Here is a 144,179-nt window from a genome sequence, read left to right on the forward strand (position 1 = left end):
ACTTAAGCAAGACAAGATAGGATCGCCCAAATTGTCTCCTCGCCTAGGCAAGAAGGAATCTCGCTCAAGCGAGAAATCGCAGGATTAATGGGTAACTCTTTAGATCCAATCTCGCTCAGGCGAGAATGCTAGTTGCCCAGGCAAGATGTATCTCGCTCAAGTGAGAATAGTCGAAATTTGGGAGGTTCCACTATCTGATTTTCTCGCCCAAGCAATGCAAGAGCTCGGGCGTGGACCTGGAGGGGTATTTAAGGAACCTCAGTGCCAAAAACTTCATTTTTCTCACTAGACAACTTCCCGCTCATTTTTCTCTGTTCTCTCACCATCTTACCTTAGAGAAAACCTTCTCAAGGCTGAAGTTCTTCCTGATCCAAGTGAGAATCGCTGCTTAGTGTGGATCTAGTGAGAAAATCTATATCATGAGTGTTGTTTCTTCCTTGAGGACACACGTGGAGTTTAATTTGAGGAAAAATTCATTCCAGGTAAAGAGAGCTTATTTGAGTTGATTTATTCATCTAGTAAATGTTTAGTTAACTAGGAGTTTTGTTGCTGGATGTGTGAGATATGAAGTTAATTATATTCGAGGTAATTGCTGAATTATAGTTGTACAATATGTTGAGTTGTAGGCAAATATGCTGAGTGGTACGCAGATGTGCTGAATAGTAGACAAATATGCTAAGTTGTAAGTTCCTTCTGAAATACTAATGTCGTAATGCCAGTTGGAACTGAGTTGTAGTTGTTATTATTGATGTTGATGATGTTGTTATTGTTGTCATCGTTGTAGTGGTTGGCACTAAATGAGTTAATAAAAGGGTTACATTGCTGATTAAGTGATAAGGAATTGCTGATTAATGTGTTGTAGGAATAATTATATTCTCCTTTTTCTTCTATATTCATGTTCGTTCATTTGTAAGCTCACCTATGCTATTTTGTTTGTATTAGTATGTGTGCATGTGGTAATGATCGTACTGTGATATATGAGCAAATGTGACAGGTTCAGTAGCTAATTCTCATGCTAGAAGGTCTGCCTGAGGAAAGCATGGAGTCAGGAGTTTTTGTAAAGATTGTAATTTTATATTGTTAGTCTAGGTCGGGATGGTGAGTCTAAATTATTTAGTTACAATCTTCAGTATGTAATTATTATTATTCAAAAACTTGTATTTTGAGCTCCTCGTAGGGAAATCTTTGTACATGTATAAACTTATTTATATAAATTCTTAGGTTATAAAAAAAAATGCCTTTGGAGCATTGTCATTCTGTTGATTGAGATACTGAAATGCAAATTTAAAAAAACAATTATACCCCAAATAATTGAATCAGGAATAATAATATAGAATGTCATTGACTTTTTACAAAAAAAAAAAAATATAGAATGTGACATTTTAGTGGTATCAGGGCAAGGTCTAGGTAAACCTACAGGGTGAGGTTACTAGGATTCGTTTGTGTATTCTGAACAAGGAGTCTTAGCTATGAATCATAAGCCAAAGTTTTCTAATCGGCTGAATATGTGGGAGAACGAGTTTGATCACCTCTGTTCTCTAACATATAAACAAGAGAAATTTTGACATATAAGGCTTAGGTAAGCTATAGGGAAGTCATGTGATCTGGTAATATGTTGCTGAATGAACTATTATGGAATATTGAATCAATTGTGTTTGTTGGTTGTATGGTTGGTGATGTTAGTGTTGTGTTGAATAAGTTGAAATGCTATAGTATGTTTTGCTTAATGCCCTGCTATATGCTGATATGGTATATGATTTGTCTTGTTATGTGCTGAGTTATGTTGGTTTGTACATATGTTGTGATTGGTTTTAAGATAGAGCTAATTGTTAGTGTTCTAAGATAGTTCTATTTATGTTAAGATAGCAAGACCACCGAGAAGACCTGCACCAAATCCCCCTCCACCTGACGTGAACCAAATGGCTCATGCTATGGAGGCTATGGTGGCAACCGTAAGACAAAGCTTAGATGTTATTCAACAGCAATAAGCTACAAATCAAGCAGCCGCTGTAGCTCAAGCAGCAACCCAGCCTATTGAGTATCAGGGGCTATTTGAGTTTAAAAAAAGTAACCCTCCTCGGTTTACTGAGGTTGACAGACTAGATGCAGTTGAGCTTTGGATCCGAGAGATTGAAAAGATTTTCCTCACCATGGGTTGTGCTGAGGAGAAGAAAGTTGTATATGCGGCGTATGTGTTGGTAAGGGATACAAAAATGTGGTGGCAAGGGACTCGTGCTATGCTGGAGGCTTGAGGGGAGGCCATTACATGGGAAGTATTCAAGAATAGTTTTCTGGGAAAGTTCTTCCCACCCCATGTCCATTCTGAAAAATAGAGAGTTCCTAAGTTTGGTGCAGGAAAACTCATCTGTGTATGAGTATGCAATTCAATTTGAAAGGCTTTATCGATTCTATTCTCACCCGACCTCTAAGGAATGGAGATGCCAAAGATTCTCTGACAGATTGAGAACGGATATTAAGAGGATTTTGATTCCACTTAGAATTATCGAATTTGTTGACTTGGTGGATCATGCCACCATTATAGAAAGTCTTAATCAAAATGATGTTGGTGGAGTGGGAAAGGCTCAATTTAATAAACAGAGCAGTGGTTTCGGGGGAAATAAGGGTGTCAGGAGAGGCCCTTACAATAGACCGTCTCGTCAACAACAGCCTCAGCCTTCTCACTTTGGAGCAGCAACGTCGTCAGCTCCTCGGCCATTAGGCATCGCCACCTCCACCCTTCAGCTGAGAGGGGTGAGTGCACCAACTTTTAGATCTCCAGCACCCTCGATAATGAAATGCTTTAGGTGCGAAGGACCACATTTTCTGAGCCAATGTCCTCAGATTGAAAGTAAAGTCTGCTATGCATGCCAACAACTGAGACATATTGTTAAGGATTATCCTATTACTCAAAGTAGAGCAGTGTCATCCTCGGCCAGTGCCCTACATGCAGTGCACCCTAGAATGGCCAAGACTCCATAGATGATGAGACCCCAAGCTGAGGCACTAGTTTTTACCACCTTTGGGATGGAGGCAGCTTAAGCCGAGAACCTTGTTCAAGGAATAGGAGAAGTGGCAGGTACTTTTCTTTCTGTACTTTTTGATTCCGAAGTCACGCACTCCTTCATTGCAGATGCATGTGTGAAGAAACTAGGATTACCTGTGAGTGATTTGAGGTATGACTTGGTGGTGTCGCACCCACTCAGAGTTCAGTGATGACTTCGACAGCTTGTGTCGGGTGTCTTATAATGATTAAGGGAAGGTGTAATAAAGTAAATCTCATAAGTGTTCCCATGACGGGTTTGGATATAAGCTTAGGCATGGATTGGTTGACTGCCAATCATGTCTTAATTGATTGTGCGCAAATATGTTTAATTTTTTTTTAACAACAAAAATTAGCAGAAATGATTTGCACACACCAAGTAGAAACGTCTATCGGTGAAAGAGCTTCCTACTTTATTCTTCTAACTGTTACGGATGTAGAGTGGGAACAAGAACTTCAATTAATACCAGTTTTGCGGGACTTCTCCGAAATTTTTCTAGATGATGTTCCTGGAATACCTCTAGCCAGAGAAATAGAGTTTGGTATAGACTTAGTCCCCAAAGCTGAACCAGTATCAGTAGAACCTTATTGTATGGAGCCAAAGGAATTGATGGAGTTGAAAAATTAGATTAAAGACCTGATGCAGAAAAAGATGATTAGGCCAAGTGTGTCGCCTTGAGAAGCACTAGTTCTTTTAGTAAAAAAGAAAGATGGGAGTTCTAAACTCTGTGTTGATTACAGTCGATTGAATAAGTTGACCATTAAGAATAAATATTCATTGCCGCGGATTGATGATCTGATGGATCAACTGAAAGGTGCTAAGGTATTCTCCAAGATTGATCTAAAATCTGGATATCATCAAATCCGAGTTAAGGATGAGGACATTCTAAAGACAGCTTTCCGTACTCGGTATAGGCATTATGAGTATGTGGTAATGCCTTTTGGAGTTACCAAGGCTCCGACTATATTTATGGACTATATGAATAAGATTTTTAGACCTTTTCTAGATTGATTTGTGGTAGTATTTATTGATGACATCCTTATCTATTCTAGTTCAAAGGAAGAGCATACTGAACATTTGAGAATTGTCTTGGAAATTTTGAGAGAGAAGCAATTGTATGCCAAATAGTCCAAATGTGAATTCTGGCTTGAGGAAGTAAAATTCATTGGTCATGTGATCTTAGCTGAAGGGATTGTAGTTGGACCTTCAAAAGTGAAGTCAATGTTGAAATGGGAAAGACCGAAAACAGCCACACAAATTCATAGCTTTGTGGGTTTAGTAGGTTATTATCGGAGGTTCATAGAGGGGTTTGCAAAGATTGTCTCACCTTTAACTCGACTCACTCATTGGGATCAACCTTTCATTTGGACGAAAGACTGTGAACGAAGCTTTAATGAGCTGATGCAGAGGTTGACATCCTCTCTGGTATTTATTCTTCTTGATATTGGTCGACCATTTCGAGGTGTACTGTGATGCATCGCATCAAGGTCTAGGAAGTGTATTGATGCAAGACAAAAGAGTGGTGGCATATGCATCACGCCAGTTAAGAACCCATGAGCAGAATTATCCCATGTATGACCTTGAATTAGCTGCAATGGTTTTTGCCTTAAAGATCTGGAGGCACTACTTATATGGGGTGCAGTTTAATATGTATAGCGATTATAAAAGCCTTAAGTATTTGTTTGATCAATAAGAACTGAATATGAAGCAAAGGCATTGGATGAAATTTCTTAAAGATTATGAGTTTCAACTTCAATACTATCTAGGCAAAGCTAATATAGTAGCAAATGCTTTGAGCAGGAGTGTAGTTCAAGCTCTCTCCCTAAGAGTTAGCAAGTCTCTTTTAGTAGAGCAATTTTGAGACTTAAATTTACATATGGACTTATTGCCTGAGAAGATCAGTTGTGGTAATATTGTGGTGACTAATAGATTCCTACAAGAGATTAAAGATAAGCAATTATAGGATCCTAAATTATGCCGGATTGTATTTCTTTTGGGCACAAATCGTGTAGTTAGTTTCAATCGAGGTATTGATGGAATTCTTTGATACCAAAACTGAATTTGTATTCTTAGAGGCATTGAGCTAAAGAGGAGAATTTTAGAGGAAGAACATAAAGGCAGTCTAAATCTCCATCCTGGAGTGACAAAGATGTACCAGGACTTGAAGAAAATGTTTTGGTGGCCAGGAATAAGGGGTGAAATAGCCAGATTTGTCAAGGCTTGTTTGACTTGTCAAAAGGCAAAAACAAAACGCCGTTGTCCACCTAGAGAATTGCAAACCATAGAGATCCCTGAGTGGAAATGGGACTGTGTGACCATGGACTTTGTGTCCCATTTGCCAAAAACAGTGAAAAATCATGATGTTGTATGGGTCATAGTTAATCGATTAACTAAGTGTGCTCATTTCTTACCAGTTAACATGACCTATAATATGGAAAGACTTTCTAAGTTGTATATCAGAGAGATTGTTAAGCTGAACGGAATACCTTCTAGCATCATCTCGGATAGGTACTCAGTTGAGATTTAATTCAGGATACCACTCGCAGACTGATGGCCAATTGGAACTGACTATTTAAACTTTAGAGGAATTGCTATGAGCTTGTGTTCTCGATCAGAGAGGAGATTGGGAGGATATACTTTCTCTGATAGAATTTACCTATAATAACAGCTACCATTCAAGTATTGGCATGGCGCCTTTTGAAGCTTTGTATGGCAAGAGATGCCAAACTCCGGTTTGTTGGTTTCAGGACGGACTACATTTAATGGTTGAACTTTGATGCTTTAGAAAACCATAGAGCAAGTTGAACTTGTACAGAAAAGATTGAGGGCAACTCAGAGTCGTCAGAAATCGTATGCTGATCAACGTCAGAGACCTTTGGAGTTTAAGGTGGGTGATCACGTATTTTTGAAAGTATCATGAACCACTGGCGTGGGACGAGCTCTAAAGGCAAAGAAATTAACACCAAAGTTTATTGTATCGTACCAAATATTGTATTGCAGAAGACTAGTAGCCTATGAGTTAGCATTACCACCTCAACTAACAGGATTGCATAATGTCTTTCATGTGTCTCATTTGAGGAAGTACATTTCGGATCAACTCACATGATAGAACCAGATACGGTGCAAATACAAGATGACTTGTCAATTACACTTCAAGCTGCTCATATTGAAGATACTAGAATTAAAGAACTTAGAGGTAAGTCAATTCGACTTGTGAAGGTCATTTGGGACCTAGTTACTAGGGATGCGACGTGGGAGTTAGAGGATCGAATGAGGAAGTTATACCTTCATCTTTTCCATTATGAGTAAAAAAATTTTAGGATAAAAATTTATTTTCAGGGGAAAATTGTCAGATTAGCGTAAATTAAGTGTTTATTATTCCTTTTGAATTGTATTGCGTATACCTAAAGTGTATGAACTTTCATATTCTGGAATATATACATATAGGTTGTATGTTTGTTGGATTAGGAGCAGTGAATTACTGTGTTGTGTGATTATGTTGTGGAATATAAAGTGCAGTGTGAGTCAAAAATGATTATTAAGTGTGTTGTATGAAGAATAATCTAGGAAGTATAGTTAAGAATTGATATTATCCTAATTGGGAGAGAGATTGAGAGTTATGGGTGTAGGGTGTCTCGCTCAAGCTAGAAGTTGTCGTGTAGAATTAGGTATTCTGGAGTGTTCTTGCTTAAGCAAGATAAGTCTCACTTAATCGAGACAAAATAGGATTACCCCAACTGTCTCCTCGCCTAGGTGAGAAGGAATCTCGTTCAGGCGAAAGCTACTCTCTCAAGCGAGAAGTAGCAGGATTAATGGGTAACTCTCTGGAACCAATCTCGCTCAGGCGAGAATGCTGCTCGCCCAGGCAAGATGTATCTCGCTCAGGTGAGGTATTCCTTACTTAAGCAAGGATTAGCTCGCTCAAGCGAGAGCACGAGGACCTGGAGGGGTATTTAAGGAACTTCAGTGCCAGAAACTTCATTTTTCTCACCAGACAACGTCCCGCTCTCATTTATCTTTGTTCTTTCACCATCTTACCTTAGAAAAAACCTTCTCAAGGCTGAAGTTCTTCCTGATCCAAGTGGGAACTGTTGCTTAGGGTGGATCTAGTGAAGAAATCTATACTGTGAGTGTTGTTTCTTCCTTGAGGACACACGTGGAATTTAATTTAAGGAAAAACTCATTCCAAGTAAGGAGAACTTATTTGAGTTGATTTATTCATCTAGTAAATACTGAGTTAACTAGGAGTTTTATTGTTGGATGTGTAAGATATGAAGTTAATTATATTTGAGGTAATTGCTGAAATATAGCCGTACAATATGTTGAGTGGTAGGCAGATATGCTGAGTAGTAGGCAGATGTGCCGAGTAGTAGATGAATATGCTGAGTTGTAGGTTCCTTCTGAAATACTAATGTCATAATACCAGTTGGAACTAAGTTGTAATTGTTATTATTGATGTTGATGATGTTTTTATTGTTGTCGTCGTTGTAGTGGTTGGCACTAAAGGAGTTAATAAAAGGGTTGCATTGCTGATTAAGTGATGAGGAATTGTTGAATAATGTGCTGTAGGAATAATTATATTCTCCTTTTTCTTCTATATTCATGTTTGTTCATTCGTAAGCTCACCCATGCTATTTTGTCTGTATTGGTATTGTGTGTGTGGCAATGATCATACTATGGTACGTGAGCAGATGTGACAGGTTCAGTAGCTAATTCTCATGCTAGAAGGTCTGCCTAAGGAAAGCATGGAGTCAAGGTTTTGTGAAGATTGTCATTTTATATTGTTAGTCTAGGTTAAGATGGTGGGTCTAGACTATTTAGTTACAGTCTTAAGTAATGTAATTATTATTATTCAAAGACTTGTATTTTGAGCTCCTCATAGGGAAATCTTTGTACATGTATAAACATATTTATGTAAACTCTTGCATTATAAAAAAAATGCTTTCAGAGCATTGTCATTCTGTTGATTGAGATACTGAAATGCAAATTTTAAAAAAAAATTATACCCTAATCTATGTGTACATTAATCTATGAATAAATAATGAATTAGGAATAGTAATGTAGAATGTGATCGACTCTTTACAACAAAAAAAAATATAGGATGTAACATAAACTATCTCTTTGCTCTTGAACCCGAAATTGTTCCACAAATCAGTTCTTCCTTCCTTTATATGAACTTCTTTAAGATGTATCCAAAAGAAAAAATAAGGAAAAATCACTTCTTTCCTGAATTTTTACCTCAACATTGATGATTTTTTTTGTTTTTTTTACTGTATTTGTAAATCTTTTATGTCTAACCTACCACCAAAAAATGCAACCTTGAATACCATCAATATTCATCAACCTAGACAAAGTATACATGATACAATTACTTTCACTACTTCATGTTAAAACAGAGGCTTCGAAGTGCATATAATCAACGTAGTTTGAGTTTAAGCAGTTTTCAATATTACGCCAAGGCTTGAGCCATAATGGAAAAATTAGAGAGCTACTGTTCATAAAAGGCCACGAAAGATCTTATATTTGGCTTCGTGGTATTTTTTAATCTTTGCATCATTAGATGGATGAATAACTAGCCAAAATTCAAGCACTTCATTAGGCAACCAGGATAAACTAGGAGCAGAAGAATAAGCACTTCAATTCTAATTCTACTTCTCTTTTAATAATGAGAGCTTAAGTTGGTGATCTAGTTTTAATTTACAGTCACACTTGTGTCATTGTTAGTTTTAACTCTACGATGATGATGCCTATAAAGTACTACTAATGGCAAGGGAAATGTGTGAAAGAATTTTCAAAATAATTTTATTATTTGAAAGAATAATCAAGGATTAATTTGGTATTAATTAAATAAGACGCTTCAAAACATTGAGATGAAAACCTTTAAATTATTAGCACAAACATCATTACCTAGAAAAATAAGAAATTTGGTTGCACTAATTGTTGTCTCCTTGTGGTGCTTCTTGATTTTTTTATTGCTGATCTGGTTGTAAAAGACATTTGAATTTTGTTTTCAACTTTGCCTGATAACCAAACTCGTAGAAGACATTAGAATTTTTTTTTTCAAAAACTTATTTGTTAATTTGAATGTATAATCCATTGATAAGAATAGGAATGTTGCCTTCTCATTTGTTATTTTTGTGTTTAGATATGGTGTTATCTTTTTATGTATTTGGAATAGATTCTGTTACACATAAGGAGGTCTTAGAAAATGTTGAAATTGATACTACTCAGCCCTTATATGGTTCTTAAGTGTGAGTTGTATGATGTAATTTATGTAGCATGAGTAATGTCATTGGCACATACAATATGTTGGTCATTGTGGTGGTATAGTGTCTATGCAAGATTGTATAGAATTGAGTTTATATGTTGTTTCATTGAAGTTCTCTGTAGATCCAGATGTTCTATAGTGAGATGGTGTTTGGTTAATCACTTATATAGGTGTGGAGATAGGAAGATTTTAATGGTATCAAAGAAGGCAATTAATCGTGGAAGAGAGTTTTAGAGGTGTCCCCATTGGATGGTAAGTTGTGAAAACTTCAAATTTGTTTGATTTCGTTTACTTGTATTGAGTTAAATTTTTTATTGTGATTATGGTGTATGTTTTTCACATATACATGTTGTGTAGACTACTTTAAAGTAAACATGAAGAGTAAGTCCAATGAATAATTGACTTCAAAGTTGTAAAGTAGCATATGGGGCTAGCAATTGAAATAAACAAAATATTACCTTGTTATGTGTCCCATGACTTTAATGTATGCATTATAACTAATAATGTAATCTAGTAATGAAATAAAGTTGGTTAGGTTTCATTTTCTTTAATTTATGTATTTCATTTTAATTTATAGTAGCATCGCTCTTCATGTGCCCCTTGGTCCCATGCATTATATTATGCTCCTATATCTCAATCATAGTTTCTAAGATGAACCTACCATAAAGCAGCTTTATATTTTTAGGAAAATTTTCAGTATTCTTTATATTCTTATCATGTACATTGAAATTGAAAAGATATGCTTCATATTATCTGAACCTTTTTATGTTATCTTTTTAAACATATGTATTTTAATAAAATTAAGCAAAGTTGTCATTACATATGTAATGTAGAACAAAGACGAGACATGCAATTATTTTAATTGGGATGATGACAAAGAAACATATGATGTTCCAAATACGAGAGAGGTGACTTCACAGCCCTTTGTTCCGGCCAAAGTCTTGCTTATAGAAGCAAATAGCAAGATTGAGAAGCTTAAAAAAAAGTTGCGTCTTCAAAGGATGAAGACAAATTTTCTTGTCTTGACCCTTATAGTTTCTTGGATTGTGCCTAGTTTTATCTGTTATGTGATATGTTATGTTGACTATCAATTGATGTACACCCCTTTAATATGATATAACCATTAGAATTGGGCAGTTATATTTGTTGTGATATAAATCTAGCTCGTAATTCCCTAACTTGATTGATGGAATAGAAGCTTAAACGTAGGCAACTTTTGTTTTGATTTTTGTCATGTGATAGGAAAAGAATATAGTTGCCATTTAATCATAGAAAAAAACAATAAAGTAAAGTAAATTAGATCAAAGAGAATTTGTGCTTTTGAAACATATTTTAAGGAAATACTGATATAATCCAATAAATTTAGTCAACTTGAATATATCCAAATCAAAATTAGGAAGGCAATTAACACTATTCAAAATTTATGATGAAGACAAAAAAGTATTCATAAGTAACTAGAGATGAGAATATTTTGACATAATTTTTTTCCCCCAATTCTACCATCATTATTATAACTCAAAAACTCATTTTTAATGGTAAACAAAGATACTCAATAGACCATAATCAACATTAATTTCTTAGCTTGTTGCCACACAACGCATTGACAACTTCCTGCAAAGTTACCAACGTGAATACATGAACTTTACCAGTATGCATTTTACTCCATTAAACAAAAATCAGTTTATCAAAAGTGGAAGAAAAAGCATTTTATTTTATGAAAAATATTAGAAAACAAAAAAACATTTTTTCAAAAAAACTTCTCTGCATAAATTTCTCAAATATAGTGCAATAGCTCCAACAATTGGAAAATCAACATAAACCCTCCAATGGATTAAAATTTTCCCATTGGATTCCAAATATCCACATGAGAAAATATAAGAGCAGAAAGATACGTGTCCACATAGAGAAAGAGAGAGAAAGAGGTGTATCACCATAGAAGGATCTTCAGTTTCCCTTAGCACTTAGCTTATCTTCTTATTCATGTTAATTCTAAAAATATCACATTAATTGATAGTATACTTGCCATTGTTTATTTTTACATGGTAAATAGTAACACATACATGATTTTTCTATTTTTTGGTTGTTGAGAGGGATAAAGGGGTTTGGATAAAAACAAGAATATAAAGTATAAACAATCGTGGAATATCATGTTGTGTTTTTGAGTAACGTGATGTTGTGTTTTTGAGCTGCAGATAAACTTTGTGGACTTTTACAATTAATGGAATGGTAAGATAGACATCATTCTTTACATCGAAACTTAGAAATTTTAGGCCTTTAAAACACTAGTATTTTAGAATTCCACATAATGCTTTTCAAAATTCCACGCAAATTCACTGCAATTTAGCATTTCAACAATGTATTAGTATTTTTCCTTTAACTGCTTGTGTTTGTTTTTACAATGATTTGCAGTAATCCCAGATTCGGGCAGCTTCACGTTCATTTTATTGACGAGCTTTTGGAAAGCCCCTGACTTGAATTGCTCTGCATCAACCTGTAGTCCCTCCACCACCATTTCTTCCATAAAGCACACCAAGTGCTCTGTCTCATTGTTTGTCCATTGACGTGGCACAGTTTTTGCCATTTACCCTTACTAAAACAGTCAGTAAAATCATGAACATCAAGTTGTGGAATCCATGCCTCATTATCTAATAATATGCAATACATAACTTAACTTTTTCAAAGTGGTCTATCCGTTCCTAGTAAACAGTTAACAGTTAATTCATTGCACATAAACATCATGATGAAATTGCACAACATAACTTCACTAGTTAATAGGCTTTTCCAATTCATAAGTTTTATCCAAAACTCTAAGACAAGACTTCAAACACAAAAAAATGACTTATTACCCAAAATCTATGACAAGACTTTAAACGCATTCCTTATGCCCCCTCCCAAAAAAAAAAAAAGAACGTAGACAAAATGCCATAGTTTAGTTCAAGAAAAATACACTAATATGCTATTAACATGCAATGGGGGTGTCATACAACTCAATATAAGCAAAGCAAAAGTCAAATAGATTGAAGTAAAACAAAAAGTTGGTAATCTAAAAGTAAAACAGGTTATTAACAAAGCATTTAGCTATTGAATCATACAAATCATGCAAAGAGGAGGCTAAGGCACAATTTAGACTCAAACTGGATAATTATTAAAATAAGCACCACTAATCTAAAAGTAAAATAGGTTATAATTATGATATGTTAGTTATAAATAGGTAATACGTATGATTAACACATTAATTGCTTTAATGATGCTTACAACATTTTCTTCTTTTGTTTTCTTTTTCTTGATTATTTACCAAAAAAAATGCTCAACATTTATTCAAACATGTTTCACAAATAGTGTCAAGGGTTCAGATACTGGAATTATGAATATAGAAAACTGATTTTAGAAGGTTGCTCCTATAATGGACTTGTGCAACACCCAAATGTAGATTAGTTGATTAGTGAGATAGATATCGGGTAGAAGACTGAAAAAAAAAACATATCTTATTAAAAAAAAGGGATATTTTTCTTAGCAATCTAAACCAAAATTTACAACAGGTATTATATATAGATATATAAAAACTAGACCAAATACTTGGTTTTATCTCAAACCACAGATATGTCTATATTGACTCACATGTTAAGCTTATAAGTCCATGGTTCAATCTTAAATCATGTAGGTTATTTCATTCCTTAAACAGCTTCAAATTTTCTTCTATAAACTGCTCCATGATGTCAGGAACAATGAAGCATAAAATGATGAACAATAGGGGTAAAATAAAAAAAAATAAAAAACTAAAAAAATCACCATTGTCATATACGTCACATAATTAAACAAAAGACCTTCATAATAGGCATAGAAAATCATAGATACTTTAACATAAAAGAAATTCAAGTTCCAAAACAACATAACAAAGTCCTGCTCTATATATCACTAGTTACAAACCATTATCTCATACTGAAAAGCCATAACCTAGAAAAATCCATGGTATAAATTAGAACATGATAATTTTTTACATTGACAAATAGACATTGAATAATACTTGCTATTGAGTTCCCTTGCTCTATTGTTGGTGTGTGTTGCCACAAATTCTGGATCCAATAATTTCACCCACCCTACCTTCGAATGAATAGAGGAAGTGAGCGAGAAGAAAAACAGAGGGAGTGAGCAAGAGGGAGAACAAAGAGATGGAGATGTTTACTTGCCTTCAGTGATGAACACAAGGCCACTTGCCTTCGCTGAAGATCGATGGAGAAGACGATGTGGGTGAAGCAAAACTAATGCAGGAGAACAGAGGGAGTTTGGGTTAATAAGACTGGAGGAGTGAACAAGAGAGAGAACAGAAGGAGTGAGCGAGAGGGAGATCACAAGGAGAATAGAGAGATAGAGATTTTTACTTGCCTTTGTTGAGGAGCGCAGGGCCACTTGCCTTCGCTGAGAAGATCGATGGAGAAGAAGGTGTTGGTGAAGCAAAAGTTATGACAGAGAATAGAAAGAGTTAGGATTAAGGGTAGTGTATATAAATTTATAAAATTATCAGAAGTATTTTGGTCTTCAAACGTATAGCCTTCGTGTCCCTAGAGTTGGGACACTAGTGTCTCTCCTTCTAGGAGGTACACTGGTGTCCTTCAAATTTGTGCCCTGCGTGTCCTTCCGTGTCTCTATCTCTCCAGAAAGAAACTAGCCAAACATGATACACGTGCCTCCGTGTCTCTGTCCCATTGTCTCTGTCTCTGAACCATACACTACCTTAAGAAGAGAGAAAATAAAGAAATAGAATGGAGTTTGGAGAACTAAGCTCTGAGAAACTTACTTGAAATCGAAAGGAATAAGTGTTCAAGCTTAGATCTGAAAGAGATTCAAAATTTGGACAAGTTTTCTTTAGGATTGTAAGGTGAGAGAACAAACAAAAACGAGAGGGAAAGTATTTGGTTTTAAAAATGAAGTTTCTAGGACATAAGTTCTTTAAATACCCTTCAAACTCGCAACTTTCTCGCTACAACGACCATCTCTCGCTACAGTGAAAAAAATCAGACAATATTTTTCCTTTTTTTGTCTATCATTCTAACTATAGCGAGAGATCCTCACTATAGCAAGAAAGCACTAAAGGACCTAGTCCAGAATACTCTTTCTTGCTACAACGAGACCTTTATCGCTAGAGTGAGAAATCCTGCACCAAAATTTCAAAATTTCCAAAATTAAGGCAATTAAAATGAGGGTGTTACAATGTGCATGTTTTTTATGCTTATATTATTAATTGATCTATGTCTCATCACTTATAACATTTACTTAAGGCAACAAGTGTATAAATTATTCTTTTGCTTTCACTATGGTTCTCTGTAATTGTTAACTGCACAAATGCATTTTTCTTTGTATTGTTCTTTTACTTTGGGCTATTCATATATATGTTCCCAAATTGATTAGATTTTTTATTGATAAATGTGTATTTTGCAATTGTTTTCATATTTTGGTATATCAGAGGCTTTGTTTTACATTTTTATTTTGTTTGCATTGTTTTATAAGTAGCAATTGTTTATTAGGTGTGCTAAAATTTAAAATATTGTCAACTTTATTAAAAAATGTCAAAATTTTCATAAGCATAAGAGAGCGGTTAACCAAAGACCACTCTCTAAGGTAGACTTTAGAGAACAATTTTTAAAAAATTGTTCTCAGAAATATACTTAAGAGAGCAGTTCACAAATAACTACTCTCAAAAGTGAACGTTTTAGAGTGATTGAAATAGAACTGCTCTCATAAGTGTTAGATTAGAGAGTGGTCAACTTTTTAGAGTGGTTGAAGTAGAACTGCTCTCATAAGTATTAGATTAGAAAGTGATTAAGTAAGAACCACTCTCCGTGCTAAACCTTTGGAGAGTGGTTCTACGTGGAACTACTTTTTTATAGTAGCTTTAGAGAGCGATTTCACGTGAAATTGTTCTTCAAAGTGATATGTTTAAAGAGCAATTAAGCAGGTAACTGCTTTCTAAAAGCTACTTTTAAGAGCAGTTAAGTACGGAATCATTATCTAAAATCAACATCTAAGAGCGGCTATTTAACCGCTTTATTAAATGCAAGATATTGGATAGTGCGATATTTTAGAGTACTAATAACTGCTCTTTAAGTTTAGGCAAAACCACTCTCATTTTTTGGCATAGTAAATTTTTGTTAGCTCTTTATTTTGAAATGACTAAATTATAAGAGTTAAGAGTGGATACTTTCTAATGGTGGTCTTTACTTATCAAAGTAAATGTTCTTCTATAGTCAATTATTAAGAGTGAGAAAAAAAGAATGACTGAAAATATTAATTATAAATAAAGATGATAATCTACATTTGTTTAATCAAATGTAATATTCAAATTTTTTTAAAAAATATATAAAAAATGTTTAAATATAAATTTTCATAACAAATTATTTACTATACAAATATAAATTTTCTGTCGACATCAACTAGTATTCACGAATTATTTTGTCAAATTGCATTTTGAAACTATTTATAATATTAAAAAATATAGTTCCTTTTAACTATCATCTACATTATCTTTATTTAAAAAAAAAAAAAAAACTTCGCATAGCATATGACTCAGATTAAAATTGGGAAATCCTACTCATTTGACTTATGATTTAAATAGTAAGAAATTCATAGATGTATATTATTTATGCAAATTATTTTTTTATAATAAAATATAAAGGTTGTCATGGCTAATCATAATAATTTTGTTTTATTTAATTATCGCTAACTTTTTTTTTTACTTTCATTTCAATTGTATTGCAAAATGAAAAAATTACATCTAAAAATAATGGAAATATTTAACAAATATTGATGTAAATTACATCTAAAGGCATGTTTATTTATTTTATATATTTATTAAAAATATAGTTCAAAAGTTCATGCTACAAGAACATTTATATTTGTATCCAGTATTACATAGGGATCTAATAAAAACAATTGTAAACATTGATTGTAAACAAAAAGATCAATTATTGATTTACATTAATTCATGTTTAATATTAAAATTTAATTTAACTTTCAACTCTACTTAATTTTAGTCATGTCAAATAAACTTTTTAAAAATAATATGTTAGCTTTAAACTTAAATAACTTGAATTTGTCTTGCATTTTGTTATAGGCAGTATATTTGAAATTATAGATTTTCCTTAAAAAATTCATCATGTGATGCACGGGCTGCAAACATTTTTTAAGCCTAGATTTAAGAAGAGGAGTTTTATAATAAAGACAAAACAAGTTACATTTGTAACATAAGTCTAAAAGATTAATAAAGAATTTGTTAACTCACTTGTAGATAGCTACGGCAACATTAATAATTAATAGACATATTCTAACATTGCCACAAAGGGATTGATTTAATTGCATAAATTAAATTATTGATAATTGTTATATTATCTAAAAAAGATTTCTGATTAATAATAAAGATATATGTGAAAAAAATTGTAAATAGAAATGAAAAAAAAGAGTTACAAAAAGCAACCCTTGTTGGGCTGTCTATAGTTGGGTCCAGTTTTTTTGTCAGTTGAGACAAAAAATTTCAAAGAAAGAAAGAGAGAGAAGGTTAAAGAGAAACACGTTGAACATGCCAGTCCCACTTTCCAACCAAGTGAAACCAACAAACTGTACGGAAGGGAGAGTGTGTGGCGGGACAGGTTATGGCTCCTACCATCTCTTCCTCAATCGTGTCTCATGCTCACCGTTTTCCGTCCTCAAATCCTAACCCTAATTCCTTTCTTCTCCGTAGTCGCACCCAATTTATCGCCTTCGCTTCCAATTCTTCTCCTCCCGAAGGTGCCAACGGCAATGTCCAACACGACGCCACCGAGAAGAAATCGTTTGCCGTGGCCACTGGCGAGCTCTTCTTGGGCCTAGCAGCGCGCCTTATTAAGAGCCGCAGCAAGCTCACCGATTCGGCTTCGGTGGCCATGTTTGAGAATTCAAATTCAGGGAAATTGTATGAGGATCGAATTGGTGCTGTTGTGGAGGATGAGATCGATCCCGACGTCGTTTGGGAGCAAAGGGTCAAAGACGTTGAAGCGGAGCGTAGTAGACGAATCGTCACCAACCCTGGCTTTAGCTTCTCTGCTGCTGGTCTTCTCTTCCCTTACCATCTCGGTGTTGCTCAGTTTCTCATTCAAAATGGTTACATTAAGGTCCATAATTTGTATCTATGTAAATTTTTTTAATTGGATTTATGTTGATATTGAAATGTTATTGTTCTTGTGATATAAGATAAGCATCATCTAGAATATTTGTTCCTGGGTGTGTGATATAGGTGTTGTTTCGTTGTTGGCATACTATGCTTGTGCTTCAAGTTATTTAGTTGGAAAGAGATTCTTGAGTTTATAATGAGGGTTTTGAGATGCATTTGCAGGAAACCACACCGTTAGCTGGTTCCTCTGCTGGAGCTATAGTTTGTGCTGTGATTGCTTCAGGAGCTAGTATGGAAGAAGCCTTGAATGCCACTAAAATGTTGGCTGAAGATTGTCGGAATCGCGGGACTGCATTTCGGCTGGGGGTATGCCTCTATTCTCAGAGTACTTTATATAGTTGGTCTCTGTCTTAGATACAGATGCTTGTTTACTCTTTCTCTCTTTTTGTAACATTATATAGATTATTGATGATTTTGCAAAGAACATTACATGGAGTAGTCTTGTGGGCTAGAATGCTGAAAATTACAATCCCCCAAAACTACTTGAATTATTTTTTATCACGCCTCTAACAAGAACCATGGAGGCAAATCAGTGACCTATGAAATAAGGCCAATGTGAATTTGGAGACCAAGGAAATCCTGATAGTTAGTAGGATTTGGCTGGTACTAGATTATGGAATACATGATAACCTCAATTAGGTCTATGCCATGTTCTTTGGACAATTGGAACTTTGGAATGAAAAACTTGAAAATTTATAAAGTATTAGTTAGAAGATGGCAAAAGAAAAGGATAATTCTGCATGTTTACAGGATATATTTGTTTTCGGGATTATAACTGTTGATGTTTTTTTGTTAATTAGCAAGCAGTTTTTGAAATCAAAATGAGAGCCTGTGAGAAGTGCAGTGTTGTGTGAAAATGTAACTAAATCATTATCCTTGATGGAAAGCGGAGATTTTCTTTTGTTGTAATATTATGCTTACGGGAACTTTTCAGATTTCAGATCTCACCTCTTCTGGTTCAATGTATTCTCTGAACAGGCTGTTCTACGTGATATTCTTGACAAGTTTTTGCCAGATGATGTTCATATAAGATCCAATGGGAGAGTTCGAGGTAATGCTGGATGTTCAGCACCCTTGCTATTTTTTATTATTGAACTGTCTTGTGCAAAGAACCAAACTGGAAATTCTTCTGTTATTTTATAGGACTAAAGTAACAAACACTAATATAGAAAAACAATAGTGTCTATACAGCTATCTACTAAAGTTTATATTTATTATTTGAATTATTAAATACATTTATAACATCATAGTTTATTACTGAAAAAAGAATAAAATAAGGATTCTTTTTTTGAACTTTTGCGCATAAAAGCAAATATGACAAATGGCCTAAAAGTTCTTTTTATTATTAGTAGAGTTTTTCTTAAAGTCTTGCTGTGCCTTAAAATGTATGTTCTGTTGCAGTTGCTGTGACACAGCTTCTTTGGAGACCCAGGGGTTTGTTGGTGGATCAATTTGATTCCAAGGAAGATCTCATCAATGCAGTTTTTACTTCTTCTTTTATCCCAGGGTGATTTGTTAGTATACTATATTTCTTTGGTTGCATGTAATGTTTTTTACTCATTATAAATGTTTAAGCAAATTTGGAACTTATTTATACTCGCTCCAGATATCTTGCACCAAGGCCAGCAACAATGTTTCGAAATCGACTGTGCATTGATGGGGGTTTAACATTATTTATGCCACCGACATCTGCAACACAAACGGTATTTTCATTAATTCATTTACTGGGTCCATTGGTTTAATTGATTGAGTATTTGCTGAAACCTCTGTTTAAGTGCATTTTGAAGCCTTATAAAACAAATTCTTTTTGTACTTTCTATTAATTTACTTCTATGTGATACTATTATTTAAGAGGGAATTCTTTCCTCAGAAGAAAAATTTCCCGGAACATCTATACAGGCCAAGTTCAAAAATTAATCATTCTGGCTAGCAAGGAAATGAAGATTGCATGCACTATTCGCTTCGCTTATTGTGTGATGTGGTGTTGTTTTGTATGGAGGGTTTTGCTTTATACGAAGATTGGGATGGTTATTGAGTAATTTTCCATACAATATTTAGATAACTACCAATGATTGATTAAAAAATAAACTTTAGGGTCGGAAATGTTATTTTAGGCTATTCATTTTTTAAGCTACTAAAATTAATCTCTGGCAATTTCCTCTGTTATCTGAGCTTAAAAAACTGAAACCCCGAGGTTTATATTCAAAGGAAAACTTGAGCTGATAAGATAAATTGATTGCAAAGAAAATATTTCTGATTTCCTCAAATCATCTGTGAAGATATAATATATTCTTTTTGGGGGGTGGGGGACAAAAGTATCAACAAGGAAAGAAAACTAGAGTCTTGTGGCTATACTAACTATATGTGTCTGAAATGATTGAAAATATTATGCATTCTGATTGTTATGTTTCAATTCATATGTGACTAGACAAATCTATGATTTATCAAGTTTATATATTGCAACGTTTCAACTTCAATAAGCATTTACCACTTTACAGGTTCGTGTTTGTGCTTTCCCAGCTAGTCGATTGGGATTGCTAGGGATTGGAATTAGTCCAGACTGTAATCCTGAAAACATGTCCAGTCCGCGGCAGGTAACCCTACATTCCCTGAATTAGCTTAATAATTTTCTTAAGGGTAAGTTGATGAACGTTCTGCATGGAAACATTTCAGCTTTTCAACTGGGCACTTGAGCCAGCAGAAGATGCAATTCTTGACCGACTTTTTGAACTTGGATATCTAGATGCTGCTGTTTGGGCAAAGGAAAACCCAGTTGAAGTAATAGTTCAAGATGCCAGTCCTGCGTTTGGAAATAGCAATGCAAAATAACTCATCATATAGATTGAAGAAGCATGAGGAAACTACAAATCATTGAACTGTTACCTTGAACTGGAGCCCTAAATTGGCAAAAGTTCTTGGGGAGAGGTTCATGACTACCTAGGGTATAAATCTGGTTCATTCATATTTATTGTATATTGCAATAGAATTACAAAGGATAGAAAAAAGAAAAAAGTTTTTAAAAGTAGAGGCAATATATTTAAAATTTACAAGTTAGAAGGTTCTTGTTTAAAATTCGTTATTCTTTATAATTTGTGAATTTTAAATAGACTTTACAGCTACTTATCCTATGCATGACAAAGTTGTGTCACTTTAGTTTCTTGAAAGTGATGTCTTATGATATTTAGAAACCAAGGTTTTTTTTTATTATCAAAAAGAAACTAAGGGTTTGACTTATTTGTTAAAATTAAAGTTAAAACTCTAGAATACTATATATTAAGGCACAGAAGCACACGTTGGATTGAAACTTCACGATATCAAAACTTCATAAGAATATGGTTAGAACCATTTTTCTTTTGGATTTTACAGGCCACGAGGCGAGAGTTGCTCCTTTTGAAGAGAAAAGAAATTTATTTTTCTTATTCAAAATAATGGTCAAGCTTCAATTATATTTTTTTTCCCACTTTGTATAGATAAAAATACTCAGTAATCGGACTTGATAATAGTTTAAAATATGGAATCTATCCTTAAAAAATCTAAATTAACTAATAAACATACTTCTAAATATTTTACCAAACTGAATGTATAACCAAGCACTAAAGTAATTTTAAATCTTAACAGACCGAACATCCATAATTAATTAATATAAAAAGATTAAAAATGAAAGAATGAGACTAAATTTTTATTGTTCAATCAAGAAAGAATCAAAATTTACAAACACTTTCGGAACTCAACTCTTAGAGATTGAATTACTAATCCAAGAATACAAGTCATCCTTCTCTCTTATTTTTTCCATTATTCACTCTCTTTTATACTTTCTAATTTACAAAGATTTAAACTAATTTTTTAACCACTTGACAATCTGACCTTTTACCGTTGGTACCATATTTTGGACTTAATTGAACCTTTATCTAGCAACTATCTTCTATACTTTCTACTCTAAAAATACTTCTTCTTGAGATAGCGCCTTGTCCCCAAGGCTAAGTGTGGGAAATTGACTTCTAAGCATGAATTCCTCTTTCCAGGTTGCTTCAACGGCGGATAATCATTTTCACTATACAAGGAGTTGTCTATGCATCTGGCCTCTTGCAGTGATAATACAACTAGCTAAAATGATCTTCAGTTTAGCTACTTCCTTGATTGCCAAGTCAACAGGCATATTGGTTTTTGTAGAATATTATCTAATTGTGTTATTTAATTGGAAAACATAAGATAAACTTTTGATGTGGGAGGTGAGATGTCCCTATTTACAATAGATATTTCTTAATTATCATTCCAATCTCATGGTGAGTAAGGGATAAATTAAAACATTTTTATATATATTACAAAACCATGACATGAAGTCATCATATCCAAAATGCATAAGAAATTATTACAAACCTCTTAACTATTTTTCAAATTTATTTAAATATTAGACGTTACAGGGAAAAGAAAGCAATTAGGGGAAACATAAAACACATAGCAGGTAATAAGTTAGACTACTCATCTTTACTTGATTCCTTCCTCAATCCATCTGGAGGAGAGTCATCATCAAGTCCTAGCAGCTGCAAAGCAAAATGGAAAAGATAAATCCACTCTTTCTTCTCCTTGTATAACCATTGGTTTAACATGGGAGTTATTAATAATAGTTATAGTTAAAATAATAAAACCTTGAAATATGATAGTTTGGTTGGAGTCATTAGAATTCTATTCTTCCACTCTCAAACTAAAGGTCAAGGTATGCACAGAGGTTTTGGTATATTTCCACTCACTCTGCGTTCATATACATTGGACATATCAGAGAATAAGAAATAGACGAGTACAAACATTCATAAACAATCATGTAAAGTAATACTTATGCTTAAATGAAACAATTTTGGTATGTTCTAGTGTCTGTCAAGATAGGCTAGCAAAGTTTCTACTACTTACAACATAAGGTAGCCATGATTGGTCCCCTGTAAGTTTTAAGCACTTTTCTATCTCTTATGGTTAGACCAAAACTATTTGTTTCTCACCTGTATCATGACATATTCAACCTCTTTTACATTAACAGATCACAATCACAACAAAATCACAACCATCATTTGTCCAACGAGTACATCATCACATCACTATATCAAGAGAACAAACAATCACATGGACATGACCAAAATCAAAAAAATTTTAGATTTCATACACCAACTTGTCAAATTCATAACTAAATCAATACAAGTCCAAAAATTATGAAATTACCAAGATTTTCTTTCTTTGAGTGTCTAATATAATATAAAATTAGAAGAAAAATTCAAACACTTCCAAAAAATTAATTAAATATTAGTTTGTCTCTATTGTTCTCAGATCATCTTACTTAACATCTAGCATATTGAAAAATTTATAATAAATTCATTTCTAATCCAAAATACATGAAATCAATGAGGTTATTCTCCTTAGTGTGTCTATTTTCAAAATAAAAACACTTTCAAAGTCTAGATACTTACATATATCAATTCGTGCTCTACATTCTAATTACATGTTATAGATTACCACAATTCAGAAACAACATAATGGAAAAATTATACATCATTCAATTCAATACCAAAATTCATGAAATCAGTGAAATTATTTCCTTTCAAATATCTAGTTTCACAAAAAAATACAATTGAAAATTAATCACCCAAAGATTTCAAAACAAGTCATAAATCTTTTTTATTACTCACGGCAATTTACTTCTCAGTATCAACACAATGGAAAAATCATAACTATTTTATTTTAAGGCTAAAATTCATTCAACTAGTGAGGGTATCTTCCTTATAACACCTATTTTTATGAAAAAAAATATAAATAACATAATGCTACTCTTGCCTTTTAAAAGAAAAATAATTTTCTCAGTAATATACAAAGGAACATCATCTTCATACAGCAGTCTATTAGAAAAATCATAAGTATTTTATTTTATCTCCAATGTGAGAAAAATTAATGAAAATATTTTTCTTATAATGTCCACTTTCATGCAAAAATATAAATAAAATAACTTCATATATGAATTTAAAAAAAATGATTTAAGGCACGTTGTTCTTGGAAAATCATTCACTTGTAATAGAATATTAAAAAAAACATAGTTTATTTCAAATTCAAATAAAGTAAAATGAGTATTCATATTTTCATTGAGGTGTCTATTTTTATAAAAGAAATGTGAATCAAATTAAGACATGTTGTTCTCGAAAGACTATTTTCATGCAAAAAAATATTAGAAAAATTATAAATAATTCAATTTAAATTTAAATTGAGCAAAACTAATGAAATTTTTTTCATAAATCGGCTATCTACATGAATAAAATGTTAATAAAAAATTTTGCAAAGAATTTCCTGTATTTTACAAAATTTATAATTTAGTTCTTATATTTGATATTATTTGTAAAAAGGTCCTTATTCAAAATTTGGTAAGTTTCAAATTGTCCAGCATATCTTTCATGAGTTCAAGGTCTTTAGTTCATATCTCCACATGATACAAATCATTATCTTAGTCTTGCCACACATATGGTCAAGTGTCTTACACTTTTAAGAAACTTTTGGGTCAAAATCCATGGTACTTTACCATTTTTAGGTTCAATCTTCCAAATTTATATTTAGATCTTTATCCTTATCATGTTTTTCATGTAGTCCAAGGGTCCAAATGTGTTGAAGGTTCCAAAGATCTTCCTCATGTTCATTTTTCATTTTTAGTCCATTTCTTTTTAAAAGTTTCTTATTAAAACTTCAAAATAGCTTAAAAATACATTTTAAAATCCAAAATAATTTCAATCAAAGAAAGAATCATATATCCAACTTAGTCAAAATGAAAACAAGTCACTCAATATAGATCTACATAAATATACAAAGATTTCATACAACAATCATATAGCAAGTAAGGTTATCAACAATACATCACTCTTTGAGATCTATATTGATGTTTAGTTACTTTGTCTGAACCAAGATTTTAATCATGGATCCACCAATTTCATGGATGTAAACATACCAAAAAGGGTTAAGACTCTCCTTTAACTCAAAAATCATGTGAACATAGTATCCCATTTGATTATGAATAGTATCCCCTCCCCCTTACTTGAAATTTTTGGTTTGTTGTTGAGTTGACCTTTATGGAATCCTCTTTCTCTCTTTTTACTTTCTTCCTCCCCTTGAAAGTGAACTCCTTCCTCCCTTATCCTTCTCCTTCTTCATGTGATTAAGGGTCCAAGTAGAAAGGTTGTTAACTTTCGCTACAACAACAATAATTTTTAGCGATAATTGTCATAATTTTTAGTGGCAATAAAAATAGCCATTAAAAAATTTTATCAGCAAATAATTACTTTCTGTTACATCCAATGTCAGTAAAAGTTTACTAGCCATTATAAAGAATACTGGTAAAGACTTAATTTATTGCCACCAAAAACTTCAATTTATAATGGCAAATGTTAGTGACAATTAAAATGGCCACTAAAATTGATTTCAAAATTTATTTTTTATTCATTTACTAGCCTTTATTATTGTCAACAAAATTTCAAAATAATTTTTATTAATAATTAATAATCTCTTAAATATGAATAACTTTAAGGTGTTCTTCATTTCGATTCTCTCTAAACCCATCTAAGTTTATCTTCAAACACTTCACTTGAATCCCACAAAGTTAGATCACCTAATACCCTACCATAAAAGTCTTGAATCTTGGGCACTCTCCTATCCCCTATGGTCAGACCAACACTATTTGCTCCTCGTCTGTACCGCGGCGTATTCAACCTCTTTCACAATTATAAACACAAATAATATCATAGCCATTAATTATCCAACAGGTTCATTATAACATCTCTATTTCAAGACAATAATCAATTACATGGACATGGCTAACAATCAAAATTTTCTAGATTTCATGAACTAACTTGTAAAATTCATAATTAATTCGATGCAAGTCCAAACATATGAAATTACCAAGATTTTCTTCCTTCAAATGTCTACTGTAATATAAAAGTACAGTCAAAATACAAAAGATTCAAAAGAATTAATCAAGTCTCAGTTTACCTTTACTGTTCTCAGATCATTTCACTAAACAACTGGCATATTGTAAAATTCATAATAAATTCAATTCTCATTCAAAACACATGAGACTAGTGAGATTATTTTCATTAACATATCTATTTTCATGTAAAAATACTTCCAAAATCAAACCATTCCCATACATCAATTCGTGCTTTAATTTCTCAATTCATGTCACAGAATAGCACAATTTAACAACAACATATTGGAAAAATCATAAGTTATTCAATTCATCATCAAAACTCATGAAATCAGTGACATTCTTTCACTTTGGTTATCTAGTTTCATATAAAAATATAATTAAAAGTTTATGGCTTTTATATTCCAGAACAAGTCCTAAACATTCTCTGTCACTCTTAGTAACATACTTCTCAGAATCAGTCAAATAGAAAAGTCATAACTATTTTATTTTAAGTCCAAAATTCATCAAATCAGTGAGGCTATTTTTCTTATAGTCTCTATTTTCATACAAAAATAATAATAAAATAATTCCACTCATACATTTAAAAAAAAAAAATAGGTTTCTCAGTAGTATGCACAAAACGTTACTCTCATACAACAACATATTGAGAAAATCATAAGTATTTAATTTTAACTTCAATTTTTGTAAACTCAAAGCGAATATTTTACTTATGAAGTATAATTTTGAAAACAAATATAAATAAAATAACATTGTGCATGGAACTTAAGATGAAGAGAATTTATAGTGAGCTGTTCTTAGGAAATCATTCATACACATCATAATATTCAAAAATTCATATCTATTTTGTTTCAAATCCAAATCAAATGAAACCAATGATAAAAGTTCCATTAATAAGTCTATTTATATACAAAAATAGAGATAAAATAACTCCACAAAGAGAAGTTAAAACGAAATTGAATCAAGGCACACTACTCCCGGAATACTATTTTCATGTAGCAGAAACTTAGAAAAATCATAAATAATTCAATTTAAATCCTAAAAAAGTAAAAATAGTGGGAAAAGTTTCAAAATCTAATTATACACATGAATAAAATACTAACAAAAATTTTTGCAAAGGTTTTCTCATATGTTACATTATTTGCAGTTTAGTCCTTTTACTTTATGTTAATTGCAAAAAAGTCCCTTTCTCAATTTTTTTGGTAATTCTTAGATAGTCCAGAACGTTTCTAATGAGCTTATGGGTCTTTAATCATGTCTCCATAGGTTCTAAAATATTCTCTTGGTTCTACCACACATGTGGTCAAGTGTCTTGCACTTTTAAGGCATATTTTGGTCCAAAATCTTAGTCCATCATCATGTCAAGGTTCAATCTTTCAAATTTATTCTTAGATCTTTGTTTTCATCATATGTCTCATATAGTCCAGAGGTTCCAAATATGTTCAAGGTTCCATAGGTCCTCCTCATAGTAAATTTTCAATTTTAGTCTATTTCTTATTAAAGTTTCATATGAAAATCTTCAATAATGTCCTAAAAATACTTTTTAACTCCAATATATTCCAAAACAAAGAGAAAATCATATATATTACTTAATTATCCTCAAATAAAATCACACAACATAGATCAAAGAAAATTTTTTCAGAATACACCCTTAGAAACAAATTTTACAGAAAACCCATATTTATACATGACAGAAAATATGCAATTCGAAGAAAATTCCCAAAGTCTATCTAATCAATTCCAAAGCATAAATCCATATGAATATATCATGGATTCATGAAAATAACACATAGCAAATAAAGTCATTAACAAAATTCCATTAAAATATTGTTTTACAGTTAATTTCAGTTTTTCTACAAAACTTTTTGTTTTTGCTATTTTAGTGATTTTCTTGTGTATTCTTTTTCCAATCAATTTTTCTTTCATATGTATACTAAAGCTATGAAATTTTCATCATATAAAAAGGTTTAAAGGCTCCCCTTTGACTCAAAAATTTATTTAGCAAAGTATTCCCTTAATTTATGAAATAGTACTCCCCCTACTTGATTTTTGATTGATCTTGGTTTGATATTTGGGAAGTCCTCTCTCTCTCTTTCTCTCACTCTTTTTCTCCTCTTGAAAGTGATCTTCCACCTCCTTTGGTCTCCTCTTCCACGTGATCAAGGCTTTGATCAATAAAGTTGATTGCTTTGTAGATTTTGTGGGGTTTATTGTCTACTTTAGGACTTTTATGGTAAGTTGATGGATGATTCAACTTGGTGGGGTTCAAGAGATAGGTCTGGGACTGATTGTAGAAGCATTTGAAGGTTGCTAAAGATTGTTAAGTTTGGAAAATCTGTCTCGCTTGCATGGTTGCTCCATTCTTTTGTGAAAGTGGCCTTCTTCTATGCTTGAAGTTTATAAAAAAAATTGGCTTCTTTCTCTCTCTCCCTTGGTCCCTCATGGTTACTCCCTCTTGTAGCAAGTGTGGAGATTTAATTTGGGGTCCAATTAAAGCTTCTCTCATAAGCCTACACATGGCCATCTTTCCTAATGCAAAAATTGCCCTCCATCATGATTCTTGTCCTTAGATTCCTTATCCAATTGTACTCAAATCCTCTTGTTTGCTTTCTAATTCTTTTAGTTACTTTAGAGTGTATCTTCTAGTCCCATTTGGCTAGGGTAGTCACAGTTCCTAAGTTCAAAATTGGATGGAAATTGAATCTTGCCACTTATTCAAAATCTTAATCATGAAACCTTGACTTGCTTGACTTACCTTTCTTTCTTATTGGCTACTTCCTTCCAGCTTCTTCCATGCTTCATTTACTAGTCAATTGACTTCTCTTTCAAGCCAAGAAAACTTGCAAATTGAGTTGGGTTGGGTAGGTTACAAATTTTGCAAGTTTTTGACAAAATGGGCCATTTTCCATATCATATGTGGGCTGTTTTTGATGAATTTGGTTTGAATTTTGTATTGTATTTTTGGCTTGATTATTGAACATCCATAACCCTATTTGGTCCAATAACTTACCATAAAAATTCCAGAATTTATGTCATTCATTTGCTTGCCCAAAAGGGGGCCTCCATTCTAGGTGTTTTTAGGGATAGTTTGGTCATTTTGGTCAAATTTTGCAATTTTTTTTTATTTTTCATTTTTGGATTTTCTAACCCTCTTATAAATCATATAAAACTATTCTATATAGTCTAAAAAAATTTACATATTTTTTTTATATTACTGGATTCTTTACCAATCAGACTCATTTTGGTAAATTTTGTTAAAGAAAATAATAGTTCTAGAGTATCTATATTCTACATTTGTTTTATTTAATGAGGTTTATATAATTCAACAATTATTTATAGAATGAAAGAAATTTAGGATGTTACAACATTGATGTATTGGGTCAAATTTATCTTTACACTTAAAACAAAGTCTCAATCTTCTTCTTTGAAATAACTATTCATTTGTGAGATGTCTCAAACTCTTAGATTTAGGCTCTTACTACTAAAAATATGGGAAATATAGACAAATTTTACAAATGGTAACAATTTGTCGGTACAGTAGATGATATATCTTAAAATTAGGAATTTTTTTCATTTTTGAAGTCAATTTGCCTATAAATTTGTCCATAATTGTTATAGTAAACAATTTTTGTTTCACACGTAACATGCATAGACAAAAATTATAGACAAAAAATTTAGAAAAAATTGAAAAAACTAAATTACCGATGGGTTTACCCAAAAAAATAAAATATGAAAAAAATTACAAAAAGATTAAATCATTTATAATTTAAAACCAAGAAGCAAAATTTTGGACGTGAATTATAGATGCTAAAATTCATCTATAATATTGGAACATAAGTCTATTGTTTCATAAACCTCATTATAGTTATATTTCTTGTTTGTAAGTTGATTAATGAAATGTGTTTCTTTAATACAGCTATAGATGGTAAAATTTGTCTGTAATTTAATTAATAAAACATTGCATTTTTTTTAATGCATTATAGTTTAAAGCATTTATAGATGAAAAAAAATATGTATGTAACACGTAGAACACAAACAATAGTATGTCTCCTCTTTTATCTTCCTATTGTTGTCGTGTCTTTTTGTGACGCCCTAACGTCACAATCTTAAGTACAGTAAACGTATATCTAAGAATATAGAACCTAGGTGTAATATCATGCACATATAGATATATATATATATATATATATATATATATATATATATATAGTAGTCGATGTACATAACAAAATGTTCGTTTAGTTTTTCACGTAGCTAATTTAAGTATAATTTAAAGACCAAATAATTTGTTAAACGACATTTGAAATTTACTAGTTCAAAATACACGGTTATAAACATAGTTTATTAGGAGGCTAAGGGAAAATAAAAGGGGTCTCAACACATATAACGCCCTAGGGAGAATATAACTATACAACATCCAAAATATCCAAAAGATAACTACTAATTCCCTGTCAATTCTCCCAAACATCCCCATCATGCAAAAAGAAAAGACACATGTATATATATAATGCCACATCAGTTCAGATGAATATATTCCTCTGAAGGGTTAGAGTCTGGTGAAGTGGATAATGTAGCATATAGGTCAGATGACAGATTGGACAGATCTTCATCTATATCTTCCAGCCAACCAAGAGTAGGTGGAGATATACGAGAAAGTGGAGAGGACAAAGGTGGTGAGGGACTACGGTATGAAGGTCTGGCTTCATCAATGGGTGACAGTCGGCGAGGCGAGGTAGGAGGACGGGGCCTGGTAGATGACTCAATCATCTGAATATCAACACACTCAGGTTCAATGGGAGGAGGGGAAGAGGGCTGAGGTACATGAGAGTTGAGGGTACTGTTTGGGATAGGTGGAGGGATAGGAACATCAGTGTCCATGGGAACAGGGGTGGTTCTAGGTGTGATAAGAGGACATGGTATATAATAGCATACAAGGGTAAGGGAAAAACAATCTCAACGGGCATGTCTATAATACAACGAGTTTCCTAACCCACCTCAGTAACTGATCCAAGAGTCATCCTAACGAACCCTTGGTAGATAGTTTGCTTAGTGGCATCATCGTAGATCCATAAGTCGTCTGACGTCGAAAGTACTAACACCTTGATCATGTCGGATCTCATCTGCATATTGCACACACAACACACCAAACAAACAACACAACAAATAGAAGGGAAACAAAGAGAAAATGATGAGTCCATATGATTCAATCAAACATACAAGAGTTATACACGTAAACTTTATTCATTAGATATATATATGTATATGTATATATATATATAGATATGTATATGTATATATATATATATATATATATGTATATGTATATATATATATATATATTAAGATGGAAACCACAAGATTATTTGCAAAATGAATGAAATGATGTATGATGCAAGTTGACCACAGAATCCTCTTTTGTCTAATGAGCTTTATGCAATGCATAGGGATCCCATACTTCTCATTCCAATTTCCACTACTCTCCAACCTCAAGGCAATAGGAAGAATCAATTCCCTACTATTATATTCAGCACATTTTAAGTTAAAATCATTCATGCCTTCACGCCTTGAGTGTGTCATTCAGGAATGAGCCTACGACGATCTTGGTAACGGGTGTTCATATCAAGTTTGGCAAAAGTTTGCTAGCAACGTAACCCAGTCACAATGAGCTATTTTGCGCCATTGAGTCATCCCCTTTACTACCCTCAAGGTTCATCATTGAGCCTAAAACAAGCGTCCCACAGTTGTGCCAACTGTAGCCTTGATTCTGCCTCCTCCTTTACGAGCACAATGCATGATTATAGGACATGTGTGCTCCTTTAAACTTCATAGTTTATTTCAAAATTAATTTCAGTTAATACAATAAACATATACCATATACCATGCTTCAGTCTCCAAAAAATATATTTGCAGTTAGTCTCATCCTATTACTCTCACAATATAGTTTCATTGATTTAAGGAATTCAAATCCTATGTTTCTAAGTGTTCAGGGAACTTATCAACCACCTCTTCCTCATATGGATCTTATTCGTTTTTATTTATTCATGTTTACCAATTTAAATGTTGTCTACGTTAGTATTTATTACCGATTGGGTATATATATATATATATATATATATATATATATATATTATTTTATTTTATTTTCCTAAGATTCTTAAAGTTCCTAGTATTTACTTTATGTATTTCTACATAAGTTTATTAACTGTCTGCATATCTAATACTTCTGGCTAGTAAAGTTTACTTGTCTTTATTTTTTACTACTTAATTAAATTATTAAGTTAGTATCACATCTTCCTAGGATTATTTTGAGGTATTTATTAGAAAGGGTCGTCAAGAGATGCAAGTCGTGAGGTTATATATATATATATATATATATATATATATTTTATTCTACGACTTACGCTCCTCGGCTTTCTATATAGTGACATTTTCTAATAAACACACTGCTACTACTATTTTCCTTAAGTTATTAACAAAAGATAATTTACAAATTACTTTAGGACTAAGAGTTAATGCTGTCCAATACTCTAACATCCATTAATTTCCTGAATTTCGTACACACCTCATTCGAATATTCAACACTGATTGGGTCATACACACAAAGAGGAAAACTGAATTACCCTGTATATACATGCAGCACATAACACATCCAATTTAACATCTATCGCATGCAATCTAAAACATACAGCTATTCAATACCACCCTTTTCTTTCTCATTATTCATTTAACATATACATCTTCTAAACTGTGACCTTCCCTCATGGCATCATTCACATGCAAGGAAAGAAAAGACAAAAATATCTAGCTCTTGTTTAATTCATTCATTATTTTCAGCAAGAGGATAAACATAAAATCAAAAGTTCAGAAATAATACAACAATATTGACCCCCTTTTTTAACGTTATAGTGAAAGTTTTGTGAAAGGGATAGAAACAAGAACTTGGACGTTATGATTTTAGGTGCTGCACTTGATTTGATCCTTCTAGTAATGTAACCAAATGCAGAGTGGAGGAGAAGAGTAAAGGAAAAGCATGGGAACAAAGTCTAAATTTGGGTGCTTCTAAGGTAGGGAAACTAAGAGCTAGTTACATTGGTTATTCCTTGTATATGCAGAAAATATTTAATCGATTCTTTTATTTGGTTTTGTTTGATTTCGATGTATACATTTTACGGAGTTTTGAAGTGCATTTACGATTGATTTGACAAAACAAAAGGGCAGTTCGATGGCCTTTCCAAAGTCACTAAAATGGTATGTTTGACATGGAAGCTTCTCTACCATGAGGTGTAAGAAAATGGCACAGCAATTGGTCTTTTCAAGCAGAATAAAGACGTTGTGCAAAAGCAATTTAAAGGGGAGGAAGGCACGTCATAAGAGCAAGTAAGAAGGTCTATTAATTGTCAAATCCGGGTATTAAAATGTTGAAATCCAAATTGAAAGATGTGCACTACATGTATTTCTTTACATAGTTAAAACCTGTTTGAACCGAGAGGCATGTGGGAGTGGATTACACGTGTAATTTCAAATGGAATGCCACATTAATTTCCAGCATGTAGAGTGGGTGAGAAGTGAGCCTTCTCTGCCATATGTGTAGCAATATGTGCGTGAAATGGAATTAAAGAACAACATAGCACATTGGAGACTAAATTCCAAAATTAAGTGAATGAGAAAATGGATGTGGGGACTTGAAGACAATAATATCACCTTCCTTTTTATGCAGTTCGTGAGTAATTGTCGAGAATGCAACTCCTCGTAGAAGAGAGAATAAAATCTAGTTGCATGTTAATTAACGTAAGGTGAGTTCAACAAAATTTTTAAATATTCAAGTTTTCAACTATATTTAAACACAAATGAATATCAATTAAAAATTCTAAATTTTAACACATAGGAAATGAGATGATATTTGGGATGTTACACTTTCTCTCTCTCATTTCTCTCTCTAGCGTCTTCAGTTTTTGCCTATCGACAATGGTTAGAGCCTTCATTTTGAAAATACTTTACGTCATTGTATTTTTAGTATTATACTTTAACTTTTAATTGATCTAGTTTTTTAATTTTATTGATATCTTATAATGTATATAGGATAGAAACTTATGATTTCTAAGATAAAATTGTAGGATTAGAGATTGTATAACTAGGAGGATGGGCATAGAGGTCCTTTCTTGAATTGCTTGTATTGTTTGTTATGGAATTATTTGTATTTGTAGAGATTGTAAAATATGCATGTCGTGGAGTTATAAGGGGATGTACTCTAAAATAATTTTAGGACTATGAAATATAGAATAAGAAAAGGAATAAACATTGATCATAATTATATTTTCTAACCAATAATAAATTCACTTGTGATTTATATGATTCACATGCCTAATATTGAAATACTAGACCTCTGACTCAGAGATTTAATCACTAGTTGTCACCATTAATAACATAAGATCAAAATATAAGTCATCTTAAACCATATGAATTTTATCATTTTCACTACATTTCTTACTTTCCTTTGTCATGCCAACACTTAACAACATAATGCCTTTATTTATAGAATTTTAAGTATTGAATCTCTCTTTTATCATCCCCTCATCATGTTTAGTAGACTAATCCTGGTTGGAATACCATCTACCTTTACTGAGCATTCTCTTATATTTATCTTTCTTGCTTTTTGTTAAATCAATACTACTATTTTCTTAATTACTTAAACTTGTAATATTTGGTTTGTAGGATTTTCAACACTTCTTTCATTCAATCATATCTCATATGCCTCCAAAAAGCCTTGAAGCTTTTTAATCTTCCTTGTTTATATTATTAAACTCCTTTATAGTAATTATAATATATTGAAATTGAAGTGATAGGTGTATAGAACATGTTCTATAATTGTTTGATCATTGAACTTTTTCACCATACCTTTTCATAATATTAGTGAATCTCAACACCCTAGTAAAAAAAATTATAAGCATTCTTCATTAGTAGTAACTTGCACTACTTTTGCAATGACTAAAGCTACACCTTCTTGATCTTTTTACCACTAGTATAACACTTCAATGTTTTTCAAGCTTCATTCACTTTGGTTGTTGAAAAAATCTTCTCAAAATTACCGACATTCACACGTTAATAAAACAAGAATATGGTCTTACAATCTTTCTTCTTTTAAGTTTATGTATGCTACTTCCTAGACATCAATATGTATTTCACTTTGCTCTTAATATTTATTCTTTAATGTTATTTGGATTCATATTTTAGTGTCTAGTTTCATAAGTGTATAAGACTAGTGCATGTATTTTTATTTTCTTTTTAAGATTATATTTTGCTCAGTCTCTTTTAATCCTTTCTCTAATGAAGTGAAAAAAATATTTTTTTATCAGATATGATAGGTAGAGATAAAGGTAAGAAAGACGTTATTCAGTGTCCCAGTCGTGGTGGTAGTGACAATGCTTCTTCACACACTGCTCCCACTTTTACCTCCACACTAGCTGCAATACAAACCTCCCAAACTGAGTGAGCATGAGTATTGCATCATGGTGCCCAACCTTGGGTATATGTCTTTTCCTCCTCTAGTACAACGAGTTTCACAACCTGCACCACTGAGTACAACTGACACACCATCCCCCTTTACATAACTCACAAGCAAGGGATCTACTGCTTTTGTATCTTTCTTTGGGCACCAATCATAAACCTAGACAGCCTTTAGATCACTTCCAAGTTTGATATGAGATGGATCCACTTGGTAAGATATTTACAAAATATGTTGCAAAAATTTATTTCACGTGAATGTAAACATAGTTGTCTTATTTTATGTTGTCATTATCCACTGTATAATATATTTTGATAATGTATTCAATTGGTATCCATCACAAAAAGGTATCCACCAGGTCAAGGATACTATTAAAAATATGTAGATTCGCCTTATTCCAATTTTGTTAAGGTGCCTAAGGATATAAAGATGAAGTAGTACAAAGATTGAAAGGTAATAAAATTCAATTGATTTATTTTAAGAATGATTAGATCTCTAATTTATTTTACCTTTATTAATTAATATATATTTATGTAGAGTCACTTCTCCATTCTTCTCTAGGACGAGAAGATGATTTTCAAGGTCTAAAAGAGTTATACTATAAAGTGATTAAGACAGATGTTCATTAAAGCCCGTCAAGACCTATCATCTGCAGATTGGATAACACTTCACTTCCTTCATACCTTGCAGGAATACTGGCGTACAACTATGTTTCAAAATCTCTCATAAAAAGCAATACAAACAGGTCATCTAGTAAAGGTGGCCCATTGTATGGTGGTGACTCCATGACTTTGGGTGACACTAAGGCCAACTTGGTTAGTGATTTTTAATTTTATTTTAAATTTTGTGTTATTTAATTTATCAATTAAATTTAAGAGGTTTATTAATTAGAATTGCAAAAGAAATCGCTATAGTCCACCTATACATGAAGAGGTATTTAAAGACACACACTTGCAAGGGAAACAAAACATTGTGGGTTAATTCACAATCCCAAGCAACATGTATAAGTATAGTTACTCACATTATACAAATAAAGATTTTAAAAATGTTTTGCGAGCCTAATATATAATTATCCACTACAATAAAAATAATCTTTAGTGACAATTATTTAGTAATTATAAATTTTGCCGGTAAATTATTTTTAAATATAAATTAAGTATTACTCGGTACAAATCAATTTATAGTAGCTATTATTAGAAATGGTCGTTAATTAAAATCTAAATTCCATTCTCATTTTTGATAAATCATTCCCTTTTTATCTTACCTAACACTCTCATTCTCCGCTTAATGTAATGCATTGCGTAATATATTTTTTTCAAAACCAGGGGAGATGGATAACCAATCTCATACAGTCGAGTTATGATTGAGCAATAGCATGGATACATTAGAGCTCGCTCTTATTTGATTCAATAATTAGAACACTTGGCCTTTAGATTTTATCTTAGAACAACCTTCACTCATTACGGTATGGGCTCATTCCATTATGAAATAGATGGTAAGTTGAAAGGTTTTACAATTACCGTATTCTTATAAAACTACTACCTTACTAATATTGTCCACAATAAACACACGCTCAAAACTCCATTCTCTTTCTCGATACTCCATTATCCTTCCTACTTGCTCAAGACTCTCATTTTTCTCTCATTTTGCAAAGTATATTGCATGCCATGGCAAGGTGGGTTTTAGATCTCGTTCGATCTCTTGATTTCCAGATCTATGAACATCGTATGTAAGGTGAGTTTCAGATCATGCTCAATCTCTTATTTTCAGATCTATAAACATCATAACTTCTCTTTATAAGGTAAATTTTCAGTTCTCACTCATCATTCTTATGCTTTTTTTGTGCCACAAGAAAGACGCACAGAAGAGGTATGCCCAGCGCGCGGAGGATCCGTTGAGAGTGTCTGTTGTCTCGGTAAGGAACTTTACAATCTTTTCCCTATTGTATTGAATAAAAAAAAATAGGTCAGTGCTACCTGAGGGAAGTAGAACTCCTATTGAAAGGCTTTCCCTCCCTCAAAAGATGTTCTCTTTTTCTATTGCTAGCTAGGGAATCCAGAGAAGCGGAGTTAGCTCGTAGGCTGCTGATTCTGACTTGATAGCTTAGCTTTTGACTGGTGTTTTTTGTGATTTTTTTGATGGTATTCTTATATTTTCATGATGATATTATGATTGTTTTTATGTGATTCTCTGGGGGGTGAATGGAGGGTCATGGCTGTAATTTTGCATATCACTTACTAGCTGTAATTCCGTTGTAGATGTCTGTTGTTGATATCACTAACTAGTTGTAATTTTGCATGTCACTTCGGTTAATATGTTTCATTGTTATTCACTGCATACATATCTGATTAAAAATTACAAATGAATCTCAGCTTAATTTAACAAAAATTAAAAATATGATGAAAATAATATATTGAACAGTCTATTTAAAGATTTTCATTTTTAAAATGTGTAGTTGACATGTCATAGGTAGTTTTTTTTTCATGTTTATATATATCTTTTTAAGTGGTGTGTTAAATCTGATTAGAGGTTTCTTACACTTTACTGTAATGCTGTCATGATATAATATTAACTCTTTCTTTTTTATTGTAATGACAGAAACGTAATCAAGCAAATCGAGACAATAGAGCAAAACAAAAGATGCCTCACACTGAAGGATCCAAAAGCATTGGAACTTTGATGGATGAAAAGGTATTATTAAAAATTTACAAGATATTATATACATACATTTTTGGTAAGAATTTGATTAATTTAACTTGATGTATATTAGGCCGAAGATGGAATAAAGCCTATAAGAGCAGAAATTTTCATCTTAACTAAAAAAAAACATAAAGATGGTAGGTCATTAGATGAAGAGTCTGCAAAATTAATAGTAAGATTTTTTTATGAAATTTTGTCTTTAATAAATTATATTTATATTATTTTGTAAATGAGCTTGAGTATTTTATGAATTGCAATATTTGTTATACTTAAGAAATTATGCAAGAAAAGTTGAATAATAGTGAGACCTCGTTGAATGAACAAAGTGCTGGAAGTGTTGCTTGGGAAAAATATGTGTATTCCCCAAGTGCTGAGAAATGAAAGAAGTGACTATGTTCGAGGTTTGGGACTTAGTCCAATTCTTCTTTGCAATGAGGTAGTAAATCTTCCTTAAAAAATATTGTTATGGATAATACATCTAATGAAGCTATCCAAAGGTTAGAGCAAGAGATAAAAGAACTAAAGGAAAAACATGATACTGAAATAAGTTTGATAAAACAAAATCAAAACAAGTTACTATTAGAATTGTCTTTTATGGGACAAGTTATGGGTAAATTTTTTATTACTGAGTTACCTAGAACTCAAACTTGTAGCGGAAGCTCATTTAGACATATAATATTCTCAAATTAAGCTTTTAAACTTTATTTTTTTAAAAGGTGTTACTATAGGAGAAGTTTCTTTTCTCATCACATAATATTTTCTAGATTCCTATGCTTATAGTGGCCCTAAATAAGTAGGACAAACATACATTCACATGGTGCTAATGAAAAGTGTACACTTTCTCATGATATTATATTTTTATTTTTGTGTTAATATATTATTCTTGTTATTTTTATGTTTTTCATATATTTACCCACTATAATTATAGAATTATTATTTTTAATTTGCAATCTTTTGTAGCATTTGTGTTATGTGTAGCAACTTTTGAAAAGTTAAGTGGTGAAAGAGGTGGAGATTCAGAAGCTTCATGTCATGGTTTAGCTCAATAAGTATTTTTACATGTCGTATTATATATTACATGTTACTATTTCATGATGCTAAAATGAGTATATTATTGGAAAGTTAAGTGGTGATGTTGTAATAGTAGAGACTATGTTTCCTATATGAAAGACTAAAATGAGAATCTATTTGACATGAATTTGACTAAGTTCTCATGCTTTCAAGTTTTGCACAAAGTTGTCTCTTGATAGTTTGACTATAACATTATTAAAAGGACATTATCTTCCTTTAATGAAATTTTGGTGATTCATGAACAATTTATTTCATAGTATGAACCAAAAGTTGAATTATAATGAAACGATTTATGTTAAAATAAAGATGATGCATTTCTATTTTGTTTACTTCCATTATTGTAATGACATTTTAATTTATAATTTTTTCAATTTTTTCTTTTTGAATTTTAAATTGTTATCTCATAACTTTCCTTACATTTACAAATTATTAGGATAATTTAGTAATAGGAAGTAATAATTATAAAGTAAGTAATAGAAAAAAAATCAAAGAAAAAATGACAGAGAATTTTTATTAATTATAGACAGTAAAATTCGTCTATAAAATATAAAATTTGTTATAAATTTATTTATCACAGATAGGGATAGAAATAGGGTAGGCTAGGCTTTGCATAAAAAGGCCTAGCCTGTTTAGCAATTTTGAAGTCTGAGCCTAGTCATAAGCTTTTTATTAAGCCTAGTCTAGTCTTTTTAAAAATCTGATTTGGCCTATTAGCCTTTTTAACGGCCTATTTTGTATTGAAACATTCAATAGGTCATCAAGCTTATTTGTAAATAGGCTATTAAACCATCTAAATAAGTATCTTTTTTTTAAGTCATAATGCTTATATCTATATAAATTATTAAAAAAATTATTCAACATCTTGAATATGTATAATAAAATTACATATTCTTATTTATTACTTTCAAACTACATATTCATATTCGAAACAGCGCAATGTAAATCTTGAATATGTATATGAAAATTACATATTCCTCCAGCAAGTAGGACTCTCTCTCTCTTCGAGAGTATGTAATAGAGACATTCTTCAACTCAATGAAAATGATTAAGGTTTTTAATTTAAGATTTTATTATTTTAAAATTTAATTAATTAATAACATTGAAATCCATTTTTATTGACCAATTAGAATTTCCTCCCAAGATCTATAATTATCTTAAAAGATCCAATATTCATACATTATTTTAACTTTTTTCTCTCAAAGGGTATGTAGCAGAGACTTTATTCAACTCTAACGAAAAGGATTAGAGTTTTTAATTTAAGATTTTATTATTTTAAAATTTAATTTATTTAATATATTAATTATTATATAAAATTATTTAATACATTATTATAAATTTTAAATAGACTATTCTAATAGACCTAATAGACTTTTTCTTAAGCTTAAGACTGACCTATTTAATTAATTAGGCTTTTTAAAAAACCTAAATTAAGCCTATTAATTGAATAGGCTAGGCTTTAAAAAGGTAAGCCTTAGGCCCCTGTTGGACAGCCTTACATATTTTCATCCCTAATTGCAGACAATCAAATTTGTGTCTAACTATACAAACTATTAAATCCATGTGTAACTTTCCACTTGGTAATATTTTTTGAAAATCAGAAAATTTAGGCTAACATTTTAATAATTTATAGATAAATTTATTCGTATGTAACTTTTTAAACAGTAAAAATTGTTAATAAATTACAAATAAAAATAAAAATTCATCTGTAAATTCATTTGTAACACTAAATCTGTTTGTAATCTTTTAAAAATATGTCTGTATTATGTGAAATTCTTGTAGTGTATACTCCTCTACTTTTGCCATCACTCCTAATCACACAATATTGAGCCATAGAGGTCATGCTAGATGAGGAACTTGGCATTTGCACCTTTAATCCCATATTAATGAAGGTCACTCCTATTCGTGACAAACCTTGATATGTGATGGTGAAAAATCCTTTCTTAACCCATTCTTGACATTACTAGAATTTGCATAGTCTCTTCTTAAAAAAATCCCTATTTCGTGATTGCAAGTGCTCCACTCTAAAATTATGCCTCAACTCCTCTTACAATCCTCAGAGCTTGTCTTCGCTTCATCAAATTACAAGTTTGAATTCTTAGTCTAACTTAAGATTTCAAGCCCCTTATTAAATATCCTAAATATTTACTTTCAAATGATTTGAGGACTTGAAATGTCAAAACCTTGAAGACCTCAATTTACTCTTCTATCAAACTCTCCTTTCTCAACAAAGACTCTTTAAATAGATTGTCAAGATAACCTACTGATAGACGATTACTGAGTCGTTATCAAAACAACTAAGTTTTCTAAAGATTTGTAGTATAGAGCCAAACCTAGGTCGATTCACGGAGACACATTTTTAGTCAAATTCAATTTTAGGTTTTGTTTTAAAGAATGCAAGTAAGATTTTTTGAAGTTTTAAAAATTACAAATTAATTAAATTAAATTACCAACATAATTAAAGTGAGTAAAAATGAATTAAGAAACATCAATCCACAGAATACCAATTGCGTATAATTCTAACTATCATAGTATCTAAAGATTTAAATCCGCATTTGAACAATCATCCAATTTAATTATTAATTCAATCGAATATCCTAATTGAATAGAGTTACGAATTAAATCAAATAATCATTTAATATAATCCGCATTAATTATCAAATCAGAGCATCAATCGAGTCCTAATTTGAATTCTAACAACAGAAAAGTCAATTACGATTGCAATATACAATTCTGATATTAGAGAGAAAAAAGAACAAACTCGGAGTTATTTAGCGCAGAACTCAAGTCAAAATTATAGCATTTGGATTCCACGGATTGAACGAGAGGTTTAGCCTTCCATCGAAACGCTTAACCCACGCAAGAATGAGAAAAGAACAAGATAGTTTGAGAGAAAGTAAAAACAAAGATTCTTATTTTGGCAAAATCTTAAAATCTCATAGTGTCTAATCTCATGCACAAACGCGCACACCCTAATTCAGAATCTCATTAGTTTATTTATAGGTTTTGATTAGGGTAAACTAATTGGCAAAAATTTGGGCCTCAATAATATCTAAAGGCCCAAATGCAATTATAAAATAACAAGGGTCTAAATATAATCCCGCAAAAATATTCAGCAAATCTGCCTCAACTTCTAAAAAAAAATAAAAATCAAAACAACTTCAAATCCAACGATCCATATATAAATTTTGAAGCTCTTGATGTGTAGAATCCAATGAAACTAGAATCGGCCAAAAACAATATTTATGAAAAAAGTTATGACCAAAAGAGTAGTTAGATGTCAGAATAACAAAAAAATACGAAATTAAAATATTTATTTATAACAAGCCAAATTTATTCTAATAAGTAAAAAATGGTAAAAACTATAAAAATAAAGCATATTAAAAGTATTTATAAATGAAAATAAAACTAGAAATTTAGACATAAAATATGTTTTATCACCTACTCCAAACATAATAATCAAAGCTTGCTTGAGATTGTCCTGTGTAGGTTCTTCCTCGTTTCTCCAATAATTGAATCATTGGATAATGGTTCCTTCCATGTATAATTTGTCTAACTTTACCTTTTAGGCTTTTGTCATCTCATGCACCTTAAAATATATCTCAAACTTGTAAATCCATCTTGCAATATCAACACCATTGAAAGCTGGAAGTTTCACCTTTTTAGTTGGAATGAAATTTCTCAAAACTATCCCACCCCATTTAATCGTTCTGTGAAGATCTACTACTCTTGTTTTCTTCTCCTCTAATTTTGCTAAATTTCTATATTCTTCTAAGTAACATTTGTTGTGTCACTTGCATTTCCCTCATTTATTTGCTAAACATTGTTTGTCGTTGCACTTATTCACAGTAAGAAGTCTACATAACACCAATTGCTAATTTCCACTTGTTGGACTATACATTAGAGGACATCAACCCTCTCACTCATTCTTGTTGACATGAGAATGTATCCAACAAGTAAGACCAATTGTTAAGAACAAGAAAAGATAAGAATGAATGAATGAGAATAAACTTTTGTTACTCAGTCAAGAAAGAGTCAAAATTTACAAGCATTTCCAAAGCTCACGACTCCCTTCATAATCTCCGATCCAAGAATATAACTCATTTTCTCCCGCTTTTATGTTATTCACTCATCTTTTATATTTTCTAAGAAAGACGTGGACTAACTTTTTAACTACTTCTCAGTCTAACTTTTTATGGTTGGTCTCTTCTTTCTGAACTACACACACCATATTTTGGACTTAGCCTCTATCTTGGACTTTCTTCTATACTTTCTAGTCTAACAAATTATTACATATCTACTTTAAGTTTTATTGACTATAGTCCATATTAATTACAAGTCATAATTAAGTCTTGTTGTACGTACTCTATAATAGTTCAAAACATTCCATTTAATTATCTTCGGAAGGTTGAATCAAGTATGAAGCGAACCTTTAGTTAACTATGATCAGATTTGTGTAAATTTCAGCAAGGCAAACGTCTACAACATTGGCAAAACTTGTTTTTTATGGCCAGACAGGAACAACATTAGTTTCCAGTTTCCACGCATCATCACACTCTAATAATTATAAATGATGCTGCGTATTAGCGCAAATATATATATATTCTTCTATTGCACTAAAGCAGAAAAAGAATTTTGTACTATTTTTATTGAAACACAAAAGTTTGAATTGCTAAACAGTTAGTTGACAAAGTGATTATAAACTGAGTGGGAGACATGGAAAACCCATTTTGCATCCTCCTTTTGCAGCAAGCCAAAAAAGCATAGCGAAAGCGCATGCCAACTATATGCAGTCAATGGTAAGGAAAGCCACATTATCTGCAAAAGATAAATAACAGTAATACACTGCAAACACAAGTTTCCACAGTTTCACCTAAAAGCTATACCCAAGCTTTTATCGCAAAGGAGAAGCCAATGATATACTCATACACAAATATAAACAGATATTACATTTAAATTTCTTCAGACAAAAAGGTTGAATTGAAAGTTTTTTCTCTTTATTACAACATAAGCGCCCACCATATTCCAAAGATAGTACAACTCCATGCACGCTGATGCACCCTCTTTCTACAAAAAGTCACTCTTAAATTCAAAATCCAATTATTGGAAACTTTGTTGTTTCTTCCTCACATTTCCTTATAATTACAACCAATCTCTTCAGTTAACTTAAACAAGAATTTGCTTCTCCTTGTGCTTTCTCTTTTCTCTATGGGGTTTCTCAGAGGTCTTATTCCATAGACATTTTGGCATTCTGTCCACCTCCATTAGTGTGTTAGTAAACGAAAGTGTGGAGGTGGCCAGTGTGCCAAACGGCCTCTGTTTATCTGTCTCTGAGAAACCTCCTTGAGGGCTTCATCCTCTAACGTATATTGTTATATTATGTGGTCATAAATTACAATCTTCATCTTTTCTATTTCCTAATTCTTATGTTCTTCCAGATCTTGCACTTGAGTTATCAAAGTCATCGGAAGCCATTTTTATTTTTGGTTCAGTAGGATATTTCTTAGAATTTTTAATATCTAATGCATCTTCTTTTTGTACTTTTGCAGGTTCCAATTAATCAGAAACACAATGCTTATCACAAGATATATATGATTTGAAGGGTACTTAGTTTTCTATTCCAGTTGAGCGAAGTCAATGTGTCTTAAAATTATACATGCAGTTTACACATTGATGATGCCCTATTTCTCTTTTGATTTTTATTTTATTTTTACTGTTTTTGGTTGGTGCAAGTCAACCACCAAACTTAACATGAAAAGAGGAATTAATGTGTGTTGTTATTTTACTTTTTCCTTTTTGGTTACAGACATAAACTTTTGTTTTTTTGTCTTGGCTTGTTATGATGGCCAAGCTGTACCTTTCAGTGTTTTCAAACTTAAAAGCAATAAAGATGATTGCATGTACCTCCACTTGTTTTACTTCAATTGGCTTTGAGCGCTGTGGTTGCCCCTTGGATTCCCAACTCCCAGAGGCAAGCATCACAACTTTACAACTACAGAAATTTTTAGGTCAACACGGACAAAAATTAACTAAATAAATTGTTAATTTCTGTTTTATTAGCAATAATAAATTTATTTTATTTTATTTTTGTTGAGATATTATTAATCTTATATAATATTTTACTAATTTTATTTTAGAAGTTTGTTAATATTAAAATGCCAGAATATATTTATATTGATAATATTTTATAAATATTGTTATGCAATAGTATATTAATATTTATGACAATTATTAGGCCATTAGCTTAAGCTTATTTTAATACTTATGATATTAAATAATAAACTATGTATTTAAATTGGCAGTAATAAAATAAATGAATTAATCAATGTTTTAAAAGTTAACTAAAGAAATAAATGAATACTAACTAAAAGAAAAACATATATGATAATATGATAAAATTATATTTAGGAATATAATATTTATATTTAATTATATTTTTATATTAATTAATAATTAATAATATTTTAAGTTTTTTTAGTTTATAATTTTTGGAAGGATCAAGAAAAAAATTATGAGTCGTATGCTTGGGCCGGCATTAATTTCTTTTAGAGCAAAGAAAGTACAGTAATAAAATATATTTTTAATGTATCCAAAACTATATAATATTAATTTATGTATTATAATTTTAATAAAAATTATGATGATAGCTAAAATGAGTTAGTTTATCGTATAACTTATAAATAAATTAACAAGATAATCTGATACAACAGGTTTTAAAAGTTATAATTTTTATATTTTAATTCTTAATAAATTTGTAAGTTAAGAATATTAAAATATTAAATATTTTAAATAAATCTTTTAAAAATTGTTTAGAAAGGGAAGTTTTAGGGAAAAAAAAGAAGAAGGGAAAGACAAATTTTTTATTTTAAATAAATATATTTAAATTTAAAAATATAATAAATGATATAAATTGATATATTGACATAAATGATATATTCTCTCTCTTTTTTCTCTAAAACTCTCCTTCCAAGTATATCTTTAAAGTATTTGTTTAAAGGTAAATATCTCTTAAAAACACAATTGTAATAGGTTCGAAGGTATTATTTTTTCATTAACGTAAAACTCAATTATATTCTCTAAAATTTACTCTTTTTTATCTTTGTTTCTAATAGCTAATTTGTAACACCTTAATTTTAAATTTCTGAATGAATGTTTTTGCAAAGTTCAAAGTAGTAAAAATCTTCCATTCAGATAATTGTTCAAGCACAATTTCATAAAATGTTTCAAATTAGAAATTAGAGTACAATCTGCATCATTACTTGCTACAAGACTTAAATATACATCAGATTTTAAAAATAAATTTTTGAGTCCTATAGCAGTTTCATCCTTCCTTCCTTCAGGGGTCCCGGTGCTGACTATTTTGGTTACCTGAAAAATAAACATAAAGGTGAGTCATTTACACTAGTATAAACACACAGACAAGCATTAGACTTACCGGACTCATTATACGTAAATTCTAATCATATTAGGAGCATACGTCAACAACCATCATGCATCCAAATTCTCAATCACCATAGGTGTACTCTGTAACATCTTATGTTTAATTTCAATAAATCATAATTTTGTAAATTCAAAATAAAATAAATTTCATTTCAAATAAGGTTCTCAACCCTTGGTTTCATTAAATATTTTAAAATAAGGAAAAGGGTTACAATTTCTATCAAGTCACTACTACAGGACCCATTCAAATACATTAGTTTCAAATTAAAATCCTAGTCCTATAGCAGTTTCATCCGCCCCTTTCACTGAGTCTGGTGCTGATCATCTTGATTACCTGAAAAATGAATGTAAGGGTGAGTACTCTACACTACCAAAATATACATACAATTAAGCATAGAGTCTTACATTTAGCACATTTCCAATATATTGAACAAATACAAGCACAGACAACATTATCATATCCATAAGCACAATTCATGAACCTATGCATACTTATGCCAGCCACACTCACATTGACACTGTGATCACAGATTTACACCATTAATGGTCGCCGGTTATCCCTGTCTCACGGATACCACGTGGGAAGTCACGGGTCACTCAGCAAAGGTAATGGTCAGATGTCTAGTCAGGAAGAGAGTGTGTGGCCCGTGGTGCACCCGTTCCACAGTCGGTGTCACCACCACTCCCTCTTCCCCAAGGTATTTCTACCGTCCTCATCTCCCACATTCCGAGTGTATCACTGAACTATTCACAGTACATTACAACGGCGTTACACGCCCTAATCACACACATTTCAGTATACAGCACATAGCCCACATTTAACAGTACACAGCACTAGGCCCATATTTGTTCAACTTTACAGCACTAGGCCCACATTTCATTTTCACAGCACACACAGCACATAGCCCATAATTCATTTAAGACACATGGCCCCTAGCCTATTTCCATTCATATTACACAACCCTTGGGCCCACATTTTCATAATGTTCATTCAGATATACACACATGTATAAACGGCACAAGTGCCCACATCTATCTCAGCAATCTCCTACCCTCTACTCGGCCACATCACAATATCACACAAAATATCAGCAAATCACACATAAAAGAGTAGGCTAGAGTCCCTCTTTACCTTGAATTGAAGACCCACGCCCGAACTCAACCACGGAAATGCTCCCCACACGGCTTTCGGCCTAAACACATGGAAGAATTCCATGATAACCCCGAAAATTACCAAGAATAGAGAAAAGGAAGGAAAAATGAAAATCCTAATTGTTTAAAACTCACCTCCAAGCGTTCCCCCACACAAATTTGAGCTCAAATCTCGCTCCCGAACGGCTTTGGAGGCAATTAATCGGTGGAATAGGGCTTGGGAGTGAAAGAATCAAAGGGATTTCGAAGGGAGAGGGAGAAATTACTCTCCCCAAACCCTAACCCCTTTTAAATCATTTTTCTAGTCGTGACACTCTCGCTACAGCAAGATATTCTCGCTGCAGCGACACGCCCTCTCGCTACAACAAAAAAATTAGAGAAAATTGCACTCTGGTTTCTGCAGAATCTCGCTACAGCGAGACCCTCTCACTACAGTGAGACTGCACCTAGAAATGCACCCCAAATTGTCGCTAAAGCGAGAAGTCTCTCGCTATAGCGAGAAAGCGACAGTTCTGGTCTTTCTTCCTAGGGCCTTCTCGCTACAGCGAGAATCCTCTCGCTGCAGCGAGAACAACCTAGTATCTCGCCCTGTACTTAGGCACTTAGTCCATTTCAGCCCAACCAGTCATACATACACATATTCATGTAATTAATACACATAAAACATCATTTTCAAATAAATCAACACACATATGAATATATATATATATATATATATATAATAATAATTAATATTACTAAAATTCAAGGCGTTACACGCTCACTGTACCAATTATAAATCCACACATTTACACAAACACACGTGCGCTCACTGCACGTAGCCACGCTTATTGTGGCATTGTGATCACAGATTCCTGATACCCTCGACCTCAAGGACTTACTCAGTTATACTATGGATGGTCGCTCGAATAGCTCCCACTCCACGGATACAATATGTGCGGTATTGAGCCCCCCAGACAAAGGTGTTAGTCAGAGGCCGAGTCAAGAGGAGAGTGTATGGCCTGTGGTGCACCCACGCTCACTGTTGGTATCACCACCACCCTCTTTTTCCCAAGGTATTACTACCGCCCCCATCTTCCACACCCTAGTGTATGTCTGAACCATTAATAGTTTTCACATTCAAACACGTCACAATCACATCCAAACATACCATCACACTCATTTTCAACCATTCAAGTTATTCAATCATTCACCCATAGTATGCCAACACAAATGTACAATCACATTTTACTCAACATTAATCATATTCTCATTTCTATCACATGCAACATGGGTTTCTCACACAATGCCTACCACATTCAACTTATCACATAATTCACACAATGTGCCGGAGGTTAGACACCTCCGGACTCAACCCAACTCGTACAATCCATCAAGATACACAACCTCACCTCCTATTTCTATCACATTACCATATTCATTCAAATAAACTTATTCCGAACAAAGGTAGTTAAAGTAAAGTCCTCCCCTTATGATGAGAATCAAGGAAGGCCTATTGAAGACAAAGACTTGAAGGCATTATAAGAGCTTCAAGGACCAATGACAAGGGCAAGGGCAAAAAAAATAAATGGAGACTTCGAAAAGATTGTTGCTATCTTATTTGAAAATGAGCTCAATTTAGAGTTAGAAAAGCCTAAGATAATCAATTACATATGCTTAGAGGATTTGAACTCTAACGAGTTTTATTAGGATTTAATTATTATGTTTAGTTTATTTATTTTGATATTAGTCATTACTTATTTTGAGTTATTATTTAGAATAAAATCTTATTATTTTATTTAGTTTATTTGAATTTAGGCTTGTTGGTACAAGAAGTCCATTAGGGTTTGCGTTAGTATTAGTTTACAAGCATTAGGCATATATAAGTTCTTGTAAACACACTTTTAATTAGTTTTAAATACAATTTGAGATTGAATACTCTTGTGAAAGCGTGTGACTCTAGGTTCTTAAGTGATCCAATTTTATTCGATCTTATCAAGAGGCCAAGACTCTTGTGGCGATCGTTCCTTGGCTTATCAATCTTGCGATTGTGGCACCATTTTCCATCTCTATTCTATTTTTACTTTTTATTAATTCTCTTCTTATTTCAATTCTTATTTGTGCCCTAATAATTTCGTTTTTATTGTGTGAAATCTAATTCAAGATCGTTTAATTCGGCGACACGGTTTGTAGTTGTCATCAATTGGTATTAGAGCTTTGGTTAGAATTGGATTGAAAAGTACTATTCATCGCACGTTGCTTATTGAAAAAAAAATTATACTACAAAAAAAAATTGCAACATACAAAAGTGTGTTTTTGATATATTTCTTCCAATCTTTCACTTGTTTTGCTTGATTCCATACAAAAAAAAAAAAATAGTAGTTGTTTAACGTTAGATAATCTTCTTTAAATTATCCAATTTTGTCTTATTTGCAATCTATTTTTGAATGTGCTTATTTCTTATTTAGTCTTTTTTTTTCTATTGTCTTGTTGGCTTCCTTAGTTTTGTCTTAGAGTTTTCTTTTGTTGACTTCATTTGATTCTCATTGATTGATCGTCTCTTGGTTTTAGTTAATTGTGTAGATTGGAGGTTGACTTCCTTAAGAACTCTTTAGAACACTTGAGGGGAAAAAGGCAAGAGAGAAATCGTTACACAAAAGCCAATTTAGAGTGAAACACGAGTGAAAACACTTAGCGAGTGGAGAGAACCTTTTCTTTTTGCATTAACTTTTATTGTTTTGTAGAATGTCTCAAGAAGGAGGATCAAGTAGAGAGAGCACTCCTGCCTTGCAAATTGAAAGACTTGCTCAAAGATTTGAAAGCATGTTTGAGAGGCAAAATGAAGCAATAAGGAATGTTCAAGAGGCATTGGCAAATAATGCAAGAAGGCGGTCACGTGATCGTTCCCCACATACCCATGGAGACTCTAGTAGTTCCTCAAGAGAAAGAAGAAGAAATAAGAGAGATGATGAAGAAAGAAGGTATGATAGATGGAGAGATAATAGAGAGAGGAGGAATCAAAGAAGGAGAAGAGAAGATGTAAGAATAAGAGAAAATGAGAGAATTGGTGGAGTTAAAATAAAGATTCCTAGTTTTTATGGAAGGAATGATGTTGAAGCATATTTAGAGTGGGAATTGAAGATAGAGCAAGTATTCTCATGTCATGATTATAGTGAAGAAAAGAAAGTAAAGGTGGCCTTCCTAGAATTTCATGACTACGCTTTGGTGTGGTGGGATCAAATTCAAAGGGGCCGAAGGAAATATGATAAGGAGCCTATAGATACATGGATTGAAATGAAGAACTTAATGTGTAGGAGATTTGTTCCTACATACTACAATAGAGCGCTTCATACAAAGCTTCAAGGTTTAAGGCAAGGTGGCAAAAGTGTTGATGACTATTATAAAGAAATGGAAGTTGTCATGATACGAGCTAATGTATTTGAAGAAAGAGAAGCAACAATGGCCCATTTCTTAAATGGGTTGAACCATGACATCCGTGACATAGTGGAACTTCATCCCTATGTGAAACTTGAAGATTTGGGTCACCAAGCTATTAAAGTATAAGCACAACTAAAGAGAAAGGGTACTTTAAAGAAGAGTATCTCCTCCCATAACTCAAAAGGATGGAAGGAAGGAGTGAAGAAGGAGGGAACATTAACTAAAGACATGACTGTCCAAAGTGGTAAACCTTCACCTAAAACTTCTTTTAATCCTACTAATGCTTCTGTTTCTTCTACTTCTCGACATAGGGAAATTAAATGGTTCAAGTGCCTTGGAAATGGTCATATTGCATCACAATGGCCGAACAAGAAAACCATAATTTTGAGAGAGAATAGTAAGATCTCAAGTGCTAGTTCATCTCAATCATCACACGCTTCAAGTGAAGAGGATAGTGAGTTTGAAGCTTTATGCCACGAGGGAGATTTACTTATGGTAAGGCGTCTTTTGGGTAGTTTAGCTAAGGAGGATGATACCACACAGAGAAAATATTTTTCATTCAAGATGTTTGATACTTGGAAAGGTTTGTTCTCTTATTGTTGATGGTGGTAGTTGTACCAATGTGGCTAGTATTCGACTTATTGAGAAATTGAACCTTACTACTACTCCTCACCCTAAGCCTTATAAGCTACAATGGTTGAGTGATGAAGGGGAGTTGGTTGTTAATAGGCAAGTTTTAATTACTTTTTCTATTGGCAAGTATAAAGAAGAAGTCTTGTGTGATGTAGTGCCTATGGAAGCAAGTCATATACTCTTAGGAAGACCTTGGCAGTTTGACAAGAAAGCTATTCATGATGGTCATTCTAACAAGTTCACATTTATACATAAAGGGTGCACAATCACTCTAGTGCCCATGACTCCTAGTCAAGTGTGTGAGGATCAAATAGTCATAAGGTTGAGAAGAGAGCAAGAGAGAAAATGTAACATCCTCATTTTTCCTAAACAGTTAATTTGTTAATATAGTTATAATTTAGATTATAATTCTTCAATTTTTGAAAAAAAAATTAAAAAAAATAAAAAAAATAAAAATGCTCGTTTATACCGGTTAAAATTGTTCTATGAGGATAAAAATAGCATTTTTAATCTAGAAGAATTATTTTAAATAATAAAAATTTATATTTTAATTAGAAATAATATTTGGAGTGTAAAAATAATTATTTTGGTAATTATTGCTTATTTTTAAATTTTTGGTAAATACTGTTTTATGTGTTCACAGGAACTGTGTGATTTTTTTTTTCCTTTTCTTTTTCTTTTTAAGTGATAACCAAAGAGATATTGATGTCAAAAATTATGTTATAATTATTTTAATTGTTTGACATAAATTATTTTTATTTTTGAGTTTTATTCATAATTATTTTATTTAATTACATTAAAATAGTAAAATAATTGATTATTATATTATTATTTCTTTATATATTTGACTAAATTGACCATTTCTTACGTAAATCTTCTTCTTCTCCAAGTCTATAACCCCTTCTTCTCCCTTATGCCATTTTCATTTTCTTCCACTCATTTAAGCTTGTTTTAAGGTATGTTTTTAATATATATCTTTAATTAAGCTTAATTAGTTGTTAATTATCATTTCATCCGATTAAAATTTTAAATTTTTTCTATTTTTGGCTGTCATGAACAGTAAAAATGGGTCTTACTTTACTTCAAAATTATTGGTTTTTAAACTTACTTTCTTTTGTACTATATGTAGACTATGCATGGCTTATATTGTTTACATAATTAGTTTTTCAAAAATGTGATTAAAAAGCACTAAACCCTCACAAGGGTTGGCTGCCATGTAGTTTTAGAGAAGGTGAAGTGAGTGTTTTTCAATTCCATTTTATTCTTTTATATTAGTTAGATCATAGAAACTAATTTTGTGTTAATCGGACTTTTATAGCAAAAGTTAGAAAATTTCAATTTTTACATATACACATAAGAGTATAAAATTAGCATCTCCTTAGTATTAATTATGTTTAGGCATGATTAATTGATTAGGTTGATCGTTTCGAAGATTGGATTGTTCGAGTTTTCTAAAGAATCAGAAAAAATTCATCCATATCTTCATCAAAGAATATCCGTAAGGTAAGGGGTGGGATAATTTTATTTCAATAGGTGGCATTAAGAACCATAAGGGAATGATTCTCTATTGTTCTAATCAAATAAAATGAATTTGGGTTGTTTTAGAGCTATTCCATAATTTTTAGAAGATTTTGTTATAGCACTTGACATGTGTGAAAGGTTGCCTTAGACCAGGAAATTGATTGAACAAGGACTCTCCCTTATATGTAAGGTCTTTTGTGTATTTAAATTAATGTAATGGAATGATTTATGGTTGAAGTGCTGTATTGAAATATTTCTTTATAATTGGTTGAATTCTCATTATGTGCATGTGTAGATATTCTTGTTAGTAGGAATGTCATATAATAGTAAAGATTGGAAGTAATATAGTTTCATGTGGTGTGAGCATATAGATTGATATAATCTAAATGTCCATTAAGACTTGTTGGAAAGAAGAAAATATGTTTTTAAGGTATATATATATAATTATGTATTTTATATATAGTACAAGTATCTTTTGACTTCTTTTGAAAATAGATTTAATAAAAATAAATAAATAAATTATATTACTGAGAAAGTAGTATTGGATATTTGGAAGGCTTGAATCATTTTTAAAATGATTAAGTTTTAAATTTTTAAGCATAAAAACATATTTAAAGAAAGAGGGGAAGATACGATTTCCATGGATTTTGAGATGATGGAGGTGGAATTCAATGAATTAGAAGTATTCTGGATTTTTTTCTGGTTGTTTTACAGGAAGAAGAAAATTTTGGAATATCTGATTTACAGAGGAGACTCTGTCGAATTTTATTGAGAAAAGAAAAAGTTAAGGATTGTACTTAACAGAAAAGAAAAATTAAAGTTTTTCTCTAATTACATTAATTAGGAGTGAAGACATGCATCATGAACATGTGATAGTGTGATGAGTGGACAGGGAAGTATAAGAAATCTAGGGGCGGCTCCAGGGTAGTCTTGGGGATAGTGACGTGTGATTGAATCTGACAGTGGCCAAGGCTCGCCATCTTGTGCTGTAGACTCTCACTGCAAAACTTTACTATCCTGACTGGTCCCGAGAGATTCTTGTATTAGTAGAGCTGTTACTGTATTATGAGATGAACAAAGTTGGCAGATAAGTAACAGTGAAACTCCTGATCCTTCCCTGAGTAAAAGAAACATATTGATGGTTTTGGGCCCACATGCATGTGTCAAAATGTACTAAGTTATAATAATGGACTTGCATCACTTCTCATTCATGGCATATGCATTTGCTTGGTAGATTATGGGTGTTGACAATTAATTGTGTGATTGAAACCCTTATATGTCTTTTGCTGCTGGAGATTGAATTAAATTGTCTCACCCTTTTATTGCTATGTGTGTTGTGTGTGAATATGTTTATTAGGTGAGAACATTGATGGCTCGACCACCGTACCAATTCAGCGTCTCGATCAGATATGATCCTGAGGGAACATGGGTGCACGACTGGGAGCAACAACGATTCACCCACACTGGCTCTATTACCTTTTTGTTAGATAGAAATGGCTCAGGCCCACGAGCTTACCCTATCCCCATCCGAGTACCCATGAGACTTACTTTTCCATTTCCTCCAGATGTACAATTTGTGAGACCCCCTACCCCACCTCCTGTTCTTGTATTATCACCCCCGGTATTACCCCCAGGTTTTCTTAGACCTTTACGTCCTTCTATACCATATTTACCACCTGTTGAACGAACTAGTTTAGTTGACACACTTTTAGCAAGACCTATCTCTATCTCATCCACTTCCTCTTCGTCTTCCTCTAGTTCTTCAGACTCTCCTGATTCTTCTCACTGTGCAAACACCTCTTCTGCTATCGGAAGGAAGAGGACTGCTTCTCAAGCAGGACTCCCTCCTAATTTTACCTCCTCTGAGTAGGAATCTAGTGGAAAAGGAGAGTAGGATAGAGTCGAGTAAGGAATAATCTATACATATACGTAGGTGTAAGTACTTTTGACTGAAAAGAAAAATGGGTATATAGGAAGCCTAACCTTACCGTTGTTGAATTTTGGGAGGAAATGGGCACTTTGGTGATCATGGATCCAGAGGAAAGCTCGTGAGGTCTTCGTTTTGGGTTGTCGTCTCTGATATCGTGACCCCACTTTAGTTTGTATGTAATTCAGTTATGTATATATTTAGATAACTGGATGATTGTATAAATTAACAGATGATGTGTATATATGAAATGAATACTTCTAGTAATGGTAGTGTATTTAATTTCACTATATCTGAATAGATATAGACCCATGCATGTGATGTTCTTACTGCTTGGTTTTTTTATGATTATATTTATATTTATTGCTTAGTAAGTAGTAAGGGTGTCACATTAAGTGGTATCAGAGCAGTTCTTTCCATAGGCCTGGGAAAAGGTTTATTATGTTTGTCTGTGTGCTCTTGTGTTACTATTTTCGAAAGAAATTGGTGATACAAAAATTAGTGCGTAAAGTAATTCTTAGTTTGCCTAGTCTTACTTTACGTATAGATTGGATTGATTTTTTGGTGTGTATGCAGTAAGTTATGGCCGGAAGACCGAATATTAATGCTGCCATTGGGGCTATGCGAGACATGGCTGATGCGACTGCTCAAGTCTTGCAGGAGTTGCGTAACAACGCTACTATAAGAAATGATGCTGCACAAGGATTGGCAGATTTCCAGAAGAATAACCCTTCTTCTTTCAAAGGTGGCTTTGATCCTGATGGTGCTGAATTGTGGATCCAGAAACTGGAGAAGATTTTCTTGGCAATGAACTGCAATGACAACTAACGGGTTACATATGCAGTTTTCATGTTGGACGGAGAAGCTGAAAACTGGTGGCAAGGGACTAGACAACTTATGGTGGCCACGGGTATTGAGATTACTTGGGAAGCCTTTCGAGGAAAGTTTTTGGAGAAATTCTTCCCAGAGACAGTGAGAAGGACTAAGGAAGCTGAATTTTTGTATTTACGGCAAGGCAATATGTCTGTTGGTGAGTATGCCGCGAGATTTGAATCTCTGTCTAAGTATGATACTTATTATCAAAACCAACCAGACGAACACTGGAAGTGCCAAAAATTTGAAGAAGGATTACGTTATGAGATTCGCAAAGGTGTAATTACTCAGAGAATCAGAAATTTTCCAGAATTGATTAATGCTTGTACTGACTTGGAGGACTTAGATGTCCAAAGGAATGCTCGTGTGAAGAATTTTGGGCCCCAAAGGTTTAACAGGGGAGGACAAGGACAACAACAGAGGAAACCTTATCAACCATCGCTAAGAAGCCAAGGATTTGCATCTGGAAGCGGGAGATTCCAAGCCTCAGCTGGAGGATTTAGCAGACCAAGTAACAATCAAATCAACTGTTTTGTTTGTGGAGGGCCACATTTAGCCAGAAACTGTACAAGGAAGAATGTGTATTGCTTTAGATGTGGAAAACAGGGTCATTACATTCGTGAATGCCCTGAAATGAAGAAAGAAGTGAGCAATCAGAATAGTCGTAATGATGGCAACAAAAATAATAACAACAATAAGGTTGGAAGGCCCAAGGTTCAAGGAAAAGTTTTCACTATGAGTGGGGAGGAGGCATCCTACTCCGATGCTATGATACAGGGTACGTGTTTCATAAATGAAAATGTTTTTGGTGTATTGTATGATTCAGGAGCTTCTCACTCCTTTATTTCTGAAGTTTGTGTGAAACAAATTAACTTGCCTGTTACTGTTTTACCCTATGAGTTGATTGTTTCTACTCCTGGTAGTGCTCCTATCATTACTACCAAAGCTTGCTTGAATTGTCCTATAACCATAGAAAATAGAAATTTTTCTGTGAATTTGTTTTGCTTACCCCTTATTGATTTGGAGGTCATTTTCGGACTAGATTGGTTATCTGCCAATCATGTTCTTTTAGATTGTCACCATAGAACTATATCTTTTGATAATCCTGTTAAACCATCTTCCGTGAATCTGAAATTCTTAACGGCTAACCAAGTCAATACTTCTTTGAGGGAAGGAGCTCAGGTGTATATGGTGTTACCATCATTAGAAGGGAAAATAGAATCTAAGATCGATAATCTTCTAGTTGTCTGCGATTTTCCTGAAATTTTTCTTGAAGATATTCCTGGGTTACCACCAGAAAGAGAAGTAGAGTTTGCAATAGATTTAATTCCAGGTGCTGGACCAATTTCTATTGCTCCTTATAGAATGTCACCTTTGGAACTATCTGAACTGAAGAAGCAATTAGAAGAATTGTTAGAGAAACAATGGGTTCGTCCTAGTGTATCACCATGGGGTGCTCCAGTATTACTAGTCAAGAAGAAAGATGGGACAATGAGACTGTGTGTGGACTACCGCCAGCTGAATAAAGTAACTATTAAGAATAAATATCCATTGCCGAGAATAAATGATCTGATGGATCAATTGAGAGGAGCAACTGTATTTTCTAAGATTGACCTGAAGTCTGGTTATCACCAGATTCGAGTTAAAGGAGATGATATTTCTAAGACAGCTTTTAGGACGCGTTATGGACATTATGAATATCTAGTTATGCCTTTTGGGGTAACTAATGCTCCTACTGTATTCATGGATTACATGAATCAAATTTTTCACCCATATTTAGACAAGTTTGTGGTTGTTTTTATTGATGATATTTTGATATATTCCAAAACTAGAGAAGAACATGCAGAACATCTTCGCATTGTATTGAAAATTTTGAGGGAAAAGCAATTATTTGCTAAGCTCACCAAGTGTGAATTCTGGTTAGATGAAGTAATTTACCTGGGGCATGTAATCAACAAAAATGGTATTTCAGTGGACCCTACAAAGGTGGAGACTGTTTTACAGTGGCAAAGACCAAAGACTATTACTGAAATCAGAAGCTTTTTAGGTTTGGCTGGCTACTATCGAAGGTTTATTGAAGGTTTTTCTAAGTTAGCATTACCTTTGACGACATTGACCCGAAAGAACCAACCTTTTGTATGGACGAGTCAATGTGAAAGTCGATTCCAAGAATTGAAGAAAAGATTGACTTCTGCTCCTGTGTTGATACTTCCTAATCCTTATGAAAGTTTTGAAGTTTATTGTGATGCGTCTAAACAAGGACTAGGATGTGTACTAATGCAAAATAGAAAGGTGGTGGCTTACGCTTCACGCCAGTTAAAGCCTCATAAACAAAATTATCCCGCTCATAATTTAGAATTGGCAGCAGTGGTATTTGCATTAAAGATTTGGAGACACTATTTATATGGTGCAAGATTCGAAGTTTTTAGTGACCATAAAAGTCTGAAATATTTGTTTGATCAAAAAGAGTTAAACATGAGACAACGTAGGTGGATGGAGTTTTTGAAAGACTATGATTTTGGACTTCAATACCATCCGGGAAAAGCAAATGTGGTGGCAGATGCTTTGAGTAGAAAATCTCTACATATATCAACTATGATGATACGAGAATTGGAGTTAGTGGAGAAGATCAGAGACATCAGTTTGGTCATGGAGGTTACTCCTAAGGGTTTTCGGTTTGGAGGGTTAAAGATCACTAGTGATTTTCTAGAACAAATTCGGGTAGCTCAACAAGATGATGTAATTATACAAGAGAAGAAAATGTTGATGATCCAAGGAAAGGAAAAGGATTTTCACGAAGGCTCTGATGGAATTTTAAGATTTCATGAAAGAATCTGTATACCCCAAGATGTAGATCTTCAGAAGATGATATTAGAGGAAGCTCACAAAAGTAAATTAAGTATTCATCCTGGTATTACCAAAATGTATCAAGACTTGAAGAAATTATTTTGGTGGCCGAAGATGAAGAAGTTAATAATAGAATATGTATCATCTTGTTTGGTTTGTTAGAAAGTTAAGGTTGAACATCAAAGACCCTCAGGAATGTTACAGTCCTTAGATATTCCAGAGTGGAAATGGGATAGTATTGCGATGGATTTTGTGAGCGGATTGCCAAGGACTTCTACTAATCATGATGCAATATGGGTAGTTGTTGACAGGTTGACCAAGACTGCCCATTTCTTGCCTATTAATATTCGCTATTCATTAGCAAAGTTGACTCAGTTGTACATCCAGGAAATAGTGAGATTGCATGGTGTTCCATCAAGTATAATATCAGATAGAGACCCTCGGTTTACATCCCGATTTTGGGAAAGTTTGCAACAGGCATTGGGAACCAAGCTCAGATTTAGTTCAGCATATCACCCTCAAACTGATGGACAGTCAGAGCGAACTATACAATCACTGGAAGATCTCCTTAGAGCTTGTGTAATGGAATATAGAGGTAGTTGGGATCAATTTTTACATTTAATTGAATTCACTTACAATAATAGCTTCCACTCAAGCATTGGAATGGCACCATTTGAAGCCTTGTATGGAAAAAGGTGCAGAACTCCATTATGTTGGTATGAGACTGGAGAAAATCTAATTTTGGGACCGGAAGTGGTGCAGCAAACCACTGAGAAGGTTAAAATGATTCAAGAGAAGATGAGGACGGCACAAAGCAGGCAGAAAAGCTTTTATGACCGAAGAAGAAAGCCGTTAGAATTTCAGACAGGTGATCATGTATTTTTGAAGGTTATACCCACAACTGGAGTTGGAAGGGCAATGAAGTCCCGGAAACTTACACCCAAATTCATTGGACCTTACCAGATTTTGAAAAAGATTGGCCTTGTAGCCTATCAAATTGCCTTACCTCCATTTCTTTCTAATCTTCATAATGTGTTTCATGTATCTCAACTTCGAAAATATGTTCCTAACCCATCTCATATTATCGAGCCTGACATAATACAACTCAAAGACAATCTTACTTATGAAACATCACCTGTACGTATTGTGGATCAACAAGTTAGACAATTACGAGGAAAAGACATTGTGCTCGTAAAAGTAGTATGGAGTAGAACTGGTGATGAAGATGCTACGTGGGAGCTAGAGAGAAAAATGAGGGACTATTACCCCTACCTTTTTCCATAAGGTATGTAAATTTCGGGGACGAAATTTCTTTGAGGGGGAAAGAGATGTAACATCCTCGTTTTTCCTAAACAGTTAATTTGTTAATATAGTTATAATTTAGATTATAATTCTTCAATTTTTGAAAAAAAAATTAAAAAAAAATAAAAAAAATAAAAATGCCCGTTTATACCGGTTAAAATTGTTCTATGAGGATAAAAATAGCATTTTTAATCTAGAAGAATTATTTTAAATAATAAAAATTTATATTTTAATTAGAAATAATATTTGGAGTGTAAAAATAATTATTTTGGTAATTATTGCTTATTTTTGAATTTTTGGTAAATACTGTTTTATGTGTTCACAGGAACTGTGTGATTTTTTTTTTCCTTTTCTTTTTCTTTTTAAGTGATAACCAAAGAGATATTGATGTCAAAAATTATGTTATAATTATTTTAATTGTTTGACATAAATTATTTTTATTTTTGAGTTTTATTCATAATTATTTTATTTAATTACATTAAAATAGTAAAATAATTGATTATTATATTATTATTTCTTTATATATTTGACTAAATTGACCATTTCTTACGTAAATCTTCTTCTTCTCCAAGTCCATAACCCCTTCTTCTCCCTTATGCCATTTTCATTTTCTTCCACTCATTTAAGCTTGTTTTAAGGTATGTTTTTAATATATATCTTTAATTAAGCTTAATTAGTTGTTAATTATCATTTCATCCGATTAAAATTTTAAATTTTTTCTATTTTTGGCTGTCATGAACAGTAAAAATGGGTCTTACTTTACTTCAAAATTATTGGTTTTTAAACTTACTTTCTTTTGTACTATATGTAGACTATGCATGGCTTATATTGTTTACATAATTAGTTTTTCAAAAATGTGATTAAAAAGCACTAAACCCTCACAAGGGTTGGCTGCCATGTAGTTTTAGAGAAGGTGAAGTGAGTGTTTTTCAATTCCATTTTATTCTTTTATATTAGTTAGATCATAGAAACTAATTTTGTGTTAATCGGACTTTTATAGCAAAAGTTAGAAAATTTCAATTTTTACATATACACATAAGAGTATAAAATTAGCATCTCCTTAGTATTAATTATGTTTAGGCATGATTAATTGATTAGGTTGATCGTTTCGAAGATTGGATTGTTCGAGTTTTCTAAAGAATCAGAAAAAATTCATCCATATCTTCATCAAAGAATATCCGTAAGGTAAGGGGTGGGATAATTTTATTTCAATAGGTGGCATTAAGAACCATAAGGGAATGATTCTCTATTGTTCTAATCAAATAAAATGAATTTGGGTTGTTTTAGAGCTATTCCATAATTTTTAGAAGATTTTGTTATAGCACTTGACATGTGTGAAAGGTTGCCTTAGACCAGGAAATTGATTGAACAAGGACTCTCCCTTATATGTAAGGTCTTTTGTGTATTTAAATTAATGTAATGGAATGATTTATGGTTGAAGTGCTGTATTGAAATATTTCTTTATAATTGGTTGAATTCTCATTATGTGCATGTGTAGATATTCTTGTTAGTAGGAATGTCATATAATAGTAAAGATTGGAAGTAATATAGTTTCATGTGGTGTGAGCATATAGATTGATATAATTTAAATGTCCATTAAGACTTGTTGGAAAGAAGAAAATATGTTTTTAAGGTATATATATATAATTATGTATTTTATATATAGTACAAGTATCTTTTGACTTCTTTTGAAAATAGATTTAATAAAAATAAATAAATAAATTATATTACTGAGAAAGTAGTATTGGATATTTGGAAGGCTTGAATCATTTTTAAAATGATTAAGTTTTAAATTTTTAAGCATAAAAACATATTTAAAGAAAGAGGGGAAGATACGATTTCCATGGATTTTGAGATGATGGAGGTGGAATTCAATGAATTAGAAGTATTCTGGATTTTTTTCTGGTTGTTTTACAGGAAGAAGAAAATTTTGGAATATCTGATTTACAGAGGAGACTCTGTCGAATTTTATTGAGAAAAGAAAAAGTTAAGGATTGTACTTAACAGAAAAGAAAAATTAAAGTTTTTCTCTAATTACATTAATTAGGAGTGAAGACATGCATCATGAACATGTGATAGTGTGATGAGTGGACAGGGAAGTATAAGAAATCTAGGGGCGGCTCCAGGGTAGTCTTGGGGATAGTGACGTGTGATTGAATCTGACAGTGGCCAAGGCTCGCCATCTTGTGCTGTAGACTCTCACTGCAAAACTTTACTATCCTGACTGGTCCCGAGAGATTCTTGTATTAGTAGAGCTGTTACTGTATTATGAGATGAACAAAGTTGGCAGATAAGTAACAGTGAAACTCCTGATCCTTCCCTGAGTAAAAGAAACATATTGATGGTTTTGGGCCCACATGCATGTGTCAAAATGTACTAAGTTATAATAATGGACTTGCATCACTTCTCATTCATGGCATATGCATTTGCTTGGTAGATTATGGGTGTTGACAATTAATTGTGTGATTGAAACCCTTATATGTCTTTTGCTGCTGGAGATTGAATTAAATTGTCTCACCCTTTTATTGCTATGTGTGTTGTGTGTGAATATGTTTATTAGGTGAGAACATTGATGGCTCGACCACCGTACCAATTCAGCGTCTCGATCAGATATGATCCTGAGGGAACATGGGTGCACGACTGGGAGCAACAACGATTCACCCACACTGGCTCTATTACCTTTTTGTTAGATAGAAATGGCTCAGGCCCACGAGCTTACCCTATCCCCATCCGAGTACCCATGAGACTTACTTTTCCATTTCCTCCAGATGTACAATTTGTGAGACCCCCTACCCCACCTCCTGTTCTTGTATTATCACCCCCGGTATTACCCCCAGGTTTTCTTAGACCTTTACGTCCTTCTATACCATATTTACCACCTGTTGAACGAACTAGTTTAGTTGACACACTTTTAGCAAGACCTATCTCTATCTCATCCACTTCCTCTTCGTCTTCCTCTAGTTCTTCAGACTCTCCTGATTCTTCTCACTGTGCAAACACCTCTTCTGCTATCGGAAGGAAGAGGACTGCTTCTCAAGCAGGACTCCCTCCTAATTTTACCTCCTCTGAGTAGGAATCTAGTGGAAAAGGAGAGTAGGATAGAGTCGAGTAAGGAATAATCTATACATATACGTAGGTGTAAGTACTTTTGACTGAAAAGAAAAATGGGTATATAGGAAGCCTAACCTTACCGTTGTTGAATTTTGGGAGGAAATGGGCACTTTGGTGATCATGGATCCAGAGGAAAGCTCGTGAGGTCTTCATTTTGGGTTGTCGTCTTTGATATCGTGACCCCACTTTAGTTTGTATGTAATTCAGTTATGTATATATTTAGATAACTGGATGATTGTATAAATTAACAGATGATGTGTATATATGAAATGAATACTTCTAGTAATGGTAGTGTATTTAATTTCACTATATCTGAATAGATATAGACCCATGCATGTGATGTTCTTACTGCTTGGTTTTTTTATGATTATATTTATATTTATTGCTTAGTAAGTAGTAAGGGTGTCACAGAAAAGATGAAAAGAAAAAGAGTGAGCTTGAGAGGAAACTTAAATAGTCACTCTAGTGCCCATGACTCCTATGTATCTACTTTTATGTAAAGAAAGTCCTCATAGTGATTATATTAATTCTTTTGCTAATAATACTTTGCCTACTGGTGTTTCTTCTGTTTTGCAGGAATTTGAAGATGTCTTCCCTAAAGAAGTGCCTCACGGCCTACCTCCAATTAGGGGATAGAACATCAAATTGACTTGATTCCAGGGGCAACCTTGCCAAATCGACCTGCATACAGGAGCAATCCTTAAGAAACTCAAGAGATTCAAAAACAAGTAGAAGGATTGTCAGAGAAAGGATGGGTGAAGGAAAGCCTGAGCCCTTGTGCTGTACTAATCATTTTGGTACCCAAGAAAGATGGAAGCTAGAGGATGTGTACTGATTGTTGTGCCATCAATAATATTACTGTAAAGTATAGACACCCCATACCGCGTTTGGATGATTTACTTGATGAATTGTTTGGTGTTTGTTATTTTTCTAAGATTGATCTTAAGAGTGGATATCACCAAATAAGAATAAGGGAAGGGGATGAATGGAAAACAGCTTTTAAGACTAAATATGGCTTGTATGAATGGTTGGTTATGCCATTTGGGTTGACTAATGCACCTAGCACCTTTATGCGCTTAATGAATCATGTGCTTAGGAACTTCTTAGAAAAATTTGTTGTTGTTTACTTTGATGATATCTTAATTTACAACAAATCTTTTGATGAGCATATGTTGCATTTGAGGTGTGTGTTGGAGGTTTTAAGACATGAACAATTGTATACAAACATTGAAAAATGCACATTTTGTAAAGATCATGTAATTTTTCTTGGCTTTGTTGTTAATTCTAAAGGTGTGCATGTGGATGAGGAAAAGGTTAAAGCCATTAAAGATTGGCCAACCCCTAGGACTATGAGTGAAGTGAGGAGCTTTCATGGGTTAGCAAGCCTTTATAGGTGCTTTGTGAGAGATTTTAGTACCATTGCCGCACCCTTAAATGAAGTTGTTAAGAAAAATGTGGGTTTTAAATGAGAAAGGAGCAACAGGAAGCCTTTAATACTTTGAAGAATAAGCTTATGCATGCACCGATATTTGCACTCCCTAATTTTGTTAAATCTTTTGAATTGGAGTGTGATGCATGTAATGTTGGGGTAAGGGCTGTTTTGACGCAAGAGAGACATCTCATTGCTTACTTTACTGAAAAGCTTAATGGAGCATGCTTGAAGTATCCTACTTATGATAAAGAACTCTATGCTTTGATTAGAGCACTCCAAACATGGCAACATTATTTTTTATCTAAAGAATTTGTGATCCATAGTGACCATGAATCATTGAAATATCTTAAGGGTCAAGGGAAATTAAATAAAAGGCATGCTAAGTGGGTAGAGTTCCTAGAACAATTCCCTTATGTTATTAAGCATAAGCAAGGTAAAATGAATGTAGTGGCTGATGCATTATCTAGGCGTTATGTATTCCTTTCTATGCTTGATATAAAATTGCTTGGATTTGAACATGTAAAAGAACTATATGTGCATGATGCTGACTTTGCTGAATTATATGTATCTTGTGAAAAGGGAGCTCGTGATGGGTTTTACAAGCGTGATGGGTATTTGTTTAAGGGAAATAAATTGTGTGTGCCTAAATGCTCAATTCGTGACTTGCTTGTGAGAGAAGCCCGTGAGGGTGGTTTGATGGGACACTTTGGTGTACCTAAAACTTTAATGATATTGCAAGAACACTTCTTTTGGCCTAAAATGAAACATTATGTTTATAAATTTTGTGAAAGGTGTGTTGTGTGAAAGAGGGCTAAATCTAAGGTAAATCCTCATGGCCTTTATACTCCATTACCTGTTCCAGATTACCCTTGGATTGATGTTTCTATGGACTTCATTGTAGGTTTGCCAAGGACAAAGAATGACAAGGACTCCATATTTGTGGTTGTGGACCGATTTTCAAAGATGGCTCATTTTATTCCATGTAGGAAAGTAGATGATGCTACACATATTGCTGACCTATACTTCAAAGAGGTTGTAAGGTTGCATGGTTTGCCAAGGAGCATTGTTTCAGATAGAGATTCGAAGTTTCTAAGTCACTTCTGGAGGACCTTGTGGCAAAAACTTGGAACCAAACTTCTATTCTCTACCACATGTCACCCACAAACAGATGGACAAACAGAGGTGGTAAATCGTACCTTAACTACTTTTCTCAGGACTATGGTAAAAAAAAATCTCAAATCATGGGATGAATGCTTGTCTCATATTGAATTTGCATATAATAGGACATTTCATTCAACTACCCTGCATTCACCCTTTGAGGTTGTTTATGGATTTAATCCTCTCACCCCGCTTGATTTGTTGCCATTTCCTAATGTTGTGTCTTTAGTACATAAGGATGGCAATGCCAAGGCTGAATTTGTTAAAAAGTTGCATGAAAAGGTGAAGGCTCAAATTGAAAAGAAAGTGGAACAACAAGCAAAATATGCCAACAAGGGAAGGAAGAGAGTGGTATTTGAACCCGGAGATTGGGTTTGGGTACATATGCGTAAGGAGAGGTTTCCTATACAAAGAAAGTCAAAGCTTCAGCTAAGAGGGGATGGACCATTCTAAGTCTTAGAGAGGATTGGGGATAATGCATACAAAGTGGACTTACCAAGTGAATATGGTGTTAGTGCTACTTTTAATGTATCTAATTTATCTCTCTTTGATGTAGATAATAAAGAGTAAAATTTGAGGGCAAATTCTCTTGAAGAAGGAGGGATTGATGAGAATCAAAGAAGGCCCATTGAAGACAAAGACTTGAAGGTATTAGAAGAGCTTCAAGGACCAATGACAAGGGCAAGGGCAAAAAGAATAAATAGGGACTTAGAAAAGATTGTTGCTGTCTTATTTGAAAAGGAGCTCAATTTAGAGTTAGAAAAGCCCAAGATAATCAATTACATATGCTTAGAGGATTTGAACTCTAACGAGTTTTATTAGGATTTAATTATTATGTTTAGTTTATTTATTTTAATATTAGTCATTACTTATTTTGAGTTATTATTTAGAATAAAATCTTGTTATTTTATTTAGTTTATTTGAATTTAGACTTCTTGGTACAAGAAGCCCATTAGGGTTTGCGTTAGTATTAGTTTACAAGTATTAGGCATATATAAGTTCTTGTAAACACACTTTTAATTAGTTTTGAATACAATTTGAGATTGAATACTCTTGTGAGAGCGTGTGACTCTAGGTTCTTAAGTGAGCCAATTTTCTTTGATCTTATCAAGAGGCCAAGACTCTTGTGGTGATCGTTCCTTGACTTATCAATCTTGCGATTGTGGCGCCATTTTCCATCTCTATTCTATTTTCACTTTTTATTAATTTTCTTCTTATTTCAATTCCTATTTGTGCCCTAATAATTTTATTTTTATTGTGTGAAATCCAATTCAAGATCGTTTAATTCGGCGACACGGTTTATGGTTGTCATCACCTTACCTCAAAACGAAGGCCTGACATGAAACGTTGATGGAATCGCTTCCCCCACACGGATTTCATCCCTAAAGCACACAAAAATCCCGAGGAAACTTAGGGGGAACTTCAGAAAATGAAGGAGAGGGACGAAAACCAAAACTCTAACTATAGAACTTACCTCCAAAGACTCCAAACGTATTTCCAACCTTTAATCAAGCTTCCAAACATCCTTGGAGGACTTTTAATCGGTAGGAATAGGTTTGGGTAGAGAGAATCGTGAAGGAGAGAGAGGGAAATCGTGAAAATAACCCTCTCTTCTAATCCTAACCCTTCAAATACCCCTCTGGTCGCGATACTCTTGCTACAGCAAGACGTCTCTTGCTATAGCGAGACGTCTTTTGCTACAGCGAGACGTCTCTCGCTACAACAAGAAGATGCAATCGCATGCCTTCCTCCTAGGGACCTCTCGCTGCAGCGAGAATGCCCTGCACCAGGACTTAACCTATTTCTTTCAGTCCAAATTCCAATCACACACACCTATACATACATTCACATATATCTGTATTCACACACACATTCCTATCAACTAAGGCATGCTCATATCACCATTAAGTCAATCAATACACCAACACGTGGCAAAACAAGCATCCATCTATATTTACATACCATTAAATCATATTACAAAATTTGGGGCGTTACATAATTTGATAGATTTAGTGTCTGTGGTTAAAATTTAAAGTTAAAAGTCCAAAAGAGATGTCTAAAGCAAAATATCAAATGGAACTAGATAATCTTTCCTTAGAATAATGTCGTAAATATTTTATTTAATTTCTCTGTATTCTCTACCCTTACCCTTGTTGCATGTTATTTCCAAATTTAACAACCTAAAGAAAACATACTCTCTTTGCATTATTATATTTTGAATTGTGATTTTTACAAGTAGAACTAATTAAATTTGAAAATATCGTATACTCATCTCATTCTCTCAGTAACAAACAACTTGGCTAAATCAAAACAAGAATAATGACTAAAAAAAAGATGTGGTTAAATGCTAAAAAAATAATAAAATCATTATTTGTAAATTTTACTTAAGTCAAACAATATTAGTTCTAGTTAATTTTATACAACAATGATCATACAAAATTTTGTCAATTTTCACTTAAGTCATTATTTTTCACTTAAAATAAATTGCAGGATTCTTATGTATAAACAATTTGCTTAAGCCAAGTAAATTTTACTTAAGCTAATAATATTTCTGCTTAAATAATGAGGTTAAATGGCTTAAGAAAATTCTGTAGACATTGTGCTAAATATATTCGACCAATTTGCATGGAAGGCATGAGAAAAATCTAAAATGACATTGAACAATCTATCAATACAAAAATTTATTTTCATGATGAATTGAGACGATGAGAGTAGATGTAAAAGTTTTAACTCCAAAAATCATAAACTGCATACATAAAAATTTGTGGAGAAATCTAAAGATTTAAAATTGCATTCAACATTTTATTAATCCAAAATTTATTTTTGATTATAAATTAAAACTACACCAGTGCATTTAAAAGTTGTAATTCTCAAAATCACTACGTAGATACGAGATATATACAAGATTTGTACATAAATATAAAAAAAAGCTATTAATACAATCCTATAAAGTAAAAAAAAAATATTAGTTATCAATACAATCATATAAAAATTTAAAATAACAAGTTTTAAAAATCAAAAGAGAATTTTTACAAAATTTTTATGAAGAATTAAGTCATAAATATATGAAAACTTATATTATTAAATAAAAGTAAAAGATCTAAATCATTATTTTTTTAAAAATATGTCCTAATAGTTTAAATATGTTAACTTACTTATATACCACTTAATTGCTTACTCAGTATAACTTGATCTAAAAAAATATGTCATTTATTAATTTTTTATACTGTGTATTTTTAAACAAATATTAAATAAAAATAAAATTGTTAGAATTTTTTTAATTTAAGAATAAAAGTTACATTAATCAAAGAATGCAAAAAGTCTTATCTAACTTAAATTAAATGGTTTTTAATAAAGGATATATGTAATTGAGAAGGCCTAAGGAGGTGAATTATTGGGAACAAAATTTATGTGATTCCTTGCCAAACATTGCACAATATCAAGAAGAGTTTGAAAGTACAAAATCAAATTCCATGAAGAATGTAGCAAATGCACGAATGAGAAAGAATTCAAATTATAAAGTGAATATCAATAATGACTTGTTTTTTAATAATAATGTAGATGTTGTGCGATTAGGAAATGTTGCATTTGAAAAGGAAGCTGACCGCGAGGTGAGCTTTTGTTAGTCGAAACTTGTGAGAAGGGGAATTGGTGGGACATAGGAGTTGATGAAGGATTATGACAACTAGGTGTTATTGGCAAATTTGATGGTGGGTCTTCTTATGGGTCAGATGAGACTAATTACATATTAAGTCAAGGACTACATTCTTCTCAATCTAATGTTGTTATTGATGTGTTAGTACAATAAAAAATTAATGTGAAGAGTGCACTTTGCAAGACCAGAAGGAAGAAGTACGATTTCAACTCTAAGTTATGAGCTCGATCTAAATATATGAAAAACAATTCTATTAAGGGATTAAAGTTTAGGGCAAATGCTTGAGATACGTCTCTTGAAAGTTGTTCATAGCAGAATATTTAAAAAAATCAATTATAAATTAGATTAATAATCCTTAAGTAATTCTCTTTAGAATTGTAACGGATTAGAGTACTTTTACTTCAAATTTATTCTTAATAAAATGTCGATGTTTAGCAAAAACTATATATATATTTTTGTTAAAAATTATTCTTACACTACATACGTATGATTTAATTATATAATTATTTTTAAATTTTATAAACTTAAAAACTATTATCATTAGAAAATATTAAATATATTATACAAAACTAAATTGAAAGATAATTTTTAAAAATTAAAAATAAGTGCTCAAAAGAAAATCTCATGTGTAATAACGAGGGAAGAATTAACTTAAAAAAACACACAGAATTCAAAACGAGTTTCATTTTTTTGTTAGGCAAAACTGTCTTGCGATTGTAGCAAATAACGTTGAATTTGGAGAAACTATTTGTCTTGTTAACACGTGTTAGTGTTAGAAAAATTTATCCGGTGCATATATATGCGAAATTTGTTTAATTTAAAATAATAAAAAATAAGTTTTGTATTTGGAAATAGTCAAATTAATGTGATAAAAAATAATAGGATGGTCTATTACATGGTTAAAACGAATCCAAATTAATAAATATTTTTTTCTACGTTTATTTGATAATTTTTTTTAAAATTTACCCCAAATTAGTCAAAAAGTGGATAATGGGACTGGAGGGAAAAACAATTAAGCAAAACCGGTACGTAGACGTAATGGTTTAATGAGTTCAACCTAACTGATATGATAACACGATATAACGTAACTGAATTAAAAACCGCACTATTTCTATTAATTTAATTAATAAATTTATTGACCTTTAATTAGTTTAACAATAAAATAGTTTTATACTCATTAAATTTCATTACTCCACAGACAGAAGCAGTTTCTATCCATTTAATCAAAATATTAAATAGCCCTTAACTTTAGAATATATATATTTATAATAAAAATATAAACTGATATATTAATATATTTAATTATTAATTATATATTTATTATTATAAATAATATACGATTCTCTGAATAGAAAATTAAAAATATTTTCTTCTTTTCTTTTGCTTTTATTTCTTTTCAAACATATTCTTATATACTTAATTAATGACCTCAGCTAATTTGAGAGGGAAAAAATAATAAATACTTACAAAGGTGCATTAATTATCGTCTTAAAGAATAAAATTAAATCTGAGAGCATGAAAGAAAAAATAAATAAATTGTGAAGAAAATAACTACCAAAAGAATCCATAAAAAAAGGTTTTATCAAGAATTACAGTAAAACATTTAATAACTTTTTTTATTTAAGCAAAGGTATTTTTTTTATTGGAAGCAATAACTCTTTATTAATTGATTTGCGTATTTATAATATTCTTTATTAATTATTTATAAATGAAAGTATTCTTTAAGAATATTACTTTTTTTACACTTTGTCATGTGTACTTTTTAAAATAAATATTACGAATGATGTGTCAATTATATTTTATTGTTATAAAAATTTTAACGTTTGCCTACTTTTTTTTTAATTGCGTTCAAAATTTTAAAAATAAAATTTGTTGTATAACTTTTTTTATCATATTATATAAAAATTTTAGATTTTTTATGAATTTCTATGTTTACATTTTAAAAAATTTATTTTATATAAATTTTCGAATTTTTTTACAAATATTATTAGTTATATAAAATTTATAGTAATTAATATACTATTTATGATTATAAAAATCAGTTAAAATATTTTTTAATTATTATTTCAAGTAATTGTATGATAATATATATATATATATATATATATATATATATATATTGCATGTGTATTACAAAGAATGCTGACTAGTTAACTTTTATTTACGGACTTTAATATAAGCAAAAATGCATCCAAATCTTCTTATGAATATCAAACAAAGATTAACACAAAAAGTTAAAATTATGATTATTTTATTCATTCAATTTAATATATTTATTGACCTTCAGTTAGTCTAAGAATAAAATATATATGTGCTCAATATGTTACGAAGACAAAAGCAGTTAATTGCGATATTAAATAACCCTTAATTTCAGAATAAAATAAAGCATTATATTTATTTTCCTACCAAGAGCCACAAACGGAGATTTTCTATTATTCAGTCGAGGTACTCAATTAATGACCCTGAATTAATTTGAGGGGAAAAAAATAATGCTTATTAATTAAGCTGGATTTTTTATTATTTTTTTTAAGTTTGAAACTAAAATTGAGAGCATAAAAGAAAAACTAAAAGCAAATATAGAAGATAACCAGCGACGGAATCCATTAAAGAGGTTTTATTAAAAAAATGGTAGAAAATTGGGTTTTAAGGATACTTTTTACTTTTTTATTATTTTTCTTCATATTTGTGCTTTATTAGTTTTTATTACTGATGAAACGTTAGCATTAGTTGTCGTTTTATACGTGTTTCTTGTAAACTTTTCCGCTCATTGTAAATAGCAACGAGAGACTTGAAGTTATTACCGCACAACACAAAAAGGGATGCTAAAATTAGGGTGACCATTTAACTTCATCAGTTACACTTAAGGAATTAATACTTGGGCACATTTATAAACATTCCAAAAGTAACGTTTTCTTAATCTGTTTAGAAATCTTAAACAATAAAGCATATGAAACGAAAGGACTGTATTATTTCTCGTTTATCAGATGGCTGAAACAGTGAAACTGAAGACACCCGTAATAAACATACATTAGGCACACCGATCTCTTCCCACCCATTTCCTTATTCACTCAAATCGCATGACAACATATTCATCGAATATGCAAAAGAAAGGTGTAAAAATGCTAATAAACACAATTAACGAAGCTTATTGTTTCATGCAGCATTGACTGCAATTTTCATCCCACCTTGGCAGTGACCAGGAAAAGTGCAGATGAAAAAGCTTTTTCCCGGGCAAAGCTTGATGGTATCATTTCCTGATTGATACGTTTTTGATCCTTCTGAAGCAGTGCATGAATTGTAACCAGCTTCATCCACTTTCACCACGTTGTGCGCAGCAGGACTATAAGAGAACACTGCACATAACAATATAATAACAAATAAAAACAATTAACTTTGCATAAAAGAAGTATAAATTAAATAATTTGGTAGAAATTAAGATAATTAAAGAGAACTAACCAAGTGTATCGCCAGGCTTGAAAGTCTTTCCGTCAGGCCAATTTACGGTGTTAAAGGTCCAACCAGCTGCATCCCCAACCTGAAAGGTGGTTGCATGAGCCATGACAGAGCAAAGCACCAATGCGCAGAATAGTAGCATTGTTGCACTACTGCCTCTTCCCTGAACCATCTTTTGTTTGCTTTGAGCTAATTAACTCCAATTCAGAATGTGGTGTAAGGAGAGAGCTAAGGAAGGGGCTTTATAGCACTCTTGGTGGTCCTTGTTTGAATACTGATGGGGCCCACCACTCTTTGTCTCTCTCTCAAGCGGACCCAGATTTTCTTTCTGAGTTTTCTAATTTAAACATGATGTATTATATTAAATGTTTTAAATTACTCTTTTATCTTTTTTCATCTGTTATATTTTCAAAACAAAATTTTTCCTTTCAACTGTTATTTTAAAATGTTAATAAAACAGTTATTATTGTTTTATTATATGAGGAGGAGAATTGGAAGGGTTAATTAGACATGAGAAGAAAAGTTACAAAGTATTTTTAAATTTTTAAAACTTTTTTAACTTAATTTTTTTAATTTTCTTAGTTTATGTGGTTTAGTGACTCATGTAATGAAATTTATTATTTATATTTTTAATGAAATATTTAATATGGTATAAAATTAGAATAAAATAAAATAAAATATTTTTAAAAAAATATAAATTTTTAGAAATAATTTTTTTTAAAAATATTAATTTTACACATTTATTGTAAAATAAAACTAGTCGTTAAAAAATTCAAAAAATTAATGAAACTAAATCGTTTTTTTTTTAACTTATTTACGTAATAATTCATATAATATATTTTATTTTTATATTAAAAATTTTAAAGTAGTAAAATAAACTAAGTAATTAAAGAAGGGAGTATAGAATTAAAAATTAAATATAATATTTATGAATAAAATAATTAAATTTTTATAAAGAATAAAAGCAAAATATGAAAAATAATAAATATTTTCTTTTTGAATATAGATGGGGCTTCATAGCACTCTTGGTGGTCCTTGTTTGAATACTGATGGGACCCACCACTCTTTGTCTCTATGTCAAGTAGACTCAGATTTTCTTTTTGAATTTTCTAATTTAAACATTAAATGTATTATATTAAATGTTTTAAATTACTCTTATAGTATATTATTCTTTTATCATTTTAAAAAAAATTATTCCTTTCAATTATTATTTTCAGATTTGAATAAAATAGGTATTATTATTTTATTATATTATCAAGCTTTGTTTAAATTTTATATTAAAAAATGGAAACGAATGGAAAGCGAGAAGTAAGTGATAATTGACCCATTTAAAAATTAATCAAACATTAAAAAAAAAAGAATTAAAAAGTTTTTTAAATTTTAAAACTCTTTTAACCTTTTTTTTTTAAGTTCTCTTACGATTTAATGACTTATGTAATGAGGTACATAATTTATATTTATATTTTTTAAATTAAATATTTAATACAATATAAAGTTAGAATAGAAAGAAAATAAAAAATAAAAACAAATAAAATTTTCAAAAATTAATTTTTAGAGTGATAATTTAAAAAAATTATAAAAAGTAAAAATAGAAATTTAAAAAAAATTAATTTTTAGAAAAAATATTTTTTAAAAATAAAAAATAAAACAGATATATAAAAATTTTAAAAAAATAATAATATAATTTATATATTAAACTCTATTACTCTTTCTTTTTAATATTAAACATTTAAATAAAAGCGTATTTTATCATTCTTTCTCTTTTCTCTCCTCTAAGCTCTTGAAATTATTTATTTCTTTCTCATTCTAAACTCTTAAACAAAGTTTTACTCTTTCTAATATTTTAAATTATTTTATATATTTATTGTAAGATAAATAATTAATTATTAAAAAATAAGAAATCAGAAAAAAGTTATAATTTTTTAACTCATCTGCACATTAATTCATATAATATGTTTTACTTTTAATATAAAATGTTTTAAAAAAATAAAATAAATTAAGTAATTGAAGAAAGGGAATGTAGAATTTAAAAATTAGATAATAGTTTTTATGTATAAAATAATTATAAGTTTTATAAAGAATAAGGGCATAATACGGAAAACAAAAAATACTTTCTTTTTGAATTTCTGAATAAAGAAAAAACCAAAAATTTAATAAAATGAGCTGACAAATAAAAGAAATGAAGTATAAAATATATAATTTTTTATTTTTAAAATTTTAATAAGTTTTTAAATTAAAAATTTGTATTTACTTTTACATTTTTACTACTATCTTTCCCAGTAAATTACTAAATTATGTGATCAGAAATAAATTATTATTAAATATCGTTAAATTTAAATTAAGATTATAAATGACTAAAATACTTCTATGTAAGATGATAATTATTATTTTTATTAAATTGACATATTAATTCCTTTATAACGTGATCTTCAATAATAAAAATAAAAAATAAGCTATTACGAATAAAAAACTTAGTTTGGGAAGTCAAAGATTCAGAAAGATTAATTTTTTTTCAAAAATTATGTGTACATATTACGTATGAATTACACATTTGTTGTCATAATAATTTTATTTTACTCATTTTTTTATAATTTTATTTTAAATTTTAAAAATTAAAATTGTTATTTAACTTTCTCTTATTATTTCATTTCAATTTTTTAATATTTAATTTCTCTTATTACCTCTTATTATTTCTTGGTTGAATAATACTGATGGGCGACCAGTCTCGATCTCTCTAAAGTGGAGAGATTTTATGGGTTTTCTAATTTAAGCATTAGATGTATTATATTAAAATTTTTAAATTATTTCTATCGTTTTTTCATCCTTTGTCATTTCCAAAACAAAACTATTTTTTATTTTTATTTTAAAATTTTAATAAAATATTTTTTCTTATTTTATTATATCCTTAATATATAAAATTTTAAATTATTTTACATATTTATTGTAAAATAAATATATTAATTATTGTAAAATTTATAAATTGACGAGACTAAATCTTATTTCTTTAATTTATCTGTACAATAATTCATATAATATATTTTATTTTTTATATTTAAATTTTAAAATTAATAAACGGAATTAAATAATTAAAGAAAAGGAGGGTAGACTTAAAAAATTAGATAATATTTTTTTATGTAAAATAGTGCATTAATAATTTTTTCTAAATTGTATGAAACAAAATTATGCGACAGATAAAATAGAAATGAAGGAAAACTACATATATTTTAGATTAATGTGTAGATATATGATCAAGAGATTTAATTTAATCTCAATTTTTAAAATTTACAATAATAAATTATTCATCTTAATTATGGTAAATGTATAAAATGATTAAAAGTTTTATATAGAATAAGGGCATAATACACAAAATAATAAATAATTTTAAAATTTATAAATAAAAAAAAAAATAAAACATATAAAACGGTGACAAATAAAAGGAATGAAGTAAAAAAATTTGTAATAAATATTTTTTAAAATAGTAAATATTTTTTTTATTTTTAACATCTTAATATGTGTTTTTTAACACATTAAAAAAATATTTTTTCGTTTATATTTTATTACTGTCTTTTGTTGTTTCTTCTTCTTTTATCATTTTCAAAAACAAAATTATTCCTTTTAACTGTTATTTTAAAATTTTAATAAAACAATAATTATTGTTTTATTATTACAATAGATTTTATATCAAGGAAAGGAATTAAAAGGAAAAGGAGTTAATGATTACTAATTTTTATTTATAAGTTAATTAAATAAGAGGAGAAGTGCTATAGAATTTTTCTAAATTTAAAAAAAAAAAAAACTTTATTTTTTGAGTTCTCTTAGTTTAAGTGGTTCAATGATTTATATAAGGGAGTTTATCATTTTTATTTTTATTTATTACATTAAATATTTAGCATGGTAGAAAGTTAGAATAGTAAGAAAATAAAAAAAATATTTTTTTTAAAATATTAGTTTTTAGAGTGAAATTTTTTAAAAATTAAAAAAATTAAAATATTAAATTTTAGAGAGAAATGTTTTTTAGAAAAATAATTTTTACACATTTATTGTAAGATAAAAAATTAATCATTAAAAGTTTCCAAAATTAATGAGATCAAATCATAATTTTTTTAACTAATCTGCATAATAATTTATATAATTTATTTTATTTTTATATTAAAATTTTCAAAATAGTAAAACAAATTAAGTAATTAAAGAAAGGGAGTGTAGAATTAAAAATTAGACATAATATTTATGAAGAAAATAATTAAAGGTTTTATAAAGAATAAAGGCAATATATGAAAAATAATAAATATTTTCTTTTTGAATTTCTGAAGCAATAAAAAAAACCAAAAATTTTATAAGACGCTGACAAATAAAAGAAATGAAGTATAAAAAATATGTATTGATTTTTTTTATAATTTTGTGATGGTAAATAGTTTTCATTTTTAAAATTTTAATAATTTTTTAACACATTAAAAATTATATTTTCTTTTACATTTTTACTACTACCTTTCACAATAAATTATAAATTATATGATAAAAAATAAATTATTATTAAATACCATTAAATTTAAATTAAGATTATAAATGAATAAAATACTTCTATGTAAGATGATAATTATTATTTCTATTAAATTAACATAATAATTTCTTTTTAATTCAATAAATAAAATAAAAAATAAGGAATTGATAATTAACATTTATATTATAAATAAAATTTATTATTTGAGAAGTGAAACAATCAAAAAAATTATTTTTTTTAAAAGATCATTACATATAATTTTAAAATTATGTGTATTATATATTTTGTTGTTATAATAATTTTACTTTTTACTCGTATTTTTTGTAATTTTGTTCAAAAATTTAACAATTAATGTTATTATTTAATTTTTTCTTGTTATTATATATATTTTTTTAAACTTTTGTAATATTTATTTTTAAACTTTACATTTATAAAAATTATTTTATTTTTTTCATTTTATTTAAATTTTAAATTTTACATATAAAAGTTTATCTCTCTTAAATTTATGATTATCAATATTTATTGAATATTGATATTTAATTAATATTTTTATAAAATATGATAAAATTATTATTTTATAAAAGTATTTTTAAAATTATGAATTTTATTTAATTTTTATTATTTTCATATATATTATGCATATTTATAGAATGAAATAATTTTTTTAAATTATTATTAAAATAATATTATATATATATATATATATATATATATATATATTATTTCTTGTTTTAATACTGATAGAGCCTACCACTCTTTTTCAATGTTTTAAATTATTCCTAACGTTTTTTCATCTGTTATCGTTTCCAAGAAAGAAAATTCCTTTCAATTGTTATTTAAAATTTTAATAGAACATTTATTATATTTTATTATATCCTTACACTATAAAATTTTAAAATATTTTACACATTTATTGTAAAATAAATAATTAATTGTTATAAAATTAAATTATAAAATTTTTAACTTATCAGCACAATAACTCATAATATATTTTATTTTTACATTTAAATTTTAAAAGTAATAAAAAAATTAAGTAATTAAAGAAAGGGAGGGTAGAATTAAAAAACTAGATAATATTTTTTATGTAAACTAGTGCATTAATAAATTTTCCTAAATTGTATAAAACAAAATTATGTGACATAAAACAGAATGAAGGAAAACTAAATATATTTTATAGATTAATGTGTAGATATATTATGAAGAGAATTTGTTTAATCTTATCAATTTTTAAACTTTACAATAACAAATTATTCATCTTAATTATGGTAAATGTACAAAATGATTAAAAGTTTTATAGAGAATAAGGGCATAACATAAAAAAGAATAAATATTTTTAGAATTTCTAAAGTAATAAAAAAAACAAAAAATTTATAAATGGTGACAAATTCAAGGAATAAAGTATAAAAAATATGTATTAAATATTTTTTTATAATTTTAAATTAGTAATTTATTTTTATTTTTAACATCCTAATAAGTGTTTTTTAACACATTAAAAAAATTATTTTATATTTTACTACTGTCTTTCACAGTAAATTACTTAATTTTGTGGTCCATTATTAAATTTTATTAAATATAGTTAAATTTAGGTTAAGATTATAAATAACTAAATTACTTCTATACAAGATGATAACCATTTGTTTTATTAGATTAACATAGTAATGTATTTATTAGGTATTTTTAATAATAAAAATAAATAATTATTTATCTATATATTATAAATAAGAGTATATTATTTACAGAGTGAAATATTTAGTTGAACTATTTTTCTTTCAAAATAGTCATGTCTATCTTTTATAATTAAATATGCATTATATATTCTAGTGTTGTCATGATTTTACTTTTTATTTGCACGTTTTTTTAATTTTATTTTTAATTTTAAAAATTAAAGTTGTTATTTATTTTTTTTCTTATTATCTTATGTAATTCTTTAGATTTTTTGAATAGCTTATTTTTTTCAATTTTTTTAAAATTTATAATTTACTTTAAAGAGGTTTCTTAAATATATAATTATTAATATATATTGAATATTGATATCTAATTAATTTTTGATACTATACGACAAAAGTATTATTTAAAAAATGATATTTTAAATTTATTTTATTTTATTAATTTTTATTATTTTGATATATATTATTTGTAATTATAAAATTAAGTCAAAATAAATTTTAAAGAAATTTATTGTTTAAAATATTTTATTGTATATATATAATTATTTAAAAAAATTAAAATAACATTTATACATTGTATAAACTACTAGTTATAAAAATAAACTCACTATAAAAAGTTAACTAATATATACTTATCACATGTATATTAAAGACAAAATATAATAATTGTACTTGGCATGCATATTAACGCTTTTTAATTAAAATAGTGAAATATTATTAAACATATGTATATAATTATTTAAAGTGAAACGTTTTTAATTAAGAGATATTTTTTTCTTAATTAAGCTACGTAGATTTTTTATATTTTTTTATTTTTTAATTTAAATTTTATTTGAATTTTTAATTTTTTTAATTTTAAAAATTCATGCAATATGCTTTTATCTATAATTTAATTTAATAATATCTATGTAATATACAAAAATATTTATTAATTATTGAATTTTTTAATCTAAACGACATTGGAAGAGGGAAGGTGTTTATGTATGCATATGTGATTTTTAAAAAATTATTTTATTTAATTATTTTTTATAGTAATATTAATTTCATCAATTTAATTATTAAATAAATAATTATTGAATGTCGTTTATAGTGCCTTTACTTGATTCAAACTATAAAGTCAAAAGCAAGTTAATATTGTCTTAATATTATTTTAATATATTTTTAGATTATTTTAATTAATTTTATTAAGAAATATTATTAAATTTATAAATTATAACATTATGTTATTTTTATTTAAATTATTAAATAAGTATAAATTTTAAGGAAATTTATTATAAATTAAACTAATTTGTGTTATTTTTTTAGGATAAAACTTAGCATGGAAAATGTCATAAAGAAGCTAATAAATTACAATAACTGGAAAAAAAAATATAAATCATTCAAATGCTCAGATTGGTCGTTCAATGTCCATTTATAGAAGAACAAAGTTTTGTCAATTAACTGGACATTTTAACGTTGTGTTTCAATACCCATAGTTCGAGCATCATGAAAAAATGTTGCATATTTCAAGAATGGTGGTTATATGTAGAATGTTAAACAAAGGCTTCAAAAGTGTTTCAAGACCTATTTCAACATTCTAATACTCAATACAAGTTGTTTGAAATCTATAAATAAATGTTATGGGGCCTAATTTCATATATATAATAATTTTCTAGTTTTTCAATTTAAAAGTTTATTTTAAATTTAAATTTTTTCTTCTTTAGATGTTTGAGAGACTTTCTTGTCTCTTCCCAAACTTTTTAATAAGTTTTCTTTTATTATTATTATTTTTATATATTTATATTTCTAAATTATTGTAAGATAGATTCTAGGTTAAGCTTTATGTGATGCTTTTATAATTTAATTTAATTTAAATTTTGTACTAATTTAAAAATAATTACTCTTTTTTAATGCATTAACTAACTAATTTCACTTGTATGAATGTATTTTTAATTACAGTAGACATATTAGTTTAATGTTCAGACAATACAAAAAATACACAAATTTAACAATAAATTTTTAAAAGGTTAATAACAGATTTTATTATTAGAGACACATTAGTCTTGCTATAATGTTTTCATCTATAATTTACAAATAAATTTTTTTGTCTGTAACGTTATAGACACAAAAAAATCCATCTATATGTTTACAAATAGAAAATTTCCTTATACTCTCACACACATAAATTTATTTGTAACATTTAATTTAATTTTTTTCTTTTATTTACTTGTATAATTATTCTTCATTATTACATAAAATTATAAAATTAAAATTTAAAATTTTAAAAATTATTTCAAAGATATTAAATTAAAATGTTATTACAATTTAAAAAGTAAACATCCAAAGTAATAACATGAAAAATAAAAATAACAATGTCTATCACGAGTATTAGGTGTGATCTCATTAGCAGTATTATCATTAGTAGAGGAGGAGAAAGATGAATGTTGCATTGACCTAAATACTGATGGTGCTGAAGCTGATGTAAGAAGAAGAAGATATGTAGAGCTGCTTGCTCTCATAAGCTTGAAGTGTACATGCAACTGCTACATCTGCATATGCTATTGTTGCACCTCCCTCCGCATCCTTAATGTCACCTTTTTCTCTATCTTCTCCATTTTCTTGGCTCACTTCTTTTTCCGTGCACTCTTCTATTGGTCTTTCATGTCTCTTCATTTGGCTGATGGTGCTTTTCATTTAGAGATGAAGCAAACCTAATACAAACACACAATGTTGTATAAATATATTTTATTTTACATTATACAAATTTTTAATATAAATTATGGTAAAATCTCTCTAATGTATGAACATTTCCTTACATATATTAATATCTAATACAAAAATGAGCATTTCTTTCGTACATTATATATATATTGAAAAATAAATCATAAACATATTACAATATTCATATTCTATCTCTGCAAACACAAACAATCACATAGCAAACAATACAAACAATTTGAGAGATGACCCTACGCCTATCCCCTTAGTCATGCAATCTCTAATTCTACAACTCTATTTTAGAAATCATAAGTCTCCATTCTGCATCAAAAACTAAAAAAACTAAACTGATTAAAAGTTAGAGTATCATATTAGAAACACAATGTTGTAATTTGTTTTCAAAATAAATGCTCCAACAACTGTAACACCCTCATTTTGTTATTATTATTATTGTATTTTATATTATTTCTTTGTGCATGTTGGGTGAAATTAGGAGAGTTTAAGTAGTGTAAACTGCAGGATATTTCACTTCATTGTAGCAAGATATCTCTCATTGTAGTAAGAAAGATCATCTAGAATCAGACTCTCTAGAGCTCTCTTGCTGTAACGAGAAATGGATAAGGATGTCTTAATCACCTTCTCACTGTAGCCAGGATTATTGTTGTAACGAGAAAAATTCTTGTTGTTGTTAGAATGACAAACAGCAAGAAGAAAATGTTGTCTGATTTTTTCATTGTAGCGAGAAATAGACACATTGTAACGAGAGACAGCTCACTGTAATGATAATGTCATACGTTGAGGGGTATTTAAGGGTTTTTAACCTATAAAACTTGGATTACAATCCAAGTTACAAACCCTTCTCTATACTTTCTAATCTTTCACTCTCTTCTCTTAGAAAATCTCCTCTAAACCTTAATTCTTCTTTGAATCTGGGATTAAATGTTTGTTTCAATAAACTCCAAGTAAGTTTCTTAGAGCTTAATTCTCTAATCTTTGTTTGTTTTCTATCTTCTTTAAAGTGCTCTCTCTTGCAATATTTAGAAGGAACTCAATTCTTTGAACAAGATCCTTCACAAATCTTTTTCCAAAACTTCATGTGAAGATATTGAGAGCTATATTCCATCATTATAACATAGTGTATATTTGGTGCTCATGAGAGTACTATTGTATATTCTTGTATGAAAGTATGTGTTTGAGTGGTATTTGAGTGTTGTGAATATTGATGATGCATATTTGGTTGATTTGAGATGATTGCACTATATTTTTGTGGTACATATGATGAGGACTTAGTCCAGTAATGTTTTGAATGAGCATGATCATTTAGTTGAATGATATTTAATTGTGATGAAGAGTTAATAATGTATGTTTGGTTGATTTTGGGTGTTTGTATTGTATTCTTGTAATCTATGTGTTTTGGACTTAGTTCGAAGGTGTTATACTATGGACATGACTTACTTATCCAAATAGTGAGATGAAATAAGAGGAAATATATTATGGATAAAGGTGGTGAAATAAACTAGTGTGAAGAGTTATAAAGATACTAGGAATATATAGTTAAAAAACAATTTGAGAAATATGGAGAAAACATAAGGTGGTGAACGAGATTTATGTATGTGTACAAACTCTATTTTAGAGCAAATGCGTCACGCGACCTCACACTCGTTTTCTGACTAAACTCCTGCTTATACCTTTACTAAGGGGTCCATTACTGTATACGTTGTATCCATATGCATATGCTAACCAGCGACTATTTTACCTATCTGTGTAAGACCTCATGAAGTGTTAGAGGCATAAATGTTTGTGATGAGAGAGAGAATTGTAGTGGTTTTCGTAATTAAATGTGTGTGCATTATGAAAATTGTTGATGTATGTATTTTAGTATGTGCTATGACATGGTTTTTCCTTGGTTTGTGAATAAAAGTTTATGTTATGATATTCAATAATGTAATTACATTATGTTTAATGATAAGATAGACGCTTATCCTTATTAAACATTTCAGGGAATAAGGATGACTGAATCACGATGGGTGATTAGATTAGTAGATTAATATGTAAATTGTGAGATTAACTATGTATTTAATTAATACCAATGGTTCTGTTATTTTAAATTTGTTGTAGAGTGTAATAATGTATCAAGTAATGTTTATACTTTGAAAATAGATTTGGACTATAGTATACCTTTAAACTTTCTTGTAAATAACAGGATCCGCCACACTCTTTGTATCTATATTTAGAGAAGGGCGGTCAAGACTCCAGCAACAGCAAACTATTTATATACCTTCCTGGATCACAATCTCCTTAGAAGATTGACCCGATTAACTGTTGAGCAGGTTAAAAATGTTGAGGTTGAGGCTGATTTCAAAGATCTTGAAGAGGATGAGGATCTAACTCCAAAGGAGCTGACTGAGATAGAGGGTTGGCACAGTGATGATGACTAGGGTTGAACCTTCAGTGTTTTGGGTGTAGATAGTAACTGCTTTTAAGACTTAGTTTATTTTGATATTGTAATTATATATTCTAAGTCTTAATGTATTTTAATAATAGTTTGTAAATATTAAACTCTTGTATATAAATGGACTTATTTATAAGGAATTTTTTATTACATTTTTATATTATATAATGAAATTTATTTTATTTCTTTGTCTCGTTATAAATCATTATATGTTTTCAAATAAGAAATTAAGGGTGTCACAACAACGGGTGATGGGCAAAGAATTAAAGATCATAGAGAGAGAAAGGGAGACGAGAAAGAGGCAGAGAACCATAAAAAAATAGAGAAGTGAGGAAAAATTCATTTGTAACATGCTCTATGAAATACATTGTTTCATCAAAGCAGTTACAAACAAAAAAATTCATTTGTAATGAGTTATATGAAAGGGCAAGTTTATGTTTTTTCTGTATGTAATTCTCGCCTAATATTTTCTGCCTTAGTTTCAAATTATAAACAGAAAAAATTCATCTATAATTTCTGTTTGTGATGTTACATGCCAAATGATGAGGCATTTATAAGCAAAATTTTTATGTATGTATTACAAATAGATTTACAAATGAATTTACCTAAACATTAAAAAATATAATTTTTTATTATAAATCTTATAAATAGTTTTACCACTGTAATGTATAGTTTTCTAAGTTTTGTTAGATATTTAATGAGGTATTTCTTGATTAATTGGCTCAATCTTCATGAAAGAATAACTTTTTTATATTCATTAAAACTATTAGTGTACTAACCATAAGTTATTTACACCTATTGTGTAGATGATTCAAAACACATTTCACATCACTTCTAATAAGAATACTTATAGCTTAAACAAAAACTAATAGTTTTTTTTACATAGCTTAAGTCTTTAAAAAATTCATATTGTTAAGACTTATATAATTATTATCTTAAAAATTAATAAAATATTAAAATTATAGTACAATAATATTACAATGATTGAGAATAGAAATAATAAAATCTATAATTTTAAAAATAAAAATAATAATAACGCAAAAGATCAAAACTTAAAATATATAAACAAAGTACGTGCAAATATTATTATATTGTTATAATAAAAAGTTGATTTTACTTTTTTTGAAATAAATTAAACATAAATAAACAATAATAATCTAATAAGTATTTATTATTAGACTAATACCTCATTTTGGTCCCTGAAAAATTTTGAATCCAGCATTTTAGTCCCTTGAGAAATTAAAAATATTATGTTAGTCCCCAACTTTCATCTTCGTCCTTCATTTTGGTCCCTGAATGCAAACTCTATTAACAAACAGTGATAGAAAACTGATATATCACGTTAAGTGATATATCAAAAGCCCAATTGGATGAAACAAAGTCGTCTTGAGGGGTTTTGAAAGTAAACTGGCAAAATGCTTGTAATTAGATCTAGGTTCGTTCTTGATAACAATGAAGTTAGGGTTTTGTTCCCTAATTTGAGGATTCTCTATTTTGATTGTTCAATTTAGTTAGCAAACCCTCCCTCGACATTGAGTTTCTTTGATTTGTAATAAAGCTTTATTTTGGCGTGAAAAAATTGTAACTTTCTTGTTTTTTCCCTCTTTGTAACAAATTTGTTTGAAATTTGTAATAAAGGAAGCTTAGGTAAAAATGTTGAAATTTGTAACTTAGATGGAGAAAAGTTTCTTTCGGTTTCTACACCAAGTGGCTACCAGGTCTATGATATTTTCTTTTCAACATTTTTACTAGCCATCATAATAGCAAATGTAAACGAGTATAGACTTGGCAAGCAAAGCATTAGGTCAAAAGATGTGAGCATTTTCTCACCTTTTAGCCTTCCTTATATTCTGGCCCTCTAGAAGATCCAAGCCTAGAAATAACCAATAGTTGATCTCTTAGACCTTTCACTTATTTATAGCCTTACATTTCATCTACATAACCTTTTTCTTGAGATTGTTTTTCCATTTCATAAAAACTTTCCCAATCTATCCTATCTCCTGAATTTTGAAGCTTCTCATATTGGACTCCCTATTCTATTCCATCTTATATGCTTCTTTGCAGGGATGTGCTTCTCCTTAAAGCTTTCCTAGAGGTAGACTTCTTACCTTTCAATCTCTAAATATTCTAGCACTAAACATTATTTTGGTGAAATTTTGCAATAAATCTTAGTGTTATCTCTGAGACAAAAGGAGAAATATGTAACAATGTTTGGGCAATTAGGAGCACTTGTTCAATTTCTTCCAATGACATCGTTTTTACCAAATACAAGCATTTTACCACATTCACTTTTAGAATCCCTCAAAATGACATCATTTCAGCCAACTGAGCTTCTGACATGGCACTTAACATACATTTTAGCTTTCTGTTACTGTTTGTTAATGAAGTTTGCATTCAAGGACTAAAATAAACAATGGAGATGAAAGCTGGAGGACTAACATGACATTTTTAATTTCTCAGAGACTAAAATGCCGAACTCAAAATATCTTGAGGACCAAAATGAGGGTTTAGTCTTTTTATTAAAACTTTTTAAAATCTCAAAGTATTGATATTATTATTATTATTTTATTAAAAAAAGTATAGTATTAATAGTAATTACATCATGTTCTTGTTAGGGATACACTAGTCTTCTATAGTCTTTCCTCTGACATGACGTTCTTATGGAATATTCTAGATTCTTCTCTGCTATGATGTGGTGGGGTACCTACAAAGGCACTCTGATGATAAAGTCAATATTCAGTGTAGAGTAATAAATATTTAATATTCAAAAGTCAACCCCTTACCTGTGCTTCTTAGTTCCCTTTTATAGATAATATATTGGGCTAATGAGCTTCATGACTTAGTCTTATCTTAACCTTTTGATTATTTAGGTAATTAGTCTTTTTTTTCTTGATTATTAAATATTAATCTTTTAATTATTTTAATTAGGTCGAAAGGTGCGAATACCCTTCATCTAGTGTTAGGCCAAAGGAGAGTTGGATTTCCTTTTTCTGTTGTAATGATCGAGTAGTGTCTTATCCAGTACATTTGCCCCTCAAGTCCGAGGAGGTATGACGTAAGGGCTTTGGACTAATCCTTCAAAAACTTGTTTATTTTGATGTGTAGTTCTTGTCTATTACTGTCAGGCTGAAGGGGTATTCAAATTCCTGTTTGTATGAGGATGATCGAATATCCAGTACACTCTTGCCCCCCCCCAAGCCCAAAGAAGTAAGAGCTTTGTGTTGTTAGTTTAGGGTTTCAACAAAGTAAGGTTTCATCGTGATTCGTGCTTTGAAACGAAAGGTTGCTTTTTGATGGCCGTTGAGCTAAGGGAGATCTGACAGTTGGGAAGAAGGGCGACCCTTCATCTACCCGAAGCCTCATTTTCTATAAAAAAAAGGTTGTGGTCCAGGCACCATACTCACTTTTCGCTTTGCAACGAGAGGTATACTCTATCTACAACTCAAGCATTCGTCGTTTGTTGAATCTGAGGAACATCTTGTTAAGTTTATAAATTTTTGTTTTTCAACTTGTTGGATATAGAGCACTCAATTGAGTGGGAAGATTCCTTGTCGGAAGATTTGGGACCGAGTAATGCTTTGGTAGGAGAAACTATTAACGGGGGGGGCTCATTGAAGTAGTGACCAAAAAGGTGGAAGAAATATCATCGAGGTTCGATGCCAAAGAGGCCACTGAGCTGATTAACATGGTAAGGGATTCGGGTAATTAGGCAGAAAAACCTATTACCGAAGGTGTGGACTCTGACTCGACCGAGTCACTCCCTAACGCAAGTCCTACACAAGAAAGGCCAAAGTTCCTGCCTTGTACCGTTCCTGGGTATGAATGGGTGGATAGAGAGATGGTTGCTTACTTCTCACACTTCAGATAGAAGAGTCATCTTCAAAACTTTGTATATTTGTATAGTATAGCTTTATGTGATGACTTAGATCCCTATCCAATAAACGTTAAGGTTTGCCAAGGAGATGGGTCGACGAATCCTGAACTTGTATTTTTAGGTTAGGATGCTGGAATGGTTGACACTTTTTTTGTATACGAGTGTATGTTTAAGGAATTTGGGGTGGTGTTACCATTTGATGAATTTCAAATAGTGGTGCTTCATGTGCTTCATGTGGCATCTACCCAGTTGCACCTAAATGGGTGGGCGGCAATGCAAGCCTTCCGGATATTATGTAAATATCATTATATCATTATATAGAGCCTATTTGAAATCGTTCCACCAAGAGCTTCCTGCCCGAGCTCTTATTCATCTTTTGAAGTCTTCTAGGTGTCGGTTAGACTTAGAGGGTGTGCTTTATTTCTTTCATTATGATTTTGTTGGTCACGTTTTATTGATTTGACTTCTTGTTTTTTGGTATAGGCATAATGGCGCAAAAAGGAGTTGGTATGTCTTATCATCAAGCACTGAGGTGCTGAGCACTAGAGGATACTTCAGCTGAACAACACCGTCACCCCCAAATAGACCGTATAACAAAACTTGTTGTTACTCGCCCTCTCCTGGCCGTTGTTCCACTTACCGAGGGTGTCCAAAAGAAAAGGAAAGATAAGGACAAAGGGAAGGAGGAAGAATGCTGAAAGAAACATGCTTGCACTGAAACCTCACAACCAACTTCTTCTGCACTGAGTAATTCTTTGGCTGAATCTGTCATTCCTCCAATGGTAATAACGAATAAATTTTTTGAAAATGGTGTTCGGGCGACGAGGTTGGTATCTCTGGATCTAGTGTCGGAGGCCGGGAGGACCCTTCTAGATGGCTAGGATAAAAGATCAAAATGGGCTTGGTTTTGTGAGCTCCAAACCTGAGCCATAGTTCTGGCCCAAAATTTGGCTTTGGAACCTATCCTTGATCTTGAGAAGGCTCAACATCCGGTGACTACAGCCGAGAGTGTTTTTCAGGAGTTTTTGATTAAGTCATAGTTGAGTAAAGTACTCGTGATGGAATCTAATTCAACCTTAGCAGAATGAGATACTCAGGAGGAGATATTTAATTCAACCTTAGTCAAGTGGGGTAGTCAGGAGGGAATATTTGATTCAACCTTAGCCGAGTGAAGTACTCGGGAGGGAATAATAAATAAAAGTACATCTTGTAAGAAGAGCTGTCTTTATTGATGAAGTGTCTCGTTAAAAATCTTCTTAGAAAAACCGCTTTTCACATTCTTTTAAAAGGACAAAACCCGAGCGAGGAAAAAAGTGCACTGAATTTACAAGATACCACTATCTTAGCTATAGTAATGCTTGAGATGTGATACATTCTACGTTCTTGGTATAGCTTTTCCCTCGAGAGTCTCAATCTTTTAAGATCCATTCTTTAAGCTGGTTGCTACCTGAAAGGGTCCTTCCCAATTAGCGGCAAGTTTTTCTTCTCGTTGGTCACGACACGCTTCACCGGTTGCTCTCCAAACTAGATCTTCGATTTGAAACTATCTTGGTCTGAGTTTTGAATTATACTTCTGTGACATCAACCTTATGCTTGCTTCGAGCATAATAATAGCCTAGTCTCGGACTTCGTTGATGACGTCCAGGTGGGTACTTAAGGAAATTGAATTTGCTTCTTCTTCGAAGTGTTGTCTCCGAAAAGAAGGTTCATTGATCTCAACGAGAATCATAGCTTTAGTTCCATATGTCAGTCAAAAAAGTGTTTCTTTTGTAGTGGTTTAGAGGCTACAATGATACGCCCACAAAATTTTGGGTAGCTTCTCGGCCCACTCTCCTTTTGCTGATCCTAAGTGTCTTTTAAGTTCATGAAGAATAACCTTGTTTGCTGCTTCGGCCTGACCATTACTTTGGGGGTGCTCAACTGAAGTGACCTTGTGTTTTATTTTAAGTCCTAGAAACTCATTAAAGCACCAATCTGTGAATTAAAGTCCGCTATCAGTGACCAAGGTATTTGGTATGCTGAAACATGTAATGATATTCTTCCAAGTGAACTTTTGAATATTGTTAGCCGTGATAGTCATGAGGGGTTCGGCTTCAATCCATTATGTAAAATAGTCAACAGTGACGAGAAGAAACTTGCACTCCTTTGGCCAAAGAAAATGGGCCCAGCAAGTCCATTCCCCATATAGCGAAAGGCGAAGAAGGTAAGGCAATGGAGTGTAGAGTCTCAATAGACTGATGTATGAGTGGTCTGTGTTGATGACATGAAATACATTTTTTGACAAAAAGGTCACATTCTTTAAACAAGGTCGGCTAGTAATAGCTTGCCCTTAATACCTTTGCTGCTATTGTTCATCCTCTTGAATGGGTTTCACAGATGCCTTTATGAATTTTCCTCATGACGTAATTAGCCTACTTTCGCTAAGGCGTTTGGCATGGTCCAGATTGTCTGGGAGTTTATTGTTGACAATATATTGGACGATGTCTGTCATCCAATTTCGAGGTGCATCTTCAATTTCCATGCATTCATGTTTGAAAATACTCGGGTGCTAATTTCTTGTTGTATTATGCTTTGGAGTTGTCACGGTTTCTGATGACTAGCCTGTCGGCTTGTTCATTTAGATTTCGCAGGGTGTGGCAAACATGTATCTCATCAAATTCATGGTGTAACTTTTTAAATTATTGATAGTACTTCAACATGGTGGGGCCTTTGGCTTGGTAAGCGTCGTTAACCTGCTCGGCAGTTATTTGGGAGTTGCTCCAACATGTGATTCTTCTGACCTCGATCTCCTTTGCTAACCTGAGGTCACAAGCAGTGCCTTGTATTTGGCCTGATTGTTGGAAGCCTTGAATCCGAATCATATTGATTGTTCTAAGGTCACCTTGTTTGCTCCTTCTAAGATGACCCCTGCTCCACTGCCATGAAGATTTGATGATCCGTCCACATGTAAGCTCTATATGTTGGTGCCAAGCATAATCTGAGGATGAAATTTGTTAAGAAATTCTACAAGGACTTAGGCTTTTAAGAGGTCCTCGTGCCTCAAAATGAATGTCGTATTGAGATAACTTAACCGCCCATGCCATCATCCGTCTGGCCAGTTCTGGCTTACGAAGTACCTTCGCGATTGGACAATCAATATGTACCATAATTCAGTGACACTGGAAATAATGTCTCAATCGTTATGTTGTGTGGACCAACGCCAAGACAGTTTTTTCCATTAACTGATATCGGGTCTCAGCGACATATAGTGTTTGGCTAATGAAATACACCAACATCATAAAGTGTTCTGGTGTCTCTTGTAGGAGGACTGAGCTGATGGCTTTGTCTGACAGCGCAAGATAGACTATCATGTCCAAATCAGGTTTAGGCTTAGTTAGGATGAGTGGCGTTGCTAAGATGGTCTTAAATTGTCTGAAGGCAATTTCACATTCTTTAGACCATTTGAATTTCTGTGCCTTCCTAAGAAGCTCTGCGAATGGTCGTGACTTCTCTGCCATCTTAGGAAGAAATCGAGATAGCACAGCTATTCTGCCAGTCAACCGTTGTACTTCTTTGACAGTATTGGGGCTGCAGATATTAAGAATTGCCTAACATTTGTCTAATTTCGCCTGAATCCCTCATTTCGAGAGCATAAATCCTAATAATTTACCTCCAGACATGCTGAATGTACACTTGTCGGGGTTAAAACGCTTTCCATGTCGCCTTGCTTTCGAAAAGACATTGGTTAGATTCACTATATGCTCATCAATTGATGTAGATTTGATGACCGTGTCGTCCACATATACTTCCATGCACCTCCTGAGCTGCTTTGTGAAGATTTTATCCATTAACTTTTGGTATGTTGCACCTGCTTATTTTAAACCGAAAGGCATGACCCTAAAGCAAAAATTAGCCGATTCTGTGATGAAGGTTTTTTTTTTCTTCCATGCATCCTGATTTGATTGTATCCGGAGTATGCGTCAAGGAAACTGAGAAATTTGTGTCTCGCTACTCCATCTACTAAGGTATCAATATTAGGCAGGGGTAAGCATCTTCGGGGCATGCTTATTCAAGTCCGTGAAGTTTGTGCACATCCTTCACTTTTCGTTTGCTTTTTTTTTTTTTTATCATAACTACATTAGTCAACCATGTTGAATATTGAACCTCTTGGATAAATCTTGTTGTTAAAAGCTTATCACTCTTATCTCGAACTACTCAAGCCTGTTCTTCTCTTTTTTTGGGCAACCAACTTGGCTCCCTTATGGACTAGTAACACAAGAAACTTGGATCTTTGCTGAGTATATCCGCTGCCGTCCACATGAACAATTTGGCGTGGTTGATGAGTACTTCTCGGATTGCTTGTTGTTTGTCTTGAAATAACTCGGCTTCTAGGTAAGTGATCTAATCAGGCCTTCTTCCTAGCTAAAAACTTCTTTTTTCTTCATTAGGCTCGACCCGGAACTCTTCATCTATTCTTGGATAGAGTTCCAGATCATAGGAGTCGGCTCCTATCTTGGGATAAATTATGTTGACATCTCAACTGGGATTGGGCAAAGGTTTCAGGTGTAGACTTGCAAAATAGCATAGCGAGCTTTTGGTCGGCGTGGATAGTGATTATTCTTCCTCTATCTAAGGAGAATTTCATGGCTAGGTGAGGAGTGGATATGATAACTTTTAGCTTGTTCAGGGAAGGGCTTCCTAGCAATATGTTATATGAAGTACTTGCATGAACCACCAGGTAGGTTACTTTAATGCGCCTTCCTTCCCTTTCAATACCGAACAGAGTGTACAGGTCAATACGTCCTCGAGTCTCCACTCGTTCCTTTGAAAATCCAAGAAGCGGTTCATCATAATCTCTTAACTCCTCTTCGGGGATACCCAACTGCTTGAAGGTATTCTAGTACAAGATGTCAACTGAACTCCCTTGGTCAATTAGGATTTTTTGGACATTGCAGTTGTGGATATCCATGCTTATGACCATAAGGTCATCTTTTACAGGGTCTACCCCTTGGAAATCTCAATCTGTAAATGTTATAGGTGGGATTCGGACTCTATTTCCCACTGAGATATTATTTATTGACCAAACCTGCCACAAATGTCTTTCTGGGCTGAGTTAGTGGATCTAACCCTAGCAAATCCTCTTGCGATGGTGTTTATAATACAGCATGGTTGATTTTCCTGTTCATCACGATGTTTCTAGGGCCGTTCCTTTGATATACTATGACGTCGCTCTTTTCTGTCATCACGCTACCTTGGTTGCTCAATCCATTGACCGTGTTCCGTTTTCGTCCACTTAGTTACAAAGCCTTGAAGGTGTCCCGCTTTTATCAAGTCTTCAATGTTGTCCTTAAGGGTTATGCACTCTTTGGTGGTGTGTCCCCATTCCTATGATATTGACATGACTTTGATTTATTTGCCCGAGAAGGGGTGTTTACCCTTTTAGGGATTCAGTATTTCTGTTGCCAATGCTTGTTCAAGTACTCTAGACCAATTAGTATTCAATGTTGTGTAACTTGAATACCTGGGCCCTCTCGGTAGTTTTTTTGCTCCAATCTTATGGTCTTTATTTTCTTGTTTGTTCCTGAGATGCTCGCTTCCCTCAAATTCTCGTCGACTAAGGCCTTGCTCCATTCGAGCTTGGTTACGAAACTCGGCCAGCTCTTCCATCGGCATGTACTTAGTTGCTTAGCTGCGCAATTCATTTAAATCAGCAAGAGGTTTTTTGCAAATATTGTTAACAAATAGTCTCAATCTCAGTGCTATTGTGAGGTGGTGCACAACAACTGCCAGGTCTAGGTCACAGATAGAGAGGGCCACTTTTCTGAAGATCGTTCCATAAAAGCTTTGAGTGTTTCTTTCTTCTCTTGACGAATGTTGACCAGAGCCACTGAGGTTAATTGATGAGGACAACTGGTAGCGAACTGTAGATTGAAGCGTGTAACCAATGTTGCAAATAAGTTAATAGACGTAGGCGATAGTTTGTTGAACCAGTTTAGGGCTGGACCCGAAGTGATGCCAAAAATATCTAGCATAGTAAAGCATCATTGTCTCACAATAGCTGCCAGGTCTAGGTCTCGAATAGAGAGGGCCACTTTTCTGAAGATCATTTCATAAAAGCTCTGAGTATTTCTTTCTTCTCTTGACGAATGTTGACCAGAGCCATTGAGGTCAATTGATGAGGACAATTGGTAGCTAACTATAGATTGAAGCATGTAATCAGTGTTGCAAATGAGTTAATAGATGCAGGCGGTAGCTTGGTGAACCAGTTTAGGGCTGGACCCGAAGCGATGTCAGAAATATCTAGCATAGTAAAGCATCATCATCTATGTATAGGCTGACTTGAGTAGTGAAGATATCAACGTGTTCCTCCGGATCAAAACTTCCATCATATTTTTCCAGTATTATTCCCTTCCAATTATCTGGTAATTTCGCTTCCAAAATTGATTGGAGAAAAGGACTACGACCTGAGATTCTGTCTCGTCCAACTTAGGAACTAGTCCTTGTTTGTTGAAGTGTTTTTGGCTTATCAAGTTAGCGTTCTCTCTACGTAATGCCGATAACTCGAGAGCATCCCTTTCCCATAGACGTGTATCTCCATCGTTTCTACCTTTAATTGCCTTACTACTGAGCTCCCCTTTCAAGTAGAACTTCTGGCATAGGCAGATTTTGCATATGGTCTCCTTGTTAGCATGACATTGTCCATGGCTGGCTGGGGCCTTCCTGTTGACTCCTAGTTAGCACCATATCTTCTTGAAGTTGAGGCAAATCGAACCCTACGGTGGGCGCCAAAAATGTTCCTGTTAGGGATAAACTAGTCTTCTATAGTCTTTTCTCTTATCGTGATGTCCTTGTGGAATATTCCATATTCTTCTCTGCTATGACGTGGTGAGGTACCTACAAAGGCACTCTGGTGATAAAGCCAATATTCAATGTAGGGTAATAAATGCTATTTAATATTCAAAAGTCAACCCTTTACCTGTGCTTCTTACTTCCTTTTTATAAATAATATATTAGGCTAATGGGTTTCATGAATCAGTCCTGTTTTAGCATTTTTATTATTTAGGTAATTAGTCTTTTTCTTCTTGATTATTGACTATTAATCTTTCAATTATTTTAATTAAGCCGAAAGGGTGCGGATACCCTTCATCCTAGTGTCAGGCCGAAAGAGAGTTCAGTTTCCTTTTTCTATTGTAATGACTGAGGAGTGTCTTATTCAGTACACATCATATATAATTTTAGGAAAGAACTATTTACTATTTTAAAGAAATTAATATAAGTGGTTAATAGTAATTTCTTTTAAAAAATCATTATATGTTATTTTTTAAGAAATTAATGTAAATGGTTATCATTAAAGGTGCATTTTGAAAAATTAGCAAATAAGCTAATGATAAACCATCATTCTATCATTTATCTATAGTATTTTAGCCTATTTTTCATTAAAATAGTTATTGTATAATGTGATGATGATGTAATTTGATTAAAATAGGTCGAATCATGAAGAATAGTTGTTAAGATGAGAAAAAGATTGGGTGGACTTTAAATTTGAAATTTATATTTTGAAATTTAATTTTGAGTAGGAATTTTAAATTTGAAATCTAATTTTGAATTTGGATATAAATTTTATCCTTTTGAATTTGAAATCTAATTTTGAGGAAGAACGGTGATAAGAGCTCTCTCTCCTCTGCGCATTAAAACTTTAGTCTTCCATCTCAAAACTCTACAAATCTCTAATATTCTATCGTTCTCCTTCATTCTAAGTGTCATCTCTACTGAATTTCAAAAAGACTTTTTCTATAACAAAATAGTATTCTCACGTATTAAGAGAATTTTTTTTCTTGTATATTTAGAATTACTATATTTTTTGTTTAGTTTCTTTTGTATTGAATGTTATAACTATGCAAAATTGAACACCTCTTACCACGAGATTGACATGAATACTTGTGATGTAACCCTTTTGAGCTTTGATTTGATTTTATGCTATTGATGTTAATTGTTTATTATAGTTACTTCTTTTTTGTTGTTATTATTATTATTATTATTATTATTATTGATTGATTGATCTACTCAATGATAAATCATAGTTAATCAATTGATTGGTGATCATACAATTAATAGGTTAATAGAATTAAGAAATAATTTGGGTACAAAAATTATGTGTAACACCCTAATTTTCAATTGCATTTTCTTGTTTACAAAATAGAAGAGTTTCTAAAAAAATATATAGAGAGAATATTCCTTTTAGTTCAGGAGAATATTTTTTTTAGCTCAAGTGAAAATTTTATGTTCAAGTGACAACGGATCAGATTTTCTCATCTGTACTCTCGTTCAAGCGAAAATTCGCGACAGAAATAGGTAGCTCTTCGTCATGTTTTCGCTCAAGCAAAAATACTATCGCTCGAGTGAAAATACCAGCACAAGAGTAGCAATTTTTGTCTAGTTTTGAAGAATATTTAAAGGATTTTCATTATAAAACTTGTATTGAAAGCCAAGAAACCTTTCTCAACCTTCTTTCTTCGTTCTCTCACTTCCTTTCCTCAAAGAAAACCTCCTTAAATCCTGAATTTCTTCTGAATTTGAGCTCTAACATCTTTTCCTCTTGATCTCAAGTATGTTTCTTGGAGTTCAATCTTTCAATCTCACTTCTATTTCTTTATTTTCTCCTTTCTTAAAAGTACTTTACTTCGTAATATATAGGAGAAACTTGGTCTTTAGACAATATCTCCTTCGAAATGTTGCACTTCCCTCTTAATCCTAAGGAGATCTTGGTCTTAGAACACTACCTCTCTTCCCTTTGGTTGTGAGAGATCTATTTCCAGGTTAGGGGAGTTGATCCCAAATCCTATATCCTATCTACATGTTTTTAGTTTAAAAACTTAAAACTTTCCTATCGTAGATAGTAGAGCCTTAATGTTTTCATAGAACTACAGTGCTAGAAAAATGGATTTTTAGACATGAAAACCTATGACTTATTTCCAAAACTATCTAAGCAAAATTTCATAGTAAGGATTATGAATAAAACATGTTTTAAGAAGTTCCTACGATTTTGCTATTAATTATTTTGTATGTATGGTTGATATTGTGAATTATTATCTTGAACAATATGTACTAAGTAAAAGACTAAACTTTAGGATAGATTTTTATTAAAGATTGAGAGAGTGTGATCTTCGACAATATGACTATAGTATGTGATTTAATTTCAATATGTTTTAACTGTATGATTGGAACTGAGTCTAGAGGTGTTCGACCTCTGGCAAAATTATTTTATGATTTAATTATAATTTAATAAAACAGTATTATGATTATATATTGTTGTGAATGTGAAATTGATTATGTGTAAGAAAAAATTGAGATGACTATTGGCGTGAATATTTGAGAATATGAATTTGTATAAAGTGTTGTTTGAATTGTTAAGAAAATGTGAAAATGATTGGATGTGAAAAGAAATCATGAAAAGAGAATTGTTGAGAAAATGGTGTGTCACAAGAAAGTGATGAAAATATGTATAGATAGTGAGAGAGATACATTGGAAGTACAGAAAATGAAATCGATTTTGAAAAAACTTGGGGAAATGTAGGTGGTGAATGCTTTCTTTTAAATTGTGCACAAACTATTGAGACTGAAAGCGTCACAACCCTAACACTCATTTCCTGACCTATACTCGTGACCACACTTTTGCTAAAAGGGGCTAGGTCGGCACACATTATATTTGTGTTGCTCTGGCTATCCACCAACTGTTTATACTATGAAGACCTCAAGAGATTCTAGGGGTAATGAATGTGTACTTATGATGTCTAAGTTATAATCCAGTGATCTTGTGATTATAATATGTTTATTGTAATAAATTGATTGGTGTGATTATAATACAGGTATTGTAATAAATTAGCGAGTATGATTATAATGCATGTATTGTAATGCATTGATTAATATGATTAGAACTCACATATTATGACATATTGATTGATATAAGAATGTATGAATGGTATAGTCTTAGTGTATGTTTTGATATATTAAGGATATGTTTGTTATGAAGTTTGATATGTTGTAAGTTCATTAATATAATATAAAAACTAGTATTATTTTGCTATAAGAATATTTTTGTATTACTGTTTTATTCATAAAATAAAGGATTTAGTAGGGCAATAAACACTCACCTTTACAACCACTTTTCAAGAATTAAAATGAAATATGATTCATTTTAGGATCATATTTTTAGTGGTGTTGCATGGAAGAATTTGTTTTGTTAAGATTTAAGTTATATTAAGGTTGTAATAATTTTAATTAAGTTATTAATTTTGCTATGTAAACAATTTGATGTCAAATTTAGATACTTAAAAAGTTTGATAGAGTATACTGTAAATAATGATTTTAAGATTTAAATCAACATGACACAATCTTAATTAATCTAAAATGTTATTTATTTTATTTAAATTTTATCAAAATTTATGAATAGAAAAGAATAGGGATGTTATAGTTTTCAATATAAATTTAATAATTAAGGTATAATTTATCATTTTTTATTTTTAATATTTTTATAAAGTTTCGTGAAATAATTTATTTACAAAAAAGTTTTAATTCCATCACATTTTCATACTATTTGTTTTAAGAAAAAATGATTATATTTATTTTATTTTGTCATAATTTATTATATAAATTGAATACAAAATTAAGGATGTTACATTAAGAGGATTAATATATCACTTATGCTTTCAATTAGATAATTAAATTTAACAAATTTAATAAATCTTAATACTTTTATTTGATTGTTATAATTTATGATTATTAAGATAACACTTATATGAAAAAATTGTTATTTTTACATGATCATTAGAAATAATAATCAATTAGATAATTGATAATTATAATTATTTAAAATTAAATAAAAATATATATAAATAATTACAAGATAAAACTCAAGTATCCATATAACTACCACTTGATTTCTTCATTTTTATTCTCTTGCTAATTTATTATTATTTTTTATTACTTTCAAGTCAAATCCTCTTATTAATTATATTTCTTAACATTTAAGAAACATTGATAATAATTACTTGTAAGTATAATCTCTAGAAATAATAATGAGAAGGTAACACAATCTTTTATTACAGTTAACAATAGTATTTGTTTATTAGTTGAAGTCTTTTTAAAGAATTTAAAATACGGAAAAACTAACAGAGAGCTACACTAAAAGACGAAAGTTGAAAAGCAATCTTATTTAAATTAAAAAGTTTAATAAAATTAGTTGTTAGCCAGTAGATATAAAATAATATATAAAAACATCATTAATTTGTAGTCTAAAATTAAAAAAATTAATAACTATATATTTTTAAATAATTATAAAATTTTAATTTACTCAAATTTTAAAATATTTTTATTAAACAAATTAATATAAATTAATTTATATTATTATTTCATGATTTTATCTTATAAAAAAAGAATTTAATGATTCAGTGACACTTTAATGTGATTTAATAGTCAAATAATTTTAAACGAATAGAATGTTAAAGCAATAATGGTAATAAGATCTTAAAAGTCAAGGCGATAAAAGAAATTGTTCAAGAATAATGAAATAAGAAATGAAAAAAATTACTTTTAACTATTAGTTACAGAGTAGTTTTTTTTAAAAAAATAACATTAAAAAAATATTAGTAATTTCCTATTTCAGCTACCATAACAAGAAAAAAAGCTATTTTTGTTAAACAAACTTGTCATGTGATACACACTTCAGATTATATTTAAGAAATGTTTATTTCTAAAATAAGGAGCCAAATTTTTTTGTATAAAAATGAAATTAAAATAAAATATATTTTTTTAAAATAAATATTTAATATTAAATCTTTCTCAAACTTAATTATATAAATACTGTTAGTCTTCAAAATCTACAGTTTAATTAATTTTTTATCATTTGAAAATTTTAGGAACTAAGACGTTGGAAGAAATCCCCACTCCAGAATTGATTATTGTGGCGCAGAAAAGCTTCATCTTCTGGTGGTTAGCGCTTGAATGTGCGAATGCAATGGTAGTCTTTAATATCTTTTCAGAACGATCATATACAATAATAGATCCATTACAATAGAAAGGACAAAATATATATTGAGCTGAATTGGTGAATGGTGACATAATACAATCGCAAGGAAAAAATTAGTGCATTCTTCTTGCAACATTTCAATCCCTTCACTATCTCAATTTAAACCCAATTCTTCCTTGAGGTACTTAATTGCCTCCTTCACGCCATCCTGAAAGTTGAAGGATCATGTATGCATAACAAAATCTATGTATAGCTATAGCACCTTTAGGCATAGACTTTTTAGATCAAATCAAAAGCAAACTTTATAAAATGTCTTAACTAGTAAACTATACACCGCATTTTATAAAATAACTAAAAAAATCACATTATTCAAATAGCAATTTAGTTCTAAATAGTGATTCAGACAATTAAAAAAAGAAAATACAAAAAATCACCTATTTTAAGAATATTTATTACCTCAAGCAATATTCTTTGGGCAATTTCTGCAGCCCGTGCTTTGATTGTTGATGATAATGCATCATGTATTGCAAGTGATAGCACATGTGCAGCTTCCTGGACACTTGTATGATCATATTTATGAGGGACCAAATGATTTCTATTGAGTGGTTCAGGCGAAACACCAAGCCAATACATTCTCTCCGCCCAGTAAAACTGATCTAGCATGAAAGGGCATACTACCTGCAAGTTTGCTCAACCATGTCAAGTACATCTCGCAGTAAATCTAACAACCCTTAAATAGTATACTAGTGTGTAAAAATGCCAAAACTACAACCTTAGAAAATGTTCATGCAACTAAAAATAAAACGAAGTAAAAAGAATCCACGGTTAGCACTATGTAAATCTGGACTAATTCAACAGTTGTCATCCTTCACTACATATAATATCCAAGTATCAGACAGATTTTAGCACAAAGCGTGTATTCTTTTGTGCCTTGTTCATTGTCTCAAGGATGTCAAAAATCATGCAACAAGTATCTGTGTCTAATAATGGATGTATGACAGCAAGGAATTGAATAACTACCAACCTGTGGTGTGCCTGACTGTAACGCAGCTGCAGTAGTTCCGCTATTTACAGATAGGCATTCCATGCAAAAATATATTAGTAAGCATCCCTCATGAATGCTTCAATTTGGTGATAATATCAAAACAGCCACGGGATCAGAATATGAATTCTCCTACCTGCCTCCATGGTGAATTACAGCAGCACACTTTGGGAAAAGCCAATCATATGGTACAGAACTACTCAAATTATATAAAAGCATGTCAATTCTTTTTATCATTTTCTTTCATTTCAAAGAATTTCAGAAAAAAAATGTAAACTTTTATTCTATATTAGAGTAGAATAGATAAGATCATACAAAATCATAACTACAATTGTAACAAGTTACACTATATCAGCAATCCAAATTGAATTAAAACTCAAATTAGTAAAACCCAGAAAGCGGGATGTAACTATAGAAATCCCAGTTTTGCTATTAAAAGGAACTCCCTTTCCACCCTAGCTTAAAATTTATTGTAGAGAAGTAGCTAAAGAAAACACACCCAGAAAAACACAGCAGTCGCCCGTTACAAAGAAGGACACAATCTTCACTCCAATTTTTCTGCCCAAATGAAGCTTCAGCAGCAATGGTACGAACAGTTGATTCTAAGGGTTCATATCCAGCCGTAAATAGAATAAATCTGTAATTTGTGGAGTTCAGAACAGTCTGAAGAACAGAAATAAATGCACAAGGGTCTTTCAAAAAACCCATGCTGCAAATGAATAAGAAAAATATCAGGTATGAAAAAATACATAATTACAATGACTAAATTGACAACTCTATTAAGATACAAGGTTGAAGACAAAATTGAAGCATGTTGTACCTTCCAATAGAACTCAATCCGATAAAAATTGGTGTAGTTTTTATAAAGTTCTGCAACTCTAAATGACCGGGACATAAGTCATCTATAGCATATTGATGTCCTGATGAATATACGGAAATTTCTCTGCATTTCTCACATGTAAATTGCCATTCAGGCGGGAGAAACCAAAACCCACAAACCCGCACTTTTGATGGCCAATATGCTGTCAATGCATTAAATTTAATCAGGTTATGAAACTGAAAATTTAAAAACAAATGTAATAGAGGCTCTAAAGCATGCTCCAAATAAGAAAACAAAATTTGTTAAAAGCATTCCAACATTATAATATAACATCTAGGACATCATTTATGGATAGGGAAATAGACTGATACATCCTCACTAACAATGACTTTTCAAAAGGCTTTTCTATTAACAACAACAGCAACAACCAAGCCTTATCTCACTAAGAGAGGTCAGCTACATGGATCACACGACGTCATGGAGCTTAATTAAAAACTAAATTTTCAGAAATCTAGTTAATCAAAATGTCTTTTTTAATAACTTTGTTTAACGTTCTTATTTTTGCTTGACTGTAAGGTTTGGTTGTTGTTGTTGTTAGTAAGAAAGCCTTTTGAAAAGTCATGGTTAGAGAGGTTGACTACACATGGATCACACAATATTATTAAACTCAGTCAAAAACTAAATTTTCAGAAATCTAGTTAATCAAAATGTCTCTTTTAATAACTTCGTTTAAGGTTCCATTTCTGCTTGATTGAGTGCTTGATAGGAATGAAAATTTACAAGATATTTATGTAGAGACACACACACACTATATGGCTGTATGGTTCATGTTATGTTCAATGTCTTGATACATTCTCCATTTTTATTCTTCCAATTTGATTCCTACATAACTAGGGATTCCAGACCATGATTGCAGAAAGTCATTGCTCAGTGTGGTACCAATTGGTGCCAAAAGACACTTGAATGTGACAACATAATTTGAAAGGTGTTTATTGGAGCACTTCATACAAAACTCTCCCAATTTGTGGTTTAATATCAGGACAATATTATGTCTAAATGGATAAATAAAAGAAAGGGATATAGATGCACACAGAAGAGAATTAATTCAAAAGCAAGTAACACCAACTCTAAACAGGCAACATCACAGAAATAGATATTTAGGGCCTGTACTTGGGTAGTGAAAGAAAAGTTTATATGAAATACACAAAAACATACCAGGACATTCAACAACTTCTTTACTAAAACCATACCTGTTGAACAATATACAGAATCAGTGATAAAAATCAGAACTAGTATTGCCTATCAATTCAAAAGTTCATGTAAATATTATACACCAGTTGCCATTTTGTTGAACTTACTCAAACTTACAAGTCACACATGAGAAACAAAAGTTTTTTTGCATACAAAATAAAATAAAAAAATCCTTAAAGCCTCACTAACTGTAGGCCTTAAAATACATCATTTCCAAATTCCACACATCTTGATCTAGAATAGCACACAAACAACCCTGGAAATATTCAAGCATCAATGCCAAAAAAACGAAAATATGAAGTTGATCAGGTAAGTCCCATAAGAATTTCATCAAAACTAAATTGTATTGAAAAAAACTCATGCATTCAAAATCCATCACTAACATCAAAAGAGGAGATTGTGGTCTATCATGCCAAGTAGGAATGCCTGTTACTGGATCCTGAAATCACCAAAAAAAGAAGTGCCGCTGTGAATTCAAAAGAATGACGGTACCCCATACTTCTCTGCAAGGGTACATGTCTACTATAGCAATCTAACTCAGGTAGCATATTGTTTGAAACACAGAATATTAGGATAGAAATTATTTTTTTCTAGAAGCCGCAAAAAAAGTATAGGAAACAAACAGTAAAAGGATGTGGACTAATATGCAAGTCATCATTTCTCCATAATCCCCAACTTTCTGTGAAAAGAGGCCACATCCAATGAATCACATCCTTCCAGCAGACCTATAATCAAGATTATTAAAAAGAGAAAAATCAACATATAAGCATTAGTTCTTGTTATAAGGGTTGGCTAGTAGCGGAGTTGGGTATTTTACTAGTGCTTGGCCCACCTAATTAGTTGTATAAGTAGGTGCATTAGGTTATTGTATTTGTGTGTAGTATCTACTCATCAATATTAGCCATCATTCTTTCTTTTCCCCTTTCCCTCTCTAAACCCTAGAGTTTCAACAGTTCCCAACCTTACTTTAACTGCTGCAGATGAAAATAGAACTTTTTGTTTTTATTTTACACCATGGTTTCTTTGTTAATTGTAAATAGGGAAAATAAACATAATCACTTGACACAACATCTTTATAAATTGAACATATTAGAATATAAAAATAAGGAAATACCTTACCAGAAGGAGCATCAACGAGATATTTATACAAAAGAGGAAGTTCTCTTTGGAAATGACTTTCAAATGTTGCAGGTGCACTGCACAGAAAATCCATTATGCAATTATCGAAAATTCAAAATGTGTTGTACCTTCCAACATTATAGTCAATCATCAACTTGATGACACATTTTACATTCACATCGTCACAATCATTTTTTATGGAAAGCATGTTGTATTTTGAGGCAAGGAAATGAGAGATAATGCTTTTCACTTGAACATTGTAATTCAATTTTCTTTCCCAACAGAATAGAGTTGTGTATTTTGTGCCTACACTTGCAATCAAAGTAAAAATTAACAGGTGAAACTAATAAATAATTCAAGATAACTCTGTCAATCAATCCCAATTGGGTATTTACTAATTTTCTAAGATTATATGTTTTATTATTAAGGAAACCTCAACTATCTGAGTTCTAAATGTTAGGAGAAGTTCATGACCATTGATGCTCTTACAGAAGTGTAATTGCTTGCCACCAAACAAGTATAAAGCTGTACCCAAATTCCCAAATGTTTGATATCATTCGTGGGGATGAACTTGAAAGTACCTGTAGGGAACAACATATGGAGCAGCTACAATGCAGTGGACATGAAAAACCTCTGCAAGGCTCCATCCTTCCTGAACCATCACGAAAATCTATTTTACCAGATCACTTAACATCTTAGTGTAGAAATTTCATAAGTACACAAGATGATTCCACTTAATGTTATTTCATGGAAAAATAATATTATTATAACATTCTATCAGGAACACTTACTGCAAACTCCGTCCCACCATATTTAGTACTAGAATATGATTGGTGATTCTATTTTCTATTCCAGTAGTGTTAGGTGTTTCCTTGAACACAAACGCAGTCTTATAAAAATTATTCAGCACTTCCCAAGAAGTAATCAAGACATTTTTAAGAATCAATTGCCATCAAGTCTTAGCATCAATCAAACCTCATCCCCCAAAGATATCATAAACTTGTCAAAAAAAGTCCATCTTGACTACAGTTTCAACTTAGAATACCAAAGCAAAAAAATTTATCACAATAAGATCACCGTCCAAGCTTGGGCCATCTCCAAATATCCTTTCAAATAAAGAATAGCATTCTCGTCTATGATCTATTGTAATTTTCCTTTTCTGCAAGAAAAAGGATGACTCTGCTATCCCTGATAAAATCAAAGACTCATTAGTAATATATTTCATCCCCTCATAATTAGCAGTCCACATTTTATAATTAGAACCAAATTGATAGTTCAAACCATCAGTATAATTATTTTGATCAGCACAGAGAACTGGAGGCGATGAAACAGGGCAATATTGAACATGCTTTTCAGCCAAGTGATGACTTAAACTCTGCAAGTATATATTATGTCCAAGTGTCAGCTAACAGTAAATAAAGCCAAAAAAAAAGAAGTAGAAATAAAAAATAAAAATAAAAAATTAACATCACCGTCGCATCAATAAAAAGTCATTTCTCATTACTCGAAATTTTATGGATAACTTACAGGCAAAACAGTTAAGCAAAGCACCATGACTGCCAAGTAACATTAGAATGATGAATGAGTAATCGCAACCACGAGAATTCATTACTCTTTTAAAGTATTGTGAAAAACGAAGTTCCATCCAGTACTAAAGACAGTGAAATGTACCCAGAGTGATTCCAAAACTAACACAACACTTTTTTACACAATACTGGATGTAAATGTTTACAATGCAAACCTGGTGTGCGGAGTGAGTTATTAACATCACATCGTATTGTTTCTGGTCACAAGCAAAAGCTGCAGCAATGGCCTGCAATGCAAACTTCCGCAAATCAGACATTTTTAAACCAAACTAAACTATAAAAGGAAAAAGAAAGGGCAATTCACAATCTTCTACCACATCTATGTATAAACAGGATATTGAGGAATAATAGCTCAAAATTTTAACTAACATAAAAAAGAGCATAAAATCATCAATATATACAATAAGGGGAAACAAAGTTTAGCTAATATTAAGCAGTACAAAATCTCAATACTTGTGCTCGCAACCCAATGTTGTGTATGTTATAAAACAGAAGATACTGTTGAACAAAAGGCCTCGATTTTTTACTCTCGATCATCACAAAACAGCGAGCATGAGTTGCTTTCTTTTCTTCTCTTTTAGGCAAACAAACAGAGAGAGGTAAAGAAGAGAAGAAGAAGAAGAAGAAACACTGACGGCAATAGGGAAGACATCGCCTTTAGTGCCGAAGGCCATGAAAACTGCTTTCGGCTTCCTTCTCTCCATTTCCCTGTTACAAACTACGAACAACAACACATCACTTTCTTCCGTTCTTCCTAGTTTTTTTCTATTGATTCTTTTAATTATTTTATTTTAAATTAAATTATAAATTTAATCATGTTTACAACCATTAACAATATTAGAGAAAAGAAACTAAGACATAAAAAAATATTTATATAAGAATTAAAATATAATTATTTAAAAAACTAATTTATAAATAAAATTAAATATATATTTTAATTTATTATAATTTTTTAAAAAAATACAAAAACACTAAATATAAGAGAGAAAATATTCACATTATAAGTAACTTAATCTTATTTATGATCCACTTGACTTTAAATAATAAAAAAAAAACTAGTAAAATAGTCATCAGTCCACTAAAATTCATCCCGAAAGTAAAAATTAGTCAAATTTACCTTTGAATGCAATTATACATCTAATCTTGTTGTTATTAAACCTTTAATCATTGTAGGCAAACTCCAATACAGATTTGTCTTGATTTCAACTATAATAAAAAATAGTCTGACTGTTACATGCATAGCTCATTGTCTAGCACTTTTAACGTTTCAATGTTAACTTTATGAGACATGTTAAATGCATTCTTATCAACGCCTGTCAAATATAAAAACTGAATTTATAATTTATCTTTTATTTTATAATAATGAATATTTGGTCATCAAATAACTAAATAAATAATTTTAAATTATTAAATATAATTCAAATGTAAGTTTAAATTTATTTTAATTACATATTTTATATTAGAATTGTGATATGGTGAAATGAGTTAATCATTGGTGTTAACCAAACATTAAGTATTTCAAATAAATTATTAATTTTTATAATTGCATTTTTCATATTTTTGTTTTGATTAGTTTTAGTAAAAAAAAATACAAAATTCAATAAATTAGAAAGAAACACTAGATTAATTTACATAATGCGTGAATCAGATCGAAATAAAGAAAACTGAACTAGGCTTTCATTTTATAACTAAGTTATTTAAACGTTAAAATAATGCACAGTTTAAACGACTAAAAGAATAACTAAACTTATTTTAAGAACTTAAAATGAATAGTGTTGATTATTATTACATTTTATCCTTATTAGCATTGGGCTTTGGTTTTAAGACAACGAAAATAAAGAGCAAACAATGAATAATATATTAAAAATTTAATATTTTAAGATTGATTTAATTTATAAATACTTTCTATTTTAAAAAGTTGGAAAGTAAAAATTGAATTAGTTTCGTTATTCAAGTCAATTTTTTCTTTATTTGGTGTATGATTCCTCTTATTAATATTATGTCCGAAAAATATTATATGGTCTCCACATTTAAATATTAATATGCAGGTTAAAACGTGAAAATATTCATTCACTCATGCTATAATTTTTTAATATTGTATCAAAATCTTAGAATATAGTCTCTTATGACATGAATCTAAGTGACTTAACGACAAATAACAGAACAAAATCAATGTTAACCTAATCTTAGAAAAAGGAGCAAAGGAAGAAGGCGGAAGAGAAGAGAGAAAACATATAATAATAAAGAAGAGATGAGAAAGAAGAGGCAGAAGAAAGGAATAACGGTTTATTGTAACAGATAACTACTAAATCAAATCAAAATGTTAAGGAAAAAAATAAGATTAGAGCAACTAAGTCAAAAACTCGTTTCACAAATACTTTATTTAAATGATTTTTCACACAATTTTTTTTATTAATCGTTATTTAGTTAATATGAGAATAATTTCACTTAAAATTTTGGAAATACAAGCAAAATACCCAATGGTAAGATAGTAACTTCAATCAGCACAAAAGTTATGTTGGTAGCCCTTTGCAAGCAGACTGTAACAAATATATCAAGAACCAAAAACTATATCAAGAATCAGTAAACATGGGAACAAAACTTTGGTGATGATGGGGCTTTTTCAAGTCTCTCACTTTTCAACTTTCAAGTAAAATTTTGGTAAACCAAAAAAAAGAAAGTAAATTCAGGGAAAATGTTGCAGAACATGTACTCTGAACTTCCCTGTAGATGTTTTTGCCTTTAGCCACTTCTCTGTATGTTTTCTACCTAGCCACCATTTATTATTGACAACTCTCTTCTTGAGACTGCCCAGGAGTGTAGGTGTCCATGAGCTGGGTCAATTCATTTTCAAACTCCTTCTCAAGTTCAACCTGCTCCTGCCACTGCTTCTTCTTCAGAGCCAACATTTTTTCTTGGTGAAATTTTATGATATTAGCTCTCTTTGCCTCGAATTGCCTCATCTCGTCTTTGGGACATACAAAACGAGAGATATTCTCTACCCTGACGATAGAAGATAGATTAGAGAATGCAAAAGCCATGGGTTTTGCTTCAGAAAGATCAAGAACTCAATCTTGCTCGCTGATCACTTGGTATGAAAAGTAAAGAATGATAATGGCAACAGAAAGTTAAGATATATGTAGTAAAAGATTGATAATATAAAACATATACTCTGAAACATGCTTAGAATAATGCACATTAAGGGGGAATATTAGATATACTTGTCGTCCTCTTTCTCAGAAGATTCTCCAACTTTTTCTCGCTTTGCCTGCTGCAATTTCGCAAACTTGTCTTCCTTTGCAGCTATAGCTTGTTGAATGACTTGCATTTGATCCTGGAAAAAATTTTCTTGAGCATCCATCTACTAGAGAACAGTATATCAAAATGATCAGCCGTAGAAGGATTTATTGCATTATCATTCAGAAAGCTATTACCAGAATCAAGAAAGACAATTAAGTTGCAAATTCATAAAATTTCTTCCGTGTACATGGGTTTATATACACATTTCGTATAACTAACTGCTAAAGATTAAGCCTATCAAAACTAACAGACAAACATGTACAGTTTAAATTATAACAAATTCTTGTTATATAACAAAAAGATATTATGTCTTTATCCTGTATTAAATAAATGCACAAGCAGCCACCAAAAAAACTGATAGTGTGAAAAAAGGCGAAAGACACAGCATTTTCACCAACTTTATGCATAAAGGTTCTTAATTATATGATAACAATCAATACATCTTCTTTGGCAACTCAATGACCACCACAAGAATAATATTAATCCAATTTTAGTTTCATAACATTACCTCCTCTTTGTGCTTTTGATGCTGTTCTTCAATTCGTTCTCTCACAACACGGTTTTCTTCTGTTGTGAGGTGTAACTTCTCACTTATTTTATTTAAAGATTCTGCATAGACTTGTGATTTCATTTGTTCCTTAGCAAATAAGCTCTTAAAATAGTCAAGCTGTTGACTATCATCATTAATATGCTTTATCTTGCTCTCAACCATCTCCTGATATGATCTCATTGCAAACTTCAATTTCAACTTTCCTAAACAATATAGATGTATCAGCAACATCTACTTAAAATATTGAACAGAATTGAATGAAGAAAAACAAATGACCAAAGGAAGAAAAAATAAACACAAAAATAACATCAAATACCCTCTCTGAGAGAATATGGAAAAAATATGTAGACTATATAAGAAATTTAGAATTGCTATCTTCAAGTTCACCATGAATAATTTCAGTCAAGCAACAACCATACTAGGCTGGCATACAATAAATAAAAAAAGAAATCTGATTAAGAGAGGAAAAAAGACCTCCAGAGTGCCTGTTGAAAATATCCAAATCTTCTTTCGAAGCAAAGTAACCATAAAGTTGGCGCTTCCCACCTGGGACAAATGGATGCTGACAACGATACCAAGCTTCCCTATCTCTTCCCTGCTCTTTAAAATGCTTGTGGAGTCGCATGGCTTCTAAATAACCTGCCGTTGATTCCTCAAAAATTAAAACACCGATCCCCCGGTGCCCTTGTGGACCATACGAGTGCCGAGCCTTTAGTGCAGCATAATCGCTGAAGCAATCAAGGAGTTCTTGGTTCCCCATTCCAGTCCACTACAATTGAATTCACTGATGTAAAAGTATAGTGGTGTATAGCATAAAAGAATAGAAGAACTACAGCAACTGGCTGCATATTTGATTTAATATTTTACCTTGCTGTTTTCATCCTGCTCAGATCGTGTATTCATGATGATTACCATCGGGGGCCAAACTATTTCATGATCCTTGACTTTCTTATCAAGACCCTCCCATCCATCATGGACTTCACTAACCATTGTCAATGGAGCTTTTCTCCTGAAGCACTCTTCCTCCAAAGTTTCAGCAAACATCCGGTGTAGTCTTGCCCTCCTTGCTTGTATTGTTCTGGAATGATTCAAAAGTGGCTGCAGCCCTTTGTACCAATCAATAGCACCGGGACCCCCTTTGCATGCTGGGCAATGCCACTGCCTCTCTTGTGAATTTATCTCCTCAATGGTTAGTACATTTAATTTATCAAAGAAATTCCTGAGCCACTTGCTCTTCTTGCTCCTTTCATGGCTTTTCTCTCCGGTATCTGAGTCACTGTCATCTAAAGAAACCTCATCTTCACTATCAAACACAATATCAGATTCACTGTCAACGACCTCAGCATCATTGTTTTCACAATGGGGTTCTGGGATTATTTCATCCTTGCATTGATCATTTTTGCAATCCTTGGATTTAGTTGTATCGACTCCAACAGATGAATATACTCCTTTCTCTAACGCGAGAGATATTACTGACTGAGGAGGCAACTTGCTGTCATTCAAAATTCCATTTCCCCTCCAAGCCAGACCCTTTGAAGAATTGCTTTGGTCCTGTAGGTTATTGCTGTTAGCCACTCCTGATCCCCCATTACCCCACTTTTTCATCATATGAATCACATTTGGATCTCCCCATGCATTTGAACTAGAATTTTGAGAACACCGGGGTCTTGGGGCACTGCCAGCAGACATGTCCTGTACATGCCTTGACTTCACCCCCGTGTCACCAGTTTGCTTAGAATTCAGTTTTGGGTTCGCTCCATTCCGGCTCAAGTGATTGGTTTTGGAACCAGATGCTCTATAAACACTTCCCAACTTTGGAAATGGATCAGCAAGATGATCAGCCATGATTTCAATTTTCGCCCCCTGTGGCAGGGCTGTGATTACTGTTATTTCAAAGAACAAGAATTAATCACCTGTGCAATGGCCACAAAACAGCTTCCAGAGATTTCAAAAAGGTAGACAATAAATAAAGTGATGGATGACTTAATTTAAATAAAATGCATCCAGTTTCAAAAGTTCTAATTCATATCAATCATACCAATTTATTAAATTCATTAACCGAAAGCCAAAACATTCGATCAATTCAATGTTAACGTGAATATTGGATTTAATTCCAGAGACCATCTGATGGAAATAGCACAAACATTGAGGTGCAAGTTTCATTTCCAATTCCTAAAATGTCATACACCCCTAAAAAACTAAAATAAAATAACTCAAAAAATTGGATATATCTTTCATTAACAATCAAATTCTCATTCATTATATTGATTTTTTTTTTTTTCATCTGGGTCACTAACTACACCACTTTCTCTGTAGTCATACAATCGTTTTGTTCCATCCCCCCTAATATTGGAACAATCAAGGAACAAATTTACCTAAAAAGGAGCAAATCCCAGGTACATAAAGAATTCTAGAAATAAATATCATCTTGCCAAGAAAAGAAAATGACAGAACGAGCAACAAAAGGTCGAGTACAGAATGCGAATGGAACAGAACATTCCCAACAATGGCATTTATTTGTTGTAATTATAATGATGCATACTATAATAATACAGTAATAACACAACCATAACGAGAGCGAATGATAACAAAGGCAATTGCATTTGAAGAGTGGTGAATGTAATTGAAATGCAATAAGGATTTTAAAAAACAAAAGAAATGCATGAATTTGGAGAGAGGAAGGGTGAAAGAAGGCACTAGAATGCAGTAGCACCTGATGGCAATGATGATATGCTGATGCACTGATGCGTGCACCGTCATTTAGATTGAATAAGTATCACACAGTGAAAAGGCACACTGTGATTGCACGCGCCGCTCAGAGAGTGAGCGATACCTCTATTCTCATTCATGGCCCCACAGGGTAAAGAAAATAACTTTGTCATTACCTTATATTCTATTTTAAAAAGAATTCAAGATTTTTACCGGAGGTCCAGTCTGATTAATTTTAAATGCGACGTGAGTTTCTTCTTTTAGGTGAACTTGAGTCGGTTCAAGAAATGGGGCAAGTTGATTTCTTTGATTGCTGCATTTGGGTCTCTGTTGTTATTGTCCCCCCCTTGGCCTGGTGTTTCCTTTCATAATTGTATGAATCGATTTCCCAAACAACAGTGAGTTAATTACGAAAGCTAAACCGAAAAAATCGATTCGAAAAATAAAAAACCAAATTAACTGAAAATCCAATAAATAGAAAACAGCCAAAATTGAAACTTTTTTAATGAATTGATTGAATTTAAATAATTTATAAAATTAATATCTCAATCCTACTTTTAAAATTATATAAATAAAATTATAATATTTAACTTTTTTTATGATTTATTTTTAAAATTATACTATTATTACTTCTTAGGAATGTATTTTATTATTTTTATGATTATATAAATATATATTTTTTAAAATAATCTAAAATTATTTTTGTATATCATATTTTTAATATATATTTTACATTTCATATTGATAATTAAATTTATTTTAAAAATAGTATAAAATAAATAATAAAATAATTTATTGGTTATTTTTAAAAAATTATAAAAATTGTAAAAAATAAATTATCCAAACTAATTTATACCGCTTTCAATTGGATCGGATTATATTATTTTTTTTAAATTAATTTAAATTAAATTACTACAATTTTATCAAATCAAATAATTTTTTTGTTCACAAACACCTCAAAGTGAATTTAATTATTTGTTGAATTAAATAAAAAAATTCAAATTATTTGTACATAAAGACTGGACAGGAAAAAGGTTAGGTGCAAGTATAGAGTGAAACTATTAAATAGTTAGGGCTTATGTAATATTGTAGAGATTATTTGAAATTATTTTTTAGCATGAGTACATGAATTAATTAGGTTCAACCGAAACTATAAAAGAAAAGGAAATTTTTTTTTTTTTTCCTTCCCCATGTTTTAGTATAAATATTAGGGGTGAGCATACCAAAGTCTAACCAAGACCAATCAACTTTTGACAATTCTAATTAGATCTAAAATGGGTTGAGGAAATAAGGTGAGTGCGGTTAAAGTTGATTGGGCTCGGATTTGTCAAAATGCTTTTCTCAATGTTTAAACTCAACCAAAACTGTGTACGTGTCGTGGTTGTGGTTGAAGTTGAAGTTTCCAAAATGCTACATAGAGCTTACAAAACAATGTACCAAGCCCTTCTCGATGCAATCATGTAGGGGACTAGGTGCCCTCTGATTTTTGCGTTTGTGTGAGCCATGGTGGCTTTAATGTATAGATCTATTTTTATTTCGATTATTTACATGTTGGCTTCAATGTTACCCGTGTGAACCCATCTCAAACTGCTAAACTTGATAACCCCGTTATCCGTTACCTCTTATTTCTGAAATTAAAGATTTAATCTAATCTTATAAAAACTAGTTAATATTTATCATATTTAGTAATCGTAAATTTTGATGAATGTAAAGTTGTTAAAATGAAGATAAGTATGGAGTATTTTTTCAATAATGGTTAGTTGTTTTGTTTTTCTTTGGGTTTTGAGCCCTATTTAATAGTAAAAAAAAATGATAGTAACATAATCGGAAAATAAAAGTGTGATAAAAACAAATATAATATTTAATAAGTAGTCATAAGAATTAAGATGAATATTGGTGCCCTTTGTAAAGAAAAAAATAAAAAACGTATGACTTAGATTACGTAAATAATTGCAATAAAATTCATTATAATGTTAAAGACTTGTCATTTTTCTAAATTTTTCGTAAGGTTAAAAGAAACTTTGTGAATTTTGTTGATTTTTTATTTTTCATTTTAATTTTTTATCTATCACTTTTTTATATTTTTTAAATAACAAATAAAAATGTTTAAATATAATTTTAATGTTTATGATTTACATCAATTTTGTTATTAAATTTGATATTTAAAAATTCTTAATTTTTAATCCGTATATCTTTTAGATATTTCAGTTTTAGTCTCGTTATCAACAATATATCAAAAACTGTACTTTCCAAAATACAACTATTTAGTCTAATGTCTAATACTCTAAAAAAACAAAATAAACAAAATAAAATAAAATAATAAAAATCAGCACTTTAAATTTTTAAAACTGTAAAAATAAAAAAATTCAAAAGTATAGAAACTAAAATCAAAATTAAAATAAATCATAAGAATTAAAATTATATTTAAATCAATAAAAAAATAACGGGATTATAAAATAATTCAAAAATCCATGGCACTCCACTTTTCTTGACTTTTGATTTCATACGTCGGTCAAAGCAACGTGTTTCATGTGACCCCCTTGGGATTGTAATGTAACTGACATTCCAACGCAGGACATGTATAGACTTAAATGGCTTTACACTGGGTTTCGAAAATACTGCAACACGATGTTCATGAACAGTTTTATTAATGTGTATATACTATGAAAAGATAAAATATCTTCTATTAATACTTTAAATTATTTAAAAAATATTATTTTTTCTTTTTATGTCTTAATAAATTATTAAATTTGTTCCTTTTTAACACGCACTTATAAATATACGCATTAAAAATATTAAATTTAACTTTTTAAAAGTGAATACATATGTATTAATAGGATGTTTTATGAAAAATACATATTTATTATATTAAAATTATAAAAATACTATAAATATTTTTTTATCTAGATATAGGTATTTTCTATCAGAGGACTCGAATTCGAGAATCTGAAGCTAAGATAACCTTTTGTTAGTTAGATTCCTGTGTTAGATAGTTTATAAATAATTTTTAATAAAATTTTATTATTATTAATTTAAAATTGATTTTATTTTTCTTTTATAAAATAAAAGAGGAATACGTGAAGATCATAAAGAGTTTATTTTGCAAAGAGCTCGTAATCTCTTGAGAGTTGAGAAGTTTGAGACCCAATAATGATTGTTAAAGTCCATGTCCACAAGAAGAGGAATCATATTCGTTTTTAGTTATGGAAAAAGAGGGCTGGGAGGGAAGAATTAAGTGTAATTAATTTAGACTATTCATTTCTTGTGTTCATAACACTATTGTACCAAACTAATCTGACTTGTTTGATTAATACAAGTATCGTGTATGTTTATATTTTAGTAATAATTATTCAAAAAAAAGACATTTATGGGAAGGAAATAAGTCAAATTTACTTGGGGTAGGAGCTTAATAGCTAATCTAGCATTACTTGGTGGTTGGAGGTCACAATTGGATCTAGGCAGCGTTTGGTTATTGTTAGTGTTCTTTTTTGTGTTCTTTTTTTCAGAAAGTATATTGTGTCCGTCGAATTTGTGTCTCTTGTGTTTTTTGTGTCTTTGTTTCTTCCATGAGACACTAGCCAAATATGATATGTGTATTTCTGTGTCTCTATTTTTATCGCGCAACTAAACACTGCCTAATAAATGGAGTACTTATTGAATATGGACTGAACTATGCAGGCTTTGCTTATTATGGAGCTACTTATGATCCAATTATGAGTGTGGTACATATGTAGGGAGTTTCTGGTTTAACAAGCTCCCTGTCCTTATTAATGGGTCATTGATTGTTGCTAGCTATGTGCCCTTGCATATTTCACTAGTTGTGCATGGAATTGGTTCACTATGTTGATATGTTGTAGGTGCTTTTATAGCACTTTCGACTGCTGTTCTTACTATATATGACAATTTTTTCTGTGACTTATAAGCAATGAAAGTGGAAGATAATAAAGGAACATCAACACAATATGCAGTTTAGATAACAGTTTGGATCTATAATACTAATTAAGGCAACGTGAACGTATAGTTGGTTTAACAATTGAGCTCAATTTGTTGCATATGGATTTGCTTGCGTTGTTCTTTCTGATGTATTGTTCCTTGTTGGCACTTGCATTCTTGTCGATCAAGGATATTGAAGGAATTGAATGGATTTTACCAACAAGACCCATTATTTCCTTAGTCTTCATGAATAGTGGGATTGAGCAAGCTTTGCTTTAAAATGATGTTTGAAAGTATAAAAAACAAGATGCGTTACTATACTACTTTTGACCTTGAGGACAAGGTCAATTTTAATGGAGGAGGTAATGTTACGACCTTGGTGCTGAGGTGACATATTTAGTTGCAACAGAATGGTAAGATGCAGATAAAAGGTAAAGAATTTGAGAGAGCTGGGAGTGAAGAATTAAATATAATTTAGACTTCATTGTACCGAACTAATTTCACTTATTTGATTAATACAAGCATCTTAGCAGTGATTATTGCCAACTATTACATGACTTTGATTAGAGACCAACTTAGGGTACTAGTTTCGTCTCGGTTTGGTACATTCTTATCTACTTGGGGTGGAGCCCTTTGATGTACAAGTGAGCAACCAGCAATGTTCATATTTGCAATGTGATACAAAAATTGTAAGAATTACGATGAAAAAGGTTGCGTAATATAATTTGATTTGCTTCGCAGACATTCCCTTCCTTGGCTTATGCATGCTACAAAACAACATTCATCGCTTAGTAAGAAATTCTATTACTTCTCCTTTAGATTTTTCATTTAATGAAATTTGATTCCTATATATTACTCTTCTTAATTACTAGGGCCTTATTAGTACATGCCTAATTCTAGAGTCGTGTAAGATAATAATTTTAACTTTTTCACTTTTCCCCTATTTTACCCTTTCAAGCTCACAAATCTATTTTTCAAGTTCACAAATTATACTAAGAAACAAACTAAAAAAGGAAAGAGGAGGGGAAAGAATAACAAAACCGCTCCAAGATTTCCTTGAACTTTTAGGAACGAACATTGCTATATGGATGTTTTAGTTTTTAATCTCTCCCTTTATCAAGAGGAAAGACCTATTTGTTGGGTTTGTTTAAAAAATATTAAACTTTTGTATTCTTTTTATTATTTTGTAAAGAAAACATTAAATAAAATAAATTTATTAAATATTTTAAAACCGTTAATAGTTTTTTATTTAATATGTAATGATGTTATAAGAAAAAAAAAAACAACTCATTTCGATTTTACTGCTTATTTATACGTTGGCGTTGCTAACAAAGTGTAATGAACTAAAGTAGAAAATAATAACTTATTACTTTTGTAAATTTAGTTTTTTTATTTTTAAAAATGTCATTTTAACACACAAACCAAGTGTCTATACACAAACACTATATTGTACTATACCAGGTGCACACATGAAAAAATAGGCATGATCACATTATAGTAGATTTCAAAATTTAACTCTTGATTATTTTCTCTCAAGCTCATAGTCGCTAAAGAACAATTAAAATGGTGGATTCTAATATCCTTTTTTAAAAAAAAAAAAAGTAAAAACAATACTTTTCAATAATTAAAGTGGAATTAACTTTGAACTATTTATATTTGTAGATAAAATGAATGGCTAAGATTGATTAATAAAAAAGTTAAAAATCAAGAGTAACATATAACTATATTGGGTAATAAGATATTAATAAAGAGTAAATAAGTAAATTGTTACTTTTCCTTTATCTCTTTCCTATTCATCTCTTCGACAACTCCTCTATTTTCATCTCTCCTCTTTCCTCTCAACCTCCTCCATTCTCATATTTTTTTTTATCAAAACTTTGAAATTGGTTAGATAAAATTAACTAAGGTAAGATTTCTCTTCCGTGGCATCCTTCACAATTTTCTCTGAATTACATGCACTGCTCTATCATTGCTCTTTGTTTTGAGGTAGAGGTTCCTTCCAAGCATGGAAGTGTTAACATTGATGATGGCATCCCAGAAAATTAACCACCGACCTTATTCATCTTGTCATACTTTTTGTGTACCGTCGAAGAAGATGAAAGTCATTGGGAGAAGATAAAAATTGAAGAAGGAATGGTACAAATAATGCTGATTGATTCGTAGTCTATATCTTTGTATGACATTGTAACCCCTTATGTCATTTTTGGTCCAATTGTGATGATAAAAGATTACAATGAAGCAACATGAGACAAATAATACAACGTAAGAAATAATGTTGTATGTTGTTAATTGTACATCGATTTTGACCCAATACTGTTGTAGAAAGTATTGATATATTTATAAAATACACTTTCTACGTCGGTGCGATTAGACAATGTATTTATGGATCAGTTTTGAGAGCGATTGATGTAGAAATTAAAAATTGAAAATATAAAATGTTGTTTGTACATTGGATGTCTCAAAGAACCGTTGCAAAAGAAATATATATAAAAACAAGTAGATAGACAGCTTATTATCCTCACCCCAAAGTAACTTGCCAGAGCTAAATGGACACTGACAACAAAAGGAATGTAGCATCTCTAATACACATCACCATAATCTAACAATTTATATTTAACTGAACAAATGAAACGCACCAATAAAAAACTTCACAAGCAAGATAACTGCTTTCTGCAATGCTTGTTTTGCGCTCTCCAACCCAGTGACGTCGTTCTACTTCACATTAAAAAATTTTAAATAAACATTTGACACTATCTACATCGGCTCTGTGACCAATCGCTACTAAATTTATGCTTTCTTATTTTTCAAACTTCTACATCAGTCATTACCACTACCAGATGCAGATATGATTTTTTATTAAAAGGTCACAACTTTCTAAGTTGGTCAACTGAGACAACAGATGAATAAGTGAATAGTAACATACATTAACTATCAAAATCAATCCAAATATTTACCACATATAAAACTGATGCTTTTTTAAATATAGCTCGCCATTTTTTGTATTGACTTTGTAAGTAACTGATGTGCGAACTTATTTCTTCCAATACATCACTTTCAACATCTGATTTTTAATAAACTTGATGCACATATATATGACCCATATATATCCAAAATTTTCTAAGTTGAATCTTCACAAATCGACATGTATAAATTGGCCTTTCCACCTTTCAATTTAGGATTAAAAGTTCTGCAATTTACTAATCCTTTATGACCTTAAATTAAATGAGGGAAAAAATAATGAAAAACAATGAAAATAGCAACATAACGCGAAAGATGAAAAGAACAAGACAACGAACACCAATAACAAAAAGAGAAAGAAGACACGAAGAAGAAATAGAAATATGAAATTAACAATGTATTATTTCATAAATCTAATTATCTAACTTGAATAATCGACATCCTGTATTTATTTTTAACCATTCGATTAAAATCAACCATTCACAAACCTTCTGCATAAGTTTTCTTTTACTTACTTTTTGCGAAAAAAGGGAGGATATTAGAATCCACCAATTAAGGTCATGATCTTCTATCAACTGATTCTACTTAAGCTTTTGGTGTCCTTTTCTCAAACAGGCTAAAAAAAGTAAGGGTGTTTTAGGTTATTTAATTTTATAATTTTTTATTAATTTTATAGTAATTAATTAAAATGTTATGCATATCAAGTATTTTAATTAGTTGATAGTATAAAAAACTTTATATTAATAAAACATCAAAATTATACTTTACATGTTCATCTAATTCATTGGTGTTTATTTAGACAACCTTAATAACTGAAAATATTTCATTTAATGTATTTGATTTTAATATTCAATCTTAGAAAGAAAAAAGTGGAATATGAGGACAAATTAGTGAGAGATGAAACTAGTAATATAATAAATATACTAATAATATAAAAAAATTTGTATTGTCATTCAATTATGTATTACTGTATTGATAAAGATTATTAACTTTTATATAATTAATATAAAAATCATGTTCACAATGTATTAATTGATTGACAATATAAAAATATTTATACCCCCACAGAGTATGAAAATTAAACTCTAAATATAATACATGTTACTATTAATGTAGGAGTTTAGTCTTAATACTATCAATCAACTAAAATATATTGTAAATATAATTTTTAAATTAATTATTACATAAATCAATAATTTTTGTTAACATGACAATACTGATAGTAAAAAAATTATACTTTCAACGCATTTGAATAAAAAATTTAATCTAATTCATTTGAGTTTGTGTTGACAACATTAATTAATAATTTTTTATGATTTCACAACACATACAAGTTTACTTGCTAAAAATTCATGTGAGATGAAAATAGCCGCCAAATAAGGTAGCTTATTGAAGTTTGCCTTTTCTTCGAAAAAAAATAAGATACAATTTAACAGTTGGCGAGCGAGAGAGAGTAGCGAGAGACACAAGTCGTGTTAATAAATTGAACAAGTTTCGCACGGACAAACACAGTGGTATGAAAAGAATTGGAATTTTATGTAGTGATGTGATCATAGATATTGACTATTCTTCATCCCACTATTAATTTGTTATTCGTATTCTTCTATTTGGCGCTGTTGTTTTACATGTAGTTATCAACTTTTGGTTCATGAAGATGGTCGTTTACGCTCACTCCGATTTCAGTCGATGCTAGCCAGTTGGCAACTTGGCAACAAATCATTCACCCATGGCGAAGAAGGGCCCGTGTTTGCATTGCGGTGTTAACTGTAAGTCCTTCAAAAATAAGAGAGAAAAATGAAAATTAAATATTAAAAAAAATGATAAAATGAAAATAAGTAAAAGGGAAATAAATTGTTTTTAAAGAAAAACAAATAAATATGTTAACTTAGAAATTAAGAACGCCAACTTTAAAAAAGAAAAACTCATTATTAATGTCGTGGCTCGAAGAAATTGATAAAAAAAAATTAATAAACATTATTTCCATAAATAATATGATCGGTCATTATCACTTATAATCTAAATGAAAGTACTAATAGAGACCCAGATTCTCTTATCATAATTTTCTGTCTAAATAAATTGGAATTATTACTGTTAGATAAATGAGTAATTTCCACTGCTTAAACTTTGACTAATTTCAACCACCATGAATTTTAATGTATTATAGTTAAATTCGTAAATAAATAAATTCCTTTTAGTGCATTACTCCCTTCAAGCAAAACAATGTGACGTGTAAATTTCTGTTTAATATTTTATCTTTTGACCTTATATTGTATGCGTCTTATTTTTGAGATAAAAAAAATTTGAATAAGAAGTATGAAATTGGTTAATTTTCTTTCTTATATATCATTTTATATTTTACTTAGAAATTAAATATCAGTAATATATATATATATATATATATATATATAACCATAAATTTAAGAGATAAAATTTTTGAAATTTAAATTTTAAAAATTTATAAATATAAAAATAAATATTCATAAAAAAATTATATAAATAATAAGAAAAAACTAAAAAAAAATTAATCTCTGAAATCTAAAATAAAATTAATAAAACTGTGAGCGAAAAAATTTATTGCAATAAAAGAGAATATAATTCAATCAATTTTAATTCTAAAATTTGCACTTCCTAGATAGTAATATCTTATTTATAGTATATAGTTTAAAGTTGATAATATTTTTTATTTATTTAAAGAATGTATATTTTACTATTAATTTTTGTATTATAAATTCAAATCTTAATTTTTATATATAAATTCATTTATTGTTATATTTTTCTATTTATGACTTGTAATTTTGATAATTATCTAGCATTTATTGTTATGCTTTTCTAAAAAATTATCAAATTATTAATTATTTTTAAAATTTATTTTTATGATAATTTTTAATTATTAACTTTAATTACCCTTAATTTTCATATTAATTTTGTTTTTTTGTCAAATGTCAGATATTTAAACTCTTAAAATATTTTATCCTATATTTAAGTAATTTTTTATTTATTTAAAATTATATATTTTATATAATTTAATTTTTTTATTTTATTTAAATTTAAAAGTATACGTATGCTACATGGAATTTTTTTTATTTCTTAATTTTTAAATTTATATATCTATTTATTTTTATTAACTTTTTATTTATTTCATTCTTATTTTTTTTACTTTTTCTATTTTTAATTTTTCTTTAATTATTATATTTCTTATACATTCTTAATAATTGTAATTTGTAAACTCTAACTAAAAATGCCATGTATCTTTTTTTCTTATTTTAAAAGTTTAAAAATAGTGTATTACTATATTTATGTGTAATAATTTTATTTATTTATTTCATCTTCATATTTCTTAATCTTTTGTATTCTTATCCTTTTAGTTTTTTTTTTCTAATCAATATCTTTTTTTTACATTTTTTAAATAATACAATTGATATCAAGAAAAATTTAGGTACTAAAGAAATAATTTAATATTTTGTCTTTAAGTAGGTTTGAATATTTTTGTTAAATATATGCTCAACATAAAAAAGATGTTTAATACTATTGATAACAAAATATAAATAAATAATAATATAAAATAAATTTTATATATTATTGAATATCTTTCATTAAAAGTGTCACATGATATTTTTTATTTTTCAAATTCTTTTAATTTATTATTTTATTTCATCTATATATTTCTTAAGCTTTTATATTTAAAATTTGCTATTTTTTTCTTATTATTATATATTTTTAACAATTAAATTAATATGAAGCAAAATTTAAAATACTAAATAAATATTTAACACTCGTTTTTAAAATAAATTTTAAATTTTTATTAAATATATACTTAATATAAATAAAAAGTCCATTTATATAAATAAAAAATATAAATAATTAATAATAAAGACAAAAAGTTAAATATATTATTCCGTAAATCTACCTGAACAAAATCTAATTGATTTAGAATTTGAAAGTTTGTATGCATTTCTTGCTTCCACTCACGCATTAACATAATCTCAACAGCTACTCCACTTTGGCGTAATGGACCAGCTGAGAAGCCGGTGTTGTGTAACGCTTGTGGCTCGCGATACAAATTGAAAGGACACCTTCACAATTATCTCCCCAGGAATGTCCGACTTCAGTTTCAAACGAATAACCTTAATAGGGTATATGGTGGAAGCCATCTCAATGTTGAGGACGAACTTCCAAACCATGTTCCATGTACAGGTACCCATTTTCACCCCATTTTTATAATTTATTTTCTACCATGATTTCGCACTCATTCAATATTAGTGACATGGATGGATAGACATGAACGAAACTAGGATCAGGTTGTTTGCTTTCCCACAAAGTTGACAAATGATCTAAACAATCATTAAAATTTGTATAAGGCCCTGCGCAACAAAAAGACATGTACCCCGTTAAAGAGAAGAATATTTATTTAGCAAGGGCATTCCTCTCGCACCTCTACAGTTTGAGGGGTTTTAGTATCATCTTATAGGTCCAATTACATACCAAGCTACTCAGTTATTAATATCAAGTTATATCTAGATATTTTAAATGATATTTTTTTATATTTTAATTTTTTAATTAAATTTTACTATATAATCTTTATATATTCTTAAATTTTTCACAATTTTCATCTCTTCACATGCCAACTAGCTATAGTGAACCTCAATCCTCATGACATTATTTTTCACTCTCACACCATGTGAAACATTGATTCTCCAGTAGCAGTAGCAGAGAATATTTGCCACACCGAAATGAAAATTATTAGAGTAAATAATGACTATTTTCCTTTAAAAAAAAAAAAAAGCTATGATAGAGTTTATGGCAGACTCAAAGTCTCAAAAATGGTAAAGATGATGACGACTACGTAAAATTAGTAATCTAAAAATATTAGAGTTTTGGAATAGAACTTATGTAGATTAAATGATTGGTAATTGAGGAACTTTTAAGCTTCTAGGTAGGTAATGATGAAGATATGAAAGTTACAGTCAAAGAAGAAGACATCCATGTGGTATTAAAATAGTTGAGGTCTCTCTTTCTTAAGCCTAATGTTCGTGAACCTAATTTACTTCCTCTATTCTCTAGGCAAAGTATGTTTCTCAGCAATAACTTTAGTCCCTTCAAAAGTATTTGAATTAGCTACCACAACATTAACATTATTGTTGTTTCTATTATTATTATTAGCATTAGGCTAATGCTTTTCTTCACCAAACTCATCATTCAACATGGACATTCTCAATTTGGACTCTTGAAATTAGAATTCACCTTCATCCTCATCTTTTCAACTCTTAAAAGAATGCATATCACAGTTATCTTTACCATCGTTTATCTCGTTGACGATGTCTTTTAAGACCTTAGATCGATAGAACGAATATGATCGAAGAGTGATTTGATGCAATGGGTGTAGAGATCTCGCGAGAGGAAGCAAAGTCACATGATAAAAAATTCTGAAGCTATTCAGAGATCAAAAATTGTATAGTTGAACAGAAAAAGGTCAGTGTTAAAAGCATTAAGTTGAAGTTTTTGTTACTTTTAATGTTTATTCATGACGCAAAGTCAAACTCATGCAAAATTGAAAAAGTAAAGAATCAATAATTTTTAAATAATAAAATAAGATAAAGTTCTTAAACCTCTCAAATCATAAAAATATAAGAGAGATCATATTAAATTCTTTTTATATAATAACTTATTTTATATTATAGATATAAAACTTCTTAGAATAAGCAAAAGACAATAAATTGATAAAGTATGAAAAATTAAAATAAATTAAAAAATACTTTCTAAAATTATAAGTTAATATTTTAATAAATTTTTTTGTAAATTCTTGTAAATGTCCCCTTAATAGATAAACATGCTTTGAGAAGAATCCAAATTTTAAAGGGCAGTTAACTATAAAATTGTGTATCATGAAAGATAGCTCTCCCTATCGTCAAATGAGAGACACACTTTAAGAAAATTTTGTCTTAATTAAAGACATTTATTCATGTGAAGATACCATTTGTTTTTTCCAACATGGGAAGATACCACGAGTCATACTCTTTTGGGTCATCAATAGAAATTTGTAACCTGCAACCATATATTAACTATAGCTTGTAATTGTTAATTACATTGCGGGAGGTAACTATTTCATTAAAACAATTTTCTAATTATTGGAGGCTTTAATTATCTTAATTAGATGTGGTAAATTCAAATTTATGGAACAAAGTCCCTTCAAGGAAACGGTCACTGGTGGTGTACGAGCGGATGACACCAATGGAGAAGTTTCAAAAGCAGCTTCTGAGTTTGTTGAGATATCAAAGGCAACCAAATGAGTCATCTCCAGAAGAGATTTTATTGGACAACATAAACAATTGCGTACCCAGAAATGAGATAGGACTTGGAGTCACTCTTCTTAAAACGGATGCTACTTCTACTGTGCTCCCCAATACATAATAAACAAGCGCCATGTGAATCATCTACAAGTTCAGCTTGATTAAGGCTTTCATTTCTGACATTTCTACACAGTACTCCAACATTTGTATAAGTGTTAGCTTGTAGAAGCTGCAAAGTAATAGCTGTCCTTTCGGTGCATGCTATTTCATGATTGTGAATATTTTGAGAATAATTAGTACTCGTATATGGACCAACAACTGTAATATATGTTGTTGAGGTGGAATGCGCAGATATAGATTGATGATAATTATGTTGCCTTACGACTAGTGCTTGAAAAGGAATCGACCATGTGTATGGACATGATTTATTATATGTGCATGACAGAACCGAATTATTCATTTATTCCCAAAACTGATAATAAATTTTGATTAATGCAATTATCGCCTGATATTTTAAAATGTTTGTAATTGATAAAAGCATTGATCAGTGACAACTGACAAAACAACAAAATAAGGAGCATATTACGCTCGACAGGTGAATTTTTAAAATATAAATACTAAGAGTGTAAAAATTTATACATTTAACTAATTAAAATATATTATAGATGTGATTTTTATATTAATTATTATAAAAATTAATAATTTTTGTTGATATGACAATCTATAATTACATAAAAATATAAAAAAGTTATATTATTAGCATATTTAAATTAAACTTTAATAATAATTTTTCCAATTTTTAAAATTCAACCTTATTTATTTTGATCTTGATTTTTTAAGTTTAGCATTTTTTTTAAGTCCTTAATGACTTAAAATAATTATGTAATTGATTAAAATTTTTATCATCTGTCAATATTTTTTGGAGTTGAATCATTGAAATGAACAAAAACCAAACACTGATAATTAAGTAGGGCCCAAAACCAAATAAATAAATTCAAAGAGATTGAAACTAAATTCATAACTATACAGAAAGAAAACATATTTAAGTTAATTAAAAATTAGAAACCTGAGTTTAAATAGTTTTTATTCGGTAAAAGTAAAATTGAACTATAAATATAAGATTATTTAAGTTTTAAAAAATTATCTTGAAAAATTATAATAAATTTGGTCCCAAATTAAAAAAAATACTCTTATTTTATCTTCTTATCAGACATACGTTAACAAACTTAATTTTGTTTAAAAATGGAGAGGGGAGAGAGAAACATCAATTTTTTTCATTATTGTCCAAAGAATAAAATTATATTTTAATATATATATATATATATATATATATATATTAATATTCATAATATATAGTTCATGTAAATATTTTTACATTATTTATTAATTAAAAACATTATAAATAAAAATTTTAGAATATTTATTATAATTTTTAATTATATTAAATGACAATATAAAATATCTTTATCTTATTAGTGTATTTATTTAAATTCTTAATGTTATGTTTAATTTAAAAGAATAGAGATATTTTGGCTTAAGGAAGGGGGAAAAATAAAAAGAAAAAGAGTTATTTTGTTTAGTTAACAAAAGGAGACAAAAATAATATTTTTACAAAAATATTCTAAAATAATTTATACAAAAGTGTAAAATCATAAAATAATTCATAATTTTTAATATAGCATAAAATCATAAAATAATTCATAATTTTTATTAAATGGGGCTTAAAGCTCAATAGAATTGAGAGACTTAAACCAAAAAAATTTGACTAGCCAATTAGCATATTTGTTAGCCTACCTCAAAATATGGTTAAACCTAATGAATGAGACTCCTTTCAAAAGGCTCCTAATATCATTAATAATAGAATACAAAGGGTGAAAACAAGACTGGAGATTCACAACTAAGGAAATAGCATCCTCATAATCACAATTAATCTAAATAAATTTGATCTTCTTCAAAATAACTAGTTACAAATCCCAAAATAGACCCCATAGCTTAGCAGCTAAGGGGGAGCACAGCTTCAGGGATTTGAAAAATCCAGTAATGAAAAGCCAATGGCTATCCCGAATAAGACCTTCACAACCAGCAAAACCATTAACACGAGATACCGCTCCATCTACATTAAGCTTCAGCTGCAAACTCAAGGGGGCCATCATTTGGTGACACAATCCACTCCCTCCCACCCAGTTCCAATATACAAGTTAAAACTGCCACACAAAAAGATATAGTCAAAATCAACAATAATTCTATGAAGAAGAGAATTAGAATTTAGAGATGAGCTCTAAAAGAGCTCTTAATTTCTATTAGTCCACAAGCTCCACACAATAATTTCAAATATAATGACTAGACAGGATTCAAAGGAAATTTATTCTTGAACAGATTAAACTCGAGCCAGCTACTCAAGCCTTTGCTAAAAAAAAGGCACCCAAAAATCAGGGAGGACTAGTTGGTGCCAAATTTGTCTAGTAGCCCAACAGTCCCTAAGAATATGCATAATAGTTTCAGCTTCTTCTTGACACTTGGAACAAACAAAAAGAATTAGGTATACCATGTTTATGTCACTCATTATTGGTAAGGAGTTTGTCATAAGCAATTTTCCACAAAAGAAACATTGATTTTGGGAGGACCAATCCAATTCCAAACCAAATTAAAAATATTACAGTAAAGATTCTGAACATAATTGTTAAAGGATATGAGATTATAAGCAGACTTCACAGAGAATATTTCATTACTAGTAGGTTGCCAATAAAAAAGGTCTTGTCCCTCTGTTATTATAGGAGAGTTTATTTGAGCAATAGACTCAATAATGTGGTCAGGAAGCAAAGCACTAAACCTAGCCCAATTCCACTAGCTATTCAGTACAAACAAAGCCATAGGCTCATCTAATTCATGATCAGAAATAGGATGATTTGTACAAAGTTTCATACTCTGCTAAGAAGGGATCCAATGATCCCCCCAGAATCTTATGGTCAGCCCATCACCATGGATCTAGCCAACCCCTTGTAGAAGCTCTGCCAAACAGAGCCCATACTTTTCCACAAATGAGAGCATTGCTGACCACTACCAAGGCTAGGGTTCTTACCAAGAGAGAAATTATACATACTATAGAGGAATTGGGCCCACAGATCCTTAAGGGAACCAATTAGTCTCCAACAAAGTTTCGTGATATAGGCTTGATTAACAAGATGGGTTGCCCTGAATCCCAAATGCCCCTCCTTTCTAGATTTACAAACCTTATCCCAGCTAATTAAATGACATTTTCTACCTCTTAAAGAACCTCAAATGAACTGTTTACATATAGAATCTATAGTCTTGCAGATTAACATGGACTGCATAAAGAAGGATGGAATACTCATAATGGAAGTCTAAGTAAGGGTTATTCTACCAGCTATAGAAAGAGAATTTATTTTTTAAAGAGACAACTTTTTCCTAATTTTATCAACTGAAAAGGCATAGTCCCGATTGGTTAGGGTAAGATGACTAAAAGGAAAGGTCAAGTACTAACCAAACTAGGCAGACTGTTTAAAACCTAATCTAAGGCTATAATATCCTGGGATAGGGCAGGGTCACAGTTTTTGGAGGAAAAGATTGAAGACTTATCATTATTAATAGATAATCTAGATGCAAAACTAAAATCACTAAGCACAGAACTAATCATCTCAGAATGAAAATATCAACTTTAGCAATAAGAATTATGTCATTAGCAAAAAAAAAAAAAAGAGAGAGAAAGAGAGATATTTTAGACCCTTTAATTTTAAAAGAGAAGGAGGACCAATTCTCACTGCAAATCTTATCTTCGATTAGATGAGTTAACCTTTCTATACATAAGACAAAAAGGTATGGAGAAATGGGATCTCCCTGCTTGATTGCTTTATTAGGGCTAAATTCCTTAGTTTAGCTATTATTCTAATTAATGGACATTGAAGGCATAGAGACACACTATTAAATAAGGTCAACTAATTAAGAACTAAGATCAATTTGCTAGAGAGTATTTTTAATGAAACCCCATATAAGCCTGTCATAGGCCTTTTCTAGGTCCAACTTGATCATCACGTAACTATTGTTTCTGTTAACATGATGGAAAGAATGAAGCAATTCCTGAATAATCATAGTATTATCAATGTCCTGTCTTCTAGGGATGAAACTGGATTGGTTTACAGAGATTAAAGAGGGCACAGATCCCCTTATTCTATTAGTAAGAATTTTAGTAATAATCTTGTAACTACCATTGCATAAGAAAATAGGCCTAAAGTGTTTAAGGTGCTCAAGATTCTCAATTTTGGAAATAAGGACAATAGAGGTGGCATTAACCTTAGTGACCTTAGCAAGATCCCTAAACACAGAGGTCACTGATAAGTCCGTAATTAGGTCATCTTCTACAACTGTATATTTATGTTTAACATTTATTTTAATTGAGTTTTATACTGATTTATATGTTAAATGTGCAATTTAATATGAAGACGTCACAAGTGAATTTTGGGTGCGTTTTGGGCCCAAATTAATGAAAGATTATAGCTTTGTAGAGCACGTCAAAGACCCTTTCAACAAGGCCTTGCACGGTCATACTTACCTGCCAGAAGCTCAATTATAAAGAGCATTTAGGATTTTCAAACCCTATAAAAGAGATACCTCAAGCATCTTGTTGGACACACCATTTACATCTTGTCGTTTACTCTCTGATACACTTTTCATCTCATTTCTCTTGTATAGGATCTTAGGCATACTCTTGGCAGGACTTAGAGTTTCGAGCTATTGTACTTGAAGACCGAAAACTTATCTCACACTCTAGTTTGCTATTTCTTTTGATTATGGCTTTGTTTATGATTGTTTTAATTCTTTCCTTTAACATGAGTAACTAAGTTTATAGTTAGGGCTATGAGAACTATTGTTCATGAATTTATGAGATTTTGAAATTTGAATCTATATTTGATTTTCGTTTGTGATTAGCTCTTATCCTACATAATTATAATCCTAATTGATTATATCGTTAGGCGATCGTACCTCGATTAGTTAATGGATCTATAAGGTAAAACGAGACAAAAGATTAGGTGGACTAAACTAATCTTTCTTTTCTAATCGTTATTAAATTAACAAGTTCATAGGTGCTTTAATTGATATCTTGCATAATCATTGGAGATATTAATTTAGTGAAAAGAATATTAATATTGCATGATCATTAGGTATTAATAGTATTTGCATGAATGATTGGTAATCAAAAGAAAATTAAATTTAAATTTATATGAAAAATAAAATAAATGATTGAATGAAAAATCAATACACCCTATGTAACACCTTAATTTTAAAATTCTGAATAAATATGTTTGCAAAGTTCAGAGTCGTAAAAAAATTTTATTCAGATAATTGTTCAAACACGATTTCATAAAATGTTTCAAATAAGAAATTAGAGTACAATTTGCATCATTACTTGTTATAGGACCTAAATATACATAAGATTTTTAGAATAAATTTCTAAGTCCTATAGCAATTTCATCCTTCCTTCCTTCAAGGGCCCCGGTGCTGATCGTCTTGGTTACTTGAAAATAAACGTAAGGGTGAATCCTTTATACTAGTATAAACACATAGACAAGCATTAAACTTACCTGACTCATTATACATAAATTCTAATCATATTAGGAGCATACGTCAACGACCATCATGCATCCAAATTCTCAATCACAATAGGTGCGCTCGCTGCACCAATTACAAATCTATACATTTACACAAACACACGTGCGCTCACTGCACGTAGCCACGCTCACTGTGGCACTGTGATCATAGATTCTTGATGCCCTCGACCTCAGGGACTTACTCAGTTATACTATGGATGGTTGCCCGAATAGCTCCCGTTCCACAGATACAACAGGTGTGGTACTGAGCCCCCGAGGCAAAGGTGTTAGTCAGAGGCTGAGTCAGGAGGAGAGTGTGTGGCCTGTGGTGCACACACGCTCACTATTGGTGTCACCACCACCCTTTATTCCCCAAGGTATTACTACCGCCCCCATCTTCCATATCCACAGTGTATCTCTGAACCATTCATAGTTTCCACATCCAAACACGTTGCAATCACATCCAAACATACCATCACACTCATTTTCAACCATTCAAGTTATTCAATCATTCACCCATAGCATGCCAACACAAATGTACAATCACATTTTTCTCAACATTAGTCACATTCTCATTTCTATCACATGCAACATGGGTTTCTCAGACAATGCCTACCACATTCAACTTATCACACAATTCACACAATGTGCCAGAGGTCGGGCACCTCCGAACTCAACCCAACTCGTACAGTCCATCAAGATACATAACCTCATCTCATATTTCTATCACATTACCATATTCATTTAAATAAACTTATCTCGAACAAAGGTAACTAGAGTAAAGTCTTCCCCTTACCTTTAAACGAAGGCTCGACATGAAACGTTGATGGAATCGCCTCCCCACACGAATTTTGTCCCTAAAGCATACTGAAATCCCGAGGAAACTTAGGGGAAACTTCAGAAAATGAAGGAGAGGGACAAAAACTGAAACCCTAACCATAGAACTTACCTCCAAAGACTCTAAACGTATTTCGAACCTTTAATCAAGCTCCCAAACATCCTTGGAGGGCTTTTAATCGGTAGGAATGGGTTTGGGTAGAGAGAATTGTGAAGGAGAGAGAGGGAAATCATGAAAATAACCCTCTCTTTGAACCCTAACCCTTCAAATACCCCTTTGGTCGCGACACTCTCGTTACAGCGACTTCTCTCGCTGCAGTGAGGCACCTCTCGCTGCAGCGACGCCCTCTGTCACTACAACGAAAAACTCAGACAAATTTGTACTCTGGTTTCTGCAGAATCTTGCTACAGCGAGATTGCACCCAGAAATGCACCCTAAATTGTCGCTCTGTCGCTATAGCGAGAAGGCGACAGTCGCATGCCTTCTTCCCAGGGACCTCTCGCTACAGCGAGAATGCCCTGCACCAAGACTTAACATATTTCTTTCAATCCAAATTCCAATCTCACACACATATATATACATTTACATATATCTGTATTCACACACACATTTCCATCAAACTAAGGCACATCTATTCATCCACATCACTATCAAGTCAATCATCATACCACAAAATAGTGTATATATATATATATATACTCAAATAATATTACATTTTCGGGGTGTTACACCCTAGGTTCTTCTCCTATAAGTTCAACCAAGAAGTGTGTTATTTTATTTGCTTTTATTCATAATTAATTTTATAATTAAAATTTGGTTCTTATTAAATTTCACATCTTTTAGGCTCAAATAATTGAATTAAGAAATTCTTAATAATTAGAAATCAATTTTTGTAGGACAATATTTCGAGAACTTATTTTAGAACCATTTATTACTTCTAAACTGGTACACTTGTCCAACGAACAGATACAAAATCAAAAATGAAAGGAGATAAAAGGTCCCATTGACTTTTATAAAAATAAACCATGGAGTCCATCAGAACCACGAGATTTCATGTTGTCTATACTAAATAAAGCAAATTTACCTTCTTCCATTGAGAGGTCAGCATTTAGGGTAACCACCTCAAGAGCATTAAGGAGGGGAAAAGAGGACACAGTGATGAGGGGAGGGCTATTGGGGTAGGGGTCATAATAAATGTTTCTAAAGAACTTAACAGTAAAGGATTGGAGTTTTCGGGGGTCATACTCCCAATTATTAAGGTCATCTTTTATAGTTTTTATATAGTTTTGATGTCCGCGAATAATAATAGCTTTATGGAAAAAATTGTTATTCCTATCACCACGCTTTAGGCAATTAGATTTGTATTGATGAGTCCAAAATATTTCCTCTTGATCCAAGATCGTTTGGTAATCCAACCATAAAGATTTCATAAATTACTTAGGAAAGGGTTGTCATTTACAACCAGTTTACAAGAGATCCCCCTAATTCTCTTCAATAAATGCCTTTTCCTTTTAAAAATATTCCTAAAAGTATTAATATTTCAATCAAAGATATTTTGTTGAAAATAGCTAATATTATCATTCCAGGACCTAAAGACCAGCTAGGAATTTCTAACTTGATTAGAAAAGTAACTATGAGAAACCCAGGAGGCTAAGAACTTAAAAGGCTTCTTGTTGGAATCAAAATTGTCCTTGTTTCTTATTTTTAGCCAAAGTCCAACATGATCATATTTTAAAAGGGCAATATGAATAAGAGAGTTGTTCTGGAACATCATTCTCCAAGAGTCATTAACAATGACTCTATCAATCCTTTTCATAATATTACCCTTTTGCTAGGTAAAAGGGTTTCCTTTAAAATCCAAATCTTGCAGGCCACAAGTATCCAAGCAGCTAGCAAACTGCTGGATCAGGTTAAGATTTGCAGGTCTACCCCCAATTTTTTCATGTTGGCAAAGAATTAAAGTTCTCAGCTAGACACCAGGGCTTTTTCACAGAGAAGCTAAATTCAAGTAATAATTACCAACAATCAGCTCTCATATTCTCTTAAGGACTCATATAAATAGAAGATAAAAGTCAATCCTACTATCGATTGCTAATATTAAGGTGAAGGATGTATTTGTTGCTGGATATAGTGCTAACAATGACTTTCCTGGTGTTCTAGCAACACCATATTCCCCTAATAAACCCCCTAGCATCTACTTTCTCTTATCCATCCAAGTTAATCTTCCTAATAACAACATCAGCCTTAAGAGAACTAATTTTGGGTTCAAAAAAGGCAATAAAGTCTAACTTATGGATTCTAATTAAGTCATTGACTAGTCTATGAAAGGTCTTATTTCCTGTACTCCTACAGTTCCAAAACTGACAATTCATGAATCTATTGTTTAGGGGTTATGAGCATCATCAAGATGCTGAGACAACTGACTGTGACTTACTAGAGGCAGCACATTTTCAACACTATTAGACACTAAGTGGTCCATTTTCTCACAGTCCATTGGATAAAAGACATCTGGAGGTCTATCAGTGGGAAAATGTTCCTGAAAATCTTGATTAATCCATAAATTTTCAAGATTCATACCTAAAAGGTTCTGTATAGAATTCCCACCTCTAGAATTTCTTTGGATATTATTTTCAAAATGTTTCATTAGCAAAAAGGTATCCCTACTTTCCTTATTAGCAACAATCACTTAACTATCCAGGTTAGTATGAGGGTGTTTGATTTATTCATATTTAATATAGCATCCTTCGCTCTATCCAATTTTTCAGATACAGGCAAAGATATATTCTTAGATGGTTTTTTACTAGATTCACTCATTCTGAGGATACTAGGGAACTTGGAGTTCATTTTCTAACTAGGTTGGTCCTTAGGATCAAACTTATTTTTGGGCAGAGGTCTTTGATTGCGAAGAGTCTCAAAATAAAGGTCATTACTCATGGCTTGTTCAAGTTTCCTAAGGATATCATATCTAGAGCCTTGATGAATCTTTCTCTTTTTACCCTAATTCACAGGGGCACCAACTGATCACTATCCTATCAAGGTTCACAACCTTGCTCAGTCAAGATCAACTCCTATATGTCCTTCTTTTTATTCTTCTCATCACCCATATTACTACCTATACTAACATTGATGTTTGTAGCCTAATCCCTATTCCTTTGGCTAAGACTAATAGAATCCACACATTGCTCTTCTCTATGTCCATATTTCCCATAATTAAAGCAAATGAAATGCATACCCTCATACTCAACTTTGAATTCCTGACCTAAAACTTTAAATGCTAAGACTAACTCCTTTCTTAAATTTATTTCTATACATATCCTAACAAACTTCCCTCTAGATACCAAAGATGTATGAGGATCAAATTTCAACATTATTCCTAAAGAATTCCCAACTTGCCATAGAAATTTAGTATAATAAAGCTCAAGGGGTAAATCAAGGATACACACCCACACAAAAATATTTCTCAAATTATAGCCTTTCGGTCTAAAAAAGAGTTGTCATCTTTGAACTAAGAGATAATGATCTAGAACTAATCAAGGTCATTCAAACAGGGGATACTTATAATCATCTAAGTTGTCAGACTTGACAAAAAAAAAAAATTATTAAGGTCAAGAATTTTTAAGGCCATTTTCTTCCTCCAAATGTTGTTCAGTTTCTGATTCAAGTAACTAAAGCTAGCTAACTTACCTAAGAGTTTTATAATAGGCGTTAACTTCCAAGGATAGCACCACTCTTCGTAGGTCTCTAGAGGAATTTTAATATCTAGACATAAATCTCTAGGGTTCTCAAACAAGTCAGTATTATCCTCAGTCTTGAGGTTGATATTAAAGTCATACAAAATCGATTTAAGGATTTTATCATCATTCAGAGTTAAATCCGTTTCATTTGATTCAAGAACTTTGTTCTTATAAGTACAAAAATTGGAAAGATTAGTATTAGAAAACACCTAAGTCACTTTTACCTCACCAGAATGCAAATCCTCCTGCATGCTCCATATCTCTCCTTTTACTGGGTTCTCACCGTCCATCTCGTCTTCTTGGTGCTTCGGTCCATTAGATCCAGTTCTTCTATGGACCGTTTCTACGCTTCATAGTGCTCCATGTCATCAAAACCACAATAGACACAAAGACACGTCGATGATCCTCCTTCACGAACACTACAGGAGCTTCACTTTCAGCCAAAACTTCATGACCCTCATTGAGCAGCTAAGGAAAAGAACCTTACTAGCACCACTTGTGACTCTTGAAAGAAAGGGAATAGGTTTTTTGAAATCCTAGCAGCATAGAGAAATTAAGTTTTTTTCTAATATGTATTTTTTAATTAATAAAACAAAGATGATATAACTTTGCCTTTTTTTTATTTTTTATTGGGTTGTAATATTTTTTTGGTAAGAATATCCCAACTAAAAAGAATAATGCATTATTATATTAATGGAGGAAAGAAAAAAATAGATAAAACCTTTAAAATAATTTTATTAGCACAATTCAGAAATAATAAATCAATTTTCATTTAAATCATTTAATGTTGAAGAAGGACAAAAATAAAAGGTCGAGGAATTTTGGTCTTATTATTATTTTTTTATTCGAATATTTTAGTTATTAAAATATTTTTTTTCTTGAAATCAAATACATTGAACTTATTACCTATTACCTGTTAATTATATTAAAAATAATAAAATTACAAGTAAAATTTATTCAATAAAAAACTATTTAATATTATATTCTTCATAAATTTTAATTAATAAAAAAAACTTTTGAAATATGTTACCGGTAGCGTGATATCTCCAAAAAAAAAAAAAAAAAAAAAACAGTTCATAAGCGTTTTCAAGAATATTGATTTTTTTCAAAAATATATTTGATTTATGTTTATTATTTTAGAGTGTGTGAAGGAATAGAGCACCGTAAATAACCCTCCCCAAAATTTTCTTTTAATTCTTTTGATTTCTTAAGTCAAGAAAGGCAAAATAATAATAATAATAAAGGTGAGATATAGGCATAGGAAGATAACGTGGTTGATCCGCGCGTGAAAGTAACGCACATTCCCATGCCTCCTACCGAAGGAGAGTGACGTTGCAACGATATCACACGGACATGTCTCCTCCTTCTCTTCTCTCTCGCTCTGCGCATTGTTTTCGGCGATCCAATCTGAGTGAGTGAGTGAGTGAGTGAGTGAGTGTGTGTCGGCATGGATTCAGTATTTTTGAGAACAAGATCGAGATCGAGATCGAGATCGAGATCCACGTTCTTCGCTGCTTCACTCCTATACATACTATCTTCCCTCGCTTTCACCACCTTTGCATCCATCCACATCTACGATCATGAACCTTTCAAAGAAGTCGGCAATGCTTACCTCCTCGCCGGCGGCAGTGAAGGCATCGTCGCTTCTCAAGACAATTCCATCCACGGTGGCCGTTCTTACATTCGGTAATCTCTCTTTTCTCTCTCTTCTCGCGATTACGAATAATGTAATGTAAGGTATATTCCAGCTGCAAGTGTGTCCGATTCGTGTCAAAACTCTGTGCATTGCTCGATCTAGTTTGAGTTTGTTACGGTCAGGGAAACGAAAATGGAAATCCGTGGATTACGTTTGCTTATGCCTGATTTAGGTAGATTCATGAATTTCTTTCAGGTAGGAGAAAAATATGGAGTGAACTAATCAATGCTTTAAAAATATACTAATTGATGGAGTAAGTGCTATAGTTAAATTGAGAGCTAAGTCAAACTAGTCTTACTCGTTGTTTCATCCAGCGGAGCCTGGACTCATTGATTAATCTCTTAGAATATTGAATCTTAGATGCGTCATATGTTTATGAATGATTCTGCCGAGATAAGATATGAACTCGTAGTTATGTTACATTTCTTAATCAGTTTCGTCAAAATATTGTTGCTGTCTTTGTCGACCAAGGGACTAATGAAGCATAGGAGATATGCATTGGTGAGGAAACCCCAACATTGAAGCATGATAAATATGTCTTTGGTATTGTTCTTTGAAATGTTAGAAATTGCATGTGGATTTAATAATTTATATATCTTTCCTCTTTGAGTTATGTGTCAAACATAACAGAAAACACTGACTTTTTCTTTTGGGGGATAGATTTGAGAATATTACCTTTAGGAGAAGCAAAGCTGCAGCCAAGGAGCGTGGTTCTGTGCCAGTGCACATCATAATTTTTGAGGCTGCTGATCGTAATGATATAGGTGGTTCTGCTTATGGTGGACAGCGGGCAATCTGTTGCACTTCTGATTTAGCTAAGATGGGAGGTTGTAAGCAAGGAGAGATTATTAGGAGACCTTCTGCAACAGACATTAATTGGCCAGTCATTTTAGATGTACAATTCAAGGGGAAACATGTCATTACAAGTCTAGATTCGAAGGAAGTATCCATAACTAAGACTGGAATGTATAATTTGTTTTTTGTAGCTTGTGACCCCAAGCTCAAGGAAATGGTAATGAGCGGGAAGACAATATGGAAAAACCCTGATGGGTATTTACCTGGTAGGATGGCCCCATTAAAGAAGTTCTATGTATTTATGACATTGGCTTATGTTTGCCTTAGCATCATTTGGTTCTTTCAGTACGTGAGGTTTTGGGATGATGTACTACAACTTCAGCACTGTATCACAGTTGTCATTGCTCTTGGATTGTTTGAGATGATTCTCTGGTATTTTGAGTATGTCAATTTCAACAATACTGGAATGAGACCTATTGTGCTCACAACATGGGTTGTAACTGTTGGGGCTTTAAGAAAAGCAATATCACGACTCCTCATTCTCTCTGTTTCAATGGGTTATGGTGTTGTGCGACCTACTCTTGGTGGTCTTACATCAAAGGTTCTTTTACTTGGAATAACTTACTTTTTAGCATCAGAGTTGCTGAATATTACTGAATATGTGGGGACCATCAATGATGTATCAGGAAGGGCAAGGCTCCTTCTAGTTCTTCCTGATGCTTTCTTGGATGCATTTTTGATATTATGGATTTTTACGTCTCTTTCAAGAACACTGGAGCAGTTACAGGTATCTTTGCTTCAAGTTCCTATTATTTTGCAGCACCCTACCTCCAATTTTTTTCTGTTTTGAATCTCAGTATCTTCTTTTTTCAATATTTTTGGTTTTTTACGGGGCTCTGCTTTGTCAGGCAAAACGGAGTTCTGTTAAGTTGGATATATATCGGAAATTCTCAAATGCATTAGCAGTAATGGTGTTCTCCTCAGTTGCTTGGATAGGATACGAGGTAAGGCTCATAATCAGTTTATTTTATCTTTGTACAAAACATTGTATACTTTTTGTTATTAATAACTGAAATTAGTGTTTTTATCCCAAAAATGAAAAATCGAAATTCATATTTCACTGCTTGGATACTGCATTGTTTCAAGAGAAGTGAAGGGAAAAAAATTGCCTGATCTTGACTTTACTAGCCCTTTTCAAGCTTTCTTGATATTCTACCCCTCAATTTTGCATTTAGGTACTGGACCTATCCCTTTATATCCTATTCCTCTAACAAGTAGTCAAGTGCTGGGTTTCTAAGTAGTAATTTGATTCAATGCTGAAGGGAGAAATGAGGGAGAATAGCTTACAGGAAGGAGCTAAGATACCCCCAAACCACACACAGTTGGCCCTTTTAAGTGCCAGCTCAGAGGTCTGTCATGCTTGCCAATTGGCAGCTAAGAGATCCATGTAAATGACCTTCCACTTAATGGGATAAGGCTTGTTATATTTTTTTGCCGTTAAAATATCAAGGAAACCAATCATTTGTAGAGAAGAGGCAATGTAAAGACCACTTTCAATGGATCTTTAACACATTAAAAACAAAACTTTCAGCAATCAACTAACTGAACAAGAGATAAATGTATGATCAAAGGAGACCACAAAAGCAATGCTTTCATTAGAATTAAAATTGATCAAATTCTGTACAAATTCAGTGGCAACTATTTGTGATTCTTTTCTTTTCGAATATATTTGGAAGAAATATTCAAGGGGTGTATCTGAGTCTGGTTTTGATTGTTTTTGGCTTCCATTTATTGATATGTTCTCCATTTTGGTTGCAGAAAATGCTTAACTATCTGTCCCTAGTTTTAATTGTGTTAAACTATAAAATGTTTGAAATGTTGTTTTGTCATGGAAATATACTGATATTGCATTTCAGTTTGTTATCTGGGTTACAATCACTGTGTGTTAATTTTGCTTCCACAGGTATACTTCAAAGCTACAGATCCTTTCAATGAGCGCTGGCAGAGTGCTTGGATCATCACTGCATTCTGGGACATTCTAGCATTTGCATTACTCTGTGTTTTATGCTATCTCTGGGCTCCATCCCAAAGCTCTCAAAGGTGAATTGCATTTTTTTATCTGTTAACCTGACTTTTCCTTCCTCACATTTATCATTGATTATATTTCTATTTTAAAGTAATTCATTAAGTGGGTCTCATCAACAAATTGGCTACAAGTTTTTGAAATTTATGGCCCCTCACTTAGGCATATTATATATTATGGCCTATAAGTGCAGGGTATGGAATGTGTCTTGCTACAAGTTGAAATTTGTGCTTGCTTTGTCCATTCAGAATTATTTTTTTATATTTATGTCATTCTATAGCTGATCGTGATTGTTGTATTTATTACATTCTAAAGTTTCTGACTTTCTGTAATGTTGTTGGCTAGTTGTAGTAGTGAAAAAAGAATTACCATGCTATGTCATGTTGTAATGGCTAATTCAAATGGCTTTGGGATGAGTCACTTTTATGTCCGATTTACATCTGCAATTTTTGTGTAGGTATGCGTATTCAGAGGAAGTGGGAGAAGAATCTGATGATGAAGAATCTCAGTCTCTCACTAAGGGAAAGCAGGAAGGTCAAGGTGAACTAAGTTTAGTCCGGCAAGAGAAGAATGGCGGAACTGATGGATCCTTTGATCAAGAAGACGAGTCAGAAGAGGATAAAAGGGAATGAGCTCTTTAACTGCTTTTGTTACCCGCACTTGCACCGTTTTCACATCGGGTTTCGTAGTCTCGGGCCACAACCCTTCGCAAGAGGAGTTGTAAAATTTTGTTAATTTGTACTCAAATAGAACAGCTTGATATTCTTTGTTTTTGAATACTAGTTGTTTTGTTATGTATGTAATTAATGTATAACAAGTATTGCAGACGCTGTGATCAAATTTGCTGTACCGTTCATGGCCCCCACACTCGTGGACTTGAGATCTCCTCCATTGTTGGATTAAGTGTGTGTTTTTAAACAAGGGTTTGTAAATTTGAGTTTGAACAAACTTGATTTTGTAGAATTTGTTTTATTTAAAAGTGAATTTAAAGTGATGTGATTTATGATCAGGAATATTTTGTCTAAAATGCAAATTTGTAACAATATTTAGTTTTTCAACTCAATACAAAAGCTACAATTTATCCCATTAATTCAAGCTCAAGTTTAAAGATAAAAATCAATTATATCATAAAATTCTCAAGCATGTAAGTAAATTTTAAATCATGTTTGCATCTTCAAATTTGAGTTTGAAAACTTTTAATGCACATCCAAACAAGTAATTATGTGTCTAATCCAAGAATAGAGAAATAAGGTTTTAATGTTTTTGAGTCACGACTTTATCATGGTTTTTTTTTTCTTTCTAATAAGAGACAAAACTTATTTTTAGATATATTTATTATTAATTTTTACATCTTTATTTAGTATGATATTTGTATTAAAGAGATTCATACACACTCAATATTCTATTAATACAAATTATTTGTTTGTTTAATATATAAATTATTACTATCAATTTATTAATTTTAACCTTTAAAGCTAAATTTAATCATTAAAAAATAATGAAAATGTTATAAAAAAAAATAAAGTAGACACATAATTAGCATGATAAAAATGTCAAGCTCTTATTAATGTATTCTCGATAAGATATGGACTCTATCTAAATCATTTAATCGACGAGAATTTTGCATGCATTTTGCCGGTCTGTACGAGTAAATATTCTTTTCATACTGAAAAAAAAGCTAATATTTACAACTAGTGACTCCTTGATATAAAATTAGTACTTAGTTTGATTTAAAGGCCGTGCTAGCATAGATTAAATATGAGCTTAAGGTACAACACCGTCAGAATATTTATCAAAACAACATTAGCTACTTCCCTAAATTACAGGATTGACAGACATTTCTAAAAAACATTGTCCTCCCTAAATTTGGCTACAACATGCAACTGGTGTGACTAACTTTCAAAGCTAACACGATCATTTTCTTGATTGACTTAAGGATTGAATGTTTCGGAAGGGGGTTTCTTTTCAGAGATATTTGGCCACTAGTCTTCCAATTTGACAGAAACTGAATATCAGCGGTAAAAAAACTGCAATCTCTAATTTGAATTTTTCATAAAGTTACAGACAATGGCTAGACGCCACTTCCCGGTTAACCACTCAGCCTAGTTCACATAAATCTACCACACTGCCACAAATCAACTATCCTAAAAGTACATTATCCCAAAAATGCTGTAGCACAGTAGATGCAAATTACATATGCTTGATATCTAGTAATCTTCAACGTTGTTTTTGATCCACAATCTTGAAGTTTCAAAACAGAAGGTACTACGATCATTCGACATCTGATTCTTCAGGCCCATCAATGTAAAGTTCAAAATCATCGGGACTCCACCTGCAAATTAGGTTAAGTCGAAATGTAGCCATCTTGATTCCCAGTAAACGCTGAAATGAACAGTACCTATGTCAGCATGTAAATCTCACTATTTTATAGAACATTAATAAGGTTATATATGACACGTTATAAAGTCAGTTACAATCACTTTGAACCTGTAGTAGATGTTAAATTGAAACGTGCAGGAATGATATAACTGACGATAACATGCAGGCCAATTACTACCCCCAAGATATTGGTTACTACGCCAAATTAAAAAAAAAAAAAAACCACAAGCAACAATTTCATGCACGCATCCCTCCCCCCCCTCCAAAAAAAAATAGAAGGCATTGGTACTCACTATATTAAAATGAAGTCAAGCGGGCTAAAAATAAAAAGATAGTAATGGGCAATACCACTCCAATTGTAAAAATGCCACAATATTTGTGACTTGTCATGGATGATTCAGGTAACAACAAAAAATAACTAACCAGTATGCGAGCAGCCTCAGGTGACAAGGGCTTCCCCTCCTCACAAACAATAAAATCAGAAACAAGCTCCACAACTCCTGTGAATATGAGAAACATCAATTATACACGTCCACCATTTGCAGGTCCATTTAAATTAAAGTAACAAAACAATGCAAAAGAATACCTTTATTTAACCGAACAGGCATGCCCTGCTTCCGGAGAAAAGGTTCCATCTCATGTGTGAACTGATCTAAAGGACCCTCTTTGAGATCAACCTAAAACACAGGGACAGTGAAAGTGAGTTTTCTATAAATTGTAATAGAATTTAATAACTAATGAATCTGACAGGCAAATGGTTTCTATTGATATGGACGAGAATTTTGCACTCAAATAAACAAGTCACGGCATTTGATGCATAAGAATAAAAAGCTTCAACATCTATTTTGAGGATTTTGCCCCAAATCACCCCATGAATTCTGTTACATGGTCTTTTCATGAACAACTTAAAAAGCTAAAAATGAACTTGGCTCTACACACCGATTCAGTGGCAACAGTTCCTGTTCTTGCAAAATCATATTCCTCAAAATCTTTAAACAGCCTGCATATATGGCATCAACAATAATAAGGTCAGAGTCAAAGAAACACATGTTGTTTTTTCGGCAATATTATTAGAAGTTAAAAACACAAATTGAATTGCAGTTGATTAAATTGCTATAAACTGGAGGAAAAGATATCAGATACATATATGGAAAAGATAACAAAACAAGTTTATATTAGTTTGTCAAGATTACCGTTCAACTTCTTCTTTAGGCAAATTCGTAAAAACCATCCCAGCATCTCCGCGCAATAGCTATAAGAAAAATATATTAAAAAAAAAAAAAATATTGGCTGGTAGAGACTAGAGAATAGAAGGTAACCTTTGAAACCTTGTGAAGGCCTGATCTAATCTCATCAGAAGCAGAACGACCTAGAGAGACTTGCATTACTTTGTTTGAACCCAGAAAGAACCTGCTACTCGATTTCAACTGTTCCCTGAACTGTTTGAATTTTTGATTCCTCATGTTCTCAAACGAAAACACGTAAACTGAACTGTACTTTTCAGCTGCTTCTTTTATTGCGTTCACTATCGCCTCTTTGTGATCCCTTCCCTTTTTCTTCGTCTTCGACAGCGTAACTGCGCATTTATTTGGTTATGTCAACAAAACCATCGTCTTCGCAAGAAAAATATAATGAAACAGCTGATATTCAGAGTAACGAAAC

The 144,179-nt window shown here is 31.2% G+C and overlaps 6 protein-coding genes across 12 annotated transcripts in view; 2 read left to right on the forward strand and 4 right to left on the reverse strand.

Moving 5' to 3' along the window:
- Nucleotides 1-16,875: 16,875 nt before the first annotated feature.
- LOC113850057 (patatin-like phospholipase domain-containing protein 4) lies at nt 16,876-20,639 on the forward strand. 2 transcript variants are annotated; one of them, XM_027480395.1, is made up of 7 exons: nt 16,876-17,450; nt 17,672-17,815; nt 18,488-18,560; nt 18,911-19,016; nt 19,116-19,212; nt 20,008-20,103; nt 20,253-20,639. In XM_027480395.1, exons 1-7 carry the CDS (start codon nt 16,953-16,955, stop codon nt 20,289-20,291), a joined length of 1,053 nt encoding a protein of 350 aa, XP_027336196.1. In that variant the 5' UTR covers nt 16,876-16,952; the 3' UTR covers nt 20,292-20,639. The 2 variants fall into 2 exon arrangements, with proteins under 2 accessions (XP_027336196.1, XP_027336186.1); XM_027480385.1 differs by having other exon boundaries at nt 16,891-17,450; nt 20,183-20,633.
- Nucleotides 20,640-72,342: 51,703 nt separating this feature from the next.
- Nucleotides 72,343-72,814, reverse strand: LOC113853136 (basic blue protein-like). The gene is made up of 2 exons (XM_027483606.1): nt 72,646-72,814; nt 72,343-72,542 (listed from the first exon to the last, which is right to left on the reverse strand). The coding sequence occupies exons 1-2, from the start codon at nt 72,812-72,814 to the stop codon at nt 72,343-72,345; spliced, it is 369 nt and encodes a 122-aa protein (XP_027339407.1).
- A 27,014-nt stretch (nt 72,815-99,828) lies between these two features.
- LOC113846690 (sterol 3-beta-glucosyltransferase UGT80B1) lies at nt 99,829-106,388 on the reverse strand. 6 transcript variants are annotated; one of them, XM_027475256.1, is made up of 15 exons: nt 106,288-106,370; nt 105,808-105,879; nt 105,348-105,441; nt 105,112-105,254; nt 104,648-104,718; nt 104,062-104,143; nt 103,571-103,672; nt 103,331-103,386; nt 102,912-102,946; nt 101,697-101,898; nt 101,376-101,585; nt 101,013-101,072; nt 100,859-100,898; nt 100,291-100,512; nt 99,928-100,042 (listed from the first exon to the last, which is right to left on the reverse strand). In XM_027475256.1, the coding sequence occupies exons 1-15, from the start codon at nt 106,354-106,356 to the stop codon at nt 99,989-99,991; spliced, it is 1,512 nt and encodes a 503-aa protein (XP_027331057.1). In that variant the 5' UTR covers nt 106,357-106,370; the 3' UTR covers nt 99,928-99,988. The 6 variants fall into 6 exon arrangements, 5 of the variants coding, with proteins under 5 accessions (XP_027331057.1, XP_027331065.1, XP_027331030.1 ...); XM_027475264.1 differs by having other exon boundaries at nt 105,112-105,248; nt 105,330-105,441; XM_027475229.1 differs by having other exon boundaries at nt 105,112-105,441.
- A 1,730-nt stretch (nt 106,389-108,118) lies between these two features.
- LOC113852927 (protein SUPPRESSOR OF GENE SILENCING 3-like) lies at nt 108,119-112,234 on the reverse strand. The gene is made up of 6 exons (XM_027483328.1): nt 112,216-112,234; nt 110,370-111,385; nt 109,977-110,271; nt 109,461-109,705; nt 108,874-109,013; nt 108,119-108,655 (listed from the first exon to the last, which is right to left on the reverse strand). Exons 2-6 carry the CDS (start codon nt 111,345-111,347, stop codon nt 108,436-108,438), a joined length of 1,878 nt encoding a protein of 625 aa, XP_027339129.1. The 5' UTR covers nt 111,348-111,385; nt 112,216-112,234; the 3' UTR covers nt 108,119-108,435.
- A 24,623-nt stretch (nt 112,235-136,857) lies between these two features.
- On the forward strand, nt 136,858-141,143 carry LOC113873596 (transmembrane protein 87A). Its single transcript, XM_027511788.1, has 5 exons — nt 136,858-137,250; nt 137,921-138,842; nt 138,964-139,059; nt 140,019-140,155; nt 140,596-141,143. The coding sequence occupies exons 1-5, from the start codon at nt 137,012-137,014 to the stop codon at nt 140,768-140,770; spliced, it is 1,569 nt and encodes a 522-aa protein (XP_027367589.1). The 5' UTR covers nt 136,858-137,011; the 3' UTR covers nt 140,771-141,143.
- A 723-nt stretch (nt 141,144-141,866) lies between these two features.
- The window catches only part of LOC113873603 (mRNA turnover protein 4 homolog), a 2,455-nt gene continuing 142 nt past the window's right edge, over nt 141,867-144,179 (reverse strand). The window contains exons 2-7 of the mRNA XM_027511801.1: nt 143,837-144,093; nt 143,711-143,769; nt 143,457-143,517; nt 143,104-143,194; nt 142,941-143,017; nt 141,867-142,520 (exon numbers count right to left, since the gene is read on the reverse strand). Coding sequence (XP_027367602.1) covers nt 142,410-142,520; nt 142,941-143,017; nt 143,104-143,194; nt 143,457-143,517; nt 143,711-143,769; nt 143,837-144,093 — 656 coding nt within the window. The 3' untranslated portion in view covers nt 141,867-142,409. The remainder of the gene's footprint in view (nt 142,521-142,940; nt 143,018-143,103; nt 143,195-143,456; nt 143,518-143,710; nt 143,770-143,836; nt 144,094-144,179) is intronic.

Source organism: Abrus precatorius, unplaced genomic scaffold, assembly GCF_003935025.1.
Source record: "Abrus precatorius isolate BTA unplaced genomic scaffold, Abrus_2018 Scaffold10, whole genome shotgun sequence".
In the NCBI taxonomy this organism is placed as follows: Eukaryota; Viridiplantae; Streptophyta; class Magnoliopsida; order Fabales; family Fabaceae; genus Abrus; species Abrus precatorius.

Bases quoted from the DNA above. Each gene is read 5' to 3' on its own strand.
- LOC113850057 (XM_027480385.1), top strand. From the start codon at position 16,953: ATGGCTCCTACCATCTCTTCCTCAATCGTGTCTCATGCTCACCGTTTT. The intron at 17,451-17,671 runs GTCCATAATTTG...ATGCATTTGCAG, and splicing joins TTCAAAATGGTTACATTAAG to GAAACCACACCGTTAGCTGG. The intron at 19,017-19,115 runs GTGATTTGTTAG...TACTCGCTCCAG, and splicing joins ACTTCTTCTTTTATCCCAGG to ATATCTTGCACCAAGGCCAG.
- LOC113853136 (XM_027483606.1), bottom strand. From the start codon at position 72,814: ATGGTTCAGGGAAGAGGCAGTAGTGCAACAATGCTACTATTCTGCGCA. The intron at 72,543-72,645 runs GTTAGTTCTCTT...TGTTATGTGCAG, and splicing joins CAAGCCTGGCGATACACTTG to TGTTCTCTTATAGTCCTGCT.
- LOC113846690 (XM_027475229.1), bottom strand. From the start codon at position 106,356: ATGGAGAGAAGGAAGCCGAAAGCAGTTTTCATGGCCTTCGGCACTAAA. The intron at 103,387-103,570 runs GTTTGTTTCCTA...TGGTGATTTCAG, and splicing joins TTAGTCCACATCCTTTTACT to GATCCAGTAACAGGCATTCC. The intron at 100,513-100,858 runs GTTGGTAGTTAT...GCAAACTTGCAG, and splicing joins TACAGTCAGGCACACCACAG to GTAGTATGCCCTTTCATGCT.
- LOC113852927 (XM_027483328.1), bottom strand. From the start codon at position 111,347: ATGGCTGATCATCTTGCTGATCCATTTCCAAAGTTGGGAAGTGTTTAT. The intron at 109,706-109,976 runs GTCTTTTTTCCT...TATATTGTTTAG, and splicing joins TTTCAACAGGCACTCTGGAG to GAAAGTTGAAATTGAAGTTT. The intron at 109,014-109,460 runs GTAATGTTATGA...GTTCTCTAGTAG, and splicing joins ATCAAAAGCACAAAGAGGAG to ATGGATGCTCAAGAAAATTT.
- LOC113873596 (XM_027511788.1), top strand. From the start codon at position 137,012: ATGGATTCAGTATTTTTGAGAACAAGATCGAGATCGAGATCGAGATCG. The intron at 137,251-137,920 runs GTAATCTCTCTT...TTTGGGGGATAG, and splicing joins GGTGGCCGTTCTTACATTCG to ATTTGAGAATATTACCTTTA. The intron at 138,843-138,963 runs GTATCTTTGCTT...CTGCTTTGTCAG, and splicing joins GAACACTGGAGCAGTTACAG to GCAAAACGGAGTTCTGTTAA.